Source organism: Platalea leucorodia, assembly GCF_965183815.1.
Source record: "Platalea leucorodia genome assembly, chromosome: 1".
Classification (NCBI taxonomy): Eukaryota; Metazoa; Chordata; class Aves; order Pelecaniformes; family Threskiornithidae; genus Platalea; species Platalea leucorodia.
Genome location: NC_138823.1, coordinates 140453347 through 140597525, shown reverse-complemented (window position 1 = coordinate 140597525; position 144179 = coordinate 140453347). Strand labels below are relative to the sequence as shown.

Genomic DNA, 144179 nt, shown 5'->3' with positions numbered 1-144179 from the left:
CTGGAAGCCCTGGCTGGGTTCCACAGGCACTGACACGGTGGCACGTTGCTCTTGGCCAGATGAGTTTGGTGACACCCAGACACAACCAGGTATCAAACATCGTTCAGTAGGGACACAGATGTTGAGCAGCACCTTCTGACATACAGAAAAGCACAGGCTTGCTCAGTTTACATGGTCAGCTGCAGAGTTACACTCAAGAGAGATGGGAAGTCCATCTTATTGTCCCTAAATGCCATGTTTAAGCCCCAGATCCCCATACTTTTATCCTCCAGGGGAGAAGAGAGTTCACCTTCCCACTCAAAATTCCAAGATGAGATTATTTCATCAGTAGTTGGGAGATCCACCATAAAAGCTGGCCAGGACAAAAGAAGCCAAGTAGGAAGCCTTGCTAAAGAGAGGCAGACACAACCCTCCAGGACTGTGTGCTCTGGAGAGTGTGAAGGAGAGCACATGCAGCCGGGAATGAAGAAAGTCTGAACCCTCCTGGTCATTCCTCAACTTACCTTCACAGCATCCTTCTGAGAGGGGGAAATGGGTGCACTGGAGAGGGCAGAGTGCTTTCCTCCTGCTCACTAAGGAAGTTTTCATTGGAGTGAGGGGTCAAGCCCAGGTTTTCTATCCTCTTAGAAAACTAAAGACAGCTCAAGAGCTGTGCTGGGACTGGCATTTCACTGTGCCTCACAATATGACATAAAACGTGTTATTTCAGAAAACACGTTTTGTCATGGTGTCACGGTACACATACGCATATCCCCTTTCCTAATGACCTTTCAGTTGTTAACACATCTTTTCCATGAATAACTTACCTACTGCAAAGAGCAGGCTGTCATGCCAGCTTTCTTCGTACACCACACTGGAGCGTGGTGGCAGCAATGGGGAAGAGGCTGTATGACATGATGACAGACACAGCTGAGAAGTATGTGAGTCTGGATAGGGAGTTTGAGGGTACACATGGATGCCCCACACTGTATCCTTGATGTCAGTACAATTCCTAACCCTGGTATTATTGCCACGTTTTCTGTGGAAGCGGAGGCAGGAAGGATTTTCCAGGGTGGAGAACCACAGACAGCAAAAGCTCCTGGTTGCTAAGAAAATAAAAATCTCAGCAAGAGAGTAACTAACAGATATAACAGCCTCTCATCCAGGAGAGTGTGGCAGGGCTGTCACAACAGCTGTCTCACCTTAACCTGGGAGGCCGTCTCTCATGTTTTGAAAGAAACCGATGACACCCAACATATGGACCTCTCTGCTGCGCAATGCAAATGCTGCTGAGGGGCAGCGATCCTCTGACGGGCACCTCTGCCGCCTCCTGCACCAGCTTCTGTATGAAAAATTCGTACCAACTTGGGGTCCATAAAGCTCGAAATTCCCAGACACCTGCTCTGTGTGGAGTCACCCTGCAGCGCAGACTTTTTGGCTACAGGCAGTGAAAATTTTTATAATTCAGTGAATTTTAAGGCAGTGAATTTTTAATAATTCAGAAAAGACATGGTAGCTCTTTTGCGAGAGCCGAGCGTTTGCAGGATTCCACAGCACCAACTCAGTGCAGGCAGAGCCTGTGCCACGCAGGCATGAGAGGGACCAGCCCAGGGCACCAGCAAGTCTCACCAAAATTGTACATAGGCAGAAGGCAGCACTTCAGAATATGTCCTTGAAATAGAATATGATGAATCCTGATGTCCACAGATGGCAACCTGTTTATCCATGGCACATCTTCCCCATGCTTCCTTACCAACCCTATTTCAGCTCAAGGAAACAATCAAACCTTCCTGCCCTGCCCTCCCAGGCTGCCAAAGGAGTTCCAATTAGTGTCAATTGGGATAATAGCTCTATTTGCATTTTTAAGCTATTATTAGCAAGTTGTCAGTCAGCCAGTAATTTGTATCACTTTGGTATAATGAGTATTTAAATATTTAAAAAGGGAACGTTCCTTTCTACCACCCCCTTCCTTTTTGTGCTAAAATAATAATGGTTTTAATCAAAAGTAATTTGTATTAATATACATTTTGCCCCAGGTGTTAAGAGCAGTCTTCAAGAGCAGTGGTGAGAGATGTTAAGTAATATAGTTTATTAATATAGACAACTCCTTCTGTCCTCAATAGCAGCAGAAATGGAGGCTGCTTTTGCAACCAGATCATTCTGACTCTCCTCTTGGCCTCTGCAAGATGATTGTGGTGTAGGAATTGAGGTCAGTTCCAATAATTTTATGTACTTGGGATTATAATTCTCTAAAGGACTATTTTGGACCCAATTGTTCTATCTTCTCCTTAGTGAAAATTCCTCAATTAAGCACCCTGTACCACAAAAAAAAAAAAACAAAAACAAAAAAACCCCACAAGACCTCTCTCCAGCATGAGCCTGGAGCAGGTGAAAGGCTGTGCTTGTCCAATCAGCCAGCCAGTGTACGTTGCCATTATACCATCATACCACCATGGTTGCTGGGAGATGTTTCCTGATGGGGTTCGAGTCTAGATGCCCAGGTATATGCAGTCTGCAGCTGTTCATCATCACACAGAACTCATAAAACAACTGGATTGGCCATTTACAGAAATAGGAAATCTTTCAAATTTACATGATGTACTGCATTTTATGTATATATACATAATTTTTCTTAATCATTCTTTTGAGGAAAAAGCAGAGGTACAGCCCTAAGCCTTTCCAATGTGCACCTGTAAAACTTCCTAGTAGGACTCATAGTGTTCTCTCTGTATGACTATCTGAAATCCTACGATCCACATGTTAATCATGACAAAAATAGGAAAAAATAACCGTTAACAACTTCAGAGGTAAAATTAACATTTCCTATTCCCCAGTCTGATATTATCTTCTATCTTCCCTAGAACTGACATTTTATACCTGTTCTAAATCACATTTCTCATTTTTAATTTCATAACTGGTTTTTAATTACTTTCAAATTCAATATTGAATGCCTTCAATACTAATGCATTCAACTCTTAGCTGCCTTCTCACCTGCAGCACCGGCATGAGAAGCTCTGCACAATATCTTGTGAGCAAGATTGATTAAACAACATTTTTCTTTTCTGCTTGGCTTGATCCCTATTCTAATCTAGTACTTATTAAATTCTCTTCCACGAAGCTCATGCACAAATCCCACCGACAAGCACGTGTGAAGGAGCGGGCTAAAAGCACGGGGAGAGGAGGATGGAGAGCAGGCTTCCCCAGGGATGAAGAGCTCGTTTGCAGTGACACGCTAACAGCGGCTGCCATCTGCCGGCCAGAAAAAAAAAAATAATTAAAAAATCATCCCTCGAAGCAAACTTTCAAAAATTCAAACTTTGACATACACTTTTTGGCCCGCTGGAGCAAACATACCTGCTCGTGGCTTCCTCGGACACAGGCGGTGCGAGGACTCGCTCCTGCGCCGAGCACACAGCCCAAGAGGCAAAGCTGCGAGGCTGCAGAGCAGGGCCAGCCCTGACTTGACTTGCTCACATGGGAGAAATACGAGTGTTGGGTGGATTCTAGGGTATAGAATCATAGAATCGTTAAGGTTGGAAAAGACCTCTGAGATCATCGAGTCCAACCGTTAACCTAACTGCCAGGTCCACCTCTAAACCATCTGTTTACTGTCAACATCTTCTGTTGTAGCTCATAGGACACTTGAAAGATCCAAACCTGAACATACAGTGCAAGAAAAACTAGCTGCCCAGCTGGTTTTCCCTTATTGGACGAGTTTCCAGGCAACTAAAAGATGGAACGTGGCACTATGGAAAGGGATGGGTGAAACACCATGAACAGATCTTGAAAAGCAGCAAGCACACACCCTGTTCATGTATCACCTGCCCTAGCTACTGCCCCTACCAACTTGCAAGATACTATGGCAGCATAAACCACCTCTCTGTTTCATCATCCTCCGTCCCGTCTCTCCTTCCTCAAGCTTTATAAGTAAAAAATTAAAGTTATTAATTTAAATTTAAATAAATTCAACTAAATTAAAAATACTAAATTTAAATAAAAACTTTCTGCATTATCTTCACCCAGAGACAGATTCATTTGAAACCTTTTAAGATTTTCCTAATCGTGGCCTTTATGTCAACTACAATTTATTAATTCATATGGAAATAAAAATTAAAAAAAAAAGAGGCACTGAAATTTACAAAAAAAAAACGGGAGGGGAACTATGACAAGCATGGTGCAGGCGATGTATGTGCTTGTCATGGTTCAACCCCAGCCAGCAACTAAGCCCCACCCAGCCGCTCGCTCACTCCCCCCCGGTGGGATGGGGGAGAGAATTGGAAGAGTAAAAGTGAGAAAACTCATGGGTTGAGATAAAGACAGTTTAATAGGTAAAGCAAAAGCCATGCATGCAAGCAAAGCAAAGCAAGGAATTCATTCCCTACTTCCCATGGGCAGGCAGGTGTTCAGCCATCTCCAGGAAAGCAGGGCTCCATCACGGGTAACGGTTACTTGGGAAGATGAACGCCATCACTCTGAACGTCCCCCCCTTCCCTCTTCCCCCAGCTTTATATGCTGAGCATGACGTCATATGGTATGGGATATCCCTTTGGGCAGTCGGGGTCAGCTGTCCCAGCTGTGTCCCCTCCCAGCTTCTTGTGCACCCCCAGCCTCCTCGCTGGTGGGGTGGGGTGAGAAGCAGAAAAGGCCTTGGCTCTGTGTAAGCACTGCTGAGCAGTAACTAAAATATCCCTGTATTATCAACACTGTTTTCAGTACAAATCCAAAACACAGCCCCATACTAGCTACTATGAAGAAAACGAACTCTATCCCAGCTAAAACCAGCACAGCGTTTTGGCTATCCCTAGGAAAGTTGCTGAGGAACACACAGCTTACCTCGCTACAGAAATAAGCAGCCTCTCCCACACATCAGCCCCACTCTCCTTTGGGTCAATTGCTCGACAGCGAGCTCAAACACAGGCTTACCTAGTATTAAATCCTCCTTCGACAACCTCTCTCTCTTATTTACTAATGGAAATCAGACCTTAGGTCTGTGTCAGAACAAAAGATTAAGTCCACCTGGTTCCTACAACCTAGGGTTTTTTCCAGAACCTTTTTTTTACTCTTGGTGAAGACAGTTAAATATGCATCACCTTGTAGATGTTCATCAAATGACATTTCCCACACCAAAGGTCCTCCACAGAGAGACTCTCCATATTCTCTTAGGTAAAATAGGCTGTCTTTACACTTTACTGTGATTTTAAACACAATTTCAAATATTTTATATGATTTCAAACCATCCCACATAGAAATCTCTGCCCAAAGGTCCCCGAAGTTCTCTCAAGTGTCTGCTGGCTCTTACATGTTGGTCTGCACTGGGGAGCTTCTCTGGAGAGTCACTGTTATGGACATTTGGATGTGGAGACAGCCATCGAAGCTCCACACGAGCCAGTCAGCTGGAGGTTAAAATAGCAGCTAAGTTTTATTAAAAAGATGAAGGGCATAGGTGTCACTGAGCAACCTTAAGCAATTAGTAGGTCCCATATACTGCAGTGCTCTCTTTGGCAGATACACTGTTTATTTCTTCTTCCTCAAAAGAGGGAGAGATTGCAGTGAAAACATAATTTAATAATTTAATCAATCCAAAGCAAAAATCAAATCAATAAAAAGAAACCCCTCACACTATTTTATCCACTTTGCAAGAACCCTACAGGTTTTCCCCCAGGCCTTAGCAGTCCTGCAAGCCATGGAGTTATCCATCTTCTCCCTCCCAGGTGGACCACTGACTTTAATTCCCCATCCCCACCTCTGACACACTACTGAAACCAACCTACTCAAGCTGTCAGAATAGTCCAGCTTAATTTTCTCTCAAAAAAATGGAGTGCGAAAAGGAGGTAATCATAGCAGGAAGAAAGATAAAAAGTAAAACCGGACAAGACAGTGCTACACTCTGGACCTGCATCCCATTCCCTCCTGTGACAAACTACAAACATGTCTGCAGCTAGCAGATGATCCAGGGTAGCTGTTGTCTTAAAAAAAGAAAAAAAAAAAGAGAAAGTACAGAGCGTCACAGAAGCCAAAAAGGCTACAGAATTCGAGTCTATACATGGAGAAGGAATGAACAAGTTTTCACTTCTGAGACCCCTAGCATTTATACCTTTAACAAGAATAAGGCAGCAAACGCTATTTTTCCTCTGGACATCAGTAAAAAGCTGAAATAACTAGGATCACTAGTCTAGGATCTTGCACTCACTATGTAAATGCCCAATGTATTAGGAATTAAAAAAATTAAGGTGGAATTCTTTGAATACCTGACAACGTTGCAGCAGAAAGTGCATTCAGGTAACAGCCCCCAATGTGTTGAGCCTATTTTTACTTCAGGCAAATGCAATTTTCTTATCATCTCAGCCTTGGGAAGCTTACAGAGAGTAGTAAATCTTATCTTTATACATCAGTACCTAATCAACATACTCTTTACTCCTCTCCCAAGTCCAAATACACTTTACTGCTTCAAAGAAATCCAAAAAGACAAGCACATGGCCCTTAAGTAAAGAAGGCTACAGGAACGTATTACCTTACTCATCATATATTCATAAATGACTAGTACGTGCAAGTTTTTGTCAAAATGTGTCTACTACTGGCCATAGCTGGACAGTTCATGGGCTCTGTGGTACACCACGAGGTTCAGTAAGGTTTCTGGAATAAAGCTTCAAATGCAGGATTAGGGGGGAGTAATAAATAGACAATCAGTCATTTTATGAAGATTTTAAACCAGAATTGCTTATATTTTATCATTTAAATAACAATTGGCTTTGGTTTCCTAGTCAAGAGGGACAATAAACTAGACTTCTGTCTTCACAAAGAGCATGAGACTAACCAAGTCAATCTGCAGCACACATGTATATCTTTTGACCACCCTTACGTTTAAGTTACCTCTAAAAAAGCAGCCCCCATGCCTAAAAAGTTGTCCTGGGTAAAAAGTCATGTGTTTTTCAGTAGGGTATTAGAAGTTCTTGTGGTTTCTGAAGAAGCTTTTTTTCAATTTTTCCAAGCAAAGCGTCTGATCCCATTGTCTTCAATGATGCTTTATAGTTAACAGGGTTGGTTGACCACACAGTTGGCCACGTGCAGTTGAGCAGCAATACGGTCTACCTTTTCATCACAGAGGTGGAAAAACTCTCACAATAAGTGCAAAGTTTCTTAAAATACTTAGTCATGCAACTTCCATCAGACTGATACAAATCACCTGGTTAACACTCTATTTTCAGGAATAATAAATACATTTAAAAATTGAAGCCCTTGAGTTAGAAACAAAGACATTAACTCAGCTTCTCATGTCTGTTCTGCTCTTTGATAACAGTCACAATATCTTTAGACCGCTGGTATATTTACAAGATTCAAAACAGCCAACTGGTGGCTTTACATTAACGAATAAGATTCTCATTCATTTAATTAAGTAACACCCAGCACCATCACTATTATAAACTCTAGTAAGCATCTCTGCATAGCTATGAATATCTAAACACCTTTTGAAAACCAGACCAAGGTTCTCAGGAATGCTTAGAAAGACATTCAGAACAGAGTAATATAGACAGACTATCCAAATCCCACAGCCAGGAACACAAATCACTAAATAGGTAGGGTCAAACTCCCCTTTGCTCAGAGGGCCCGCAGAAGTTTGCATCGCTTAGCCTTATTCAAGTCCTCAAAACAGAGCTAACATTAAAATATATTAAATGGCTGCAAGGCAAATTAATACAATCGAGGTCACATAAAGAACAGAGCTGCCAAATAAGGTAGTTCCTTGTCCATGAAGTATTTTCCCATGAATTACAAAGTTTTGGTACAGCAGGGTGAATTTTTAATAGTACACTAACCACAAAAAGCTCTTATTTCCAAAAGCATTGTCAAAATGCATCTTTTAAAGACCATTTAAGCTTTAGGTTTGCATAATTTGTTTGGTTTTTTTAAAGCAGAGTGCATGCAAATTGCTTGCAGCACTTCTATTTGGGGGGATTATTTCAACAGCCTATTCTTGCGTAGCCGACTTGTAATGTTTCAATGTGCGAGCAGAAGGATCAGTAGCTTTAACCCATCTTGGCATCCAGTAGTGAGGCAGCCAGTTGCTTTGCCCTGGGTAGTGCTTTTCAAAGATCTGGCGGTAGTAATAACTTTCTTTTGTTTTAGGAGGATTGAAAGGATATTTCTCCGCTGCCTTTTCCAGCAGAAGGTCATCAACCTACAGACATAAGCAAAACGCAAGTGAAGCTGCAAATACATTTAATTTTTACAAGTCAATTTGCTGCAAGTTGAAGACATATAAGGATTCACCAACCACTGAATGCCCATAGGTTTAAAAAAAAAGTCTATTCTAGAGGCAGAGGTTTCTGACAGGTGAATTTTTGTCATAGGCTCCCTTGATCTTTATGAATACGTAAGTATATTTCCAGTGCTGTTAATATTTCCCTCTGCATTATATGCGAAGCCCATTTCTCTTTGGGTTACAATCACCTGTGTTAGTAAGCTCACAAAAACTTCTTTTCTATCCTTCTCTTTGCTGTGAATCAACCAGAACAACTTAAAGAAGTCTTTTTGCCATGTAAGGGGCTTCCTGTTTGGTTTTGGGTTTTTTTTTTTTTTTTTTTTTTTTTTCAGCTCACAGAGACCTATTGACTCTGCCTGTATAACCAAGCTCTTAGCAACAAGACCTGGGATGCAGAGGCAAAGACTCCTGCAGTTGCTAAGCTCACTAAGAAAGGGAGGATGAATAGTTGCACCAGTTGAGGCAATTTCTAAAGCAGCTAGCTTCCACTGCCAGCATGCTATCTAACTCCTCACAGCCATGAAATAAATTTGCCCCTACTACACCAATACAGGCTCAGTACAGGCAGCACAACGCTGTTGCCTGACCTAACTATTTTCTTGCCTGTAGATATAGAGAAAGAAAATGGGAAACAAGCAGTTGGTGGTAGGACAGACAAGCACCTGTCCACAGGTCAGAATACACATATTTCATTAGAACAGAGCTCTGGTGTAAATTGGGTGTTATTCCTTCCTCTTGATCATTAAACTACCTCTGTACACCAGAGATGATCATCCTTTGTCCAAAGTCAAAATGCTGTAAGTCTTCATTGGTTAGCAATGCCAGCAGAGGCTTTAAAAACCAAAAGGGCTTAGCTAGGCATGGCTGGGAAAAACAAATGACATAAACAAGAAAGGACATTATAAAGTCATTATGCTGTTACTCAGCTGCAGAGTAAGTTCATGTAAGTGCCTCCAGCTGAAACAGCTGCTTTGCATGTAACCCTGAAATTGTGTTTGCCAACACACAATCTAATTTGCAATCCAGATGCTTAAATGATGTTCATTTCCTGACACAATCATTTCTGTCAGGCTCTAGCATTTCCTTGTATCTAGGATTTCAAATGCCTTTAACCAACTCAGACAGCTAGAAGACTGCTGATTAAAGTTCTTCTTGCTCCTCCACCATGAAGCTCCAGTTACTGTCATACCCAAATTTATTCTCCCAACTAAGCATGTGAGCTGCTTCTCTGTGGCAGCCATATCTAATACACCTAAATGTGAAAGACAAGGGGGGGGGGGGGAAAAAGTGCTATTGTACCTGTTGATCGATATAGTCCTGAAGAATAGAAAACCAGGATTTCTTTACTGATGCTATACCATCACTGAAAGCTTCTTTGGGTCTCCAGAGTATTTCTTTGGGAAGCAAGTTGGAATCTTCAAAGGACTGTCTTAAAAGGTATTTTTCAATTCCATTCTGTTTGCAGAATAACAAATAATGTTGTCAGTCTCAGGAACTGCAGTACAAAGATCTGCCTTTTGACACTTAAGAAACTGTTTCCTTTCAGAAGGTCTAGTCAGAAAAGGGTTCCCAGTAGTCCAACAATCCAGCAAAATATTTAAGAGCATGCCTGACTTTGGGTAGAGGACTTAACCATTGAATTCAGCAATTTGGTCATGCTTAGAACACATACCAGTGAATCTGTAAGCTTACACTTGGGTCCAGCCCTAGTTTTACATACCTTTGGGATCCGCAGTTCTGCTGGTAGAGATAAATAATAAGAAGTAAACCGATGATCCAAAAATGGGACTCTCAGTTCAAGACTAAGCAGGGGAAATAAATGGAAAGGATACTGAATTAATCCAACAAGTCATCTACTTACGAATTCTGTAACAGTTACGCTTTCCCTGTCTTTCACATAAACACAAGGTTTTCTGCGTTTACTTAAAAGAAATTTCACTTGCATATTCATGACTATGTGCATTTAATTCATCAATTTGGAAAGTTAAGGATATGGTCTGCACAGATTAAATAAAGATCTCGATGATTTATGATGCCATCTGCTGGACAGCTTCTAGTACAATGAATTTAAAGACTACAGTCCTGCAGGATTTGCAACAACACTTGTTCCATGGAAATAAAAACCCATTGAAAAAAAAAATCCTGTTGCCCCCAGAGAATTACCAAGTTGCTCACTGGGATTTGCATCAGCGTTTGTGAAGATGCCACAGAACCGAGCAAGGATTTCTGCTGTCATTTCTGAAATCCATATTTGTTTGTGTTTTCAAGAAACAACAAAAAGGAGCCCGCATGGCCACCATTAAGCTATTGACTACCAATCCTGCAGCATCTGCACAAGAAGTTCTCTCCTACACCAGCAGCAGATATACATGTACAAAGTCTTCCTGCTTACATTCTCTTATGCATACCATGGCTTCTAAGGACACTGAAGACAACAAATAAAATTACAGGAACTGTGTCTTCGGTAGGAAGAAACACTCAGCATATTTTCTCAAGAGATATTATGCTGCCCAGCTTCAAAGTCAAATGGAGATGTTATACTGCATTCTAGTAATTTTATTGTCTCTGTAGCTTCTCTTCTGATAAAAAGCTTCAACTACTTCAGGTAATACCCACCTTACCAAAAAAAGGCATCATCATTCAGCAATCAAGTACTGAGGCTCAGTTTCCATGTACACTGACAAGATTTCCATTGCAAGTCTTTCCGTACAGTTATTTTTTTCTAACTGATAAAGGTACTTTCATCCTTTCTCCCATCATTTCCTCTCTACGCTTAATTCCTCTCCCTTTTCTCCATAAGTCTGAAAACCTTAAATTCAGTTTGAATTTATTAATACAAGGGTTCTTTCTTCCTAGCAGTGCTGTGAAACTGACCCCAGCTTCTCTTCAAGAAATGGCAACTCTCCAAAGAGTGGCCAGACTGTGATATTAAACAGCCTTGAATATACGGCCAAACTTTTCAGCACAAACCAAATTATGAGGCAAATGGCAAGTCTCCTGCACCACGTCCATCTTTTATATAAGAAAGAGAAACATAAGAAGGTTATAAAAACCTAGGCAAGTCATTTTGTGGCAGGATCAATATACAACGCAAGTTTCTTGATCAGTAAGTTATTTGCTTTGCCAAAGGTACCATCTTTTTCTCATCTATAGCCAGCTTCCCAACAATATTCTCCTTTTAATTCATGTATTTCTTTAGCAAAATAATGCTATTTTCTGCAGTGTACAATTTGGTGATTCTTTAAAGTATCAGTCACACAGACTGTATCCTAACATCTCTTTATTACAGTCAGTCACCTGAGTCAATGCACATACTTTTCTCTTTCAGTATGTTTTTTAATTCTTCATATGCATGCTGATTATCAGATTCAAGATTCCTCTTTGTCTAAACCTCAAAAACCCAAACTCAAATACAACTTTGCCTTCCTTCCTTAACTCTGCGTATTTGTATTTCTAATTCACTGCTTCTATAAAGACCATTACAATCCCAGACAAAAGATATTTCCTGCATCAGTTGGCAACACAGTGGGCTCTACAATCACAGGAGACCGGATTAGATTTTGCAGTGTGGTTTGCTCAAATTCCTTCAGGCTGCAACTTCAATTTTAAAATCATAGAATCATAGAATCATTTAGGTTGGAAAAGACCCTTAAGATCATCAAGTCCAACCATTAACCTAGCACTGCCAAGTCCACCACTAAACCATGTCCTCAAGCACCATGTCTACTCGTCTTTTAAATACCTCCAGGGATGAGAACTCAACCACTTCCCTGGGCAGCCTGTTTCAGTGCCTGACTACCCTTTTGGTGAAGAAATTTTTCCTAATATCCAACCTAAACTTCCCCTGGTGCAGCTTGAGGCCATTTCCTCTCGTCCTATCACTTGTTACCTGGGAGAAGAGACCGACCCCCACCTAACTACAACCTCCTTTCAGGTAGCTGTAGAGAGCAATAAGGTCTCCCCTCAGCCTCCTTTTCTCCACACTAAACAACCCCAGCTCCCTCAGCTGCTCCTTATAGGACTTGTTCTCTATACCCTTCACCAGCTTCGTGGCTCTTCTTTGGACACGCTCCAGCACCTCAATGTCCTTCTCGTAGTGAGGGCCCCAAAACTGAACACAGTATTCAAGGTGTGGCCTCACCAATGCTGAGTACAGGGGGACAATCACTTCCCTAGTCCTGCTGGCCACACTATTTCTGGCACAGTCAACACGGGTTCACAAAGGGAAGGTCCTATTTAACTAATTTGGTATTCTTCAATGGTAAGGTCACCCGCCTAGTGGATGAAGGGAAGGCGGTGGATGTAGTTTTTCTGGATTTTAGTAAGGCTTTTGATACTGTCCCTCACAACACCCTTCTGGACAAGTTGTCCAACTGAGTGGGTTCATGGTGTGCTGGGTGAAGAACTGGCTGAGGGCAGAGCTCAAAGGGTTCTAGTGAATGGGGCTACATGTGGCTGGCGACTAGTCACCAGCGGTGTTCCTCAGGGTTCAAGTGTAGGGCCAGTTCTGTTCAATATATTTATCAACGATCTGGATGCAGGAGTTGAATGCACCATTAGCAAATTTGCTGATCATACCAAACTGGGAGGTGCTGTTGACTCTCTTGAGGGACAAGATGCCTTGCAGAGGGATCTAGATAGATTGAAGCATTGGGCAATGATGATTGGGATGAAATTTAACAAGTCGAAATGCCAGATCCTGCACCTTGGATGGAGTAATGCCAGGCACAAATATAAATGGGGAGAGGAGTGGCTGGAGAGCAGCCCTGCAGAAAGGGATCTGGGGGTGCTGGATGACAGCAGGCTCAATGTGAGTCAGCTGTGTGCCCTGGCAGCCAAGAGGGCAAACTGCATCCTGGGATGCATTAAACACAGCATCACCAGCCCGTCAAAAGAGGTGATTATTCCGCTGTATTCAGCGTTGGTGCGGCCTCACCTCGAGTGCTGTGTGCAGTTCTGGGCCCCACAATTTAAGAGCGATGTTCAGGTCCTTGAATGTGCCCAGAGGAAGGCAACAAAGCTGGTGAAAGGGCTGGAAGGAATGTCCTATGAGGAGCGGCTAAGGACTTTGGGCTTGTCTAGTTCGGAGAAAAGGAGCCTGAGGGGCAACCTCATTGCTCCCTACAGCTTCCTGAGGAGGGGAAGCAGAGAGGGAGGTGCTGACCTCTTCTCCCTGGGATCCAGCGATAGCATGCATGGGAACGGCTCAAAGCTGCGCCAGGGGAGGTTTAGACTGGACATTAGGAAGCATTTCTTTACCGAGAGGGTGGTCAAACACTGGAACAGGCTTCCTAGAGAGGTGGCCGATGCCCCAAGCCTGTCAAGTGTTTAAGAGGCATTTGGACAGTGCCCTTAATAACATGCTTTAACTTGGTCAGCCCTGAATTACTCAGGCAGTTGGACTAGATGATCATTGCAGGTCCCTTCCAACTGAAATAATCCAGTATATCCTAGTCTAGTCTGATACAAGCCAGGATGCTATTGGCCTTCTTGGCCTCCTGAGCACACTGCTGGCTCACATTCAGCCAGCTGTCGACCAACACCCCCAGGTCCTTTTCCAACGGGCAGCTCTCCAGCCACTCTTCCCCAAGCCTGTAGCATTGCATGGGGTGGTTGTGACCCAAGTGCAGGACCTGGCACTCAGCCATGTTGAACCTCATACAGTTGGCCTTGGCCCATCGATCCAGCCTGTCCAGGTCCCTCTGTAGGGCCTTCCTGCCCTCCAGCAGATCAACACTTCCACCCAACTTGGTGTCATCTGCGAACTTACTGAGGATGCACTCAATCCCCTCATCCAGATCATTGATAAAGATATTAAATAGAACTGGCCCCAATACTGAGCCCTGGGGAACACCACTTAAACATCTTTTAAATCACACAAGTCGTCAGCATCCAAGAGACTATGTTTTACCCGTGTGCCGCAGTAGTTCTGTCTGCACGAAGTACATCGAACAGGTAGAGCTCCTTCAGAAGCCTCTCGCTCTCTTCTGCAGCTTCTTCGGCAGATGGCGCCTGTAACCAGACGTACATGCATGTAGCACACAGACATAATACAGCTGCACTGAGGGAACCATTACTTGCTGTCTGGTATTTGAGTTGTAATGATCACTGAGTGATCTCAGAACTAGCAAAGACCTCATACAAGAAATAACAGTCTCGGGAATTTTGAAGTTTAAAAAAAAGTTATTTTTCAAGGGATTAAACTGAATCCGTTGGATTTTATGCCACTTCAGGAGAAATTCTCAGCAAATACAGAGCTGTGACAACTCCCAAACTTCACACCTTGAAATCTCAGTGAAGATTTTCTGTTGACTGGGATAACAAGCAGCTCACGGGCTTTCTGTATAATGAATATATTTACCTTATGGAAATATATATATCCTTGTGTCAGCTCATCTGATCCTTCTCCTGAAAAAATGACCACACTGTCTGTTTTCTTCCGTATATATTTGGAGACCAGATACATACCTCAAAAAAAAAAAAAAGCATAAAGTTATTAAAATACAGCTAAATGTATGATGCTATATGCAGCTAGTACAGTTTTAAATTTAGCATTATAGAAGTTTCTCTCCTACACTACTTCTGTAGCAAACAACTGCAATACACTCAAATAACATCTCATTGTTATTCAAAGCCATCAACAATCACACAAACTAAGTGCTGCAAATACACATAAGATGTGTACTTATACTTAGCCCTCAAAATATCAGAAAGTTGTGTGTGATTGTGATCCTAGGAATGCTGGAGGATTCCCATGGGAACACATCTAGGAGTTGCTCTGATTCAGTTTGAAATTAAGCACATGATTAATTCCAGCACAGTCCTGAACAAACCTTCTAGCTTTGGAGAACAAAACTACCAGCAAAAGTTGCTGCTTAACTCTCTGCCACTGTGGGTTGAACTGGATGAAGCCCTTTTTTCAATTTTTTTTTTTTTAAAGAAATATTTATTAATCAGAATTATGCCTTCCCCTCATTATGTCTTTCCAAACAATATGCTTTCAGAGCAAAATTATTAGAGATCTAATGAAAAGGATCTAGTTCATTATTTCTCATACTAAGCCGCAATCACAAAGAAAGATGACAGATGAAAAGTTGGCTTTATTTTTTAAAGAAACACTTTCAATAGTCCACATTGCAAAGTCCTGTCTTCATGTACTACATTCCTCTCAGGGACCTGGGTTTTCAAAACCGTGTTGCCCAGTTGGCTTGGTAACCTTTTTACAGTGTTTTAGGCTGACACAAGATTAACTGGGTAAAATGTCATAGCTGGCATTACACAGAAGGTCACATTGGATTAGGGTTTTTCATTCTTATCAGGTTGGCAACCCTTTGTAAGAAGCTGCTGGTGACTTCCTTCATTTCTCACAATCAAACATACACTATAAGTCTACCTGGCTTGAGTGCACGTGTGTTACTAGAGGGTGACAAGAAACACTTCACTTTAGTATTAAAATTATGCAAGGGATAGGGTAATCATAATTGTTTTGCTATCATAACATTCAGTACCTCAGATAACCTGTAAATTTTCCCCCTTCCTCCAAGGTTCATGCTTGTCAGAGCAGAAAACCTAGACCTGTAGATCTAACATTTCTTCTTCATATAACTTTTGTTTTTCATCCCAAAGCTTCAGTAACAGCTCTTGACAATTGTTTGTACAGTCAGTGACTTTGAAACTAGTAACTGTTTTTGTGTCAGTGTGGTATCACAGACAAGACCAGGGAGCAGAAGTTGGGATTCCCAGTTCCCAGGTCCTGTGACAGGATCTAGTAGATGACTACGTGACTTTGCATAAAATTTTATTCGGGTGATATAAAGCAAAGATTGGTATTAAAAATATCTTACCAATTGAAGCTCTTACTGTTGTTATATCATAGGTTTCCAAGGAGAAGATAACCTCCTCTATTGCCTGAATTCCCTCTTCAGAATTAAATATTACTTCATGATGTTCACTGCCTATATGTGCTGCCACCTGTTTGTAAAAGGTCACAATAATGTATTGCTTTTCAATTAAAACATTTTCTAAACATACAATGTGTTTAAAACACACACACCAAGTGAAAACACCATCTCCCTTCTGCCACAGTGAGAATTATATGACATTAGGCCAAGAGAAGACGATACTGTAAGCAGCCCTTCTGACTTGCAATGGTACATTCACCAGAGGGAACAGTCTCCTTAATTACAGTGTTCAAACATGACTACAACAGACCATCTAGCTGCTCGCCCAAAGCATAACAGAATCTGTAGAGGTTCGAAATACTCCGGATATTTGCCCTGAAGAGAAAAAGCAGCTCAAAAGCCATAACAGCCTAGATACCTAAAGGGTACCCCAGATGCCAAACAGTTTGTACAAGGCTCTTAATTCAGTAAACTATTAACTTACGATATTTAACATATATACAAATGCCATAGCATACGAACCATAGCATGGAGATTTACCCTAAAACCCAGAGGCAGAATTCAGACAACTCCAAAGTATAGTCCTTTTGGTAACAATGCAATGGGAGTCTGTCATGAAAGTCTTCCAAATGCAAGAGAAAACAGGTAAGGCTCAATTATCTCTTTCATAAGATTTAACTAAGCAGCAAATGTTGTACTAAATGATCTATTGCAAACTGATTTACATCATAGCAATAGATGAATATTCAGTATTACTATTAATACCATACCATGAAGTTAGCACCATTAATATACACTGTTTAGCATTCAGCAGCTCAGAACAAACTGAAAGCAACGCTTACTATACCTTTCTGGCAGCCAGTAAGTCAGGACTGTTTTCCATTCCAATTGCAAAGGTTTGTAATGGATAATTGATGTTGATTTCTTTCATCAGTTTCAGAAGAACAGCTGCAACCAAGCTGGAATCTAAGCCCCCTGCCAACAAAAGAAATTATATGGTTAGGTGTTTGACCGGTTTTTTGTTTCCCCTTAAGGACACTGAATCTAGATAGTGGAATCGCATGAGCGGGCTTCATTTTTAAGCTGTGTGAATCCAAGACACTTCTTGTACAAGTGCACATTTACCTCGGCTTAACAAGAGAATCAGGCAACTTCAGTGGAACACCTTCAGTAACAGTTGTTAGTACTTTCGGTGTCAGAAACATCAGTGGAAATCCTTCTTTAAGATACACAGAAAGTGTTCTGAAAACACTGTACCACTACAGAACATGCCCCTTCCAAACTGCTATAATGGGATTTATTCTCCATTTCAAAACTGCTCTCTATCCTCTTCTTACTTACACATTTGATACTCTACTGACAGAACTATGTAAGGTTTTTTTTGGGGGGGGTGGTTGTTTGAATAAAAGAACAGAATATTTAGTGTAAGGATTCCACTCTTCCCCAATCATTTTTGAAAAGTGTGTTTCACACATTTTGAGCGGAATTAATTTTTTAAACATCACTTTAAAGTGAAAAGGTTCATTAGTGACATTATTTTTTTTTCCCTCCTCTTTCTCAGAGGAGGACAGTGGAAGGATTTGAACAGTTTGGAAAACAAACAAAAAATAAAACCAAGAGATGCACAAAGTGCCCAGATGTACTCTAAGGCTCCACTTTCTTATTCTCATGAGCTAGTTCTGCTAATCCTTGACTAGTTCTACTTGCTGCTCCCCTTTGAAGCACTGAGCAAAACACAGTACCTGTTCTCCCACACCTGCCTGCAGTTCTGAAAAGCATGAAGCAAACCTCTCTTCTCTTTGTTTCCTACAGTCTGCACATAGTTTTTCAGCTGAGTGCATTAGCATCCATTCCCACCCTGATCCCCTTTGTGGGCATGCTACCTTGTAAAAAAAATCCCCTTCTGTAGAAATGACACGCCTGTCTGAGAAAAGGAGAGCACAGAAATCAAACTGAGTGCTTGGGATGTGGGAATCAGGGAAATAAAAACCTGAGTTTCCACTGTGAAGTTGCAGAACTCCCTCCGTGACTGGAAACCAAGGTACTTCTCCAACTGTGATGCTCCAAGCATACTCAAAATTCTGAAGCACTGAGATACTCTGGTATTATAGCAGCACAGGCACTTAGTTTTGCTACTAATACATTCTGCATGTGCATCCGAGGAGCTGCTGACTGCCTTCTAATTCGATATGTGAAATTTGGGTTTTGAACAGGCTTTTTACTGAGACTAGGATCTTCCAGCTCTGCATATCTCCCCGTTTCATTTACCTCCCTCCTTCTTTTTATGATGCCGCAGTAAGAAAACAGTCCAACAGTATCTCCTAGTCAGTTCTCTCTCATTCAAATGCATATTTAATAGCGTTCATGATAAATGAGTATATTACTGATGTTCAAAGCCAACCGTATTGTGGGCTGCATCAAAAGCAGCATGGCCAGCAGGTCGAGGGAGGTGATTCTGCCCCTCTACTCTGCTCTGGTGAGACCCCACCTGCAGCACTGCCTCCAGCTCCAAAGCCCTCAGCACAGGAAGGACATGGACCTGTTGGAGCGGGCCCAGAGGAGGGCCACAAAAATGATCAGAGGGCTGGAGCACCTCTCCTATGAGGAAAGGCTGAAAGAGCTGGAGTTGTTCAGCCTGGAGAAGAGAAGGTTGCGGGGAGACCTTATTGCAGCCTTCCAGTACTTAAAGGGGGCCTACAAGAAAGGTGGGGATAGTCTTTTTAGCAAGGCCTGTTGTGATAGGACAAAGGGTAACGGTTTTAAAATAAAAGAGCGTATATTCAGGCTAGATATAAAGCAGAAATTTTTTACGATGAGAGTGGTGAAACACTGGCACAGGTTGCCCAGAGAGGTGGTAGGTGCCCTATCCCTGAAAACATTCAAGGCCAGGCTGGATGGGGCTCTGAGCAACCTGATCGAGTTGAAGATGTCCTGCTCATTGCAGGGGAGTTGGACTAGATGACCTTTAAAGGTCCCTTCCAATCCAAACTATTCTATGATTCTATGATATCAGAACTCTAACCACAACTACAAAGTGCTACAAAAACAGAGTAAATAAGATGTCAGGCCCATGGCTACAAACCCTTACTTCTGTAAAGCACCTCTGTAATGCTAATCTGGTAACAGCAAATTCAGTGAACAACTTCCTGTACCACAAGCTATTACTTCACCTGAAAAAGAAGTGCAGTAAATAATTTTGATCCAGATGCTCTCCTGTAATTTAGTGAATCAAGAGCAGTCTACAATGGAGGCTAAAGCAAAGAAGGTGATAAGTAAGAACTTCAGTTCCTCCTGCTAGCTGAGGCCTTCTTCTATGTTCACTCAGTGCACAGTGAATGCAATAATTAAATTTTCTTTTTAGACAGCAACCTAAGCATACATCTTACATGCTTAAGAATATATTGGGTGATTTTTCAGTACGAGTATTGTACTTCTTCCTTAGTCAAAAATGGCCAGTGTCTCAACAAGCCAACATCCCAGCGTAAACTTCAAAACTGTAAGACTTCCAAGATACTTGTAAACTGGAAAACTTTTATCACAAACTGACAAGTTCTCTGTAACTAAAAAGCAAATGAAGATTCAGATCACTTCAGATACATCACAGCAGAACAGCCAGCATACTTTCCTCTAACTGGTAGATTATGGGCAAAGAGAGAGAAGCCACAAGAATTGTGATTCTTGCTACTTACCTGACAAAAGACAACCAATCCTTCTGTGAGCCATCAAACGTTTTCTAACAGCATTTTCAAACAGAATACGGATGTTGCTTTTCACTCTTTCGAGATCAAAGCCTGTCCAGAAAAGAAGAGGGGGGAAAAAAAAAAACCAAGAAGTGTTACTTAGACTTTGCTGGATTATGTGATCAGAAAAACAAAGATATTTGTCTGAATTTCCTTTGATAATGAGGGCATGCAAGTTCAAATATCTTTGTACATGACTGCCAACAAAAACAGTTCTCAAGTTCCTACATTATAAAGGTTCTTCCCGGTTTCTTTTAAATGGCACTTTTTTAAACCAATCAATACAAATTTTATATTCAAAGATTATAATTTTTTCCACTTTTTAATCAGACCAAGTAGCAAATGCTTTGCTGTACTACCTGAAGGCAAATTTTCCACTGTATCACATGCAGCATGGAGTGGTTCATCCTTATAGCTATGAAATTTTACCAATTCCACTGATGCAACCTTGCCAGAGGGCTTTAAATCCAACACTTCATAATGACCCGGGAGAAATGGTTCCACTTTAGGACATAAGGATGTTGAATGCTTTAAGTTGATAAGTCCTACAGATAAAATGAGAAAAAAAAAGTCAGAGTTTTTAACTTAGGATGGTTAAGTTATCTCTCACTCAACAGCCTCTGTACTAAAACTATAGACAAATATTTTCTCCAGATCCTAAACTTGGTATTAAAAATATAATTTTAAGTCTGAGTCTGCCCTGGCTGGAGCATGATTCTGCTTCTGGTAGGCTACACACATAGATCTGAACCATCTCAAGCTGAGGCAGAGAGCAGAGAAAGGAAGCCAGCAAGTTTTACTAATTGATAAGTAGCAATTTATTCCTGCGAGCATTAAGAAAAGCACTTTTCTGACTGACTACATGATGTCCAGGTCAAGGTGTAATATGCCTACGAGAATTCAAATGACAGTTAATAACTGATTTTGTGTTTAAAATTAAGTGTAGTCAAGCTAACAAGGGGTTTGTAATAGAACTACATCACTGAAGTGATTGATTGCTTAGTTGACATCGATTTAGTAATTTCATAACTCATCAGTTCCAGACTGATCTACACCACTGCTAATGAACGCCAAGAATCAGACTTGTAGACAAACCTCATTTCCATTCCTCTTGTGAAAGAGGATGTTTTGCACCTGCCGGTCACCTGGATGGCCCTTGAGGAACTCCACAAAAGAGATACGGAATTGCTGTTAGAGAGGGACCGGTAATTCACTGTGACGGTTATAGGACACAGTACCTAAAATATTCACTTCTCTTCTTCCTTCCCAAGAAGCAGAGATGGTACAGCTCTTAGTACTAATACTTAGTACTACTATTAGAGGAGTCAATCTACATTGGAGTCCGATAATAAAATTGATATACAGTACATGGGAGAGACACAAGTACTCGTGAAAGTTAATTTTAGCCAAAGTGCATTTTAGGCAATCAACTCCCTTTTGGCACTGTTTGGATTTGTTTATGCAAGTGTCAAGACTAGAGATAATTACTTAAAAAAAAAAAAAAAAAAAAAGCGTAGTGGATGTGTCATCTCAAAGGAAAAAAACCCATCATTAAATAAGTGTCACTAGAAAATTACCCAATGCTGCAGGAAATTTCAGTAGGGTTTTAAAACTCTTGGTTTTTACAGATTAGCAGTTCTTGTGGCATTATTTCCCAGTTCACCATAGAACAGCAGGAACAAATTCTAATGTAATTTATTGTAGCATAAATCTAGCCTAACTCTATAGACTACATTTAACGTTGGGGTAACATAAAACATTTTGGGCTCAATACTGCTATGATTCCAGAACACAAGGAATTACAAAATTAAATAAGCAAGTTATTTTAAATAAACAAGAGACATTAAGGACAATTAAACATCTTAGAGGTTTACTGCTGTGGTTTTTGTTTTAATGATGTGTAGTTCTTATACTACTAAATATAGTTCATTTATTACTGAACTTACAGTTGACTTTCTCTTCACACTTAGAAGAAAAGCCTGACAAAGAAGTTTGTCGCCGACAATAATACCTAAGATTATTTAGGCACTAAAGACAACTGGTTTTACCTTTTGCCTCAGAACAGACGCCCAAAAATCCATCATCAGTCAGCACCTTAAACAGTGGTCTGACTCCATAGGTATCTCTCGCCAGAAACACTTTTCTGTTTGCAGTGTCCAGAAGGATGAAAGCAAACACACCATCTAGCATGGATGCCGTTTGTTCTATTCCTCCTCTGTTGTAAAGATGAAGGATAACCTCACCATCCACTAACGTCTGATATTCAAATCCAAACTGCTTCTGCAACTAAGAAAAAATATGAAGAAAAGCACAAATAAGCATTTGCAAACATTGACTGCTTATTAATTGAAAAAACAACAACATTCATGTAATTGTTTAATAAGAAAACTAAGCTTTTTTTGTAAAATCACAGTTCAAAAGTTACAGAAACATTTCTGCCAGAGAAGGAAATTATACTTTTGTGTTCAAAATATTATCCAGGATCATCTCTCAGACAATGTAGATTGACTGTGCAGTCTTAAGCAGTTCACATTATGGCAAGTTTTCAAGGACACATTTCTATTTGAGGATGTCAAACTGCAAGCCCACGACCCTGGTCTTCAGAAGCCTCCCCATCTCCCACAGACAAATGGCAGAAGCAGGCAGCCACTGCTTCCAAGAAAAACAACTCAAAACAGGACCAGAAACAAAGACATCATTTTTTGTAGTCTCAAATCACTCGGTGCTACTTTCTTATCAGATAATAATGACATTTATGCAAGTCCCCCTCTCCCCAAAACACACAGACACTGGTAACTTCTCTGCAAAGTAAAGTACTTCAGAAATAAACTTTGGTTTACTTGTACAGTCACTGCAATTCCTCAGTCGTTTTTTTTTATGCAGAGCATTTCCTTCTGCCTAGTCTTACTCCATTCCTTCAACTAACCTCTTCACTCTGCCTGTGCAGATGGAGTGGGGGAGGAAGAAATTAGCTGTCAGAGTTAAGTCAGACCAAATATTCTTCATGTTCTTGTGGTGCTACACTTAAAGTCCTTTCAATATCTACCAGGCAGGGGGAAAGAGAGGGTTTCAGTAAAACACTGAAAAGCCAAGAAACCCCACAAAACCAATGCTTTAGCATTTTAACTTAAATTCTTTGGTTTTAATTGTTATTTAAGGGGCAAAGTCTTGGACCAAACTGAGTCAATATTAAAATAACTAAGTCATTGTCCTAAACAAAATGCCTGTTTCACTAATGACCTTTTCCCAGGTAGGTTTCAGTCACATGCCCGAAAGAAAAATCTCTTCATAAAGAAAGAGAGTACATAAAGTAGAGAGAACAACCGAACAAATTCCTGCTGATGGCAATGCAAGCTTTGCATAATTAAATTCCCCTTAGGATTGCATGTGAGCACAATTGAGACTAATTCTTACTGCTTTCAACAGTAGAAAAACCACAATGCAAAACACAGCAAGTATTACAGACTGTTAGTACAATACATTTCACATGAACTGCAGGGCAAAGTGTATCTCATGTTCCAAACAGCCAGATACTTAAAAGATTGGGAAAAAAAAAACCCTCCTGCCTATTCAAATTCCCAATGCCATAACTGATGTCACGGACATCACTGACAGCAGCCAGACTCTGAATTCAAAAATGTGATGTTAGAAGTACTAAGACATCTCAGATTATTCATACGTTTCTGATACCACCACGCTCAGTTTATGATTCATTTAGGCATTCAGTTTCAGCATGATTCAGAAAAGGTCACAATTGTAAGCTGCTTTATATGCCAAATTTGGATGATCTGAATGTGCTGGTTTTGGCCGGGAATTTTCTTCATAGTAGTTAGTATGGGGCTATGTTTTGGATTTGTGCTGGAAACAGTGTTGATAACACGGAGATGTCTTCATTATTGCTGAGCAGTGCTTACACAGAGTCGAGGCCTTTTCTGCTTCTCACCCCACCCCACCAGCGAGGAGGCTGGGGGTGCACAAGAAGCTGGGAGGGAACACAGCTGGGACAGCTGACCCCGACTGACCAAAGGGATATCCCATACCATATGATGTCATGCTCAGCATATAAAGCTGGGGGAAGAAGGAAGGGGGGGACGTTCAGAGTGATGGCGTTCATCTTCCCAAGTAACCATTACCTGTGATGGAGCTCTGCTTTCCTGGGGATGGCTGAACACCTGCCTGCCGATGGGAAGTAGGGAATGAATTCCTTGCTTTGCTTTGCCTGTGTGCGCGGCTTTTGCTTTACCTATTAAATTGTCTTTATCTCAACCCATGAGTTTTCTCACTTTTACTCTTCCGATTCTCTCCCCCGTCCCACCGGGGGTGGGGAGTGAGCGAGCGGCTGGGTGGGGCTTCGTTGCCAGCTGGGGTTAAACCACTACACTGAATCACTTCCCTTTACAAGTAACACAAGCAGCATGGACATCTCAGCACAGGGACTGAGGCACATAGACAATGTGCAGCAGCAGTATCGCACCCATCAGGGACATTCAGACACTTTAGGAAGTAAGTACAGAGTTGCTGCTTGTTTTGTGCCCACGAGACTTGCTTAGGTGGCTCTCAAAAACCCCACAAAGCATCTGCCTTAAGCTGCAGACACCTAAGGACTTTGGTGGCATACTGAAAACATATCCCTAGTGCTTGTTACTTTTACAGAACTACACAAGCGTGCATGCTGTATATTAATATATTGTAAGTGACATATCCCATCTAGATTAATATGCAGAAATAAAAACGCAAAACCCGACAGCTTGGAGAAGGACCCAAAATAACTGAAGAGAAAGGGGCTTGGAATTCCCCTCCCCAAGAGATAACAGAGAATGCATCTTTATTTTAAACTGATCAAACCTGAAGATACAAATACCTATTGCTTTTCTTGTCAATTATAAAGTGATTTTTCAGTATTAAAGACTAAGTATGTTACTATCTAAGCCACCACAGATTCACTGCTCATCAAGATAATTTACTTCCTTTTAAATACTAGTCATTTGATAACTTTATAAAATTTTCCTGATATTCTAGTCCACCATGTTTTAAACACTTTCCAAATATCCACCAGTTTTGAAATTACAAAAAAAAAAGAATATGCCGTATGATCCATACAACACTTACCTGTTTGAAATTGTAGATTTCTCCATTGTAACACAGCCACAGATACGGGAATTTCTTCACCCGGATAGGCTGCATGCCATATAACTGATCAACAACCGCAAGGCGGTGGAAACCAAAACAACAGTTGGTGAATCCATTGACGTTCTCAAAACGAAATGCATCAGGACCTCTGTGTGCTATCTTCATGGCACTTAGACACTGGACAGAAAGGCATTCATCACTCCCAAACAGGGCCCAGATACCGCACATGGTGAGGCTGTTGATCTACCTGAAAGTGGAGAACCTGTTCAATAAAGACATGAACATTATAAGCAAGAGCTGACACCTAGAAAACACAGATAACAAATGTAGACTATTAATCGCTTAACCGTCAAGAGGACTGATCAAGAGAACAGCAGACTTTACTAACACAAGGTAAAACCCGGTTTGCCCAGAATATGATAAGCAACCATTGGCCAGCAAGAAATTAGGCTTAAGTTTACCTTTAGGTGCACCAAGGTTGTCTGATTTTTTTTTATAGAGCACAAATAGAACAAATCGTTACTAGGCATCGGATATAATGTGTTGAAGTAACATCATCTCAGCAGAAATGTTAACAGTCCTTTCAGTTTGCAGCCTTTCGGTATAAAAAGGGGGCTTATAAGAAAGACAGAGGCTTTTACCAAGGCCTGTAGTGACAGGACAAGGGGCAACGGTTTTAAACTGAAAGAGGGTAGGTTTACACGGGACTTCCCCAGGTGCATGGGTGGTTGGGATGAGAAGAGTGTGGAGGGAGCACTGTTGGTGCAGTGCCGTGCTCCCCTTGGCGTGCCTTTGGCAGCGCCAGTGTCCCTGGAGCTGTAGGTTTTGTGGCTCTCTGAACCCTAACCCTAGTGGGAGCTTGGGGCTGAGGCTGAGGTCCCCAGCACCATCACTTGACCTGTAGGTCCCCAGTCTCAGCCCACCTCTACCATTAGTTAGGGTTCAGAGAGCCACAAAGCCTACAGCTCCAGGGACACTGGCGCTGCCAAAGGCACGCCAAGGGGAGCACGGCACTGCACCAACAGTGCTCCCTCCACACCTGTCTCATCCCAACCACCCATGCACCTGCGGACCTCAGCCCAAAATCCAAGCCCCCATTACAATTAGGGTTAGGGTTAGGGTCCAGAGAGCCACAAAGCCTACAGCTCCAGGGACACTGGCGCTGCCAAAGGCACGCCAAGGGGAGCACGGCACTGCACCAACAGTGCTCCCTCCACACCTTTCTCATCCGGACAAGGGATGGCGCTGGGGAGCGCAGCCCCAGCACATGGAGCCGGGCTTTCCCTCCAGCTGGGGCGCCTTCCGTGTGCCCCACGGTCTCCGGGGCTCTTCTAGCAGGAGACCGCAGGCAGCCGGGGCAGGCTCCTTCCGCACACGCCCGCTACCCCCCGGCCCCCCTCCACACGGCCGCCCTTCCTCCGGCGGCTGCAGCGCACGCCGGGCCCGCCGCCCCCTCGCTCACAAGCCCGGGCAAGGCGCGGAGGGGCCGCACGGCGCCGGGAGGAGCGGCGGAAGGCCGGGTCCTGCGGCGGGCTCGCCCTGGAGGCCGCCCGGCACGGCCGCGCTCGGCCCGCGATCCCGGCGGCGCCCCCCGGCCGGCCCTGCCCGGCGCAGCCCCGGAGCCGCCGCCCGGCCGGGTCCCTTACCCGGTCCTGGCCGCCGGCGTGGGGAGAGCCGCCGTCCTCGCCGCGGCGGGTGATGAAGAAGGCGGCCCCCGCCGGTGCCGGCTCCTCCCCCGCCGCCTGCTGCTGTTGAAACGCGCCGCGAAGTTTCATCATGCACCGCCCGCCCGGTGCGGGCAGGGCCCGCGGGGGTCGGGCCGCGGGCCGGCGAGGCCAGGCCGGGCCCGCTCCGCCGCCTTCCTCTGCGGCCCCGGCTCGGGGAGCCCCGCGGCAGGGCAAGGGCCAGCTCGCAGGCCAAGAAACGCGGCTCTGCCGCCTCCCCCGGAGCGCTGCGAAGACAAGGACGCGCCGCTGGGCACTGCTGGCTCACTAGGCTTGTGAGGGCAGCTCGCAGCCATCATTAGTCCTGTCCCTGCAAATCTGCCCTGTGTTGTACCTTGCATCGTGTACAGTGAAAAGAGCTCAGACATCTGCATGTGCTTGCCTTAAAGCTGCTTTATTTGCTTTGGGAGAGAGCGAGCTTGCAAAGCTTACGCCTTTGGAAGCATTTACTGAGGACTTAGGATTTTGCTGTGCAAAACTCGGTTTTGAATAAAAGGTGCGATGGGTAAAAAGGGATTTTGATGCCTACCTGAACTTCATTATTGGACAGTTTTGCCTTTTTGCCTTTGAGTAAATGCGAAAGTAAATGAAATTCAACTCTGAAGACTGGGATGTGAGGTGCTAAATATAAACCTTAATTCTCCACACATACTTCCAGAGAGCGTTAGTAGTCATTTGCATGCAGTGCACTTTCATAGCTAGCTTTAGTGGACTTAGTGTAAAACTGCAGTGCTGTGCATACAGTTCTTCAGGTTATGCAGACCATCAGCAATATGCGCGGTCTGTGTGTAGAATTTTAAAAGGACCTTTAGGAAGCTGTTAAAAAGGTATTTTTAGGCTTTAGAAAGAAAAATGTCTTGAAGCGTCCCATGCATGAGAAGTAGGCTCCAGCCTTGATCAGGAATAGATGTAGGAGGTTTCTGTTCAGCACAGCTTCACCTGAACGCAGGCCTGGCCTTGGCAGATGCCGCGCGTACCGCCCAGAGCTGTGCGCTGCCTGCAAGAGCAGAGCGAGAGTGCGTGCAACGGCGCGCTGACTCACCGCTCACAGGAGTAGTGGTTCTGCTGGGGAACACCTTACAGCTCGGGGTTTTTTCCAGCGATCTGAATGTCACAAACTCCGCATTTGGAAAAACTACAAGACATAAGACAAATGTATTAACCTAGGTTGTTTTGGTTTTGGTTTGGTTTTTTTGTTTGTTTTTGTCAGAGACACTTGTAAACAGCTTTTCTTTACATCTTTACTTCTTTTCTCTGCACAGAGAAAAGATTTTTGGATGAGTCTGCGTGGGCTTACATTGTTATCTGGACATTTTCATTTTATGAGCAATTCCTGGTTCATAACCAGATCTCATACCGTGCTTTACGATAGTAAGTCACAAACCATTTGGTAAAATAAGTATCTTTTCATGGAGAAACTGAAGCAGGGAGGGTGAGAAGCAACTTGCAGAAAAGCGGCCCAGTAAGGCTAGGCAAGCACAGCCAGGGAAGAGCGAAACCTCCTAAGTCCTCACTAATGTCTGCATCCTTAGGGCACGCCGGGTAACAGCCACCTATTTCTCCTCCCCTTTACTACCACTTTTAAAAACTGGGGATAACTGCTGCATTTTACTATGTCTTGCATGTTTAATCCCCTATTTTAATGGGGTTGATGGTGTTACACATGGGACTAATGGCAGAAATACTACACACAATCTGTTTTTAAACATTGGCAATGTTACTCTGTGGTAGTTACAATAGCACAGGTAACTGATATGTCCCTGTCCTTTTCTAGCCTTTTCTCTACTATTGCCAAGTAGCCCGTTGCAGTCCCTTTACATTAAGTGTCATTCTTCAGTATCCAGTCTTTTCTTTCAGCCTATCTGCAGACAGCACTCGATGTAATTACACCCCAGTCTCACAGCTCTGTTCTCAGTCACATCTTCCCTCTCGGGTTTCTCCTTCCTGCAGACATTACCATGTGTAGTAGTTTCTCCAAAGCATTTTCTTCTCCACTATACTCCTTTAAAGCTGATTTTCCCCTCCATTTTTGTTGAGAGGAATTTAAGTTGATGCTAGCTGGGTGGAGAGAACAGGTTTGAACATAAATATCGGGTGCCATGAGTAGCTAAGAGACTTTCTACCTTCTTGTATCATCTGTTTAGTACCTGAGAGTAACCATCTGGCCACAGGCTAAAACCATTTAAGAATGGCTGAAAAACACTGTAAGAAAGTTCCTGATTAATTAATTAAGAAGTATGTGGATTAAACAGGTAAATGAGTAAATGAAAGGTCAAAGTGAACAGGTAAATGACTACAATGTAGAATTAACTGCTTGTTGCAGCTGCATGACTGTTACACTGAGGTGGCCACTGTCAGCTCAACACTCAGTTGAGCATTGCTCGTAACTGAAGTCTGTGCTCCTCATTTTTTCCCACTAAAGACGAATACCTTTGCTGCATCCATCAAATGCAGTGCCACCAGCATGCCTGGAAGACTGGAAGTGTGTGTGTTCTGTGAGATCCATGAAATCTATTTGGAGAGGACCTAGAACTGAGGGGGAAGTGGAGAAGCCAGAGGCTGTGATGAAGAGAGACACACAATGAAGGTCTTTTGCTTTCACAGCAATGACTAACAAGTTAACAACCTATAGTACCTGGGGCTTTTCCAGGGAGTAGCCTCCTGAAGGTATCCCTCATGATTTCTGGCTTTTTGCATGAGAGAACACGTTTCAGCTGGTTTTGTGATGATGGCTCTCCCAGCTCTCTGTTCCCATCCTTTGCTCTCACCGGTGCTGTGCAAGAAAACAAGATCCGAAGTAGAAAACAGTGGCCAGATTCAAATATTAGATAAAGACTTCCCTTTTTCTGTCAGCATCAAACGCACGTACTCTGCAGTTTCTCAGACAGGAATTGAACACCCTTTGTTGGTAGTGAATGTTGCCATGAGTGAATTCATGGGCCAGGTCGTTACGACGGGCAGGACAGTAAAACATGAGAAATTCTATTGACGTGCCTCAGCTCAGCCTTGCATCAGCCTTTTGCACGGCAGTTGCTAGTGAGTAGCAGCGGAACACAGGCATTCTGCACCCCTCCAGACCAGCTACATAGTCATGGACCACTAAAGATGCTTCATCACCAACAATTTGAGGGATAATAAGGATAATGCTGAAACACTTTCTGGTTTTGAAAAATGGGAGATTTTGGCTGTGGGAAGGAGATGGTTGTATCTCTTTGCATCCAGTATCCACTTTTAGCTTGGGCGAACTACTTTCCATCCGGCCTTGAACACATCCTGAATTGCAATAGCAATACTTTTTTTTTTTTTTTTTTTCCTTCTCCAGTCCTAACTTGTGTAGTAATGGAGTCATGGGAATAGGCGGCTTCAAGTTTCCAGATGCCTCAAACTATCCTTTTCTTGACCCCCAGTGACTGAATGTTCATGATGTAAGCTGGGCATAGATCACCAAGAATCCTGTATTTTCCAGCTTGAATTTTTTCCTTTATGTGTTTGCTGCACAAAACTTTGCCACACATTCTCACAGGCCCAACTGAATGGGATACGCTGCTTTTGATTTGCTTGTGTTTGTCAGCATCTACAAATTTGGCATTGAAATCTGTGTACTACATACGTTTACGTCTTCTGTTCCTGAATGTGCAGTAATCAGAATCTAATGCCGTTCTTTGGGCAGGGAGTTAGCGCACAGCTTACTTTCCACCAGGAAAGCCTGACTGTAGACAGACACTGCTCCATGATCCAGCACTGTAGCGATAACAGAAAATCAAGTGGCAAATGCTCTTTCTGGCAGCAGCCTAGTATATTTTCTAGGGCAGGGACTGAGCTTGAAAGCAGAAGGTTGTTTCTCCTAATGGAGGCAGACAGAAACATCCATGTACCATGGTGGCATTGGCAGCCCGTTATACACTGGGAGGGATCAGTGGTGGGCAGGACTCAGGGGAAAGTGGAAATCAGTTCCTCCTCCCCAGTTGCATGGGTTGGCACAAATAACGCGTCTCATACCCTGGCTATCTTTACAAATATAAAGGCCTGTTGGATACACATACATTTAGCAGGCAATAGTTGTAGTGCCAGGTGTTCTGATAACACATCTAGCATGAAACGTATGGTTATGTCAGCGATACGCACATGCAGAGAGCAAAGGCCTTTTCCTATTTTGGCTTTCCTTCCCCAGGAGAATAGTAACACGATGTGCTCTTAAAGTTTCAGTGCTTGCACTGAAGATCTCAGGCAGAACCATACTTTAATCCCTGTATCTGAGTGGGGGGAAAAAGTGAAAAGAGAAACTGTCAAATTCAAAAGCTGTTTGGAGATCCATAGCTTGAAGCAAGGTAGGCTCACATTTGTATCGCTTAGTCTGCCCTTTACCCAGTGGGACTGCACCTCATGCCAGCGAGCTTTGAGCTTGCAGCTTTTAAAGAACTTATCGACCTAACAGAGCTGTTTGTTCCTATAATTTTGAATATATTTATTTTTCTTTTTTCCCTCTCTGTTCTTTGCTCTTCCTTTGGAAGACATTTAAAGGACATGCAGACTACTTGTCTCTCCTCCAGACAAAATCGTCTGTCTCATGGTATAAAAAGTAGTTGTCTCTCCCACTGGGAGTTCCTGCTGCTATAGTCTCTCTTATTTAATCCTTTTTCTTTTCTTTCTGCTTAATTATGTTAAGCTTCAAAACAAATAAGACTTGCTCTGACCTCAGAGTTAGAGGTCACAGCACTGAAGTGTTAAAAGAAAATCTTTTCTAGAGCCCGGGCATTCAGAACTTCAGTAAAGTACTAGGAAGGCATGTCCAGTGCAGCAGCGAGGGAGAGCACAGAGCAAGGTGATTTGTTATTGCCTCACAAAAGACTAAGCATTTTGCTCTACTGCTGCATCCTTTTTTTAACATGCCAGCCCTTCCATTATCCCCTGTGTTTCTTAGCACAGACAAGAAAGGGTGGCTGAAAGAGCTGTTGGCCATACAGTGCACATGGCAGGCATGGCATATGGCATACCAATGGCTCTATTGTCAGTAGGCCCAAGACCACAGAGGAATGAAACATTGCTGACTTTAACTGAATAGTGGTCTTGGCTAATGAGGAGGAATCCAGTGTAATTTATTCTCTCGTCCTGGGGAGGGGGGGTGGGAAACAAACCACAAACCCAAAGAACTATTACATATGCTTTTTTAACCACTTGCAGAATACGAAAGAAAAATAGTTGGCTGATATTGATTCCATAACACAAAGTGGAATAATTCTCTAGAGTTTTTAGAGCCATAATGGTAGAACTAATTTAAATTCCAGTTCTTTTTCATACAGTAAGAAAGATTAGGTGTCAGCTGAATTAGCATTTAAACTAACCGTTGTAGTCAATATAGCAGGATTAACTGCAAATTACAATCTTCAATTCGCTTTTTCATTGTAATTCGCCCATTGTGAGATTTTGCCCAGTTCAATAGATGTTTTGTTTAATACAAACAAGACCCTTTTCATCTAGAATACAGCTAAATTCTGCTGTAAGAGACATGGTTAGCTGGTATAAAGCTGTAACAGCTAAATCCATGCTTGAACATATATAACAGAGACTTAAAATACATTGGAATGTATTTTTCGGCTGGAATAACTGGACATAATTCTAATAAAGTTATTTTGACGTGCATCAGTTGTGCTGCTTTAGTCTTTTAAAGCACTGTATTTAATTTTGTGATTTGTGTCTGGAAGACATCAAAAGTGTCCAGTGAAATGTGCTTCAATGCACATATATGCTCTCCTAAATACAATTAAGAACAATAGAGGAAGAAGAATAACAATTATTGAACACTGCATGAGGATTTTTTTTTTTTTTTTAAAGAAAGCTAGGTGGTCTTTGATTTATAAAAGACTGAGAAACTATTCTAAAACTAAGACCGCAGCTGCTCTTTTCCATCACTAGGTCGAGCTATTACCTCAAAATGAGAAACCGTCACTCTGCTAGTATTGTTGTTACCAGAAATAGAGATGTAGAAAAAATACAACAAAGGTCTGCAATGAAATAACTAGACCGGCAAATGTAACACTTTGCAGTGTGGAAAATAAACAACTGCACTATCACATACACTAAGCCAATTATTTTCTGTAAAAGAAAAAAAATTAAGAGTGAAATTATTTTTTTCCCATTTTCTCACAGAAGTACACGCTAAAATAGAGCTCACTTCACAGTATGTATTGGTGTCTTACTAATTCTGTTAAATCGAGCAGTATTGAACCCTTCAAGTGATCACCTTGTTTCTTCATTATAGCTACTTACTCTGCTTTTTTCCTAGGAATTAATTCTGAATTCTGCACCGAGGTACACTTCTGTTGCTGTTACTGCTATCATATAAACAGTAAAATGGAATGTCTCTCCTCCTTATTCTTCCCTAGCTAGAAACTTTAACAACAGACTTTGTAAAAATAGCTTTGCCTCTTTACATATAAAGAGAAGAAAGAGAATTCTTCCGGATTAGAAAGAGAAGAAAACCAATTCTAAAGGAACTCAAAATGCAGTATCAATTCAAAAGGATTAAAAGAATTAAACAATTAATGATTGCAAAGTAGAAGAGTTAGTTCTGCATTCTAATTCTTACAGAACAATACCTCATCTCTTATCACAGATGCCAGATAATAATATGGGTATTTCTACTAATTTAACAGGATAATTTCCAATATTAATTCCAACATTTTTATTAAGCTTTTTTTTTTTCAAAGGAAAGTAAAGAAACATGAGCAAACTAAAATCTTCTATCAACTCTCATGGAAATACAATCATACAAGAATGATATTTTATAGCAGCATTACTTTCAATCTCATTTTAGCTGACAATCCCCTGGACTTCTTTGCTTTTGCCAGGAACAGGTACAAGATAGGCAAAAAAAGGAATGTATCCACAAGCGTTGGCTACACCTCAAGCTGTTCTGAAATGTACCCCTTTTATTAGAGAATTTATTCTTTTATTATTATTGTAGGATTTGACAAAGAAAATATTTGCACTTGCCCTGGCTACCTTTTAAGTCACATGCCTAAGTAAAATAAATGGAAACATACTTATCTATACAGAAATATATCAGTAACAAGAAAAAAAGAGAGATGTAGTTTTCTTAAGTGCATAAAGTAGGTTTTCTGAGGCCATTTCTATAAAAAAAATCAGGGCCAGAAAGTAAATTCAAGTATGGGAGGCTAACTTATTATTAGCACACTCATTGGTGTGATTTATGTCCATGCCAAGTAGCATTCCTTGAGAAAAATCTCTGGGGAAGGTTTACAGAGTAACACTTGCCAAGAGCTATTTCTAAAGAACAGTATGGACAAGACTGAGGCTTCAGTCCGTCCACAGTGCAGCCCTCCAAGGGAATTCCAGCAGACTTCCTAGCCCACCAGTGCTCCTGCATGCCTTCCCACCACATCCCACAGTGCCAAAAGTGAGTATCATTTTCTCAGTTTCATGATAAGAAAATCTCATTCTGGTGGGCTGCAACACAGCCCTCAACTTACTTTGAACTGAAAAATCGTAAAACAACTACGTCAAAGAATGGTCCCTGGCATTGTTTTATCCATAGAAATATGGATGTAGTCCAGAGCACTCTGAAGTAGGCTTTGGGGCAGGTCTGTAAGCAGGATAGAAACATTGTGGGAAGTGCTTTTCTTGCAGAATTTCCAGAATGATAGCTTATTACATTTTCTCTGATATTTCCAATCAAAATGCGAAGACATTTAATAGTCTTCAATTTCAGTAATGAACAAAACCCTTTTACTTCAAATTGTTCTGAAATGTTCTTTAAAATATTACATTTTTAGCAAGATCCAGTGATTAATTTCTTATTCTACCACTCAAAATGTATCACTCAGGTTTTTGGCACACACTGAATACTAATCTGTAAGTTGACAATGGCTTGTTTTAAGTCGATTATTTGTTGCAACCTGATCTTATTAACACAAATAGCAGTGTAGAGATTGTACATTGTTTAAATGCAGACAGTACTTCTAACTTCACAGATCAGTAATGTGTATTATTACATGGCAATTCCACTATTGTTTGTACAAGAAATATAGTGAGTAAAGTTCCATTTCATAACAGGATGTCGGACTTTCAGCCAACTGGTGTTCTTACGGGTAAAAGGAAGGTAGAGTGATACAGTTCAGCACAGAGAACCCTCTTACTACTTTATTATATTCTAATCTGCTTCATCTCACACAGTAATCAAACAGATTATGGTAAATAAGGTAAATTAGTTTCACAGCTCTATATGTGGTTCTGACTGTTCCAGGACACCAGAGCACCAAATTAGTGTGTCCTGTCCCAGGTCAGGTGGGTGAAGGTGTGGTAAAGTGAAACTCCATTCGCTTTCCTAAAGATCCTTGTTCTGCTCTAGGAATTAAGGTAGGCATGGATATTACTCATACTTGATCTGGTCCAGTGTGCCTGCAACTACAATTTGTGGGTTCACAAGTTGACACAGAATGGGTAATAGGTTCTTTAGAGAAGAATGGTCTCACTGAATCTGAACAGTCAAGTTAGTGGGATTTTTTTTATAAATAATATTAAGCAAATAAAGCATTACATTTAATCTGGTTGTCTGTTTGACCAAATAGGAGTGAACAGAGAACACAAAAGTAGCTTTCAGTCAAAATATATGGAAATTACACATTAATATATATCTTCATGGTCTTGCTGATGATCCATAAAAGTAATGGCATAAACAGTCGAGACAATTTACAATTGAACAAAATGTTAAGAAAACAAAATAGTTACGAATGGAGGTATGTAGAATTTGATGTGGTAAAGCTGGATCCTTGTCAGCCATTATCATGTAGGAAGCTGCTTACAGAAAGAAATCACAGTTTTACTACAGATATTTATTAGATATCCAACTAAATATTTAAATATTATGTGTGTAGTTGATCACTTGCCAAATTGCAGAGCCTCACAACAGCTGTAGCATTTTACCTTCCACCTTAACTTTGTGTCAGCTTTCTTCTTTAGAAATCTGTATTCTCGGACTCCTGTTCATGGACATGAAGAGAGTTGAGAGCAGTAGCTGATCTGTGAGTGGGCTTTTACGGTAGGCACATGCTCTGGAGTGCTCTCCAGAGGGCTTAGGGGTGAAGATGCCCAGCCAGGTAGCTCATGAAGACCTACCTAGTGATGAGTAAAGGGATTAAGGGCCTGTTACCCTGCTTTTGCCCTGCACCTTTTGGAAGCATGCAGGAAACAGTCTTTATGTTGAATACGGCTAGCCCTCCTGGGTAGGGAAAGATCTCATTCTTTTGCCTGTACTGACATGAAGACCAAACTGATTTATTTCCTTTTAAATTAAATTACTAAAAATTTGATTTCCTTCTCATTTTTTCCCAGCTGCACATGCCAGAATGTAAGTGATGTGAATCTCACTGCCATATTACCATGATACCAGTGTGCTCCCACCACTGCTGGGCTTTCTCAGTAGCAGAGGAGAGTCTCCCATAGAAGTAGCACATTTATATAGAAAGGGACTGTGGTCAAGCAGATCTGCACACCCTGCAAGTAAGAGAGAGCACCAGGCCTGCTCCCCCTTCCTGACCCTGAGCAAGAGAATGCCTTTTCCCTCTACACAGCCACCCAGAGGCACTTTGTTATGCAAAGCAGTGCTGCACAGCAGAAGGTGTGGAAGTGTGTTTGCTACCATTGCACAAGCAGGGCAGCCCTTACTCTAAACTGCCAGAGATTGCTCATCTATCCCTGAGTGAAAAAAACTGCTTGTATGCATGGTATATAAACATCTCCACAAAATGTTAAACAGCCATTACAATGTGGCCAAACCAGTCACATCTGTTACAGCAAACACTGGGTACACCAATACAAATAGGCAAGCCATGACTGACTTTTGTTAAATTACAGTACCTTCCACCTTCTCTCTTTGACATTTTCCCTTCAAACTATCCTAACAAAGAGTGAAACAGCTCAATGAACTGTCAGTATGAAAAAGTGTAGCACTTCATGCATACATATACATGTATGTAATATACATGGGCCACAGCCCTTGACAGTAGAACTCCCATGATGCAAGACCAGGCTTTAGAGTTTGCCAAGCAAAATGAAGTCTTACATTCAAATCAATCATACTGCATTATCTGTAACATAAGACATTTTGAAAACTTCACTTAATCTATTTCAGAATTTTAAGGCGTGCCCTGGACATAGGTGGACAGAACTCCTATCAAAATTGGGGGAGTGGGACAGGAAATGAGAAGACAGAAACCTCTATTTTTTCAACAGCCTTTGCAATTTCCATTGTCTTTGTTATTGTTTATAGTTGAATTTCTTAATTCCAAACACTCAAACCTTTCCCCCCTACAACAAGTGTGTTCACCTCACTTCTGCCCTTTCTTCTGCAATGAAACTAGCTCAAGGAGATACCGTTCGCCAAGTTGCTTGTAATTTTTATTTTAAGGGGGCAGCAAACTGTGGGATGGGGCAGGAATGAGAAACTATGACCTGGAGCCATGTGGGACATGGGAGCTTCTTAAACTAGTACAAAAGTCAGCATCTCCTAAATGACCAATCATCCAGAGAAAAATAACTAAAAAGAGAGGAGGAAAGGGCACACACCCGAGGGGGAAATTGTTTTGGAGAGAGGGGAGGCAGAGTGAACACACAGCTCTACAGCCATGAAGAGGCAAAGCTATGGTTTGGATTGAACCCCTGGACAGGCTGGAGGAAGGACTGAGAACCACAGGGAGGGAGGAGATATGGTGAGACATCAAAAGCAGTGTGTGCAGTGACCTCCATTTACAGAAACACTGGCGGCCCTCAGCATGGACCAGTTCTTCTTTGCACATACCTGCACCCCAGTCCTTTCAAAATAACACCAAACAAACCCCAAACCATAAAAACCTCAACCGCAAAGCTCCATTAACTACCCGCTGTTTGCAAAATGCTATCCTTCGATTACATTGCAATGTAAAACACCTTTTAATTCTATAATCCCTCTTCACATTTAATAGCTTTTTCCTGAGGAACTCTTATCAAGAGAGAAACGTCACAGATGTTAAAAAGGTAGGTAGTATTACCACAGGGAGATAAGGAATGATTCAGAGGGTTCAGTTACCTAGCAACGTCCCTTGCAGTTGCCTAATGGTATTTTGGAAGTGCAGAGGCTCCAGACCGGCTGAAGCGAAGGGAATGAGGGGCTGGAGAGCAGCGGAGCTCCGCAGCCCGTCCTGAGCACACGACACGGCTGCTTTCAGGCAAGACCAGACACGAGCGAGGTAACGCGGTAAGAGGGTGGAGGGACAGCCCTGCCCCGGGGCATTTCTTTCCTAAACGGCTCTGAAGAGGCAGAGAAGGAGGCACCACCGCCAAAATACCTCACCACGTACAAACCTTTAAGCGGCCAAGGGGCGGTGACGCTCCTCTTCGCTCTCCGGTCTCTCCCTTGCCCTCGCATGCTCTCCCCTTTCCGCCCTGTGCCGTTTTTTCACCCACACACATCCAAGCCCCGAGCAAGCCACCAAGCGCGGCAGGCGAGCGGGCCCCCGCCCTCACGCTGCGGTGCCGGCCCGGGGCACCCGCCTTCACCCACCGCCGCCGCGCTCGGCGGCGGCCTCCCCACACGGGAGACGCGGGTTCTACTCGCGGCCTGGCCCGACGACGTGGCCGCGCTCCCGGCGGACAAGCGGAGGGGGAAGGAAGGAAGGAAGGAAGGAAGGACGGACGGACAGACAGACGGACGGACGGACTCCCGTCCCCGCGCGGGGGGCAGCGCGACCGGGGAAGCCGCCGCCCTCCGGCGCCACCCACCGGCAGCGGCCGTGCTCACGCGAGGCGCTCAGCAAGCTGCCACGCGGCGCGGCGGGCAAGGGTTAAAGGCGCGTGGCGAGGCCGGCCCCGCCCCCCCGGCGCTCGCCACCCAATGAGCAGGCGGCGGGGCGGCGCCGGCTCCCCCCCGCCCCCGGGGTGCGCAGCGCGGGGCAGCGGGATGGTGCCGGCGGCGCGGGGCGGCGGGTCTGGCGGCGGCCTCCCCTGCGCGCGGCCAGCGGCTGCCTGCGGGCCGCGCGGCTGAGCGCGCGCCGGGCCCCCGCCGGCCGGCGAGGCGAGGCGAGGTGAGGCGAGGCGAGGTGAGGTGCGGTGCGGGCGGGCGGGCCGGCCGGCCGGCCGCGGGGGCGGCGGCGGCGACGACGGGCCCCGGGCCGTCGCTGGGGGGGAGGTCGGCGGGTAGGGCCCTGAAAGCAGTGCCCCGTCTGGGGAGGCGACGTGAAGGAAGGTGCCTCCCTGCGGTGACGGGGCGGGAGGAGGTGGCCGGGGCGGTGCGTGTCAGCCCGGTGGCGGCCAGAAGGGTGCCCACAGGAGCCGCGGTTGCGGGGACAGCAGGTGCCCGGCTGGGAAGAAGAGGCTCCGGAGGAGGGGTCTCCTTGGAAGACGAGTCTCTCAGAGCCCCAGCGGAGGGAGCAAGGAGCCTTCTGGGGGGGAATTGCTCGGTGCTCCCCACCCATCCGCCTTCTGCTCCTCGTAGCGGGGACTTCCTGGACTGACGTCGCAGTTCCCTCCGCGGAGAGCTGGGTTGGCAGAGGTCTAGAAAGGCACGCTTTGGACATGGTAACTTGTGGCTGAAAGAGGGTGTCAACGTTTGGAATGAGGGAGGAGATTGCCAAGATCTTCCTCCCCTCTCACCTGTGCTGTGGATTGTTACCCGTCTTGTTTCAATGCTGCTATGGTCCACCTGTACCGAAATACCTTGCTTTTGCTGTCTATATTTTTGGATAGAAGAACCAAGGGTTTCCAATGGAAAAAGTTACTCTCCCAAGAAATGCTTATAACATTAGGTGGTTTTTTTTTTTTAATAAAATATTTTCGAAAGTGAAAAATATAATCTGTGCTGAGTTGACAGGAAACTGCAGCAGTTCACAGTAATCCTTGATGCAGGCAACGTTAGCAAATGTACAACTCTTTTGCATATAGCTTCGTTTTAGAAGCATATGGCTATGTACGTATAAAGCTTCTAGAAATAATGGGACTAGTGAGCAGAAGACCTTTCTTGAGCACTGCATAGCTAACTACATTTTCTACATTTTGACTTTAATTATTCTGATGTGTTGCTCAGCTCTTAAGGACGTAGTAGTAGACATCAATTTCATTGCTAATTATGCATCCCTCAAGGGACATTTACATTCTGTTTCGTGCTGCGGCCTCAGAGCTTCCCCCTCACTTCATAAGGAAGGGATACAAGGAAGAGCCAGCTGTATGTGTAGGCTGGCTGTATTTGTCGTTCTGAGAAATAATGATTTCTTATTATTTCTTATAATCTTAAAGTGATTATAGTAGGATGAAACATGCACAAAAATATCTAGAGTTATGTCCCAAGTTCTGTAAATTTCAAAATCCCAGATTTTTTTTTTTTTTTTTTTTTTTTTTTGTTTAATGTGTTTCCTCTTGAAACAAGTTCAGAAAGTTAGATGGTCTGAGTTTGCTTCAAAGTATTAATTTTAAAGGTGGTTGGGTGGGTTTTTTTTTTTTTTGAGGGGTGGGGAGGGGGCAAGCTCCAATATCATATATTCCTATTACATGGGGATTCCCTAAGTTTGCTTTGGCTTAGGAAGGTGACCCTAACCCATGTTGGAACAGCTAGCAGAGTGAGAACAGTACATTAGATTAAAGTGTTAAAAGGCTCATCACCAGGACGGCACAGAGGTACAGCAGCGGGGGACCCCCATTAATCTCGTGAGGGGAAGCAGCCCCCAGTTCTGTCACTGGAGAGCCATCAGCCCCATTGTCCAGATGCAACACACATCAAGATAAGTCAACAGAAGGGCTCTCTGGAACAGCTGACAAGATTGAGGGGGGGTAACTGCCTACAGAATATGGGACATAGTATGGGATGCAGGGGAAGAGCATCTTGTGACTGTACAAAACTTATTATGGGATGCTTAGGGGAGGGACTAAAGGGAGGGAGCAAGGTGGTTTGAAGAGGACCAAGTGTGAGAAAATAGAAGGATAAGGGGGATAAAGGGCCTGGTGAATTGTAAACGAGTGGGTGGTCAATATGTTTGGCCATGTCCTGTGCCAGATTACCAGAGCCTGTCCTCTTTTCTCATGAAACTCCATTTCTGACTGTTTTACTGGATGAGAGGACTCTGTGCTATATTCTTGTGTGCATGTTGAGGTCTAAGTGCCAGCAAATGGAGTGGTACCATAAGTTATAGGGACCTCTGTGTCTGGTGTGCCAGCAACTGGAGAGACTGGAGTGAGTGAGGGTCTAGATGGCAGCAGCCGGAGTGGAGACCTAGAGGCTCGTGTGTCTGGAGTACTAGTAACTGGAGAGACCGGAGTGCATGCGTGTTGTCTTGGCAAGTATGCCAGTGTGTGATTGCTAGTGAATTTCACGCAGGGCTAGCCAGTGAGTAGGATAAGAGGCTTGGGAGCCAGGTTTTGAGGCAGCTGTAAGTGTGGGACAGGTACTAGTGAGATCAGAGCGTCTTCAGTTTGGCAATATGAGAGTCCAGGAGGTCCAAGCCAACTACTGGAGGGACTGTAAGATCTGGGGATTGTTTTGGAGGCTTGTTTGCATGTATGTCTCTGAGTGAGACAACTGGAGACAAAAGGATCCAAAGGCCAGTTACTGAGTGGACTGAACGTCTAAGGCCATTTACTGGGGGATCATGGTGTGCCTGTGGGGAGCTGTGTGTGTGTGTGTGTCTGGGTGAGGAGGTCTGTACCAGCAACTGGAGTGGGGCTCTGGGAAGGCTCAGGATTCAGGGTTTGTTCCTGGATAGATTGAGTGTCTGAGGCCAGTTACTGGAGGGATCCACATTGTATGTGTGTGTATATTCCCCGTTAACAGACTTTTGGCCTGGTCAGCTAGGGAGAGGAGCACCATAAGGCCAGACCATGTTTGTGTATGCATGAACTCTGTTTTTGTCTGTGTTGATCTGTATGGTCAGCCACGTGTATATGCACGTTTGCATGTGCAAGTATGGGAATACATCCTCAGCCTTGTCACTGGCTGGACCTGGGGACATGGAGTTGCAGCAGCCTTGTTTCCGTTGGGCTGCCAGGTTCAGCAGCCCCTAACACAGAAAAATTGCTTTTTACAAATTGTTGACACAAAATTTAAATTTGGAGCCAAATCTACAATGACTGTTAAGTTGTGATAGAATTTGAAAACATTTGTTGGTCTGGTTGATGTGAATAGGGTTACCTACATGAATATCTAAATAGATATATTTGTTTAAGCTGCCATGATAGAGCAGTGGAGCATAAATTAAATTTAAACCTAGGCTTTTGTTGTAGGTGGTTTTTGAAACAGTCTCTGTTTAACTCAAGCGAAGTAAAAATAGAAATAGGAATAAAAATGGGGATCTCTTGGTAGGTTTTGCACTTACCTTTTCCCTCTCTGTATGTCATAGAATCATAGCATCACAGACTGGTTTGGGTTGGAAGGGACCTTTAAAGGTCATCTAGTCCAACTCCCTGCCATGAGCAGGGGCATCTTTCACTAGATCAGGTTGCTCAAAGCTTCATCCAACCTGACCTTGAACAGTTAAATGTTTTGTATGTCTTGCCCCTGAATAAATCCCTGTATAGAAAAGAATGTCAACAAAGAGTCTGAGTGGGGATGCTTATCATAATAACTGACCTTCCTTTTAGACATTTTCTGGTTCTAGTCCAATGCTATAGCATTCAGTTATTTTTGGTGGCAAGTTAAAAGACTCTACTTATGTCAAATATAAAGATAATATAAAAAAAGAAAATTTCTGTCCTGTTTACTGTTGCAGTTTATAAACATATGGATACACACAAATGTATATAGTGGTCCAGTCTGTTGATATGAAGTTGATAGAATGATGAGCAGATTATTTTAGATTGAAAACTGTAAGTAGAGGCATTTCATATCAAACATGAAGTACAGGTTCAGCATCTGTCCCTACCTGCTCCCAGAAATCCTCTTTACTTGTGGAATACTGCCAAATCAACTTCTCATTTCCAAATGTGATGAATGCACTTTTTTCTCTTTTAACATTTCCAATACACTTAAAGTTTTTTTCTAAAGAATCTAATTTAACATAATTCCGTAGTTTAATAAGCAGCAGTTATTTTAAAGTGATTTTCTTTTTTTCTCTCCAAGCAAGAGTAATTTTAACAGCTGTTGGAGCAGATAATTGAAATTGTATGGCAAAGAGACACCTAATATTGAAAAGTGGAACAATGGAGACTTTTTCTTCCAGAAAGTGTTGTAGCTACGCTGTGTGCATGCATGGGTTTTTATTTTTTCCCCTTTTAATATGCTCAAGGAAGGCATTGTTTTATTCTGGCCCTCTCCCTTTGTATATTGCAAATTTTGAAGGGACTTTGTGGTGATAGATGGGGAAAGTGGAAAGAAAACGAAACATTTTAGTACAGTGGATACTTTTCAGTGTAATAAGCTGCTTGGGCGTATAGGCTTTTCTGTAAATGTTTTGGGTTTTGCCTTTTTTTTTTTTTTTTTTTTTAAAGCACCTGATCTAAGTCCTCATGTTTTCTTCCCAAGTTAGTGGCATGTAAGACAATAGAAATAAAGCTGGAAACCAAGTCATTTTTTCAAGGCCTGGGCCACAAATGATAATACAATCAATTTTATACCTTAAGATGGGATGTCTAAAGGCAATCGTTAGTCTCCACCAAGATGTAGTACTGAACTGAGGGAAGACAACGTGTGATTAAAAAGTTGTGTAATGTGCTTTTTCATATTAAAGAACTACAGCTCCTTATCAACCACAGTTATAATTATGTGAATTTTATACAACCTTGTCGTGGTTTAACCCCAGCTGGCAACTAAGCCCCACCCAGCCGCTCGCTCACTCCCCCCTGGTGGGATGGGAGAGAGAATCAGAAAAGTAAAAGTGAGAAGACTCATGGGTTGAGATAAAGACAGTTTAATAGGTGAAGCAAAAGCCGTGCGTGCAAGCAGAGCAAAGCAAGGAATTCATTCACTGCTTCCCATCGGCAGGCAGGTGTTCAGCCATCCCCAGGAAAGGAGGGCTCCATCATGCCTCATGGTTACTTGGGAAGACAAACGCCATCACTCCAAAACGTCCCCCTTCCTTCTTCTTCCCCCAGCTTTATATGCTGAGCATGACGCCATACGGTATGGGATATCCCTTTGGGCAGTCTGGGTCAGCTGTCCTGGCTGTGCCCCCTCCCAGCTTCTTGTGCACCTGGCAGAGCATGGGAAGCTGAAAAGTCCTTGACCAGTGTAAGCACTACTCAGCAGGAAGCAAAACATCAGTGTGTTATCAACATTATTCTCATCCTAAATCCAAAACACAGCACTATACCAGCTACTAAGAAGAGAATTAACTCTATCCCAGCTGAAACCAGGGCAAACCTTTTAAGTTTCTTGATTTTTATTTTGTTTTTCAAGTTGTTTCCAGTTTTCTTTCCTTTTCCTAGCAGTGTGGAAAGAAAAGCATATCACGTGTTAGAGCTGCTTCGTTCTCAAATGATCTAGATCTGCATGCATGCAGTAAATCTGATGATTTCTGAAAGTGCCAACCTAACAATATGTGTACTTGCTTTCTGTCGTCTCTGCTTTCCCTTCAGGAGAGCGCTCAGACAGAAAGCTGGTATTTGGAGTGCGTGTCACTGCAAAGTGATTCATGCAGCTTGCTTGGGGACAGTCTTTTTCCAATAGCCTCTGCACAGCCAATGAGAGAAGCGGGTGCAGGCTAAATGAGTTGTTTTGGTGGCTGCAGCTCTTTTCTGATCAATGGTTTTCATCGATGCTCTGTACATTCCATAATTTCCTTTTTTTGGCTCCCTAACTAACTAAATTGAGTTCTGCCCATTGACATTAAGAATGATCGTAATGGAGGGAACATCATCAACTTGTTTGTAAGGCACTGGCTTGAATCCAGTATATATTTAGCAGTCAATGTTTTTGTAGTTTAGTCATGAATTATTAGAAAATATGTCAGCCCTTTGCAATGATGAAAAGGCCTCAGGCCTCAACAGCCTGAAACTGGTTTGCAAATGTTTAATATATAAAAATTTGCACTTGTTTGGGATGTATAAAGCTCACTTTATGCAGGCATAGGTGCTGGTTTTGTTTAATTTTATACAAACGGTCAGCCAAGTCCTTTAGTTTTTGAGGAGCAAGGGTGTGGCTGAAGTGAAGGGGTTTTTTTATTACTGGAATACAAGGTTTTTGATGTATAGAAGAGGCCTTGATGCTGATGTGTTTTCTTCTCCTCTTCCTCCAAATGCCTTTTAAAAATGGGTGTTTCTGTGTGAAAATTCAGATGTTGTCTTACTCTTTTTTCTGAAAGTCTATCCTTAGGACTTCCTAAAAGCAGAAGGAATACTGCCCTACTTTGAGAGAAGATTTGCTTTTATAACTCTTCAAACTCTGCTTTGACATCTTTTAAAGAATTCCTGTAATATACTTACTCCTGGAGTTTAAGTACATCTCATGACCATATTGTATCTTGACCTGTAGATTGCCTTTGATCATCATCTTTTAGCTTCATAAAAGACTTAGGTATTACATTTTAAAGCACAGATTTGTTGGAACAAAGAGAATAAAGAAGTAAACATATATTACAATTTTATAATTAAGATCTTGCACTTTAAATGTATACATTCTTGTATAAATATTGTATAACTATAATGAATGTTTTTTGTATGTACAGTCACTCGTGATTTATGACTGTCCTTTAGAATTTTAAGCCAAAGACTATATGGTAGGCCTTTTGCACTGAATTTATCAATGGTTATGCAAATTTATATGAATATTTGCATTGCTCTTGTACTTAGACTTCCATGCAAGTCCAGGGGACCTGAATCTGAGCTAGAACTGAGGCCTCTAGTTCCAGAGATTTAGTCCTTGATTTCTTCCTATAGTTTTAGACTCAATTTCTGTGTTAAGTGGCTTTAAGCTTAATGTATTTTTCGTTTGTTTTTGACAGTGTATCACTTTCAGGAGATGGCCTCTTCTAAGTCTTTGATGAACCTTCTAACCTTCACTTTTGGATCAGCAATAGGATTTTTCGTATGCTATCTTCTGTTCAGCATTATACTAGAAGAACAGGTTAAGATCCAGCCTCATATCCTTCACAATGATCCACATGGTCAACACTCAGCAGATACTGATAACAATCAGCTGCAAGGACAAATGAATTTCAATGCAGACTCTGGACAGCATAAAGGTATTTTGTTACACCTGACTAATTATGTAATACGCCCCCTTTTCACGCATTGCAAAATGTTGCTTTCTTCACTGCCAAGAATTTGCATGAATCCTTTTCTTTCACTTTCTCCATGTTCAGGTTATATCTAAATAACTTTGTTCTCCTGAGGTCTCCTGAATGGTGGTTTTCTTTGTTTATATTTTTATTACAGTAGTGATTTTTTTTCTTAGAGCCCAACTGTTTGTCCAGCTTCTGTATCCAGACTTGTTTGGAGCGGGAACTTCTCAAATGAACTATTGACATCAAATGGTGGTTTTGCTAAGCAAATGTATTTGCTAGCATTGTGAATGTGTTTGAATTGCTTTTTAGCTTTAAGAAGCTAATTTTGGACCACTTCTAACTTTTTATGTAGCCTCTCCGATAAAGCTGAAAAAAAAAAATCATTTTTTGACACAATTAGTAAAACTTTGAATTGGGGCAGGGTAAGGGAGCAGAGGGGCTCACTGTTGGCATTGTTAGCCAGGCTGATTGTGCAGCAGTCCAAACACAAATTGCTGTTCGCAGTTAAAAACAGAAATTCTGTGGCACTCTGATTTTTTTTTTTTTTTTTTTTTTTTTTTAACCCCCCAAAGAGGGTAGACCCTTCTAATATTTCAGGCATACTTTTAAATTTGACACATCTCATTAAATTAGTTCATTCTAAATCCTAAATACAGATAGTGTCTGAGTTGGGATGGTTGGGATGAGAAAAAATGCACTATAATGCATTTGCTGAAGATGTTAATAAGTACTTTGCTATTTAAAAGTATTTAAACTGCAGGCTTTGTAAGACAAGTTTGTGAGTGTTTCACATGTAATTGTAGAAAATTGTTACAAAGAAATCTGATCTGTCCCTGCCTAAAGTGTAAGCAGGAATATTTTAGGACCAGTTATGCAGATCTCATGCTCCATGGAATATTCTTTTACATGAGTTAAAATCACGCTGCATGTCTCAAGTGAAAATATTTCTTTGAGGGAAATGAATGCTTACGCAACTTGGAAGACATTATATTACACACCTCAAATAACTGTCTATTTATTCTGTTGGATTGTCTGCAAATAAAAACATTTTAGCACAACAATAATACTAATTTCATAGTATCCTAACTTATTTGATCTGATTTTTTTACAAATAAGATTTAACTTGATTTGGTGATAAATTCTTTCTTTCTGGCTTACCGTCTGCTTTTTCCTTCAAAAATATGTTGCTGTTTTAGAAATATTTATTAGGTTTTGTTAGTTAACATGAATGTATATAACAGAGCTTATTAGCTTTTTGACCTTTCTGTGTTGTAATCATTAAGTTGTGTTCATTGTGCATGGAAAAAATATTCAGCTTTTTAATTTTCATTAGTCCTCCAACACCATAAAGAAGTCACCTCTGAACAGTTTTTATGTACAAATCAAGGTTTTTTAAAGCCACACTTCCCTGAGCAGATACCTGTTTTGATATGGCCCTTATGCTCCCCTTTATCCTGTGAAGTTGAAGTAGCTTTAAGAATTTTAGTTTCTTGGTTTTGGAAGTGTTGTTTGTTTTCTTCCTAAATCTAACATTAATTTCATTAACTGGTACATTTGGAAGCAAGTGGCTTTTGTCTCTCTGCATGTCTTTTCTGATCTAGAAACAGAATGTCTGGGGGGAGGTTGCTCTTATGTTTGTTTTGCAATCAAGTCTAATATTGTTTTGGAACTTTCCTCTTTTTTTTAGATGAGAATAAAAATATTGCAGAGGGACTGTATCAGAAGGTGAAAATACTGTGTTGGGTCATGACTGGACCTCAAAATCTAGAAAAGAAAGCCAAGCATGTTAAGGCCACTTGGGCCCAACGTTGTAATAAAATACTTTTTATGAGCTCTGAGGAAAACAAAGACTTCCCAACTGTGGGCCTAGAAACCAAAGAAGGCAGGGACCAACTGTACTGGAAGACTATTAAAGCTTTTCAATATGTATATGACCATTATTTTGATGATGCTGATTGGTTTATGAAAGCAGATGATGATACATATGTTATATTGGACAATTTGAGATGGCTTCTTTCAAGATACAGTCCTGAGCAACCGATATACTTTGGAAGAAGGTTTAAGCCTTACGTGAAACAGGGCTACATGAGTGGAGGAGCAGGATATGTTCTGAGCAAAGAAGCTCTGAAGAGATTTGTTGCTGCATTTAAAACGAACAAATGCTCTCACAGTTCCTCAATTGAAGACCTAGCACTAGGAAAATGCATGGAGATCATTAATGTGGAAGCAGGAGATTCTAGGGATACAAGTGGTAGAGAAACCTTTCATCCCTTCGTTCCAGAACATCACTTAATCAGAGGATACCTACCAAAAACATTCTGGTACTGGAATTATAATTATTATCCTGCTGTAGAGGTGAGTCCTTAGGAACCTGGCACCCATTTTATGAAGTATATCTTATGTTGTGTATGATGTGTGAATTAGCAGTTTAATAGCAGCTCAATGTATTTTAGAAAATAAAATTTTGTTACGATATCCTGTGATACACCTGTGTGCAGGTGTGTTAAATGCACTAGTCATCAACTAGAAGTTGATGCTAAGAACTTAACATTCTAGAAGAGCTAGTGAATCTTAAATTATTATTGCAGTTTTGCTCTGTTCTGTGGACAGCAAAAAATGATGAAACCTTTTTGACACGTTGGTCTAGTGTCACCACTACTATCTTCCGTGAAAAGTTACTGTTCTGTTTTGTTCCCTCGTATCTCACACGCAGTCTCCCTAGCTTCTCTTCCAGCCACCCAACCCCCAGTGTGCAGTGAGAAGCGGGACCAGCGTGATTCATTCCAAGCTGTGTGCGCTGACTGTACAGAGCAGGTCAAACAATTTGGGTTAGTTACATTAAAGCCTACTGAAAGGGAAGGTGTCACTGATAAACCTTTATCTTCTACCCAACAGCAAACTTTGCATAAAACCTGTAGAAATAGAAGTAATTTTGAGACTCACTCGTGATTGTAGTTGGTTGACATTGGCCAAGAGATTCCCAGGTTACTGGAGGGGCTGGTGGGTAACGGTATACGTGAGTGTATTGCCTGCTAGTCTTCTTCCCTTCAAATGCAGATGTGCTGCAATGTACTTCTCATATTGCTGATAACTGTGTGCAGTGATACCTGGCTTGAACGCTGTTAGCTGCCCTGCCCTCGCTTTTTTATTGAAGGTTGTTAACACGTACATGTAAGTCAATTCCATTGAAAAGATTATAAAAGAATGAATGCTGCCTAGAAGTTAAAAGCATGACCCAAACAAGGAAATATGATTAGATTTCCTTATGTAGTTGTATGGGACTCTTGTCTACCTTCTGCTGAAGTGGAGGCAAGCACGAGAGCTGGCAAAGCAAATTTTTTAAAAATTTTTTTGTTATAGCAACAAAAATAGCATTTATAAGATGAAACATTCTTACTGAAAGAACTTCAGATTGTCCTTTGTGTTCCACATCTGAAATCTCCAGTTTTTTTAAAAAAAAGGGAGGGGCGAGGGGGGAAAAGGCGGGGGGGAGCAGGGTGCTACTTGAAATTAAAGCGATCTAAAGGTATTCTGCATTGTAAACTTTGATGATCATATAATCTGTGATGTGGCTTCTTTTTTAGGATTGTAATCTCACATTTAAAGGTAGTATTTTTCAGCAAGCTTTGAGATCAGCATAAGTGGCCAAAATCAAGGATAGGGTATGTGATTTTTTACACAGTAAAGCTGGAAAAAAAAAGTCTAGTTCTTCGGTAGACTCTCTTCATTGTAAAGCATCTATTTTTATACTTGTGTTCAGCAGCTAGAGCATTTCTGTAGCTTAAAACAGCTACAGTGCTGTATTTAGTGTGTCAGGATGCAGCAGCTTTAGCTATGGTTGCAGTTCACGGGTGGCTGAGCTGTGAACAGTTACATCTGCAACTGATGCAGTGGTGGTGGGGATCCATAATGGAAATCGCATATTTGATCCTGTCCTGTCATATTTGTGTTTGGATAGAGACTACTTTGTCTGGTATCAAAACCAAGCTATATTGGTCAAATGTAGTAAGTATTGAAAGAATAACAATTATGTAACAATTGTTCTCTTCAATGTCTTTAAATGTTGAATCTTAGTTCCAGTTAAAGATGGAATATTAACAGCTCAGCAGTCAAAACTGATGATACCTCCCCACCCCAAACTATCTTCCAGAAAAGCGCTCTGAGCACTGAATTTGAGCTAGGAAAAACAAGTTGTAACAAATGTGTTAACAATGATCTTTTAGCTCACAAAAATGTTTAATAATGTCAATGAATATTAATAAACTTTAAAAAATAGTTCCAAAATTATTTGTTACAACTTTCTGTACATAGGACGTTAGAGACTGACAATTTTGCCAAAACGTATAATGTGTGAACACACACAGACACGAACACACACACACACACGCGTGCGTGCACACACACATTTGGCTTATACACTCTGGATGGATGCTGTCACGAATAACAAGCATGTATAGTTTCATATATAAATGCAATGCATTTAGACCTGCTTGCTGCTTCTTGATTTTGTTTAAACACCAACATAAAAAAGAAGAATGGAGGAGCAAAAAACTTCTGACATTAATGAGAGCGGCTAGTTTTTTCACTGGTTTGATTACAGAAGCAGAAGACTTTGTCCAACTTTATTTTGGAAAGATGCTTTGGCAGATACGTCTCATACATTTTGCTTGCCTAACATTAAGTTTTGAAGTACATGAATGACTGATGAGAGTGGATTTCTTACCATAAAGTCAAGTATGTGTCCGAATTCTTCCTGGATCTTTAATCCAGGGCATGCTTTGCAATTCTTGCTGATTATTTTGACTTGTTTTGTATTTTAGGGGCCCGGATGCTGCTCCGATCTAGCAGTTTCATTCCACTATGTTGATTCCGTGACTATGTATCATTTGGAATATTTGATTTATCATCTCCGTCCATATGGGTATTCGTATCGGTACAATCCTGATTCGGCAAAGAATCCAGAAGAGCAGAGCAAAAATGAAGCACTGGAGGATAATCAAAAGCTAAAGCAAAAAGTTTCTGAGAATTAATTGGACTTTGAAGAAAATGAAAAGAAGCCAGTACAATGAATAAGAGTCTCCTCAAACTCCTGCATGAAGCTTGTGGACTAAATTTACTCATGGCGATTCTTATTTCAAAAATCATGTTGGCAGTACTTCCTGTCACTGTCTGTGTACAACAGAGTCTGGTGCTGGCTCTGACTGTTTGGGATAGTGTGACCTTGCAGCCCTGCTCATGAAGATTTGGGGCCCTAAAGCTGTGAAATGGGAGGTTGTTCTGGTACACTAATATCTGGAAGAATTTGTATAAAAACCATAGTGGACAGGTTCAAAGATACAGTATTTCTGTTCCTTTTTCTGTTCTCCTCTATTTCCTTCCAGATGTTCTGTTAGGTCAGTTCTAATATTAGAAATTGGATGCTGCACAGTCAAATACTTCATGATGGCTTTCTCTAGTGTTCTCGATATCTTGAAGTTACCGTTTGTACCTTGCCCTGTAAGGAGGGGAGAGGCGTGAAAGTAGAGTCTCAAGTCTGCTTTGCCTTAATGACAGACTGGTTATTATGAATAGGCAGAGATCCACCCAAAAGATTGACCTGAATTGTTTCAGAAATGGAATTCACTGCTATGAATTATTTTTAAAATTTTTAAGTCTCTATTGTACAAAACAATATGAAGTTGGATCACTACGGTTTTAGGGAGAAACCCAGGAATAGTTCCTATTGTTTAAATTGCTGAGGTGATGCAAGCTGCTTACATATTTGCCTGTGGCTTTTTTTTTTTTTTTTTGTGTACTAAAATTCATCTCAGAATTTCTCAGCATAAGACAAAGTAGATGCTTTTTGAAAGAGAAGTCTCTCTTCCATCACACCTTCCATGTAAACCAGAAAGAATAGTATCTTAGCAAAGTTACAACGGCATTATAATTACTTGGTTTCAGCCAGTATTATAATTCGTTTGTTTCCATTTAATTTTCACATCACTATACTTTGAGATTGTGGAGTTACTTTATTCATTAAAATTTTACAGATACAAACAAGTCTTACTTTAAAACTGCAGCAATGCTGATTTGACTGCTTCCCTACACATCTGGTTTATTTGCCTAAAGTTAATTTCACTTTTCTGAACATTTTTTTTCTTCACTTTAAAATTTCTTCTGTATCTGCTTCTTGTTACCTTTTTCGGAACAAAGTGTTAAATGATCCTTGTTTCACTCTTTTTGAAGCTGAAGTATATAGTTATTCAGGTGAGCCAGCCTGAATGCAGGAATCTTTCAAAGTGCATTAACTTTCTCCACTACTTCATGAGTCTCTCTGCCTCTTAACTGAAAACACTTTCTTGGTGTGGGACAAAACAGGTGTTTTGATTACTGAAAAATTTTCAGAGGCCAAGCCTGTGTTTTATATAGTTAACGTAAAACTTTTTGGTTTTCTCTCTTTTGAATTGAGTGAATAGCAGTATGGGGGATGGGGTTAAGCTTGGCATGTAGTGTGTCTTTATTCCACACTTGAACAAAAGTTTCTTCATCTTTTTATCACTTTTCACCTTCATCATATTGATGAATTTGGACATAACCTAATTACCTCCAGTTGTTGTTTTGGAAGGGGCACATACTGGTAGCAGACAGCCTTATTTACTACTGCTGTCCTTCAGGATGTTCCTGGAAGAGGATGTTACCATAAAGTACTGGAATTTTTTTTCCAAAGATAGTTCATATGCAGGTTGGGGTTCTATCTGTTGTCCAACAGTAAAGAGTCGTGACTTCCTTTCTGACCATTGCTCTGCAGCGTGACGGCAGTTACTGAAATATCTCATGGAGTTGAAATAGTACATCCATCTTCTCTGCCTGAATATAGACTGGGTTCATATATCAAGTATTAGTTAAACGAATAGTTCCTGCAGGGTTAAATCTGTTGGTCTTTCATGAGCAAGACTGCCTCTGAAGTACTGAAAGGGACATGAGCTTTATTTTATGTTAATTGACTTAAGTAGAAAGTTATAACTCTGTTTGTTTAAAAAAGGAAAAAGTCTCTGGTTTGCTCCAGTCAGGGGGATGCTTGTCCAGAGGAGAACAGATGGTACCGTGCTGAGAGGTGCTTCCTTCTGTGAGCTAAGTGTTTATCCCATGTGCAGCATGCACCAATAATATTATGAAATCCATATGGTATTGATAACTCCAGTGGCATTGTTCAAACATGCAATTAAAATTTTCTGGAATACTTAAGGAAGTTATAAAATGAAATCAAGATCCTAACTTAATCTCTTTGTAAATTCAGCCCATGTAGAAGATTTACCAAACTACTGTACTGTACCTTTATTGCTGCTTTCTTCCTCAGTTCATCCATGGGGATTTAAAGATTTTCTTCCACAACAGGCAGAACTAATCTTGCATATTTTCTGCAGATTCGTGTCCTGTGTTCGCCCAGTGCTGCCCTGTGAAGTAACATCATTTTCTCTTCATCTTACATCCTTACTATCCTGACTATCCCGTCTTTGGGTTTTCCATTTCATCATGCACAAGTCTCCGTGGACAAGAGGAAGCAGGCAGTGAGATGTTTGAGCTCCCCGCAGGTTGGTTGCTGAGGTGGCAAGTCAAACCAGCCACTGCTGAGCTCACGGTGAAGCCTTTTCTCAGCAGCAGTTCTAATTCTTGTCTGCCGCCCAGCTGTGGCTTCTGGGCTCAGCGGATCCGGGCAGGAATGTCCCTTTCCACAAAACATGCAGGACCTCAGAGGGAATGGAGAAATAAAGGAACAGGTTCCATTTCTTGAGGGAATAAGGCTAAGAACATAGTACTTTGTGATAAATAGGTGGTATGTCTGGAGAAATAAGAGTAGCCTTTTCTTCAAACATCCATTCTTGCTTTGTTTTAAAGTGTCCTTGCTCTTAGGCCTCTGAATTTATTTATTTTGCCTTTCTAACGGCACTGCAAAGACTTTTTTTTTTTCCTTCTAGACAAGCTAGAAAAGTATCGGTTTTTACATTCTATGATTATAACAGAGGAGTATTGTTCTCTGTTGAATTGTATTGCCATAACAATGAGCTGATGCCTCTGAAATAATTGGTTTGTATCTCACCGCCTTCAAAAGCTTCAGTAGACAAGGTTGGAATGTGAGCAGCTAGTATAATTTTCATGTACAATATTACACTACTATTAGTAGTTTGTTACTTCACTCTCAGGTCTTTGTGCTTTGAGAAAGTATTTATTGAGTTTGAGTATTTCTGCAGCCGACGGCGGCTACAGTATTTCAGGTGGAGAGACCTTTCTGAAAGACAGCAACATTCGAGGACATGGCTTAGTGGTGGACTTGGCAGTGATAGGTTAACAGTTAACAGTTGGACTCCATGGTCTTAAGGGTCTTTTCCAACCTTAACGATTCTATGATTCTATGATTCTATAGGCTCTCTTAGGCTATACCAATTATTACTCTGTGGTTTGGTTTGGTTTCTAAAAGAGGTTTCTTAATTTTCTAAAACCTAAAAGCTTCCATTGGCACTGTAGTTATTTAAATGACCCATTTAAAAATTTTGAACTAGTTTTTTTGAAATTACTGGGCAGCAGTTGTTTGCACTTGGATGTGGGAATGTCACTTAGGGCAACAGAGTAACGTTTTGACCTTGTGTTAAGTGTTCTCTAGTTCAGAAGGAGTGAGAATGCCAAGAAGTTACTTCTGATCACTGTTCTTAATCAGAGGATAGTATTAATCCTTGTTTGCAGAAGAAGACCAATTTTAATCTTCCTTCATTCCCAGTTAATTTTTGCAGTCTATATTGGTCTTATTGAAGAGGTTAAATGCTGGTGATGTTAGCACCGTCTCTCATTTTGCAGAAGCTCTTTTCCCAGTACCTTTTGCCTTTAAGGACACTTTCTTTGTTTTGCTTTGGCGGGGGTATATATTAAAAATCACTTTTTCTTCACATGTTGCCATTTGTTCTGTTACGCTTCCAGAAGTATAAATTTTAGTGAGTAGCTGACAGACCTCTTACAAACGGTTTGCTATCTGAGCAGGGTGTTTTATCTTTGTACGACAGAAAAGTGTGGGTTATTTCTCTGACGTACCTGCTACTGATGTTGATAGTGCACGCACAGATGAAAATAGATCCCTCAATACAGGACCACTTGGAAAGGCAATTTTGTCCTTTTTCTGTCAAGAAAAACTTCTGTGGAACTCCAAAAGTGTAATTTGCTTTATTTTACCATATTGTATTTAAAATACTCCACAAATGTTATTAATGCTCTAAAAGAATTGAATATTGCTGCTGGACAGTATGCTCCACTTAAAACCTGTGAATGTTTCACTTGGCAATTAGAGGTAGTCGTGTCCCTAACAGCAGGTGGAAGTTGGTGACTTGTCTGGAATGATCACCGTAAGGATTTGTTTCTTAAATACCTTCTTTAAAGTGCCTTTGACCAATTTTTAGCATCAAAATTAAGTTGAGAATTGAATAAATAAAATAAGTTATCTCATACACAGTGCATGTTTGTCTTCATTGACCCCTCCTGTATGCTAGTAGTGTAATACAGCTAATAAAAACATTCTTACTTTTTTTCTTGGGTGGGTAGAGGAAAGACAGAAAGCTTCTCACACTTGCTATGTTTTCTGTTATTATATTTATACTATTAACAAATAGCAAGCTACCTTGAAAACAAAGATGGTATTTTTTTAAGTATAAAATTAATCGTAAGTGCTAGACTCACATAAACAGGCTGTTGTTTCTGCATTGTCCTGATTTTTCAGTGTCTTCACCTTGTTACAGAGTCCTGAGTGAACTGGCTATAGCTGATGCCTCAAAGATAAAGCAAAACTGTTCAAAATTAACCACCTTCTTTAAAAGGATTTATTCTTTCAGTGAATCTCTTACTTCTGAAAAACAAAAAATAAAGCCAGTTAAGATTTAAATGTTGTGCTTTCTGACCTAGCTTTCTGCTACTCACGCAGAATAGTACTCGGCAGTAAAGAATATTCCGCTTATGCAGATAGAAAGTGTCTTTATGTGGGAAATGCTGGTTGTTGGACACGGTAGGCACAAGCACGGTACAGCTGTTTGTCGTTACCTTAAGTACTGTAATAGACCCTGCTAGTACTATTAACCTGGATTAATTAACTATTTCATTGCTTTTGACTGGAGTGCAAGCATGTCTGCAAAGTGCAGGCAGTGTGTGACGGCCAGTTTGACTGTGCTCAGAAGCTAGAATATTTTAGCTAAGGAACAACGGCCCGTTGAACAGATGGGCTCCTCTCTGCAGTTTCAGGTATAGGTTATGCTTTTACGTGATGCTACTGTAACTTTCAACTGTCAAGATCAAACTGGATCCAGCAAATCGCAGGGTGATGCGAGTACTGGAGCAGAACAGAAACTACAGCTGCTACGCTGGAGAAAAACTGTTTTGTAAGTGTGGGTTTGCTTTGCTTGCTTTTTTAATGTGTAACAAACTCTCCGTATTTGATTAATACAAATTATTGTTGTAGACACAAGTGAAATGTTACTTGGTGACGGTAAGCTCTCGTAACCTGCTCACTCACAGAAAGCTTCACCGGCTCAAGGGAATTTTCCTAGGATTCTCTCTGCACTAGTGTGAACTAAAAAGAAATGTAAGTAAATATCTTACACGCTGGGACTGCTAAGGTGGTTCTAAGCTATGGGGAAGATAAGCCTGCGTATTGCTCGTTCCAGCTCTCGCTGCAAAATGTTTAGCAGGCTTTCCTCCTTTTTGACAATGTTTCACCTGAATGAGGCCCTTCCATGGGTTCCAGAAACTTGGCAGTGAAGGGCTTATTCTGACAGCTATTATGAGGAATAAGTCAGAAAATCGGAGCCTTGCAGTGAATGTTTTCATTGTTCCACATGTAAACTAATTTAACATAGATGGGAAAACAGCCACACCACGGGATCACGCTTCTAGGTAAAGTCTATACTATTTGGCAAATTATTTGGAAAGGGGTTTTTTTTTTTCAGCTTTCTAATATATATTCCTGCAAGACTGCTTGAAATGTGAATAAAAATAAATTGCAGAGATGCCCTCAATGCTGGTTAGTCAACAAAACGTGGCAGGGAGACTACTTCTAAGTATGCTTTTGTTAGCACTGGAATTTGGATCTGATGTGGTTTTGAGCTGTGGCCCACACGTTTTCATTTTAACTCTTCTGCCCAGACTCCCTCGGCGCCCTGCTCCGTTGTGTGTAACGCTCCTTTCGTGGTGAAACGACACGCCACGAAGTACCATCCCTTCTTTCCTTCCTGCCCCCGGAACGCCTTTCTGCAAGCTTTGTTTTAGTTAGGGTGGGTGGAAGCCTCGGGTGCTGGAGCCTGCAGTGGTGCTGAGCAAGACTTCATACCCCAGCGTCCCAGTTCTACTCGGGGCTTCTCTGATGTGTGGGGCAGCTCTTGGGATGAGAAAGTCTCAATTCTGTCGCATATTCAAGGTGTTACCTTCTTTGGAGGTGTGATTTGTATTTTAAACAGGTTCCCATCTCTTTTTTTCCTCCCTCTCTTTTTTCTTTTCCTGTCAATAGTTTCACCTTCTGCTCTGCCAAGTGCTTTTTGAGGAGTACGCGATACCAGGTGGATTGCTGTCATCTTCACACTCCCAAGTGGCTGCGGCTCCCTTCAGGTCTCTACGTGAAGTGGTACGCTGCCTTCGGTAAAGTTACTAACTTACATGTTTTAAAATCAGCCTAAATGAGTCCCTGCCTAAGCAAGAGTTGGAACCATATTTTATCATTTGATGCTTTAAATACTTCCCAGTCTGGTGGGATGGACAGGTGGGCTGGCTCCAAACGCTAGCTGCCAGTTGTGCTGAAGAAGTATGAAAAATGTTTTCCTTAGAGAAGCGGGAGTTCTTCGTGGCAACATTCTTCTAAAAGCACATGAATTCTCCAGCTGTCCGCTAAGTGTTGCTGCAGTCACGATCTTACTTTTTACTTTTGCACAAAGAGGTGAACAGTCTTTTGCAAAGCTGAGTGGCAATAGAATTTCAAATTTAGATCGGAATAGAGATGGGAGTTTCACAGGAACGTTTGTTAAATAAAAAGTCAATGGGAGCAGCTTGCTTATTTCCTTTCATTTAAACGCTAAACCTTTGCTTGAGTAGGTACATAGGCTTGCAGCACAGTTCTTCAGTTGTACAGAACCAAACTATGGCACGTGTGAACTCATCACTTTGGCATCTTGAAGTCAGGAAGGCTGGTTTGTTTGCTGCTGCTGCTTCCCGGTTCCACCCTGAGTTTTCCGTCTTCCCCAGGAGCTCTGGATCCTGCGTGGTCTCAGGTCTTGACTCTTCCTCCTCTGTCTAACAACGGATCAAAAAGACTTAATGTGCATTAGTACCCTGCACCTTTAAAACCTTGGACTATGATTTTTTTCCTTTCACTGTCCCACATGAATTCTTAACTAGGAATCACCCCAGTGTTGTGCTGTTAAGTGTTGTCTTCCGGCTCCCTGCCCCTGGAGATGGAGAGCGTAACATTTAAAGACAAATATTCACTTAGGGTCAAATCCTGAGTACTTGGTAGAATTCAAAACAAATAGATGTCTCCGTAATTAATTTTTTAAATTAATTTTGTCTCCAAGCTCCTAGTTCTACTGAATTTGGGAGTATGACAACATTGTTAAATGTCTATTCTCTGGCTGTTCTATCACAAGGAGAGGAGGTGGCGGTAAACTGGAGTCCATATCCTTCCTAGACTTACAGCCCAGGTGAGCACCCTGCAGGGATTAAGCACAAATCATATGAAAATCACACCTGAGGGTCTGAAATTTTCCCAGCACAGAAGAGTGCTTCACCTTGAAAACAGCAGGTTTCACATATTCCGCTGTGGATTCTGTTGAAATTTTATCTGAAATATGATAGTGTTTCAAGGACAGGTAGGGTAATCATGTCTAAAACCAATTTTCAAACACCGTTTAGAAAAGCAAACTCTCCTGTTCGGTAGCTGGCAGCGCTTCAATGTGAACAATGAAACCTTTGTTCCTATTTGTCACTGTTGCCCCGTCTTTTAGCAGAGAGTAGGTGGTGTCTGTTTACCCAGATTCGAACATCGTTTGTCAGTCTAATCAACAGCATCCTGCTTTTAAAGTATTTGCCTGGCAGCTAGCTTGGGCTTTATGAGCTTTCATTTCATCAGCTTCCAAAGCTGCATTTCATGCATGTTGTTCAGACTCATTCAAGAAAATATTTCTCAAAATGCGTTGGCCATGTTTTCATTTTAGGTAAGCTTCGTGATGTCTAAATGCAGAAGTTGTCTTATCGAACGTAGATCTGTATGTTCACAGATTCACACCAATCCCAGTGGGAGAAGGCCCGTCCGTCAGTTTTATCTCTTGCTTTAAAACCATCGTTACAGAAGTAGCATTTGGGTCTTAGTCACTGTACAACTACTAATACTTTCTCCAGGAGAATAAGTTAGAGTCACAGACCCTTTATTATTTTATATAATCCTATTGTAATTGTAGAAAAATCCCGCTATAAATGCAGTTATGCCAGTCCACGCTTTGGCCAGCGCTTCTTGTTCAAGGCACTTTCAGCGACACCGACTGAAAACCAATGCTGTGTGGTGGCTCTCTGGTTTGATCTGGTCTTCGCCATACTGGTCAGTCCCGCAGCAAAGAGTTTCCGTATTGCCGAATGTTTTTTTGAGGGGTCTGAATTGTGGATTTTGTGTATATTTTCGGCAATGCTATTTAAAAGATCTGTATGTACTGATGGCAGGCTGCCACCCTGAAGGCTCCGTCCTCATGAGCCTCAAAGAAGTGGAGGGAGCATGAGTTCTCTTATGTGTAGCATCTGGGAATTTTACTCCTGACATGACTGTAAAATGAGGAAACTGTTACAAGTTTTTAACAGTATGAAAAAAATGAAAGCGTGGTTGGAAAAAGGACATATTTGCTGTGTCCTATTACCTAAATATATTTGTGGGCTAGATGTCTGGGCCTAAGAGAGAGTGAGAAAACTATTGCAGCATATAAATGAACCAAAAATGTTGGCTGGTCCTATGGCTTTTGCAATTAAACAAAGGTTAATTACATACATTCAGCTGGATCACCTAGCGTAAAGGTTCCCTTCTCCCTCTGTTCCTGCACAATAGTTGTGCCTATTGCTTGCTGAACGCGGAGATCCCGTTTCCTTGGTGTGCAGAGCTAGGAGGTTAACTCTGGTATTGGCACAGTTCCCTTCTCTGTTACAAAAGCTTCTAATCTCTGACAGCCGGGAGGTAGCTGCTATTAAAAATGCCATAAAAAATTATTACAGGCAATGTGACAACAGGATCCAAAATGGTTTTTCTCACATGGAAGTAATAAAGGGCGGCCTGCACTGCCTGCAACACCTGTGCTTATCTTAAGCCCAGTGCTTAAGAATTACTTGTTGTAATTCTTAAAAAGCAAATACATAAAGAACAAGAAACAAATGCAACAGGGCAGGAAACACTTTCCCTTGATGTTCAGTTCAGCATTATGCTGATATTTAGTGTTTCACTGCTGTTTCACAAATGCATCTGTTCTGTGTTAGAGGAGGAAACAAGCTGGTTAAAGAAATCACAGTTAAAGAAACACAGCCAGTATGCAAAAACTTTATGCCGAGACCCACAGGAGGAAATGTTCAAACAAGGGCTTGCCAGCCCATGATAACCAGCTGGCAAGTAGAGTGCTGGAGAACAGGCGGAGACGGAGACCAAGGTGTGCTGCTGGCATGTCGCGAGTGTGAAAGGTCAACGTACGCCCGAGAGTGAGAAAGATCCTGATGCGATGGTTGGAATGAATTTTATATCACAAATAACTTCCAGATCCGATGCTAACACTGCCCTCTCCCATTGCTGCTCTTTGATTAATAGACGCTGCTCTTTCGAAAGCTGGAAGGGGCTCTCCTTACAGAACAGGAGGCTACAGAAAAGAGTGTAAGATACATGAAAGTGAAAATATTTCCCTGTGCAAAGTATACCAATTAAAAAAAAAAAAAAAGGGGGAATTTAGTGAAAGGATGTTCACAGAATGAAGCCTTGTTCTCACGTCTGTAATGTGAGAAAGCTTTACAGAGGAACGGGTGTGTGGGGCATTGCTAGTTTGAGCTGACGGGAGGGCTAGGAAGGTGGTTCAGCTGTATCCCAGGTTGTATCCAGGAGGGGTCATGCTGGGCGCATTGAGGCACCATCCAAAAGCAGAGACCAAAGTCTTTACTCCGTCTCAGACCTCCTGCACCTCCCTGCAGCTCCGGAGCCGTTAACCTCACATCACCGGGATGAGTAACCTGGCAGAGAGTAAAAGCCGCTTCATTTCCAGCACAACACGTTCTCTGCCTGGCTTCGTACTGGAGATACAGCTTGGGGCCAGGGACTCTCATTTACTGCCACTGCTGTGACACCGAGCCCTGACTTCCCTGGGCGCTTCCAGAAAGCGCTCCTAGGCTTGACCTTTATTGCTAGATGTACATTCACTAGATTCAGCAGTATTGCAATGGTTGTAGATGAAGTGGGGTGCTGCAAGGAGATCCATGATGTGATTACTGGGTGTGTTGCTCTTTGGCTGTCATACTACAGTATAGTGCGTGTAAGGGCCCTTTTTATAGCTGCGTTCCGGCTTCAGTGTAAATACCTTATATGACTTGCCCCTGCATTGCTCAATATCTGGTTTGCTCAACATGCTGTTTCCGCAATGTCCAGTTTAAACATCAGTCATAAGACAACTTATAAATCTGTCACAAAGACTGAGGAATATAAGGCAGCTACGATGGCCAGTAGAAAACGTAATTTTGTGAGATGAATCAAGAGGTGATTTAAAAAGCCCTCAACCAGCCACTGCTGCTGAGCTGAGTTTTGGAAGTTGTTACTTCAATACTATTTGTGAAAACCTGTTGATGTCTTTCTATGTGTGTTTTATAGAGGCATTTTGTTGTTTTCCTCCTGGTGGCACGGTAGGATGAAGCTGTGGTTGTTGGGGCCCCGTATTGCAGCTGCATCATTTAAGACGCTAGGATTTCATCTCGCTGACACACCAAGTTCTGTAATGCTTGACTTGAGGACCAGTACAACATCCTTACTGCATGTTAACCTAAATTACTGATGTGGATTTTCACTTATTTAAGGGAACTTTTGTTGGGTTTCTCCTCTTAAAAAGGAAAGTTTCAACCAGCTTATGAATTGTAAACCAATCCAACACATCACCGAGCATGTCAAAACATCTCAAAAAAGCCTGACATATGACTACTAAGTTCTCAAGGATCCTGCTCAAAGAATGGTTTTCACTCACACAAGTTCACCTGCATGCTCCAGAATATCCAGCGAGTACTGTGACTTTTGGTTGACTATATTGTACAGTTCATCCAGAACAAAACCTGAAGATTTCTATTTGCAAACACGCTATTCCCTTCAGGCAGAGCGCAGTTCTGCCTCCAGCGCCGCCCTCGTCAGTACGCTTTCTGCTTCTTACAGTGACTTCTGTATTTTGGCAGCCTGTGCCTCAAGTAACTTATGATCTGCAGTTATGCAGCGTGCAGCCTGATGGAGTCCCAGTCGTAGTTCTCTGAGGGTCATTGCAATGAAAATATTAATTTTCAAACCCGGATTTTATACGTGAATCTCGTTATGCTTGAATTAATTGGAAAATACAGCCTTTCTGGTCAGCAGAAATGTATTTTACCTATTAATTTGCAATGTAGTTAAAACTGATAGAAGCTATCCTTTGAGAAAACACGATGCAGTAGGGCGTTGCCCTGAATGAAATACGCAGTAGCTGACATTGCCGATTATATCATGATGGTAGTTCAGAAGAATTACTAGCTATTTGCTTTCCATGGAAAAATCGCTACTAACTGTCCCCAGCCTCCCTCCCCTGCCCTGCTCTCCCCACCCGTGCCTGTGTGCTCAGCGAGCCCGGGGCACCCCTGGGCCAGCAGGCAGCAACCAGACCACAAAATCCCTGAAATCCTTCTCCAAATCGATGCTTTCCATGTGCTGACCCTCTCTCCCCTGCAGCCCCTCTTCCCCAGCCCTGCTACTGAAGGGGACGTACCCAGGCACATCCCTGGGCCGGGCCTGGGGGCTTTTTTGAATTGTTGCTCATTTATTTACTGCTCTGGCAGGTTTCTTTTAAGTGTCCTGAAAGCTTTAAGCTGCTGAGAAAGGAGCACCAGCCCAAACACTTCCAGCAGCACCTGGGATTAGCTGGGTTTGCAAGAATTTTAAAGTTAATCCAAAACTCTTTTGCGGGGTTTACTTACATGTTCAGCCTTGTGGCCAGATTTATTCTTGTCAAAACTCTTATCTACCATTATTTTTACAAGTAATGGTTTTCTTTGAGTCTCAGGGTCAACCGTGCCAGACCTTGGAGAGATCCCTTTTGCCATGACAATAAAATGCAAAAATCTCCCTTCTCCCTCCCTGTCCGCACGTAGAGAGGTTACAGCTGCTGAAAGCAGAGATTGTGAGACAACAAGGAGAGCCCACGTGTTCTTCCTTTCCTCTTAGAAATTCCTCTAAAATAGGTCTTAAGTACTGTTACAAAGCCAAAATAGAAAGTCTTTATGGATCACATTTTAGGGCCTTACTCATTTGGCTGAATTTCTACATATTCCTGGTTAGAAAAAAAAAGCCAAGCTTAAGTAGAATTTGGCTCAAAATCTGGGTTTTGTTTATCCTTGAAGCTTAGACCTGATTCTGTCCCTACTAAAAGATGTGATAATATTCCTGGAAGTAAAGACACTTACATTTAAGGCTGTCTCAAGTAAAAATCTAGTAACTAAGTATGCTTTATATTTCTTTGTCTAGCTACCAAGTATGATAGCTGAAATGTCTGCCTATGTTTGTCTGTGTGATTGCAAAACCTTGATCTGCTGCAGATTCACCTTCAGCAGCTGCTGGAAGAGCTCGGCAACTGGGAAGGTAAAAAGTAAGTCTGAGGAGACTGAAATGATTATAAAGGATGACTGATAAGAAGCTGCAGGAGGAATAACAGTAGATAATGGGGATGTCAAAAATCTCAGTGCCGGACCTGCAGTACCTCATGTGTCAGGAGACGTTAGAAAAGCTGCTCTACTGTCCCAGCCCACACACCTGCCCATGAAGACTTTGGCCCTTTCACTGAGGGATGAAGGAAGAGGAGTTATTTGTTTTGTTTTTAATAAAAGATCTTTTTAAAAAATTCATCAAGTTACCCATGAGAACTTGCTTTAAATTATGTGCTGTGAGCTGGATGCCTTTGCAAGCTTCGAGAAGGGTGTGCTGTATGTACAGACGGCACCAAAAGAGCTACGAAAGCAGCTAAGCAAGAAAAGTGCAGGAATGCTGTGATAAATCTATACCGTCCGTAACATTTTTCTTTAAAAAAAGTGGATGCTGGTCTCAGCCATGCTATCAGTAAAGTCTTTTTTCTTTTTCCCCCGCCCCGGAATGTCTTTGACAGCAACTTCCAAATGAGGAAACGTAGTAATCAGTTTTCCGAGGATGTTCGAAACTGCAGTGCAGGAAATGTTGCATATCTTCAGTCAATTTAGGGTAACAGAGAGGAAATTTGAAGATGTAGGAGAAACGGAGGAGTGCAGACAGCAGGACGGTCCATGAAGAGGCAGCGTTAGTACAGTCTGAATGGGCCCTAGGGACAGACAGCGACTGAACTGGGTTAAGGCAGAAGATGAATTCAATTTGATAGCTGTTAGCAAGAGACTGGTAGAGTTTCTCAAAGTGAAAAGCTGCTGCTGTTCCATGATGAACAGGTGGGATACTATTTTCTTGTTACTCTTCCGAGTCTTTTTCTGAATTGTTAGAAGCAAAGATGTTGGAAAAAGAATTCACCTTATAACAATCAGTTCTGTAGAAAAGAAAAGCCTGTGTTATTCTCAACCATTTTTAGCTTTTATGGTTTATAGCATTTGGCCTGGTCTAGCAGAAGATTTAAGAATTTCATGATTAAACTATTCTTGCTTTCAAAATTTGCCTGTAATGTAAAGAAAGGGTTTGTTTGTTTGCCAGTGGAAACTGTAATGCTTCCAGTTAGTAATGCTGTTTTATGATTTTATACAACTCGAGAATAAAGCAGTGGACATTTGGCAAGAGGTGCCCTCTCCTGGTTTATTGACCCATGACACCCTTGAGGATGCAGAGCTGGGGAAGGAGACAGAGGAGCCAACGCTGCCAGTCAGTGCTGATGCAAATTTAGAGAAGAGTTGTCCTTTCAGCAGGGACTTACGTGCTTATTCATGGTTTACTAAGTATCAGAGCATACATTCAGAGTTTGCAGTCTGGAGATTCACAGAAAGACCTGAATAGAAAAGGATGCTTATTTCAGGATAATCTGATTTGATTTGAACAGCATACAACTTTTAAAAAACCTTTATAGCCTTCACTTTTGCTTCTTTGCTACCAAAGTCAACTCTACATGAAAGTGGAAAAGAAAGCAGTGACCTTCTGGATGACACCAGTTTAACTGCATTAAGAAGATTCCTTGTACGCGTGTTAGAGTAACTGCTTCTTTTTTTTAGCATTGCTACGTAACAAACGGTGTCGCTATTTGTACTTACTAAGGTTTGTCAGCTTTACCAGAAAGGTTTGCACTAAACGTTATAGAAGATAAACCAAATTGAAAACCTGTAACTTACATCTTCACATTTATTCTCAAATTCATTACCCCCAGTATTTCTTAGACACGACATATCTCTCTGGAGACCTGGAGCTGAACCCAACAGCTAACCCCAGCCCTGAAGCAACTGCCCCGGCACAGAAGATTAGAACAAGTTTGAAAGATCCTGCAAATTCCTGGACTTCCTTGCACTTCCAGTGGGCTTTGCTGCTGTGGGTTTCCAGGAGCAGCTAAACCTAAAACATTCCTGGTAGGTGTGAAATGAAGTGGATCTCGGAACCTGTTACACTCAGAGGTTTTTTACAGCTATCCATAAGGTAATCTACAGTAGAGTTTAACTGTGCAAATTTTTCATCTTTTCTAGATGAACAGATCTTTTCTCTGTATCTTCATCTGGATATACTTGCTTGCCTAGATCAGTGCGATCAATCATTTCTGCGGAAGTGTAGGATGTCACAGTCACCGTTACTGACTCCAGGTGGCTATGGGGTGAGGGTCCTTTTGGGATGGGGGGATGCTGGGGATTTTTTTTTTTTCTTCAGATGATTTTTTCTTCTTTTGAGGGTCCTATTTTGTGCTAATCTTTTTCTTAAAAATGTTTGCACTGCTTCCTTGTTTTAATATTTCTTACATTGCCTTTGTCATCTAACTGAAATGACGATCCTTGTGACTGATCGAACTGACTCAATGATCCTTGTGGATCCCTTCCAACTCAGGACATTCTAGGATTCTAAGAAATGAATTCTGAAGACTGGATTTGAGGCCTAGCCTAGAAAAAAAGTCTCTTAATATATCTTTCAAGTTTGACAATATGTTAACATTATATTTTAGTATGTTTTAAGCTTTGAATCTACTGTTTCCAGCCAATTTGAAAGCATTGTTGTGGCTATCCCTCTTGCTCTTCTTTTTCCCTAAACTTTGTGTTTATTCCTCTCTTGTTTTGGACATCTGTTCACTATTAAAGGTCTCCAGCGCATTGATATTCTTGGTATGATGGCATTGGCTTTACTACTGAACAGTAGTTTGATTCTTTCCATGATCTTTTTGCACCACTAGTAGGCAGTTTGTTTGCTTGAAACCTTTTATTTGACCTTTTATTTTATTTGCTGCTTATGTCCGGCTTTATATGTAGCTGATTTTATTTACCACAAGAGTCCATCTATATCATTTGTTGTACACTTTGAAGCAATTTATTCTTCTGATGCAAAAAACCCTAACAGACTTATTAAAAGTTCTGTCAAAGTTTACTTTCTGATTTTTTTTCTGCGAAAGGAAACTAGTTCTTGATTTCAACAGCTTGACTTTTGTTCTACACCATTGAGTCCCTTCATTTTCAGGATATCACAGGACACGTAGTACAAGGCAATGTCCTTGAGTTTTAATGTTCCATGTCACGCAGAAATTAATTGTGCCCTCAGGTTTTGTTTGAGTGATCATCATATTAGTTCTGAGTATAATACAAGCAGGATGTTTTTTGGGGGCTGCTGTGAGTTTTTTCTTTTCTAATTTGAAACTTGCTAACAAGGCTAGATTTTTGGAAAAAAAATTAAAACTTTTAAACTGTACTTCAAGCACTTCTTTCCATAGAATTAGGTTTGCATCCCATCTGCTGTAAACAAGTTCATTTTGCATGGTACGTGCTATCATTTGGTTCCATGGTGGGGGGGAACTGTGCGAGCAATTGTTTAAACATATCAAGAATGGTCCATGCTGCCTGTGTAGATACTAGTCTTTTGTTTGCAAAGAAATAACAATGCATGACTCTCTATCAGGTATTGCTTTCCATTTTAATCACATGCTCATTATTTTCAGTTTTAACGATATGTTCATATAGGATTATGGCTAAAAGTAGAAAGAATATAAGTAAACATTTAAGCATCTTTCAGTGCTTTTCCCTTTTTTAATTTAATAGCATATATTAGAGTGAAATAACTTTTTTTTTTTTAACACAGAGGCCCTGAGAAATTGAAAAGTACTGACTAGTCTAAAGGACATGAAGAATCCTGTTTTTAGTGTAATTCTGACTGAAAGTCCTACCTTTATAATTGAAAAGATTATATTGATGTTAATCCAAATGTGCTTTAACAGGGGGAACCCCCCCCTCTAATTACCTATAGCTGCTGGTATTTACATTCCAAAGAGGTACTCTAATTAATGGAAATCTTAATTTATGTCTCTAAATGCTGTATTAAGAGTGCTAATTTCAGGAACCACTTACTCTTGTTTAAAACTAGAGCATATTTTATTCTTCCACAAGACTAAGAGACCTCTGTCATTAAATGCTGTGTAAACACTTTTGACATTTTAATCCTAAAAATAGAATCTTATCATTGCCACATGTACTAGTAACAAGTTAATCTAAATTTGGAGGGAAAAGGTATGTTCCTGTGTGTGTGTATGCGTGATTGTAAGTTATTGCTATGGTGTTGCAGATATACAGGAATCTAGTTAATGTGAATACCATAGTGGGGAAAGCAGTAGAGTGTGGTAGTAATATATTCATGTTAATACATCATTTTGGATTCTTCTCAGTCAGTTCTTCTTCAATACACATGAACTTCCAGCTTTAAAATCTCCAAACAGCAGTCATTTCTAGAAGAAATAAGGAATTGTTTAATTTTCCTGAAATGTTTAGAAAAACTCATGCTGCAGTTCAATAGAATTTTCCTGTACTGAAAGATGAAATAGAGTATTTAATACAATTCATTGGGGATGAGCTATATGGCTTTTGTAAAGGAAGTTATGCACTACTGATAAGCAACCTCTCTGAAGTCCATGCCTCACTCACTAGCCATGTGGACCTAAGGCAGTCAGTGTAGTCTGCTTGGATTTCCAAAATGTAAGGTCCCTCCCCAAAGGAAAGTCCTACTGGTTTGAGAGGGACAGTCTTCTAATTTGTAAAGAATAAATTTGAAAAGAATAAACCAAAGGAAAGGGGATAAATGGTCAGTGGGAAGAAGTCACTGGAGGAGGTATGCTACGGTCTGTCCTACTCAATATAATTGTAAGTGATCTAGGGAAGGGTGTAAAAAGCGAGGTGACAAAGTTGGTGACAATACTATGTTTCTCTGAAGCAGTAAAGAAAAGGAGTGACTGCAAGCAATTGCAGAAGGACCTTGTGATATTGACTGCATAGGCTGTGAGTGGAAAAGGAAAACTGAGTTTTGATAAATGTGAAATAATATGCAAGGGGAAAAGTGATCATAAATTCACATATAATATGATGGGTTCTCAGCTGATCCTATAGATGAAGTCTTAGAATGATGATCTATGAAAATATCACCTCCTATCTCAGTAATGGACAAAAAATCAAATACAATGTTAGAAACTGTAAGATAAGGAATAGAGAACAGTAGAAAACCTCACTGTGACACTGTATAAATCCATGACTACCAAGTGCATTTCTGGTTCCACAATCTCAGAAAGGTTCAGACAAACATATCAAGGTTGATCAAAGGTATAAAAGATGATATAATATGTATGTATAGTATGTGAGACATTTAAATAGACTAAATCTTTGTAGCATGGAAAAGAGGTGATTGAAGGAGGACCTGATAGAGACAACTTACTTATCCATCAATCAATGCAGGTTTCTCGACATTCTTTTTCTGTTTCAAATCTATTGTTGGTACCATTACAACCTCCGTACCAGAACTGGCCGCAAGAATTGCCATTCTTGTCATAATACCATTTCACCACGTAGTCCCAACAATCCCCTTGTTTCATAGGTTCCAAGCACCTTGGATCTGAAAGTATATTGGTAAAAGTTAGCTTGGATTCTGGGGATAAGTTACGTTATCCTAGAAGTGCCTCCTTCAGTAACAACAGCACCCCTTTTTTTTTGTAGTGCCTGGGAATATATATGCCTCTCTCAAATTTGTAGCCAATTTCCATTTTTATTAATGAGTTACCTAAACAGGCCTAAACAAATACAGGATTAGTTTGAAATGAGACTGCCTAAATCCTGATGTAAGAACCAAGCCGCTATTTAAATACCTAGGCACACAATTAGGATGCAAGGGTTGTTTGTCATCTAGGTTTCAAAATCTGGCTCTCACTGTGTGTGATGTCTGTAGACAGAGCACCCAGAAAAACAAAAGGTGATAAAAATCTAGTAAGTATATTGGGGGAGGGAGTGGGGTTTGCTTGTTTGGGTTTTTTTTGGTGCAGACTTGCTACCCAATATCTGAGGACAGTATTTATTACTTACCTTTTAGGGTTGTTGCTACCTGTGTTTGCAACCTGGTTAGGTGGTGATCTTCAGTAGCAGTTACATTGAACAAAGGATTGACAACTGGACTCTGAGGTCTGATTTCAGATATGTCATAACGCGGGGGAAATCTCAGTTCTTTGTGAGCAGAGGTGGTCGCGGTATGATCCTGAGCAGGTGGCAGCGGCTCAGTATATCTGGTCTGTGGTGGACTAAGCTGCAAAAGGAGTCAAAATCTTATAACTTAGAATTCTGTCTGGGCTCAGATGCTAAGAGAAAAAAATAAGAGAATTATGTAGGAAACTTTTGCTAAATAATGTGTGAAAAAATACCATTAACAGCAGGTGGGTTCAGACCTCTTTCTACTGATTACTCAGTACGTGATCATAATTTTCTGACACTGAGAGCTGAATGAAAAGGCAAAGTGATGCCTTCGATTTAGTCACTAAGGTGAATTCATTCCATTGAAGCAAAATTTCAGTCACCACTTAGTCTGTAATATAAACAAAACAAAAAATGGAAGGAACTCTGGGGTAAATCAGTGCTTCTTAACATCTAGTACACTCATGGAGAATGATCTGACATCTTCAATCTGTCAAGAAATGGAAAATGGCAGGCAGGAGGAACAGGGCACTTGTTACTGATAGAAAAACACATGTACATGATGCTCCTCCAAAGATCTTTTTAGATGTGGAATCCCTCGAGTAAAGCAAAAATTTCCAAAACTTGTGTTATGGGAGCCACATCCTATTAGTAAGATTTTCTCATAGATGTGTCCTTGCGTGTATCAAGCCAAGTGACAAATCGCCCATTGTCCTGTTTCTAGCTAACAGCCAGTTGCTAATCATTAGAATTTTAGAGTTTACCTCGATAGAAGTGTTAAGAAGTCAACCCTGCTCTTCAGCTTAAGACTATTACATAAAAATTCGCCTCTCTAGGGTTCTAGTATATTCAGGAAGATTTGCAAGGATCTTAGTACAGTATAATACAAATGACTGCATTAATCCCACACGTTGATTACTTATTGAGAACAGGAAGGAATTTGACACTCTTTGACACAAATCTTCCCATTTACAGGCCACTACTGACACACTCAGTCAGTTTAAGAAAACTCCTCAGAGTGACTGGGACTCTGAAAACTGAAGTCTAGGTGAAATGTAAATGTGGAGACAATTAATCCAATCCTCTGCATATTGGATGTCTTCTCCAGGTTGACAAAAAGGCTGCATTTATTTCTGACAGTAATTCAATAGTTTTGAAGATTTAACTATAACCATGGCCAGCCAGAACCAAGTGTATGAGCATCTAATCACTTAGAACTAATCCTATCTGTGATCCTTATCACATGCTTTATAAATCCAGGTTTACATTTATTTTTCTTAATGATACAGAATGTCAAAATTGACCCTCAGTGTCACACATATCTGTCTGGAGGTATTACAAGCCCCAAACCTAAATCAATCACACCTACTGAGGGAGCTCTTATTAAAAGAAATTAAACTGAATTTTGAACATGAACTATTTAATTATTAATGATATTACATAAACAATAATCCAAAGGATTAATATTGGCTAATCCATTGACTCCTCCACAGTAAGTCAGTAATATTTAATTAGCTCCAATCTGTATTCAATTCACTTAATATTTAAATGCTAGTATCATGGTCCACTATATCCAGTCCATGCAGCTACAGGGGTTTATACATCAAATATTTCAATAGTTTATTCAACAGGTTACAGGGCCAAGCAACACTCAGTTTTTATCATCAGCTATTTTTAGGCAAAGCAATAAAAACATCCTAGAGAGTTAGTGCTGATATACTGTAAAGTTGACAAATATCCTACTCTGATACTAAGACAGTGGCTGAAAAAGACCAAAGACCTAATAAAGGAACTAAGGTGATACACATTAATTTAAAGCTGGAGAACAAAGAGTTAACATGAAAGAGGAGTCCTAGAAGTACAGCCCCATGTGGAAAGCAAAACAATACTGAAGGCTTAATAACACCTGGGAAGTGCTGACCACCACAGGAAGCATTGTACTAACAATCAGCTTGCACATAAATAAAAGCCTTATACACTACATACCTGCCTCAATAGAGATGTATCTGTAAGATCTCTAACTCACTTCTAAGATGAATAACAACTACAAAAAATATGAGGACTGTTGGCATTTATTGCAACTAAGGAACAGTATTACCCTCTTTCTTCTGTAAGCTTCTGTTCTCAACAATTAAGTTCACTCTAACTTTAAAAGTTTTGTTCAAATCTTTTGGTCTAGCCAAATGACACGTTATTTGCATATTAAAAGACTGGTGAATGGTGAAATAAAGAGTATTTGAATTCAAATAAAGACACATCTTTTAAAAACATTTGATAACTGTTACTTCTTTACTTACTGGGTAACTGATTCCTTCTGTAGGGAGCGTATCTGAAGTAGTCATTTTAGGTATCTGGCTGTTGGTATCTTCACTAGCAATTTCAGATTCTGGACTTGGAGATGGAGATAAAACATTATCTTTTCTGGTGTAGACTTCAGACACATTCTCACAGATTTTTGTGATCAGTTTATTTTCAAGAGCTGAAAAGATTAACAAAATGATGAAATTTATTAAGAGTAGTCAAGAAAAGTCGTAACGATTCACCACAAGCTTTTAGTGCAGTATTAACCCTAAATCTTGAGTGATAGTGACTTGTGAAAGACTGTCTTCTAAAGTTATGTCAAAATGCAAATGAGAAGTAATAAAGTAATGCACTCTGAATTATTTGATTTCAAGGCCCTTCTGTTTCTTTTAAGAAGAAACAGATAAAAATAACAAGTCCCTTTTTTTTAAGCAGAAGTCATAGCTCAACAGTGAAGAAAACCAGAGTGAAGAAAAGAAAGCATTTACGTGTAAGAAGGAAAAAGAAAAACTGGGCGACACATTCTACTTACTTGTTCAAAAAAATTCAGTGACTGGGAATACTTTTATGTTGAATGCTGGAGCCTGAGTCAGAGCCCTAAATTTAATCCCGTCTGGGACCAGAACCTTAGCCTGGACTCTCTTCTCACTGTTAACGCCTAAAATCCAGACTTAACTCCATCCACAGGCTCAGCATAGCAAAATAAGTTTACGCTCAGGAAAAATATACTTTATAGAGCTAGTCTGCGGTTAGTCTAGATCAATGTACTTTTTTTTTCATGGGTCATTATAGGTTTCCTCTGGATTTTCTTCTGATTCCAGCTGTGGCAACAGGATTTTTTCAAGCCACAGTTTGAAATATACAATGTACTATCAGACCCCATTCCCTTGTGTGTTGCTCCACCACTTAACCCTTAGAATCAGGATGAAAGCGTAGGTTTCACTATGGCTTTCAGAAAAAAACCCAAAAGAGTCTTCTAAGAGATGGTGGAGGGACTCCAAGACTGACAAGAGCCACATGAAATAGAGAAAAAGACATCTTGCATCAAGGTGGAAGGAAATCTGCACCTCTCTGGGATGAAACCATGGTCAAGCACAAAAGGACTGTGAAGGAAGGCTGATGCAAGCTCTCACAAAAGAGGAGTGCCCCAAAGAAGGCCTTGGCTCAGAAAACTGATGTTCATGGTGTTTTATTGTTTCTGCAAGAGGTAAAAATTTGGCAAAGGTTTCATTTGGCCAAAGAAGAAGAGAAACAGAAGAAAGCTGCATCCAAAAGAGAAACATAAGCTGCCATTCAGCAGGCTGCTTTGCCTTGCTATGGGAAAGGCTGAAGTCTCTTATATGCTTATTTCAGGTTTCTTCTTACTAAAATAGTTTCTTTTACCTGAAAGCGTCATGAAGTCATCTATCTGGTAAACATGTTCTTCATCAGGGTCTGTTGCAACGAGCTGCATTTCTTTCAGAAAATCATCATAATGAGGATCAGTGCTTTGAACGACCCCAATGACAAATATCTCAATGTTTGTAGCATGGGCCTCTCTTACTACAGTGTCCAGTTGTACTTTATCACGAGCGTCCGCTTGTCCATCTGTTATTACAACAGCCACTTTTCTTACTGCTGGGCGTGCTGCCCGAAATAACTGAATGGCTTCTTGGATAGCAGAAGCAGTGTACGTGCCTTCTCCTAAGTAGGGCATTTTATCAACGGCTGATTTCAGGTATTCTTTGCTTGTGTATTGCTTCAGAGAAGACACCAACTCCACTTTATGGCTGAAGTTGATAATGCCAAAGCGGGTTGTAGCGTGGTTGGCCGATACCTTGTCAATGACTGTTTTCATAAAAGTTTTGATAATATTGAAGTTATCTGGTCCAACACTTTCTGAACTGTCAGTGACAAATACTAGTTCCAGTGGTGTTACTCTACATCTGATACCACAACCTAGAAGAATAACCATTTCAGACGTTTTATGAGAAACCACCTTCGTAAAAACGAATTGAACTCATATATCAGATTTACACCCAGTTAAAGCTCAATTAATTAATTAATTTATAATTACTGATACTGATAAATAGAAACAGAGATGGACCAAATTACTTCCAGTATAGCTCTGGCAACATAGTGAGCATTGTTTTCACATCAATGGTATCCTTACACACAAACATGCAGAGGACAAATCCATTCAGTCCATATAAATACAGTGTGTTTTATTACAACTATTTTTTTCCATACTGGAATGCTTACCACATATTTCATTGATAAGTCTGATAACTTCTTCTCTCTGAAAAAAGAGCATTAATTTGCTGTGTGTTATAGTTTTAAGAATATTGAAATCTATTTATTTATTTACAAAAATGCAGGCAATGCAATGCCCCATAAACAACCTTGTGTAATATCACATAACCTTTAAATATTTTCCCAAAATGAACTCCTATTTTTTAAATTAATTCATGTACATACTTACCGAAAGACCAGGTTCACCTTTTCTTCCCCAAATTCCCTGAAAACGTGTGGAGTGAGATAATTAACAAAAGCCAAATTTGTCTCATTTCTGTTGTGTAAAATTAAATAATATGAAAATGTGTTTTACCTTTGGTCCTGGAGGTCCTGGGTCTCCAATCTCTCCTTTGGTACCCTTGCTCCCTGGATCACCTTTATCTCCATAGTCTCCCTAATTTAAAACAACTGTATTAAACAGTCAGTAACTCCAGTTTTGTTGATAGTCAGAGCTGGAGTTATGGTTCCATAAGCTTTTAAGATAAATTTTCTGATGATTTTTTTGTGTGTGTGGCTGGTTTATCTTGTATGTATTATGAAGAGAACATTGCAAAGCAGGCTCTCAGATAAAGCAAGATGGGCAGTAAAAACATCTTTAAGAAATTTCTATGAAAAATTACCTTAATTCAGGAATGAGGGGTAAAGACATCTTTATGCAAAGATATGTAAGAGAATATATAAGTTTTTACTCTTCTTTGATTTTCTTGAACTCTAAAACAATGTTTATACTGGACCTATGTTAATTCAGACCTATGGAGAGACGTAACTGCCTCAAATCAGCCCATGTACTGAAACTCACACCAGCTTTGTATAGAACCCACACAAAAAACTGGGAGCTTGCAAAGAACAGAGGAAAGGCATGCTTGGACTGTTACATCCATTGGAAAATATGCAGTTTCACGTTTAGAAGCAATTCTACACATTTTTCCTCAAGTGACTAGACCTTTTAATTTCCAAAAAGAGAAAGGGTTCAACATTATGGTATTTCAAGAGATAGTTTTCACATAATGCAGGTATGAAATATACTATCAAAAGATTCAGGTTCTACATTAGACATTTCTTCAAGAAGGAGATCGTGCAGGACAGTTTTTTTACTTCTCCCTGGAAGTTACTGACCACATTACATTTCACTTGAAACTTTAAAGCTTAGAAATTTATCTAGATACTGTCCATTATGATATTATTCCTCATTATTACTGTGCTGGTTTTGGCTGGGGTAGAGTTAATTTTCTTCGTAGTAGAAGTAGCATGGGGCTATGTTTTGGATTTGTGCTGGAAGCAGTGTTGGTAATACAGGGATGTTTTCATTACTGCTGAGCAGTGCTTACATGGACTCAAGGCCTTTTCTGCTCCTCATATTGCACTGCCAGCGAGGAGGCTGGGGTACAAAAAAAGTTGGGAGGGGACACAGCGGGAACAGCTGACCCCAACTGACCGAAGGGCTGTTCCATACCATATGACGTCATGCTCAGCAATAAAACTAGGGAAAGGTTGGCTGGGGGGCTGTTGCTTGGGGATGGGCTGGGTATCGGTTGGTTGGTGGTGAGCAATTGTTTTCATTTGCATCACTTGTCTTTCTTGGGTTTTATTTCTCTCTCTTCATTATTTTCCTTTTCATTATAACTTCTTCTTGTTCTTCTTGTTCTTCTTCTTCTTCTTCTTCTTCTTCTTCTTCTTATCATTATATTTAAATTATTAAACTGTTCTTATTTCAACCCATGAGTTTTCTTACTTTTACCATTGCAATTCTCTTCCCCCCCCATCCTGCTCAGGGGGGCAGTGAGCGAGCAGCTGTGTGGTGCTCAGCTGCCGGCTGGGGTTAAGCCACGACGATTACCCAGCCAATGGAGTCACACAGATACCTCCTGTATTACATCGCGCGCTGTTTGCCGTGGTGATTGCTATCAATTTTCAGAAACCCTTTTGACTCTCTCAGTCTGATTCTGATCTTACTCAAACTGGTATAAACCTCAAAATTGTACACAGCTCCTCCACAGCGTTAAGAAAACGAGGCTCCACTAAGTAAGCTTTTGGAAGACAGTTTCTCAGCCATTTCACAAAATCATAATATCCAGCAAAGGATATTACTTTCCCTTACCTGTCCATGAATTGAATCTAACCTCATCAAAGTTAATGTCAGCATAAGGGAGAGCAAATATGATCTACTGACTGCGGTGGTGCTGCTACTGTCTTACACATAGATATACTAAAACCTGATCTCTTTGGTATTGGCACTTACATGAAATTCCTATTGAACTACACCATTCCTTTTCATGTGTGACAAGTCTGCTATATTAATAGCAAAGAGAAAAAAATTGTGAGTATTTGGGGAGATTTACACTGGTACATGAAGATTAGTCAAGATACAAGATAAATATGAAGAACAGTGAAAATACTGCAATTATTATTACAGTATGTAGCATTTGGCATCTGAGAGAAAATTTGAATCTGTGTGAAAGAGCTTGATATTCACTGTTGCATAAAAGTTCCAAGCTGTAGCAGAAGCCTGATAACACAGAAGTCTGAGAAAGTGCCACATAATGTGAGCTAGTATAGACCATAGTACCACGAACATCATTAGTGCAGGCAACACATGGCTGGGGCTCTGAATGGGTACTGCCTGCCTCAGGTGACTACAGAGGGGATTGAACTCTTACTTGGGTAACTTAAAGTTAGGGAGCCTGATCATCTCTGCTCTCCCACAAAGACTGCCATGGGTTTTTTTCTCAAGCTTTCCAGACAGAGCCTTCACAATAAATTCAATATTTCAGCTATGTTGTAATTATTGCAGAGGGTCTGCCCAGCTGGCCCAGACATATTCTGTGAATTAAAGGTGGTGTAAATCATGCATTTACATCAATGCTCATTCCGCCTGGGCACACTGTTCTCGCTTGTGTATGCACATAGTTGGTCTGCACATCCACATTGACCAGGAGCCTTGGTTTCCTTTGGCTAGGCTGCTCCCATCAGAAGCTGCACATCTGAAAATCACTAATACATGGACAAAGTATTTAAATTCTCTTTGTGCAAAATTTGTTAGATGGGAATAGGCACATGTAGGAAATTCTTACAATTTTTATATCAAGCAGGAAGTTGTTCAGCAAGGAAAGACTCAAGCTTGGGCTTCAATTATTGTAAAAAAAAAAAAGAGTCAAATCAAACAAATCCCTTAAAAGACATTAGTCAAAAAGCAATTCTTTTTTTGTCAAAGCCTGGCAGATAAAAGGACGTTTTGTAATACCTGAAAAATATCTAAGATACCTGAATACATAATTTGACTACTATTATTCTCTTGCTAACAGGTATGCCTTCATTCTAGATCCTACTTCAGAGCCTGATCCTTAATGACAATTAGGATTTTCCCAGGCTCCAAAGCTGACAATAAGTAATAGGCACTTACCTTGCTAGCTATACAAGGCAATGTCTTTGCCTTCTGTTTATCTTCAAAGACCTGTCACACCAAATAACCAATAAAGGAAGAAAAAATTACCTTTTTTTCCTTACCGCAAACCTAGGATTTACCTTTGGTCCAGGAAGGCCAATTCCTATTGATCCCTTTAATCCAGGAAAACCTTTATCTCCTTTTTCTCCCTGAACAGAATATGGAAAGTAAGTTTACTGAAAATTAAAGTAAAATCTATGCTGTATCTATTCACTTTATAATATTCTGCATCATAGAGAAAGCCAGATATTTGTATTATGAAATGAAGCACATAATTTTCAAGAGAAAAGTGGTCTGAAGCTGGAGAAATAAGCATTGGGTATGATTCAGAACACACATGAAGCCTTTATAAAGTATATAATGAAGAATTTATTCCTGATTAATTAAATGAAATAGGGTCACTTCACTGAAACAGATGAAAGACAAAAGTAACCTCACTGAGGCTCAGTCAGTTATTCATCCAGTCTACAAGCAGTAAAATGAGGTCCAACACAAAGGTTCTCTAGAAATACACACACACCATCTCTGCAGGGTTGACTTAGTTTTTCTCATCTGAAGTAAATAAAAAGACATCTCTGCTTTTCACAATGTGGAAAGCAGAACATCTTTCCGCTAATACTTCAAAAGACAGTATCAGTCCAGCTACAAAGTTCAAATTTGTTTAGAATGATTGTTACACATGCCCTGCTCCATGCACGCAGACTTGAAAAGCACGGTCATGCTAGCAGTGTGGGCATACAACATGTTATAAAACAGGTGTTATAAAATATGTACAGAAAATTCTTCACAGCATCTGGCTTCCAGAAACTTTCCTGCTTTATTTAATAGGGTAACACAAACATTTTTTTCAGATCAACTGCTGTATACATTGTAAACACAGCTAGAGGCTATTATATTCCGTGGTGCATAAATATTTCACCATAGTTGACATTACATACATAATTCACATAACAGCAGTGTCCGGTGCAGGTACCAAAACCAGCTCCAGAGCATGCCAATGAGATCAGGAGCAGTCGTCACCTGTACCAAACCTAGCCTATGAGATGCAAGTACAAGGGGAGTTAGTTTTATTTTTCAGTCAAGAGCTCTCAGACTGTCTCACTAAAGCATCTTTTACTAATACTTGTATAGCTGCTCACAAATGGGTCTAAAGGGGTTATATTGCTCACAATGGGCAGAGAAATACAAAAATGTTTCCAAATTTATCAAGACTCCAGCCTTCTCCAAAGGCACACTAGTGCAGAAGGACTGACCACTGACCATTCCTGCTGTGCTGGATAGGGGCTTATGGATGTCTGCAGGCGGAGAAGCAGCTGCACGGTGCAGAGGCAAGTCAACCTCCTCTTCCTTGTACTCAAGGCTCCTGACTCCCACGAGCTGGGAGCTCACCAGGAGATAGACAATGAGATGCAGCTCCTAGAAGAGGCAGTATACTATGATTCATGGTCCATGGATGGTTTTCCCTGTCCAAATTCCAGATTTGACTGAGATCCTACTGAGATGGGAGCTTCTACTTGCACATGGGTGTGTTGTGATCTTGCCCCGTGCTAGGCAAAGGCACCCACTGCACCCCATCATTCACATCTCCACTGGAGCACTGCCTTTACAGCCCTGCCCTGAGGGAGCCTCTTGGTTCACTAGTCTGTCCTGGTTTTGGCTGGGATAGAGTTAATTTTCTTCCTAGTAGCTGGCATAGTGCTGTGTTTAGGATTTAGTATGAGAATAATGCTGATAACACACTGATGTTTTAGTTGTTGCTAAGTAGCGCCTACACTAGCCAAGGACTTTTCAGCTTCCCATGCTCTGCCAGGTGCACAAGAAGCTGGGAGGGGGCACAGCCAGGACAGCTGACCCAGCCTGGCCAAAGGGCTATCCCATACCGTATGGCGTCATGCTCAGTATATAAACTGGGGGGAGTTTGCCAGGGGGCAGCGATCGCTGCCTGGGGACGGGCTGGGCATCGGTCAGCAGGTGGTGAGCAATTGCATTGTGCATCACTTGTTTTGTGTATTCTACCATTATTATTGTTGTTGTTGTTGTTATTATTATTATTTTATCTTCCTCTGCTGTCATATTAAACTGTTTTTATCTCAACCCATGGGTTTTACTTTTTTTTCCCGATTCTCTCCCCCATCCCACTGAGGGAGGGGAGGGTGAGCAAGTGGCTGTGTGGTGCTTAGTTGCTGACTGGGGTTGAACCACAACATAGTCCTAACTTGGGGAGGTAAAATGCTCTGCTCATCACCGGGGCTACCTATCACTGACCTGCTAACCAGCAGCCTCTTGCCTCTGTAAGCAGAACTTCTCCCCTTCCCTTTCCCCCAATTTCTTACAGCAGCAAAAAAACCCTATTATGTAGACTCTGGAGACTGGAAAAGAAACTATGATGCACCAAATTACATAGCTGATTCACTAGGGAAAACAAAAAAGAATTTCCTGCAAAGTATTTCCCGCAAACAATATTCCTAAGGCAATGGGATGCACAAGGCAATTTATTTTGTGCTGTTGTAGGAATGCACAGTGACTATTTAACCTAATTTACTTTAAGTCACTTTTTAGCAGGATTGTGCTTCCTGGGTCCTTCATGTAGGTTATTAATGCAAATGGCTTTTAAACATAGTGAAACAGTGTGCTAGCTTGTTTCAGCGTTTGCTGGCCAGCACTGGGACTGCCTATCCTTCCTGACTAGGGTCATCACACAGCTTCCTGACTAACACCTTTGCAGATCTGCAGAGCACATACATATGAACCAGAATTAGGACACGCTGTGCATTCCAGTGGTCCTTCGCTATTAATAAAAGTCAGATCCGACAAAACTATAGATTTATTGTTGCCATTTGTTACAGCCCATTTGACATTGTTAGGATGGTGTTCATGCAATAAAAACTGAATGAGACCTACTGTTCTAAAAAAATTCATACCTGTACAGCTGACATTTCTCACAGGCACACATGTGAGTTTTATCCTTTAAAACGTCAACTGCAGAACCAAATCCTGCTTCCTCTACTTGTGCAATCAATCAACATAAGAAAGATTTCTCATAGATACCATAACTGAACATTTAGCAAAAACCAAGAAGTATGCTGTATTAATTTAAAAATATTTATTGCTTTGCCAGTTCAATCCACATACGTAATTAAATTCAAACTTGACCATCAGTCTTATCATAAAAAACAAAGTGGTATGCATGTAAAAATGCAGACCCTTGGATCCCTGACCCTAATATCCTGCTAGATTACTGATCAATAAGCAGACTTCTATGTAAAAATGTCATTCTATGAACTGAGTGCAGATCTGACAATGTCTAGACTGTGGTTTTGAAAGGAAACCAAGCATAAAAAAAGAAGACCTGTGAATGTAGCTATCAACATAAAGTTACTCGAAAACCATCTCATTTTTGACATTCCGTTCTTACCATATGCAGACTGAGCTCTATGTATATATAAAAAAAAAAAAAATACTTGGAGTGATATTGATAGTTCAAATGCAGGAGTATAGCAGCTTTAAGCTGATGAAGAGTGGCCAAAAAGAATGAAGCTTGACGTGGCTGTGAAGAGACAGAAGGACAGAAGAGACAGAAGCTCAACAAGCATCAGCGTATGGAGGAAACAGGTACTACAGGAGCAAGACAGTTGCCAAAGTCGTTCAGAAAGAAGTTGTTCCAAGGAATTATATAAAAATAATCATAATTTTAAAAAGTGGTTGTTAAGGGAAGAAAATTTAAATGACAAGACTGTACCTACACAACTCATGGAATGCTATAGAAACAACACCAGCTGAGTTTGATCCACCACATCATTACAGTTTTGGTTTCCAACCCAAAGACAAAGACTTTCCATAGCCAGAGCACATGTTACTTTCCTACATCCCTAAATTCCACATCCTTACGTTACAAACATGCCTTCATCTGACAGTGTGTGTCAGTGGACCGTGTTCTTCCACTGGAAAACTTCCATGATGAAATGGAGTTCTCTACACTTCTAAAATATGCTTTAGATATTCATTCATAGCAGTGCCAACATAATATCCAAAACTCCGTGTGTATCTATATAGAGACAGATAGATAGACAGACAGACAGATAGATGTGTATGTACACACCGGGCATATTTTGACTAACCTTTATCTTTTTTCAGGAACAGAAAAAATATTATATAATCTGTACATTTTTTCATGTATCATCAGATGCATTTGATTGCTGAAACAGTTCTGTTCAGAATGGCAATTGCGCTTTTATAAATAACCTCACATACCCATAGAATTAACAAAGATATATCCCAAGTATTAGATTCTGGAAACACATCAGAAATGTCTATTAAAGCCAGGCAGGAAATAGTTTTCCTATACCATAAAGCCATACAGAGATGGCAGAATTTCTTCTATTTTCCACAAGAACAGAGCAAAGAGCCTTCAGAGATTCAGCAAACAAAGGAAGACAAGAAAAGAAAATAAGAAGTTTCTTATGTCCTCACATTAAAACACCTAATAGCTTTGTGGTTACTGATAACAGCTAATATAGAAGAAAACTGCAAACAGATCAGAACCAAAGGTCTAGACAGTCATGACTCTAACTGTGTAGACATCTCTCTCTAGGAAAGTCCTGAGACAAGATAGATCAGAATCTGTTAAAGAGAGTTATACAATAAGGAGAAAAGAAAGAACACAGTAAAGTATGTTTTTGTGCTATGAAACACCTCGCAGTGAAAAAAGGAAGGGCTCTCTGCAGTATAAAAAGCGAAATGATTGAACATGAATAGAAAAATAGAAGACATTGAAGCTGGAATCAGAGCAAGTACTGAACAAAACAAATTCAGAAGGAATCCGTGCTTTTCTGGTAAGGCTCATATGAAGTAATTCCATGCTGAACCAAAGAAAGGTTCTCTGAAACATTTTGCCAACAAGGTACATTTTAATGATTTTTTTTTTGTTGTTTCAGCATGTCACTATTTTCCAATGAAAACCTATTTTGTCAATGAATTCCCTGGTGGCTTTAGTGTCTACAGCCAGCCGCAGTACAGAGAGGCATCTTTCCTAACCCAACTGAAACAGTGCCCCTCTTACTGAATCACTGGTGGTTTGATAACCTAGTGTTGGAGAGCTGAGCACAATCCTCCTGATCCAGGGAAATATTCGGTCACATGCTCAACTTTAAGCACACTGATTTAAGAGGAGAAACTTGGGTTGTTCTCCACTAGAGCCTCCAATTTTAATAATTTTCTTCCACACATTTATGACAAGGCAATTTATTAACTTTGAATGTTCAGAATATGTTACCATGTTTGTGTTTCTCCTTATAAGGAGAGAAGCTGTGGTTATGGCTGGAACTGGGTGAGTAAAAACCTGATGAAGAGTATGTGGGAGACTGGCTACTTTCTTTTATATTCCTATATGTGGTGTTTGACTTATTTTGACATGGTAGATCTGTTACTGTCTTTTACAAGGGCATTCAGAGAAAACCCTGGCTGTTTTCTTCGGAGCGTCCTTTAAATCTAAGTCAATCCGTAAGATGTGGCAGAGATGAGACTTTTTTCCCAGGTTAAATGTATTTATAATGACAAGAATAATAGGAGAGCAACTGGGTACCACCAATACTGAAAACTCAACAGTTAAATTAAATATTACATACCTTATGAACAAGAAACTTAAATATACAATTAATATTTGCAGGAGCTCACTGACTCAGTGGCGAAGAGAAAAACAGACAATGAATCTCCTTAAGAGAGAGTTTTGAGAAGAAACTAGACAGATATCACATTAAACTGGATTACCTTGCTTCCTTGTATGCTGTCGCCAGGGAGGCCAGGTGGACCAGGCAAGCCTTTCTGTCCCATAATACCCTATAACAGTCAGTGGGGCACAACAAGAAGAATTAGGATGTAAACTCTATTCCTGGTAACACTAAGGAAGTCATCTCAAAGCCACTGCAAGCAAAAAGTAAAACCATGTCAAAGACTCTAGGTCTGATTCTTCTTTGGTTTATGCTTTCTCACTGTGGGCCTTAGTAATTATCCTTAGCAAATTCCCAGGAAAGCAAAGGAACAATTAAACTGAAAATAATTAAAGAATAAAATTTGCCCATGACACAGCGTGGTATTTTCCCCAGGTTTTCCTGATGGGAAACCAAGAGAAACCACCTTTATATAACAGCTTTGTGCAATCACTCCACACAAGGGAGGCACAACAGTAGAGGCGCAAAGGACCAGAGCAATAAAACCCAGCACGAGTAAATCTGCCAGGCATGTTAGCTAGTTCTTGTGCACCATGTATATATGCTAAGGCCCTGTGGTGCCACAGTCTCTGGGAGCACCAGTCATTCAGAAAATCGTAAGTGGGAGGGGAAGAGAGAAAAGCCGAAGCAGCACCTGCTGATTTGTGTCGATACAGTCAAAGCCAGGTAAAGCCCTTGTGCTTTGGAGGCAGGCTAATCTAACATTTCAAAGTGACATAGTGAAGCATATCCCTTTGATTACATGAAAACTAAATGTTTGTTTTTCTTTTTTTTTCTTTATTTTTAGTTGAAAAAAGCTTTTGAAATTTGACCAAGCTTCATAAAAGTTTCTGTAGAGTTCAGGTTGGATTTTTGATCACTGTCTTATAATAAATAATCACCACGCTCCAATATAGTAAATGGAATTCATTCAGTGGTATGTAAACTACCTACATTTTGCATATGTTGAATACTTAGAAAGAAGTATATCAAAACTTAATCATTATTAAATAGAAATATATAGCTCTAAATATTTAACTTCTAGATATTAGTGATGTTTGAAAAGTCATCATTCTCATCTGTGTAGACAAAAAATTTGCCACAAACTTTGACAGAATCTCTTGCGAAAAACACTGTTAATCTATATATTTATAAGCAGGGATTCACACAAAACATTCTGCTAAATGGCTTATCTCAAGAACTAGATGCTACAAGCAGGTCCTCACCCTTGAATACAAAATATTGTTTCCCTGCAGAGAACACATTTTTTCATTCTCAAAGGTTTTGCGGAAGCAGCACATAGTGTCACACACTTGTAGGATTTTGGTCCAAGCTTTTTTTAAACAAACTGTGTCTGTATGATTTATCAAGGTACTGAAATTGCTGCAGCTTTCAGAAAGCAAGGCAAAGTCAGACGTACATCCTGAGAAAATACTAATGCTCTGTTGCTCATTGCATTTCTGTAACAGGTTGGTAATAGCAATGTTTCTCCATTCAGATACTAGTTTATTCAAAATGGCAGTGGAGACTTCTGTTAATCTCTGCTAAGGAAATCACAGAAAAAGTTACAAAGGTGTATCTATTTTTAACTTAAGTTAAAGTGGAGAAATATACACAGTGTTTCTCCTCATTGCCTTTGTAAAAATACTTGATGGATACGCCTATAATAAAGAAATCCAGGCATGCATTGAATTTCTTTTCTTACCAATATGTCTTTTTTGAATTACAAATCACTTTAGTGGAGGGAGGAAAAAATTTCCCAGATGTTGCATGCTGCCTGCTTATGGAATTAACTTTTTGTTAAAACCTAATGGTTTTACTAAAGAAATTAATTGGATTCAACTTCATTGAGCAAAAATTTCAAGCATAAAATTCACATTTAACATATTTTCCACCACAAAAGAATCTCTTGGAAACAGAATAGATACAAACAGAAGAAATCCATCATTTAACTAATTTATCATCAGCCTCATAGTTCTGTTCAATTTCCAGCTATAATCTCATGAAGTTTAGCTGCAAACGCCATTTTCATCCAGTTAGTATTCCTTCCTAATCTGGTTGGTAGAAGTGCATGGTCAGTGGCCATGTTTTTATGCTTGATTTCTCCTGCAGTTGCACCAATGTAAATCAATAACTGATGAAGATATTTTGGTGTCTGAGTGATCAGAGTCTGGCAGCCAGCATCACAAAAGAGCACAAAACCTTCAACATGGCATTGTACCAACCTTGGGACCAACTGTTCCACTTCCCCGTGGCCCTGGGGGCCCAGGATAGCCTCTCATTCCACGGTCTCCCTGAAAATAGTCACAGAAATATCAGTAATTTATCACCTATTAACTGTTTTACATCTTTCATCCACTTACAAAGTAGTCAGTGGAACTACTGAGTTTAAAAAACAAAACAAACAAATGTTACATACCTAAATATTTGCTTTATAGATAGATATCTTAAAAAGCCCCAAATGCAGGCACCCACATTATTTAAGCTCTAGGTGAAGAACATTATTCCCCAAGCAAAGGTCCACGTGATCAAAATCACCAGCTAAGTTAGGACTCCAATTTGCAAACTTATCAGCTACAGAAGAATAAGAAAAGCAAACTCATTTGGAAACACCACCATTTTTCCATCACGTTCTGCAGAGGCTTCCCAGGATGGACAGGGGACACAACAGTAATCATGCCCTTTACTGACACTATGCTTGTTCTGAAACTAGTGATATTTAATTTCCAGAACTGTCAAAAACTCATGTATTTATGAAAAATAAATGAATTTTAACAGCATTGATATAGAAGAACAAAAAGAACATCCCTTTATTTATTTTCTTAAAAAGCCTTAATGCATACATGTTTAGCTTGGTTTCTTAAGGAAATGAGGCTTAAGTGATACTCTGCCTGTGTTTCTGCTTGTCTGTGTTAGTCCTCTTTTTTATCCCAGTATATTTTGAACTCATCAGCTGATTTCAGCCAAATTCATCAGAAATGTAGAGACCTTGAGCATATTCATTTTTGTCAGTTTTGGTGATAACTGGAGGCTGGGTAAAGGACAGCGATTCAATTTATGCTTTTAGTGGGTAAAAAAAAAACCAGAGGGGGCTGATCCCTTAACCAGCAGGCAGACAGAAGGCAGCAGCTGGCTGGCCAGGGAAAACGTGGGTAACGCTGAGCCTGGTGCTGCCCATCGTGCTGCAGACAAGCCCAGCAAAGAAGATCGGGGTCAGGGGACATTACTGGTAGGGGGAAGGCATGGGGACATAAGAGGCAGTTTTGTTTTCCTCAGTCCATAATTGTACAAATGAGGGAACAGGCACACGTTCAGCACATGATCACTAGAAAACTCCCATCAGTTTGAAAAAAAAAATCTATAACTGGTAAGGTATAGATGCAGAAAATTCTGAATCAGGTTTAGCAAGTGTCCCCAAACCTATGCCTGTGTAGGCAAGTGCAAAAGGAAGAAATGTTCTGATAAGCTATTGATCATCCAATATATTAACAACAGAGCCAAGAAGAAATTGTATTTCTTGACAAAATAAAAAAAATCATAAAAACTCTTAATTGTATTTTTGCACTTGGAAAAGCTGTAGAAATGGCTGTGCCTGCAGAGGGAGCATTCTAACTAGGAGAGAGCTGCAAGTATGAATCACACAAATCACAGATGATACTTGAGTTGTGGTAGGTGAAAAGAAACAACATATCAAACTGATTAAAAAGGAAGGAAACAAAAGTACAGAATCTTTTACTGACTTCCTTCACTTTCCGGGAGGAATGTGGGCAGTCATTATAACAACTGCTTTTAGATGCAGTGCCCAAGGTTCAATCTTTAGTGAGAGATCACCCCACTCTGGTTTTTTGTATATGGCTATGATACTCTCATGCTATGTCCCGACATATGTGCTATGTATGTAAATATATTAGGGCCCAAACTATACTCAGGTTTGATGGATTTGGAGAGGTGGGAACTCTGAATCCAAAGGCTAAGGCTTAGATTGAGCTTATAATGCTTTCCTCCTTGATGTAACATTTGCCTTCTGAATTTATTTCCAATTCCTCTTTTTTACAAAGCACTGGAGACAGGCCAATTTGAGTCAGGACATAGGCATGGTACATGGATGCTCTTAGCTTTAAATTGGTGTGCCAAGCTGATGATTGGGTTAAACTGATTGCCATGTTCAGTCGGGAGGAAATTTCTCCCCCAGATTTGATCAGAGAGAGGAGTTTGTTGTTTTTGTCTAGTCTGGTTTGGAAAAGGGAACTAAAGAGAGAGCTACTCTCTTTAGTAGTATTCTTTTTCAGATGACCTGAGGCTTTTATATCACACCTTCCCTGCTAACGCAAAGAGGCAAGGTATTGGCAATGCCCTTGAACTTTTTTTTTTTTTTTTTTTTTTCCAAATTCTAGCTATAAACTCTCAAAGATTACAATCTTAAGTACTTAAAGATTGTAGCACTTAGGTCTGGTACACGGTGCTGGGAAATGCCCCTCTGCAGTGGGATGAATGGCAGATATTCCCGATCTTTTAAAACATGCCCAGTTTCTCAAGTCCTCCTGCAATGCATTTTCTTACAATTAGCTTGAGATTGTTATATTACTAGGAAATAATGAGTCTAGGCAAATGTAGTCATCTTCCTATTTAGTACCATCTATTATCAAAGGAATAATTTTTGATCCTCAATGTTCCCACAAACCATAATACAACCTGAAGCTGTTTGTAGGACAATTCTTTATGGGCAGAAGTTGCGCAGAGCAGCCAAAGCTTTCCCTGCCCAAGCCTCCCTCTGAAAACTGCCAGAGGTGCCAGAGCTAAGAGGTGGATATATAGATAAGACTTTGCATTATAAGGTTTTTTTAGGAGATCCTGGGCTGCTGTGGCCTGTGAAACAGCCTGTAAGCTGCTGTGATGGAAGCTGAATGGGAGGTTACCAAACAAGTAAATGATTCCTTATGGTCCAGTATCCAATATACCTACAACCTGCTCTTAGACCAGCTCTGATCAAAAAGAGCATAAGGGTGACTTGAAGGCATCTGCTGCTTCCTCCCATGGGTAACACATTCTTACACAGGGTCGTTGCAGGTGAAGGATTGAATTTTAGCCTCACATGCTTAGTTAATACCAGATGTCTCACTGAAAAGCTCTTTTGTAGAGCTTTATAGTAATCCTCAGTTTCTGTATTTCTTGGCTTAGAGAGAAAGTCTTTTATTTTGCTTTATGAGTTGCGAAGTGGAGCAGTTCTTTTTTCTAAGGTGTGACACTAAACCGTCCTCCGGGGAATTAATTTCAAAAAGGATTAGTACTGTTCTTTGATGAGGTCTAATTTATTTCCTGTATTGTGCTTGTAGACAAGCTTGTCATCATCAGCAAAACAGTGAACTAGAAAAAGAGCACTGAAACAAGAAATTAAGAGCTGAGTCAAGACAGTGTAAAGTATGGGATTCCAATGTCTATTCCATACCATTTGTTCAAGAAAATTCATTAAATGACCTAATGGTCACCTGAAAAATAAATCTTGGCTTCCAAATATAGACACCTCATTTACTGTGAAGCATGCGTATTTGATACTGAAACATACAACAGACACTGCAATACTCTTTAGTGAGAGCTAGTGGATACAACAGTATTTGTAAGAACACATTAAAAAAAAGACATTGCATCTCTACTTTCCACGTTTTAGTTCAAATAGATAGGGCCCAAGCTGCAAAAGTTATTTATATTGCAACTGGACACAGCCCAAATGTTCATGCACTAGGGACTATGCTAGGGGTTTTAATAATCCTTCTGCTATCCAGTTACTGAGAATGAAGCTTGCTTTATTTCTAGTGCTGGGCTCTTGCTCTTGAATGTCTGTAACCCACCTCCTGGTTGGCAACAGTTCTTTTAAATCTATTTTTTTATTATATTCTGACATTATGTGCTTCTGTTTTAATGCTACAGAAAATAGGGTGCTGCCAGGATTGAATGTATCCCATATGTTTCAATTTTGTTTTCTTGTGAATTTGACCTCTGATATATAGAATTCCTATCTAGCAGTGTGCACATATGTGAGCCATTTCTGAAAGTGGGGAGAACAGAGCTATGATTCAGCTGAGTGGAACATTCCTAAATAATGATACTCAAAGGAATTTCAGATTAACTAGTGTGTAAATTTATGAGTCTCTTTTATCAAATAAATGTTCTTTTTTATATGCAGAGCTTGTTGCTGTTCTTCTTATATTCATTTTTGTATGTGGAAGGGATGAAAGGTAGCCAGTGCTTTTAAATTTTATTTGAAAAAACACAAGATTGTCCATTTTATGAACTAAGTTTTGGGGGAATTCTTGCAATTCAAGTGAATTGTTTTTGCCTGTGGCACCTTTGCTACCAGGAAGTTATGTAGAGACTAAGGATTCGGAACTTTGTATAAGCAAACAGGAGCAAAAAATCAGGGAGGGAGAAGAGATGTTTATATACTTCATTTCTTTTTTTCCAGCGTACTCTACACCATGTCTAGTGTGAATGCACAGAACTAAATCACAGATGTGACTATCTATTCAGCTAATGCGTGCTTTGGTGCAGCAGTCACACACTGCAAAAGCAACAGCTGCTCACCACTTACAGAAGCAGTATGCATTTTCCCCCATAGCATTAACCCACCAATCTAGGTGCATCATAAAAAAGAAACTTACCTATTTTAAAGTAAAAAATACAAATTAAATTTTTATCATATGTTTTTAACTCTTGATTTTTTAAAATTTTCTGACAGAGACTGTTAGATAAGCACTACTCTGAGCAGCCAGATTTGATGGGCAATATCACACTGCAACACAATCAAACCTGTAGATCCACAGAAAACTTTTCACACAAAGTTTTATGTGAGCTTGATCTGCCCTAATTGTGTTGTGTTACTTGCAAAGACAGCTACTCTACAGGGTTCTTTGTAATACAGCTCCTCCTAGAACAGAATGCCACTTCTCCATAACCCATGGATATGGTGCATTCTGAATCTACCCCACGACTGGTTATTATGAGTAGAAAACTCTGCTTGATAGGCAGCTTCTAACTCTACATGTCCATCAAGAAATAGTGCTACAGGCCCAACAGCAATGAATTTGCAGCCTGATATTTACACTGTGTGCAATGTGAAGATACCTGCCTGGTCTGCTCCTGTGGCCTGATCACCTGCTAGGGGTAGAAGTACTTTAAGAGCACTTCCAGATCAGATCATCTAGTTTAGCTTCACATGAAGGAAATCCATTTCCTGGGTTGTGGGATCGCTCAGACCTCTTTTTGGTCTGGAACCCAAAGCACAGTAAGTGGGTCCACTGTGAGATTCATTTCAACAGCACATTTCTGATCCAGCCTAAAAAGGCCATGCAGATGACCTGAGAAGACTCTGAGTTTGTATGTGTGGCTGCCTGAACTAGACCGACTGCACATGCTGAGGTCTTGCTCCTTAGGCTGTTACCACATTCAGCCCCCATAACCACAGCAGGCCCTGTTCTATTAACCTGAAAACGCAGCTTTCTTTGCATCCATGTTTTTCAACAATTTGGTTCTTAGAATCAAGCTACCTAATTCTGACAATTTTTGTGACAATGGAGATGACTTGATGGAAATGAGGAAGATACTTTTAATTTGCATGACAACCCTGATCTGACCTGAAATTATCAGAAAACACAGGAGAACAGTGATAACAATTTATCAGTTTGCCTTTGCCTAATCTTTTGCTGGCTTGTTTATAGAGAATGAGTTAGGATAAGAGTTTCTATTACTAGATATTCCATTATACTATTTCCTGTTGTAATTAAATACTATTAAATTATAAGAGCCTCACCTCTTGGTCACAGCTATTTCACTTTTGCTCAGTCAAATTCAGGCTGAAGTAATGGGCCTATTTCCAAATTTATTATTAATTGGTGATGTTCAACTAACACAACACAGGTCATATTCCTCCACAAAAAGATACTACCAATAAACCTCCTTTACTAGTACCATGAATATACTTCAGCCCACAGATTGGAGGGATGGTAATACTTCTTATGCTGTTCATGGGTGGAGAAGAGACTGAGAAGTAAGGATCTGAGGTCTTTATAAAGGAATATGAAGGAATTCACTTCAACTGGCAATGATTTACATCACCTAGAGCTGAAAGTGAAAACTATAAGTACTACAATAGATAATCTATTATTTAATTAAATACATATGTTATTATATCACAAGACTTACAGTGGTTTAAGAATAACTATCATAAAAAGAGTAGATCCCATGTTCTCCACTGCAAAACTGGATATATTTTCTTTTACTTTACAACTTTTACCTCACAACTTTTACTTCCTCTTCTCTAATGCATTTTATGATACCATATTGTACTTCCATCATTCATGATCTGGGTTGGAACTTCCCTAATAATTACACAGTTGAAGAATTGCTTGTCCCAGCAATTACATGAATTCATGATTATAAAAACAAAAGGGATTTGTGACCCACTTTTTGATCTCTCATATAAGCCAGGCACTATGATTTTCCTAAGTGCATTTCTTGTATATTGGTGATACTTTTCAGAAACACAACCACAAACGTTGATTTTAAAAATTCCAGTTGTAAGAAATTTCACTGGACTTGTTCTAGTGGTTTCCTTTCACTTAAAAAAAAAAAATAATCTTTTATTTCCATTTTGGATTTAACTCAAATTTCTTTATATTAAACCCTTATATTCCCACTGAAATTCCGATTTATATTTCTAGGGTTTGTAATCTGTCAACCATGGCATCAGAGCGGGAGATAATCTTATCTGATTATCTGACATGACCTTCCAATTCCTTTTCTTTGGGAAACACTACTTTCCAGAATGATGCATTTAGGAAGTGAGGGAGAATTCTAGACATAACGATGCCCCTAGAAATTCTGTAGTCATAAGTTGCATTTTTATCAATATCTGCCTTAATAATTTCATACAAGATTCTAGGGTTTTTAATGAAATGTTCTTCTGTAGTACCAAGAAAAACGTCTTATAAGACTGTATTATACCAAGTCTGACATCTCTATTTGGAAAAGACATAATCTCATATAAAAAAATCTAATTAGTTTAGCCATATGTACAAATAACATAATTGAAATCAGTTTTAGTTCTTTAGTAGTTCGTGTCATGGGCCAGACCTTGCATTACTTTATGTGAAATGTCTTGTATTGATAAGCGGTAATTCAGAATAGGAGCACAAAGCCAAGTTTCCCAGATCCCATTGTCAGGCCATTCTATGGTCATTCTAAGGTCAGGTCATTCTAAGGATGAATGTCCTTCAGTTTTTCCTTTATTGTGGATATGCTTTTAAGAGGTTATTGTTGTTGTTTATTTTAAATGGGAATTCTAATGTTCTGGGAACTGAAGTTGAAAGTTCCTTCTGTTTGGGAAAAAATTTATTTGGGCAATATTTATTTTGCTTTCTCCTGCAGCAGGCTGCCTGTTTCCTATTTCACATATGTAATGAGGAAATCATTAATAAAACCACTCTGTGGGATATTTTAAAGCAACTTCTTGCATTATTTTAGTCTTAAGTCTCTTTTTTTCCAACTTTTTATAACATAGTAGTTACAATGCGACTTTTTGGGTGAATTACATACTGTCTAGAATTTTATAACACTTTAGCTGTTCTGTGTTTTATGAAAAAAACTTGGAAGTGTTTCAGTGTTGTATTTCTAATCCCTTTATCAGTTTTCTTTTGTGTGTTTTTTTTTTTTTCTGCCAAGTTTTGCCTCTAAACTAATATTAATTTTAGATGAAGGTTTATAGGAATTAATTTCTAGGAACTTTAAAAATATCTCACTAGTTCCACATAACCAACATTTCCCCTGACTCCTTTGAGGCCTTGTCCCTTGCACTTCTGTAGGAGAAAGGAAGTGCATAATTATTAGACAATACTCTCCCTGTGTTGGATTCTGACTTCCACATGGAAACTCCAGCATTTAGACACATCCTGGGTGTTTGGATGTATGGAAAACATGCAGATTTGCATCAAACCTGGGGATAAAGCAAGAAATGGTTTGTATCTATCATGGCAGAAAAGTCTATCGCAAGCTTTTCTTCTAACTGAAATGGAAAGCGGGAGATGAGATCACAGCATTTTGTCATATATGTGCCATTCTAATCTAATGCATTTTTTGGAAGGTGTTTGTCTACCTTGTCTACTAGTCAGATGCATGTACTGCCATTGTACAAGTACCTTTGGTCCAGCATCTCCCACGCCTTTTGGGCCTGCTGGTCCTGGGGGGCCTGCTGGTCCTGGAGGTCCCTGATAAGGCAGAGGAATAAAGCACGTCAGTAGTTGTCCTAAAGGAAGAGTACTTGTGTTCTTCAACAAAGAAAAGAATTTCAGCAACAGTTACTAATCTCTGGTTTTGCTGCATTTTGTCAAATTCTTCACATTTCCGATGTGTACTGAGCAACAGTCCTCCTCAGTCCCAGATGGAAACCTGAAAAGACCACCCAGAGTGGTGGAAAAAAAGTCCAATTCTTGACTGAAGAACATTGGAGCTGTTCTCAGCTCAGAGAAACCAGTGAGAAAGCAGACATTGCTCCATGATTCGTACACTGCAGACATTACACATCTGGGACACCAGAGCTAACCCATCTAAATTTGGGTGTTGGATAACCCTAACATACTTTGGTGTATTTGTGTTCGATAGTCTGTTCTCCTGAACTCCCCGCTCAATCCGTCACAGCCCCTTCAGCTGCCCTTCATACTGTTGGAGGCATCCCCAGCCTCCCTTTCAGCATTCATAGGGCAGATGTCTTTGCCCCATCATGCTACAGAGACTTAGCTACATAAATCTTGTCCATGCCTGCCAGTGGTTTATGTAGTTGGTCTTTCCAGATCATGGGGCATGGAAAGGCAGCCTGAGAAGAGGAAAGATGCATGCTAGAGCACAACAGAACCTTCACACATTTCAAGGATGTGTACTCATCTGCCAGAGAGAAACACAACCAGCTTCTACTGAAGCCTGAGATTGAGTTGCAGAGAAGCATGACTCTTACGGCAGTTGCAGATCGGAATCCTAGAATAGACATGATTTCAGGAATACTACTGCAGAGCAAAGCTCTTTTTTTTGTTGTTGTCTAGTCACTAATAGAAATGCAGGAAGTGCATACACGTAAGTTTGTCATCCTGTGACTGGGCAGACTACAACCAGCATTTGTATAGTTTTATTAATTGATGGTTACCAAACCAGGCTTCTCTTGAATTCTTTGATTAATTAGAAATTAAAAGTTTTCAGCTTCTCACTGACATCTTTGATTCTGTATCTACAAATACTTCTTTTTCATATAGTTTAAACAGATAACTTGTAAAGCTTAAAACTTCAGTTCCCATGAGGCATTTTAAGACCTACTAGAAGTTCATCAGTCATCTGTTTGCATCATTGCCTTCTTCATGATTGCCTTTGCATTTGCTTTTCATTTTTATTTGGGATGACAGTAGGGTTTTTTGATTTGTTTGCATGTCCTCTGTTTAATGCATCTGGGCCTGTTACTGGCACTCCTTGACACTCCAAGGAGTCTTGAGCTGATCTAGTGTCCCTACGTGCTGTGAAATGTGTCAGGTACATGGCATTACACCAGGAATTCTGAGTGAACACCCTCTGAACTAATTCTGATGCCAAAGGATCTTCCCAGGAACAGTTTGAAAGCTAGGAAATTGGAGCTGAGCTGACTTATTTGGAAGCACTCAGGTCCCACCTCAGTGTATTTGGGATTGCCTTTGTGGTTGTAGTTTGAAATAAAGCTGGATTACAGACATAAAGAAAATAGTGCTAATAGAAGTTTGACATGTGGTGGTTGAAGGATGGCAACAGTATTTTCACTTTCTAGTGAAAGTTGGTCAAACATGTCTGTGTGGTTTTGGATGACTGAAATTTAGGATGATATTCCCTTGTCATGGAATGTGCCAGCTGGACTACTCAGGCATTAACACCCTCTGGAGCTAACCATCAGAAAAGCAAGGTGGTGGTGGGGGAAATCTTCAAAAAATAGGATTTAAACCCCCGGTATGAAAAGCAGCTGAAAAACCAAGGAATTGAAGGCTGCAAGACTTGGCCAAGCAGATGATATTAGAGATCTTGAACAAAGAACAGTAAAGGGAGGGAGGGAAGAAGGGAAGGAAAAGAATGCAAAGCAGTGATTATGTTAAACATGTATGAGCAGCCATGAAGATTTTTATGGAATTATACAGTATCGCTTTCATGATGCTGAAATGAGGACAGTTTATATCCAGTTCTGACTGCTTGTAGAACTGGCAACTGTATCTAGGACAGGAAAGGACTTCAAAGTATACATGAAATATTTAAATTAGCTAAAGGATGAAAGAGAAGATTAATTGCACTTAGTTAAGTAACTAAATATTGAGTTATCACACAGCAATTCATATTTTTGTAGAACACAAAGAACACAAAATTAAAATGGTACTTACAGCTTCACCTTTGTGGCCATCGCCTTTTGCTCCACGGGGTCCAGGTAGTCCTGGTAGTCCGCGGTGACCCTAAATACAAAATAGTAAGTAAGTCAGGCATCGTGCCAGTAACTGGATCATCATGATATAACAAATATTAACAAATATGTAAGGAAACTATTTAATACTCTTTTGGAAATATAGAATAGCAGCTACCAGCTCTTGCAATTTGTTCGCAAGGCTCAGGAATTTTTGTGCTTTTTTATTGTTGCTTCAGTTGACCAAATTAAGATTTCAGAAGAATAGGAGTTCGCATTAGGAAACTATTAATTTCTATATTTGTAGTTGCAGAGAGAAATCTTCAGAACATTGACTTATCTTCAGCCAATACAAAGTTAAATTTATTTTTTAAAAGTTACATTTTTATGACTTTGGGGGTAAGTAAGTCCTGACATTTGAAAAATGAATTTAACAATACTGAAACATAATATGCCAGCCTTAAGTTATCGTATCTTGCACATTTTGTGCTTCCAGGTAATCACATTGGTTCTCTCATACAGTAAAGCAAAGCTGCATTCTACAAGGGAAAGAAGTAAATGAAAGAAATAAAACCGGTTATAAGAAATACATAATTTCTCTTAGTTTAGCCTAAAATGATCTGTGTCAGGAGACAATCATTCCTTCCGCTGACTCTTCCACTGACTCCCACTAAAGATCTGTGCATTTGCAAAACCTCAATGCTTCCTTTCATGACCAGAAGAGAAGCAAATAGCAATCTTTTCCTCTTCCCTCGTTCCAGTGATCATTTTCCTGACATTTAATGAGAAAATTAACTGAGGTTGCGATAGGCTGTTCTTCACAGAACCAAGAAAGAAAACGTATTACTTTGAGGTATCCCTCAAGACACGCTGGCAGTCTGCACTGCAGATGTTCACGTGACAGCACTGCCAATCAGAAATCCTTATTGATACTTGTAGGCCACACATCCACCCCACTCCTAAGCATGGTATGTATACGGCCATGCAGGGAGAAACGTACACCCTTCACTCAGTCCTACAGAACCAAGAAATGTAAATGGACTCTGCTGTAGAGTGTTGGAGGGTCAGTTGTTAATATGCATACAGATAACAAATCCTGAAGAATAATTACATACAAATAGCAAATATTTCCCTGTCTATTCCAGCAAAAATAAGCAGCTACAAAAAAGAAACTACAAATGACTGAAAACTGCTGTTTCATCAGTGCATTGTGCCTGGAAATTTCTGCAATAACATAATGCTTGAAGAAACCACAAATGGAGTCCTGATAGCAGCTCAGATCTCAGTGGCTGGTCTGTCTGAATACAGTGTCCATGACTGGAGAACAAACCGACTCATATTCTAGTTAAGATATCCAACAAAACCAGACTTTGGGTCCAAATTTCCTGTCCCATGAATGTCTCTACCACAGACACAAGCAACCAACTTAGCCCTGTCAAGGAAAAATTAAAGAGCTGCTTTGGCTCTGCTAAATACATACATCAAAGGTTTACGTTAGGAGGCAAGTGAATGAAGAAAGACAAGGTAGACTCAATGTTCAGGTTAAGATGAAACCCTGAGACCCCTTTAAGATGGAATTTGGGATAGGGATGCAAGCATGCCGTATGCTTAAAGAAAACGGTAGGTCACTCCTGTATGAATCTCTGCCATTCTCCAGTCCAAAAGGACAGTATCACTTGAAGACTTTAAACATAACTTGACCACCAGATTCAAACCACATCAGCCCTGGAAGATGTTTCTTCATGTTTCCTAATTTTCAAATGATGGAATTCTGATCCAGTTCTGTGAAAATCTTACCAACAAATGTGCTTCTAGTTCATAAACAGCTTTATAATGGAAAGTCAATTTTACCTCTTCCTCATTCTTCATATCCATAGTTCTTAAATCGTGGATAAAATGAGAAATGTTTTAGAAATGTTTAATAACTATTTTTTCTAACAAGAAAGGAAACCATGGATCATGAGTTCATCTCTATTTTTACTTCTAATTCCTCTACAGTAAAAAATGGCCAAACAGATGTTTTCATTTAATCTTAGCAGACCATTGTAAATACCAAATACATGTTAACACATTCTCTTCTGTAAGAATTGGGATTTTGTCAAGTGGCTGGTTTTGCCACTAGTAACACAGCAATAAATCTACTTAAGTCAAATCTACGGTCAAATCTGCTATGAGAAACAGTTCTCTAGTCCAGATTATTTAGTTTTATTTTTTTTAATAGCTGCATCGAAAATACACAAGAGATGGCCCAGGAGCAATTCTGTGATTACTGCTTCCCACAGTTTTGTGGGGTCTGGAGAAGACAATCACAGTGACTCACTCTAAGTCAGTGCACTGGCAATAAGGCACGTACCACTGATGTCACAGGTGGCATGCTGAATTAATTCATCTACTTTGCCAACATTTCCAGGGCAGGTTTTAAAGTCATTTTCTGAAGCAGTAATATAGAGATGGTTGCTTCTATGCTCTTTCAAAGGAAAAAAAAAAAAAAAAGATAAACAGAATATAACATAAATCTTGTGTCCATGGTCATTGTTAAGAAAAAACCACAACTGCCATAATCAAAACCTAGATGATTAAGTATACGACTGGACAATTAAGTCACGTTCATCACTTCTTTTTATAAGAAAAACAGAGTGAAGTAGCATTCTAGATTATAGACAAAGTAAATAAACTTAGAGTTTTTGAAAATTAAAAAATACGGTCTACTGAATGCGTATGGATCAATGCGCTATCCAGCATCCTCTGGTAGGTGTATTGGTAGAAGTCTGTCAAGCCAGGAGTAAAGCATTATTGGTATTCCTAAGATGTTACTACACAAAAGTTATTGCATTAAGTTGCTTTATTTTGAACTACATTGTGTTAGGTACACATAAACTAACTGGTCTCTGAATTTGGGTCTATCAACTATATTCCCAAGAAGTGAAACAGTGGAACTGAGTGGAACATTTTATGTGCAGACATGGTAAATGTGGAAAAAAAAAAAAAAAAAGAGGTTTACTAAGAAGGTTCCTGATTTCAGTCTGGAAAGGAGATCACAAGAACGGTACCTTTCCCAAACACTGAAGGAAGTCTTCCTGAACTAGTCCCTTATGACAAGTGGCAGAAGGCTTATAGGAAGTTTCAACCCAGACCATGACTGATAGAAGTACAATATGATATCATAAAATGCATTAGAGGGGAGGAGGTGAAAGCTGCAAAGTAAAAGGAAATATATCTCCAGTTTCTGCAGTAGAGGACATGGAATCTGTTCTAGTGACTGCGCTTTTCAGTTCTTCTTAAATAATGTAGAAAAGTGAGTGGCACTGTTTTCTAATGACACCATATTATTCTGATTAGTTAAATGAAAGGCAATTCCAAGGAGGTGAGGAAAAACCCTACTTAAGGGTTTGAGTGATTTGGTGATAAAATATCAGCCAAAATTCCATGCTGATAACTGTAATGCATTATGTAAGGAAAAAAAGCAGTCATAACTTTATGTACCTAACAGTCATCCTCAACTACTATTACCACTTAAGAAACAGGAGAGATAGAACCATTCTTTGAAAAGGTCACTTCACTGTTCAACAGTGATAAAACCCAATAAATTTCATCCTTTTCAAATTAACCTACATCCATTTCCTTTAACTTATTTCCGACTGGCAAGAGGATGGTCTTTGGTCTCACCTTATTCTTCAAGCAGCCTTATGTCAACTCACGTGTACTACAGAGGAGAATTTTTCAGTCTCTCACTTTTGCAAAGACTGCAATCTTTGTGTTACCACTGAATCCTCAGTTTTATATCTGGTCTTTCACTTGTGTGTTGATCCTGCCAGTTAACCAGTAAAGGCTCAAACAGTGAGCACAGCAATCCCGCCTACAGACTACTGTACTCCTTTCTTGGAGTTGAAGTTAAAAATGTAAAGGATATAACCAAGTAAATCCTATTCTGTTACCTATATGCAAATAAGTACTTCCAAAAGATCTATTTTTTAAATTCTTTGTTTTGGGCCTTATTTATGTTTTTGAATGTGCAAGGTTGGTAATACCGAAACACCACCGTTAAAATAACTAATAACTCTCAGTTTATACTCAGTAAAAAGCATATTGCCCCTACAGAGGTATAGAAGATCACATGAGATAATGAAAGGTGGAGATGAATTTGAAGAGGTAGCTCTTGAAGACTTCCTGAGGGAAGTTTGCAGGGTGAGGTACACCGGACTAGTTATTTAATCTATTTTGTGTTTCTTCTTTGAAAAGATAGTAAGTTTATTTTTAAAAATAGGTTTAACCTGGAATGATGGAAAAGTTGAAGAACTGATCAGTTACTTCTCTGAAAAAGTTGTTCAAGTGGTTTCTACATTTTCATTAGAGTTTTGCATATGTGTCATGTTTCTTTATTTTCCATTTTTTGCCTAAAACCTCCTACCGTTGGTCCCATTATTGAATTTCCAGGAAGTCCATCATCTCCCGGTGGCCCCTTGGGTCCTGGATCCCCCTATCCAAAAAGAAACAAATACAAAACCATACTCATTATTTTCAGCTTTAATTTGCAAAGTTTTACGGAAAAGAACAAGTATTCAATTCTTTCTGACAGTGACGATTATTGATCTAGGTAATATGAGATCAGTGTTTCTAGGAGAAGATTTTACTACCTTGATTCTGACCTCTCTTATACTTTTGCTTCTCCGCAACTGTGTCAAAGACTTTGTCCTGCCTTGATGAATAAGTTGACGGCTTTAGTTTTCAACCAAAGGTTGAATATCATAATTCAGTCTCAGTGGCCAGATTCACCTGTGGCTTCTGCCTGCTTTTGCCCACACAAGCAAGGCTGCATATCCTTGTTTCTGCCAGAGCACAGAGAGAACACCAAAGAAATTCAAAGACAAGTGCTGACATAGAGTATGTTTAGAAAGGCTACAGATGCAATGGCGCAGCACTTCAAAATTGCAAGCTCCACAGTCTGAAGATCCAGGAAGAAACTTGAGTTTTTCCTCAAATATAACCCAGTACAACTGTTTGGTAATCTTAGCTCTGTCAGTGGCCTTCCTGGAAAGCAATCAGGCTTAGAATTCAAGTTCCTCATGTTAGCCCTTCACAGAGCAAAATTTGGCTCCTTCTAGTGTTTAATCTATTGGCAACAGATGCTTTACTTTACATTAAGGATCTTAAAAAGAAAATTACAATTTTCAATGAAACTTTTGCAATTTTTAACACTAGTGAGAAGGACAGGAAGTACTTCAGGAAATATTCACTAGGGAATGCAGATCAAATGTTCTATCAAAACTGCTGAGCAGCTGTAACCATGAGAAAGGAATATGAGAAAAAACAGCTGTCTAATGTTACTGTCTCCGTATTAGTAACAGCATAATGGTTGTCAAGGGAAATAAAACTCTAGTCCTCAAACGTGGGTGTAGCTTAAAATAAATAAATTTCTGGTGGACACAACCATGGCTGTCCAAGAGTTAAGGCCTCTAGCAATCACCCACTGCTACATCAAATACTTGAGATGCACTAAAAAGACCTCAGACCATGATAACTCTCAGCTTTGAAAAACATGCACATTCCCTGTATTAGAAATTTATGATGTCTCGCTTCACTACTGCAGATACCAGGATGCTCCAAGAACACACTTACTAGTAACCATTGCACTTGCCACAGTGGAGAGAGAAAATGAACTTGTGTAGCCTGTTACATTATTGAGCAATTGTCAGAAACATAGCAGATATTTGTTTAAACAAAGAAATTAGAGACAACGTGTTGTATATGTGTTGCTAAAGAGACAATGTGTTGTATATTTTCTAAAAATCAACTTGCATTTTATAATTACCCAAACTACTTGTTTTATCACATCAGCCACTGCACATAAAAGCCCTGATCTAAAATTTAATAAAGACTTTGGAAAAACTCCTACAGACTCCACTGGATTTTGGATCATGGCCAATCTGCTATGAAAGTGTTGTGGTTTAACCCCAGCTGGCAACTAAGCAGCACACAGCCGCTCGCTCACCCTCCCCTCCCTCAGTGGGATGTGGGAAGAGAACTGGAGAAAAAAAAAGTAAAACCCGTGGGCTGAGATAAAGACAGTTTAATAGGATAGCAGAGGAGAGAAAGTAATAATAATAATAATGATGATAAAAGAATACACAAAACAAGTGATGCACAATGCAATTGCTCACCACCCATTGACCAATGACCAGCCAGTCCTCAAGCAGCGATCACTGCCCCCTGGCAAACTCCCCCCAGCTTATATACTGAGCATGACATCATACGGTATGGGATAGCCCTTTGGCCAGGCTGGGTCAGCTGTCCTGGCTGTGCCCCTCCCAGCTTCTTGTGCACCTGGCAGAGCAGGGGAAGCTGAAAAGTCCTTCACTAGTGTAAGCACTGCTCATCAGCAACTAAATCATCAGTGTGTTATCATCAACATTATTCTTACTAAATCCTAAACACAGCACTATGCCAGCTACTAGGAAGAAAATTAACTCTATCCTAGCCAAAACCAGGACAGAAAGTGATATGAACTGTACTGAACAGAATGAAATCAGAGTGAAAAAGGCAATAAAGTCTAAAAAGTTCTTATTTTTCAGCATGAATTTTATCAATAAACAATCTTGACTCACTCACCGGTCCATTCAAAAATGTCACAGTAACCAGGAAAACGTGAAGAAGGGAGACCGGTGTAGTGAAACCTGTCTTCATACAAGTTGTGCCTTATAGCAAGCCACTTATATTTTCCTGACATAAAGTTTGGCACATTATTATGGTTTTAAACCAATCTAAGAGGTATGAGCACCCCACAATCCTCTCCTTTCTTTCTTCTCTGTGGTTGCATTTTTACTCCAGGTGTACCCTGAGCTTCTTGCGTTCCCTTCATCCTTCTTCCTCCATGCACAAGCAAGTCCAAACTACACCCTAGCCCTCTGTGATGTCCTGTTGCCAGGCTGATGAGTACACTGTATGTACAATACCTACATGTGCTTGTGTGTGGGGGCACACATATTTTTAAGGAAGAAGAAAAATGGGGATGAAATTACTTCAGAGTGATAGGATGTACATTAGTGATTTCTCTACCCTAAAAACTACCACCAAAGATGAAAAACATCAATTAAAATTGAAGTTAACTGACATACTATAAAAACAGCAACTATTTTATTTTTAAAATAAAAATAGGGTGGTAGTGAATTTTCAAATGTTTTTAAAACCTTCAAAATTAGCTTTACTGTTGCTGAATCCGCTTGTTTTACTCAGCAGGACAAGTCTCACTCATTTCGGGTACATTTCCCATAGGGAAAATGAGGTGGATGTAGCTGTTCACTTGAAAGTGACATACAAACATTCATCTCCAAAAAATAATCTAGTTCAGCATGTAACTCCCTAGAACTACACATAGACACATTACTGCAGGGATTTACTGCCACATTCAGGAAATGTTTAGTTTAAGAAATAAAATGCATAGTAAATTTGAAAAAAAAAAACAAAACACTTTAAAGTGATTAATTTCACAGGAGGGGCCAAAACACAACAGAAATGTAATAAAGATTTTTTTAAACAAATGGCTTCAGAAGGCAATAACACATACTAAGTTCAGCATCCTGTTAAAGAGCCCCCAAACTCTCTCTGTTTATTTTTAGTACTTTTCAGTCCTTATTTCTAAAATTCAGTCATCTTTGTTACTACAACAAGGAATTTTAACTTCTTTAACTTATATTCTTTTAATTTTGACAGAAATGTGCAATAGAAATTTTCCAGTTTCTGGTGTCCAGCAAACACATATCAGATAATCACCTTTGGTCCAGCAGGTCCCTGAATAGACGATCCAGTGACACCAGGTGGTCCTCTCTCTCCCGGTTCACCCTGTTACAAAATGGTATCATCTAGATTTAAACAGACAGTTTCATTTTCTGCACAAGTAGCAAAAAGTTTTTTCAACACTTTATATTATAAAAATATCTACAATATAGATCTATGCACAAAATAGACGGTATTTGGGAAAGACCATAAATCAACTTATTGTTCTTGTGAAAGCTGGTCCCAGTTTCATGTTTTAAATAACTATTGGCTGAACCGTGTATTTGACTTTTTAACTTTAATTAATTTTTAGTGTCCAGCTTACAAAGCCAATGGAATAAGCAGAACACTTGCATTATTTCAATTTCCTTATCATTCAGAGTGACACTTAGTCACAAAATATTATAATAGAAAGTTAATGTTTCAAAGTAAAAATTAGCGAAATTCTCATGGTTAGAATCACCTGGACAACTTTCATTTAGCTTCTCAGTGCTCATGCATAACTATAAGGTCTGTAATTATATGTTTACCTGTTCTTCTTCTCCTTGGGACTTTTGTGTCATTCAGGACAGAGGATGGAAATATTTCTGCTTTTCCTTTGTTCTGTTAAGTCTCCAAGCATCAAATGCTTGAGAAATTTGTACATTACATAAATTTCATAGATTCTTTTATACAATACAAAGTGAAGAGTTATCCTGGAGCAATAAGCTTACTTTTGGTCCAGCTGGGCCTTGTACTCCTTTATAACCAATCAGTCCTTGGGATCCTTTTTCTCCAGGGTCACCCTGATGAAAACAAACCTTTTTTTTCAATCACAGCAAAGAAAGATTCATTCACAACTGGAAGATACACAAATAACCAAAAACACGACAATAATGACATCCATAATTAGAAAGGTATTTACTTTTTTTTTTACTATTTACTACAGGTATTTGCTCCACTCCAGCTGAAATTCCACTCAGTTCTAGAATCTGCCCCAAATGTTCTAAATTTAACCAGGTGGGAGATAAAAGCTGTCTGTCTACTAATACATCTTTCCAGGCTTTTACTTTAACATTTAGGTATCTAACTAGTCACCTCATTTCTCTTAGCTCCTTCTCTCTCCGTATCAGCATACTGAGATAATTTGCTTCCTCTTAACTTTAATGAAAACTCAGTACTGAATTTTTAGGAAATCTCTACTGCCCAACTAACTTTAGGGTCTATGTTTATAGTCTGATTTTGCTGCACTTGTTCAGGCTAAGGAACACATCGCTCTCTCTTAAATCCTTTAAAATCATCAGTTAAAATATAGTTGCTACTTAAGACATATTGAACGACAAAGAGGCCAGAATCTGAACTCTTATGAAACAAGTCCTTCTAAAGTTTGTGGTATTTCTTCAGTGTGCATGTCAAGCCATACCTTTTGGCCTACATCTCCTTTGCCAGGGGGTCCTTCTGGGCCTCTTGGACCTTGATCTCCCTTTTCCCCCTAACAGAGATTAGATGGTTAATTAATTTTCATGTACCTAATTTTATTGAATCAATAGACTTATGAGAAACAATGCTTGCATAAACACTTCTCCCAAAAATGTCAGTAAATATCTGGTTATTTTTTTTTCCTGCAAAAAATAAAGTATTCTGTCTTCTTAAACCCCTTCCACCCTCCTGCATTCATATTCCTTATTTTCACAGACATTTGTAATAGTGCCATTTGCAATTGCATCAATCTTCTGTAAGAAGAATTGCATGCATATACTCATATGAGGAAGAAAAATGCTTGCAAAGTTATCAGAAAAGGTCTTGGTTGACCAATTCTAAGAAAAACAACTTTTAAGAAGCAGTAATTTTAGGCAACTCTGTAGCCAAAGGCCAATCCAGGCTGCAAATATTTGCTAGAAACATTGCTGCAAATAATGCACAAATAATCCACATAAAACATTCTATTAAGGAACATTATCTACAAAATATTCATGCATAATATAAGTCAGACTAGTATATCAGAATGCCTGTAGGTAATTCAGAAAGTGAAAAGTAGATTAAAATTAAGTTTAAAGATCCATTTCTGAGTTGAGCTGTTGATGGAAGTGGCATTACACAGCTTGCTGTTGATAGGCATCAGTCTGGATCCCACTTCTGTGAGACAGCTTCACACCTGCAAATAACAGCTGTAACATCACCACGGTAGTCACTGCAGGCATCAAGCTGTTCTTTGCACTGTCCTGAATACCCAAGGTAGCTGCTCAGTACTAATATTTTCACTTATAATGAATTATGACAGTGAAGGTGACAGCACCAAGTTGATCATCAGAATAAAGTCAGTATGCAAGAGGAAAAACCCCCAGCATTCCCAAATACAAAAGCCACCTGTAACTTTAACCCAACATTTACTTTTAATTCTGATGTTTCACTTCTGATACACTGGGATCTTCATTTTTGAGCATTTACACAGTGGGTGATTTCAATTTTTTAAAAAATAATTAAGTAGCAACAGAAATGCTACACATTTTTCCACAGTGGAAGGCTTACTGCCTCAGGCTGTAGCTTCTCAAACTGGTATTTGCACTGCCCTTGTAGATGAAAAAAATGTGAAGCTGCATTCTTAACAGATGTTTATTACAGCTATTCAGATATTTTCTGATTAAAGACCTGCAGTCAAGAAATGCTGATTTGCTTACTCTGAATCATGTTCAGTTCATCAATTCTACACGTTGGCCAGCTGCTACCCTCATTTAAGAGCTGCACAGTAGCAGAGTTTGGAGGCGCCTGGATTCTCAGCAGCAATTCAACAATCAGCCAAAGCACTGAGTTTTGCTCACTCAGCAGCTCATTCTATTTGGAAAGAGTAAAATTAAAAGCCTCCATTTAACTTACTTTAAAGGGACTATTTTGGGCACTCTGCTTTGTACCACTCTAAATTCCTTTCCACCATTTTGAATTTATGCTTCTTTTTCCAAATGTGGCAGAGTTTCTCTTAAAATGTCAGAATTTCCCTTGGAAACAAGCAGCCCTGGTTTCAGCTGTTTGTGATGGTTTCTGTACCAGGCTGACCAGGTTTCAGCCACAGCTCACCACCCTGCTAGATGCCTTAAGTCACATCAATTTGAGCATGACTTCCTGGTGTCAGGAAAAATCTGACCAGGCTGTAAGGAACAGGGTAAAGACACAAGCTATCTGTTCTCCAAGAAGATCATGACATTTACAAGGAGTCAGTAACCCACAAAAAGCAGGGTAGCTAAATCAGTTGCAGATTCAGATGGTAGCCACTGTTAGTAAAGTTTGTTGGAAACATCTCAACTAGTCTAGCCCCTTTTCCCTGGCAAAAGTATTGGCACATGCACTCTTCCAGGTTGAACTCCTTGCCATTGCCTACCTGGAAATAATGGTTTGTTCTTCTTTCGTCTACACCTTTTACATGTGGTAAAATATATTTCCTTACCTTTTTCCCAGACTTCCCAGGATCTCCCTGCCCCCCTCTCACTCCTGGCAGTCCTGGTGGACCTATATCTCCCTTAAAGAAGAATAAATAACGATATCTGAATACTTCAATAAATTCTTTATTCTGTAAAATGGATTTAATAGTTTGTTAAAATATTAATGATATACAATATTTTTGCTCAAATAAAGGTTGTTATTCCCAGTAAGTTAAATATTCTATAGAGCCAGTAATTTTTTCTACTCATACAATCTAAAATAAGTATTTTAAATTTCTTTCCAACCTCCCCACCTACTTCTTAAATCTTGGTTTTGTATTAAATAAATTTACATTTATTCAGTGAGTAAAAACATGATTCAATGCTGTTTGTTATTCTGTGCACAAGAACAATATGATACAACAGTAATTTACTTGGAAAGTCAAACATCTGGGACTTAAGGAATAGTCAGCCAAAAATGCCTAAATGCAGCTGTTGACTGGAGACTAACACCTTGCTGGTTTTACAAACTGGTCTAGGCATTACTTTTAAGACTTGCCACAGAGTTGAAACTATCCATAGGAACTAGTCCTTCCAAGCACTTCTTCCGTGATCCTGGGAAAAATCACCAAAACCAAGATGTCTACGTCATCTTACCCAAGATTTTGGAAGCCCTACTTAAATCACTAAGGACATGGTATACAGTCTATACGTTTCTAACAGGCCTTGGAAATACCTCACTAGCTTAGAAAACATGGGGGAAAACTCTGTTCCAGTTATGGCTGCAGTAATGATTTTAGGAGAGAGGGTTGGAGCTCTAGTGCAGCATTTTGAGTGTAAAAGCTAAAACTGTGAAGTTAAGTGTATATCTGTCACTGAAATTCCTTTTTATTTTGATCATAGTCAATCTATACCAAAAAATCTTCTACTTAGTTTATCAGCAACTAGTGAAAGAATTAGAAGACCCTGTAAGGAGCAGTTAAAAATAAAAATAGGCTCACTTTAAGTCCTCGTACGCCAGTTCCTGGAAGTCCTGGTTCTCCTTTTTGTCCAGGTTCACCTGGTTGACCCTAGTAACCAAAAGTCTTTTGTTTAACACAGGAACACAATTTAGCTTCATTCATTACTTGAACTATTTCACTAACTGATTTACACATAGAAGTGGACTTGATGATCCTTATGGGTCCCTTCCACCTTGAGATATTCTATGATTCTAAGTGGTCAAGTTTTCAGCCAAGCAGTTTTCAACTGGAAAATTCTATTCTTCAAAAACCCCAGTAACTTGTAGGACTGCATCTATTTTATTTAACCTTGCAGTGGACAGAAAGTCTAAGTGAATCATTCCAGCTTTCTCCTTTTTGTTTCTATACATTTTATTTTTTACTTTATACCACTATATCAAAAATTCTTTGGTCACTGAATGAAAAGTGAGTCCAAACAAACAAAAACCAGACTTTGTTTAAGACAAAGTTTTACCCTCACGATTCTTCCTTCCAGTAGTTCTAAAACAGTTAAAGAAATAGGAATACCATTTTTCAATTTTGCTTTTTAAAATACTTTTTCACACAGGAAAATTGTCCTGATACATAACATGTTTCACAGCTGCCTATTTTTCCCTACATTAATATTAAACATTGCTGCTGTAACTGCTACTTACATGCCAAAGTAATGCCCAGAAGAAAATGACTGTATTTCTCTCTGCTTTTGCTACAGTGACTAATGTCTTCCTTTTGTAAATCAAGGTGATTACAAAGCACACTTCTGCTTTACAGTTCACTCCATTTGCTCTCCTTAATATTTCAGCAATTCCCTTTTTCTCCTCTTACAGTGCTCACCTGACACTGTATTGCTAGCGGCTTGAGCTTTGACAGCAGTAATTGTTTACCCCACTTTCCTGTTCTCTTCCTGCTTTCCCTCCTGTGGTGCAGTGTCAGCTACTAAGTACATTTAAGCTCTTTTTTCTCTCCTAGTGTTTCTATCTTTGGTTCGGTTCTTTCTCATGATGACCATGAAAGGCTGAAGGACAGGCTGAAGGCATGGTGGGACTAGCTTTAAGTCTCAAAACCATCACTGGTTTACAACTAAGTTGTTTGGTAAAATGCTTTATTTGAACACGATGTGTATGTGGCACCAAACTCATTTGATATAAACATGTCTGAAAGATACTTTGTTTATAAATTTGTGTTCATTTAGAACCTAAAATCCACATTCACAAAGGTTAAGGGCTGACAATAAGCAGAAGCCATATGCTCCATTTGGGGAACACCTTGATAACATGGGTGGCTTTCCCTCAAAGATTCAAAAGTGAATTGTTATCTCCAATGAAGAGTTACATTTTCATCTCATCAAACACACTCTTGAAAAGCCTGGCAAAGATATGTTGCTTGTTGTTTCTTGCTGGTGCTGTTTTTAAAAAATAATGTCTGAATCATTACCTTTGGACCTGGCAGACCAAAACCTTTAGATCCTTTTGCCCCAGGGTTTCCTTGTGGACCCTGTATACCCTACAAAGCAAAATAAATGAGTTAGTGCATTACACTCTTCCACATCTGAAATTCACCACGTGTCCATCTTTCAATTAATAGTGATTTTATCTTATCTTTAAAAAAAAACAATTTGCTCGCCTCTCCTCAGGCTTAGTTCTGAGATCTTTATTTTATTTTTCCTTTGTCACTATCCTGTGGATTTCACTGATGTATCCAAGTGTAATGACAATTACTGTTTAGGGAGAAAACAAATGAGAAGTGTTTCAGTATCTGCATCTAAGCCCTGATTCAATGGGATAGTATGGTGGATGCATGAGCTCTTATCTTTAAAAAAAAACAAAAAGCAAAAGGTCTTTTGGGATGTTTCAGTTTTTCTGTATCCAGCTGTTAAAGGCTGTGTTCAAGCTTCAAAGGGCTTGAAATTCAGAAGTGGTGGATTCTTACCTTGTGAAACTTATTTATAACATGTCTTCATCCAAGCAATGCATCTGGTTTCTCCCCTGTGCAAACTAGTATGCAGATTAGACCAAATTTCTGTTTGCCTGATTCGAAGACCATTCTAATCAGTTGGAATTACTTACAGTTAAAAGCTTTGCCTAAAGACTAGTTTGATACTTTTTAAAATGAAAAATCACTGTGAAATTGTTAATGTCTTCACATCAAAACTAGAGCTCTGATAAAGTACAAAACGAAAACTACATGTGAATGCTCATTACATGTCCAAAATGTAGACTTACCTGGCTTCCTGGATTGCCTATTCCTGGTGGTCCTGCTGGGCCCTGTGGTCCTACTTGGCCTTGTTCACCCTATACAAAAAGTATTCCTAAGATCTATATTGCAATAGTCCATGCTAGCCGACTAACATATTTAAACTAAACACATAGCAACAGTCCCCAAGCTATATTATCTTGAAGTTTGCTGCTTCTATTTGAGTTAAATGTGTTTGTTTGGAATACCTGAAAGTCTGCCTATGGCAATTCATGTAATAAAAATAATACCCCTTCCTACCTACAAACTCTACCTCATTTATAACATTAGATGATCACAGCTGTACCTTTATTATTAGAAGGATGCATAGTTTATCTTTACATACTGAGATTAATTTTAAAGCTTTTCTTGTATGGAAACATGCACAGTTTCTTGCACAACACTTGCAAGTGTAAACAGAGCAGCTAGAGAGCATTTTTGAAAAATCCTTGTCATGTGGTATTGTAATGGTATTGTAATGGTATTGTACAGCACTTGCGGAGGGAACAGATGAATTATGGCAGAGGGAATTATGGGACTAGAGGAATACGGGGAGGTCACGTGGATATTGGAAATGGCACAGACCCATGAAGGTGTCAAGGATGTGTGACACCAGTCCCTAGAAAACAAAAAATAATTAGTTTCATTTATTCCAGAAACACTTATTTACTGAAATGGTCCCAAACGCTTGCTGCCCTGGCCATCGCTGCATTCTTCCTATACAGACACGCGAATAAGATGACTCATTCCTGCACAGATAACAACCAGTCTTCCTCTAACTAAGGCCTCGACCAAGATGGTCTGGCAGGTGCTCACCAAGCACATCTCTCATAGACAGGCCAAATCCGACCACACCACACCACCTAGGTTGCTCTGAAGATTCTGGAGAGACATTTGACCGGACAGCGAGATGAGTAAATTCAAGTTAAACTTCCCACATCCGCAAAGCACTCCCTGCTGACTAAGCTGTCAACGACTTTGGATGGGAGCAGTGTCCTCTCCTCTCACTGAAACTGAGTGTCGGGCAAGGAGGAGAGCAGGAGTCATGCGGACGGGGGGAAGGAAAACAACAGGGAGTAGGAGGACAGCTATGGCACTAATAATGAGAAGGAAGATCTGGAATCACTGTCTCTGCTCTATAGGATATTTGGACATATTGCATCAGCCACTCTCTGGGGATGCACAAGATACAGGCTGGAATCTCATTAGGGCAAGGGAATGAAAATTGTTCTGGATCCCTCTTTCGGGGACTGGGCACCAAAAAGCTAACAAATTTCAAAAGCCAGAGTGTTCCTTTGCCTGTTCCAGGTCCATGAGATTAGATGACGCAAAGGGGTTTTTACTATTTTTTTAATATTTAAATAAAATTGAAAATATTTTAAATACAATATTTCTGAAAAAAATTTAGGAGGAAACCAATCCATTTCTTCCCTCATACTCCCAGCTGCATAGAATACAGTCCTTAGTGACCTCAGTTAACACTAACAGGCTCAGCTACTTGTACAGATGAGTGCAGACTATGGAGCTGCATGGAACAGTGTAGCATAGTTCTTCAGATTCCAGGTAAAACATACCTTTGTATTGTTGTGATATTGTGTGAATAATTAATCATTAATTTAACTATAAATATAATTAACTATAGATACGATTAAAAAAATACTCTGTGCCTCACCTTGTCACCTTTGATTTGTTGACCTGGCAGTCCAGGAGGACCAGCTACACCTTCAGAGCCTTTTTCACCCTGGAAATACGTGACAGTTTTGTAGCTGTATTTGGGAATTTATAAAGAACACCATCCTAGACAAACTGGTCATGACAATGTGGGTAATGAGGAAAAATGTATTCCTTCACAAACAAACAGGAAAAATATTCAATGGAATCATCAGTATTAGAGAAAAGCAATTAAGTTACAATTCATAACATGCTTCATCTGCATTCATTGTGTTGTTGAACACAGCATTTCAAAAGGAGAATATGAAATAGTATGAAGAAGGAAGCTACATTTTGAAAATGCGATAATATGTTCATTAGTCAGAGAGAGCAGTTCAGAACCTGGTGCAAGGACACGACTAACATCTTTTCCATAAAAGGAAGAAAAATCTTCTTTGCTTAGTAGTTCAAGGCCCTAGAGAATCTTGAAGCCACTAAAAAAGAGGGATACGTTTTGATGGGAAGTCCAGTTATGATTTAATCATAATTCTTTGCTTGTTTGTACTTGTGTTTAAAAAAAGGAATGTTCACATATATTAACCTAGCAAGTGCCCTTAATGAGGTAACTGTCCATAGAGACTCATACAACCTATCTTCTAGTTTCCCAAAATGGTAAGACAGAATGAAAACAATTCCTGAATGTTTTCTTCCAATACAGAACATAAATAGCTAAGCAGTCTTTCAGAAGATAATTTATCTCATTAATGCTACCAAAATAATCTTATTAAACACATAAATAAGAGAATCATTAACTTACTATTGTTAGAGGGACCGTACAACATTTTGTAATTATCTTGATAGAGTTTCTGAACTCAGAGGGATATTGAGAGAGCACAGTGATTCAGAAGACCAAGATCCGTCAGCTGACATTTTATACCAGTGAAATAACTTAGACACTACTGCAGATTTGGCCCACAATGTTAAAAAAACTAATTTCCATAAAACTACCTTTTGGCCTTGAATGCCCTCTCCTGGCAGACCTTTCTCACCTGGCAGACCATCAGGGCCACGTGGTCCCTGTAAGAAAAGAAAAATATAATCAGACTATATCAGCAATTCCATTTTTTGTTGACTTTTTGTCTAACTTGCTAGTATAGGTTCTTGCAACATTTATGACACTGGTAAATAAAAATGCTTCCGTAACAGCTGGCTGAGCCCAGGCAATTAAAACAAAGTGTAGCAACCCTTAATTGGAAGATTTAGATTAGAATAAACCAATGCTGAAACAGTGTGAATTACATAATTAATGTCTAAAGATTGTACCCTTAAAACTCAAATGAACCTGTAGATTAATTTATAATAAATACATTTAGCACTGTGAAATTTATTCCCTATAATTTCATATAATTCCATGATTTTCATAATGAAAATCATTAATTTGAACATAGTTTTTTTCATACAAAATGGCAGGTTAAACATACAAAATTAGAGAGTGCCAATTTTGTTTTAAACAAGTGCAGAAATAATTATTTTTGTAATACTTTCGGTTCTTCCACAAAATTCAGCTATCTTTCATTATTTAAAGATAATAAAGAATTTTTAAGGATGATGTTGATTAAGCAAAAAGTTTCTACATTTTTTGTGAGAAAAACAGTCTTTTACAACCACAAAGTGACTTTCAAAAATACTATTACAATGAATCTAACACCCACCCCCATTCGTGGCTTCTTAATTAACAATCTCTTTAAGGTTTTTAATGAAATACACGAGAAAAACATACATTTTATACATTTCAGGAAGAAAAAGCAGCCAGTGAGCACTAACTCAACGTTACAAAAATCTTGCTAAAGTTCTGTAATGCAGAAGATAAAGATATAACTAAAAGCATATAATTTGAGTCTTTGTTTTTGATGCAATCCAAATTACACACAGGAGCTGAGGCATGCCTCAGCTCTTGGATTTTCTTCTTCTTAAAGTTTGATTTTAGACAATTTTTAAAGATTATCCTCAACTCAAACAAGTAGGGGTATAGCTATTTGTATACAACTCCATGTCTTTCTGAAAACTGGATACTGCAATCCTGCTCACATGGACCAAGCAATTTTTTATTTCCCCAAAACTTGTTTGGACATGGCTTTATTCTCCTACTTGGGCAAGCCATGTGCAATTACTGCTGCAATACTGGGCTGGCATAGCCGAACACACTTCTGCTGCTCCAGACTAGGTCCAACGTGGTTTATGGAATCAGTAGCCAATATAGCTGCTGTCAATCAATTACACTCACTAAGACTTATTTTATTATATTTCCACTTCCAATGCATATATCACTGACTTACAGGTAATCCTGGCTCACCAATTCCAGGAGGTCCTGGGAATCCAATTTTACCTTCTTGACCTTGAGCACCCTTGTGAAAAAGAATATTAGAAAGTTCAGTCATAATTCAACTCAATGCTTTTGAAAAGCATAACATTTACATATAGATGACTTAATAATGTCATCAGAAAGGTCTGAAATCAAATGCGTACCATCTCCTGATGTAAAAAAAACCATAAATAACAATTTAGAAACATTTGGAAGTACCTTTTGATTAATACTTGGAGCACTAGATAGCACTCCAGCCCTCACGACAACAGCAAAGGAGTGTCATCACTTTGCATAGGGCTAACTGTTTAAAAGTGCAGGACCTGAGAGATGACAGGGATGAGGGAGCGAAGCCAGGCTAAATTTGGTTGCAGTACAACCCAACCATGAAGCAGGAATGCTCAGGTGTGAGGAATCCTCACCGTAGCCTCTATCTAGGCACTCAAATTGAAGCCTGCTTCAGTGGAATATGGGATTACAGGGGAATTCCAGGAACTGCACAGTTTCTGTATCTTCTATTTATAAGGTGTCATAATCTTCACAATTCCTCCAGTTTACTGAGGACTATGTGCTTCAAGGATAAGAGCACAGAGGATTTTTATCTCTCCCCAGAGTAGTATAGAGACTGGGAGTGACATTCCTTCTCCATAAACTATTTTCCCTTCTGGAATGACCCAGTGTTGTTCCTTGTATGGCAAATTACTAGCTCCTGAGCTATATAAACCCCCTCTATGTTTCAAGGTCTGCCTCACTGCACAGAAAATATGCAGGAGTTCAATGAATGTACAAATTAGAGCAGTAAAAGCAAAAAAGTGTAGGTATTTTAGACACTGGAACTTGGCTCCAAAAAATAGGGGAAAAAATGGCATAAAGCAACACCAAAGACTTAGCAGCCAGAAGAACTAGGCTGAGTTCTAGCTCTGCCCAATTTAGATTTCTTGTTTGAGTCTGAGCTGTAGGTCTCTGACAACACTCTCATAAACTAAGTAGTCATGTTTCCTATGTAGATGCTTTTGCAGTTTTCCAAAAGGAGATTTGGCTGACCAGCATAGGCAGATATGACTTTTCCAAATAACAAGACTGGATTCCACCTTCTAGTCTTTTGCAATAAAATAAGATGGAGGAATTAAATGTTGCATGAGAGAGAAAATTTCATAACCTATAAGAATATCTGTTCCCTAGCGAAGAAATAACAAGGCCAATCTGTCACCTGAATGTGTATCACAGTGACTAAGATGTATTTCTATGCCTTGAAGTATGGCTTACTCATTAGGGCAAGCATCTGCTAGTGCTTGAAAATGATCTCACATATTTAACCCCCATTTAAATGGCATTATTTCTGACTCCTATTGTATCAATGGGATCATAATAAAAACTTAAGAGTTGCTGGAAAGGCATGTCTGTTATCTCCATTGTATGCAAATACAAAAACCTGTCAATATTGTATCAGTTTTGCATTTAGATGATAAGAGTTTGTGTTTGATAAAACAGCAGGTGAGAACTTTCATCCAAAAAATGACTGCCCACAGTTAGCACTTTAACAGACATGTTACTGAGAGTTACCTTGGGTCCTGGCTGTCCAACACCAGGGAGTCCTGGAGGACCATAGGGACCTGAAGGGCCTTGCTCTCCCTAAAGGAAAAAAAATTGAAAGAAACTATTAATGCAAATGGAACCCTAACCAAATTCTGCCAGAGTGTCTTTCCACAGCTTCATTTAGGCCTATAGAAATATGTTTTAAAAACAACCCCAAACCAAAAAACAAAACCCAAAAAAACCCTGTCTTAAAGATAAATGTTTAGATTAGGATCAGGGTCAATATCCTGGCCATACAAGCTGCTGGGACAGATAATAATGTTATAAAGCCATTCGTTCATATGTATCAGGAAAGATAAAGAATATATTTATTCTTTGTCACATCTTTGGTTGTGACTTTATCCAACAATTTGGTGCTTCCTCAGCTTTTTTCTTGCTAGAAAGATGAACATTTGGAAACTAAGCAGTGCTTATGCTTTAAACATTGCACTCAAGTTTCTTCCCATAGCAACAATTGCATATTATGACTTGTTCCTAATGCTATCTTTGCAGCTCCTAATTCTCTTGCGTGTTTAACATGTTTCTAACAAAGCCATTGTAGCCACACAATTATTAAAAAGGCTTTTTATCAAAATGTGTTTATTTTCTGGGGAGGTATTCATGTTTGGGGGTTTGAAATTTTGTATATACTGAGAAATTTTATATGCAGAGTTCTGAAACCTTTCAATGAGTTTTTTGCACTTGAGAGGACAATGGAAGTGTAAAAAACTACTTCAAAGCCAGATATTTCTCCAGAAATCTACCAGTTTGTAATCTGCCAAAGAATGAAGCTAAGATGCAGGAATGGGAATATATAGTGAAAGTGAATAGAGATTATCCTTGAAGCTTAATTGCTGATAACTATGCACTTGGAGTGCTACTACTGCAGCTTTAAATCTAGAATAAAGTGAAATAAAGGGTATCAGCAACACTGACATTGCTTCAGTGTGGATTCTGTGCATGTAGCTGTTGCCAAAATAAAGAACATAAGGGGGCTGGAAGTAGATGATCTTTAAGTTCCCTTCCAACACAAACCATTCTATGATTCTATGAAAGAAGTTTATTGTATTCCTAGGTAGACCTTATTGTTTGGGTTTCCTAATAATATTTTCATGAAGCCTTTGGACCAGAGTCACAACTCAGTTGATGTGTATCCAGATTATTGTAAATGATGCAATTTTTACTGCTATAAAGCCACTTAGAAATTGACCCTTTTTGTTCATAGCTGTTTTTTTCCTCCTGTGTTTGTTTTGAAACTGATCAAACAACAACAACAACAATTCCTCAAATGGCCCATCTTCTAGAGTTCCAGTTCTTCCATGGGATTACTTTGGCGTTGAACAAACTGTCCTTTTAAGATCAGCTGATTAAAAATAATTTTTATTAAGTGTTTCCCATCAGCAGGGAAAGCAGGAAATTTAGGGAAGGCCAAGAATAATAGAACCAAAGCTTGTACTTGTATCCTCTTTAATTCTTTTTACAAATTCTCTAAGTACTGTTGTCCTTTAAGCCAACAGTTAGCTGAATTTCAGGGCTTTTTGGGATGATTCTGTTTAGACAAGAAATAGGGGAAATATGCAAGGAAATGTTTTATACTATTTCTTTAGAAAATAATATATACTAAAAGCACATTTTCAGAAGGGTTTTAGTGACTTAGAGGCCTCCATTTCATTTCCAATGGTAGTAATTTAGGCTACTGAATTTAATTCATGCCAACAGGTTACAAGCATCTAAGCATCAATGGAAGGGCAGCTTCTGATTGTGCATCAGTACGTAGAAGTGCACGGGCAGAATGGTATCAGCAAAGCCACAGTGCTGTAGTTACGCACACCCAGCCCCGTGGTGTGCTCTGCTTCCAGGGCAAAATCATCCCCATGGGAGCTATACAAGTAAAACTGTTGTATTAAGGTTTCGGTAGAAAGTTTTGCAAGCAAATTTCTGTGCATAGGCACTCCCTCAAGGACAGAGATACTTCTGCCACTTTTACCCATAGTTGTGCTTCTTGCAAAGCTGGTCAAGACGCACAAAGGGTGGGTTTTGGAAGAATGTTAAGCCAAGCACACCAGCCTGGTGCCCAAGAAACATTGCCTTTCAGCCTATAGGCTCCCTTATCTCACCACCAATTCTCAATTCAACAGCTCTCCAGTTCACAAGCAACATGAACAGATACAGCTCCATGTAGGGCCTAGAGACAGTCTAGTTAGGGATGGACTTCCCCACTTCAAGGAAAAGGTGCCTCAGTGAAAAAGAAATAGGCATAGGCTGCTGTAAGGTCAGGCAGTATGCTAAATATTAGCTGTTCAAATTCATAGTCCTCATTTCTTTCATGGAGAAGGCAGCCTTGGAAGTGTCTTCCAAATTTTTTGTCCTGTCATCCAAACGGACATTGTGTTTCATATCTATTTCTGACAGCCCCTGACAGAATTTCCCAAGGACAGTAACTCTGAGGGATGCTTCCTATTGCAAATCATTCACTCCTTCGCAAGCTCACCCACATGATAGAGCTATGGTAATATATGTGCTGCCTTGAATGCAGATTAGAGTCCTACTGAAATTAATGTTTTTCCAAAAGCTCTTATTTTAACCGTGATAAAAACATTACATAGTTTTCTTCCCAGTGACTAGCGTCCTGTAATCTGTCTCACAGCAGCTGTACTAGTAGGTACTAGTGTAGGCAGCGTAAACAGCCCTTATGATAAAAAACATGTAGGGTAGTATGAAAATTTTGTTCTGTTGAATGCTTTCTCACTGATAGCAGAGGATGCCTTAATAATAATGGAGAAAGAAACCCCACCTTCTACCAGACAACATGCAAAACTTGGAAACTTAAACTATTCAATCTATTTTAAAGACTATATTTCAAACTTCATATGGCTGTTAGTATGCCTGGCTTTTATCTTCTACGGTCTTGGAGCTATAGGTAATGTGGAATTTATTAAAACCATGAAGTGCTGGCAATAACATCATTATCTCTACATGTAGAAGGAAAAGGTTGCTTTTCAAAGTAGCTTCTTTGTAATTATTTTCTTTGTCTAACACCCTGCTCAAATTCTTTTTTCTCTCCCTATTGGGATTTTCCTTCAGGTGGCATCTAGTATCACCTAGAACAATGGGAAGGAAAAGTACACTTGCTCTGAGCTTAGTATTTTTATATATTAAAACTATACCATTTTAAGCTTGGAACATACTTAACAGTCTACCCCCCTCCCCCAAATAGTTTGTTACGTTATGATGAGTACCAGTTAGTGCCAATGTAAATAATTTCTTTACTTTTAAGAAAGCACATATATACAGTCTATAATGTGATAATGATTAAGCTATAGTAAAAAATAATCTTTCAAATATAATGATTTTATCTTTAAGGTAAACATTAGCAACAACAATGCAAGTAGATATAGATATTTTAACAGATATTATTGATAATTTGTATTTCTAAGCTAGTTGAGGTACCTAGGAACCATACTTCTTAACCGGGAAACTGGATTTTTCAGTCTCCTGGGAAAGATGTAACTTGCCACATAAGTAAGGAAAGAATTTATAAGTCATCAGAAAAGAAGCAGCATCCCTTAGCAGTTCATTCTGGGACACATTTTCAGAGAAATATGCAATGATGGATTTTTCACAGCATTATCCCAAGATGTTTTTATGGGAATAACTGCTTTGAATACCCACATTCAAACTTAACTGTTTCCTTAAAAGTCTGAATACACGTCCATTCATACAACTTTAGAGTCTAATTCAGAATCTTACTATGCATATGAAATTTTCCAGAGAGGCTCTTACTATAGCAGTGGCTTTTAAGAATGTGTTGTTTTCAGTCTTTCCATGAATATATTATGGTTTCTAGAAGCGTGCACTTTATTTCTAGTGGCTGGTCTAAGAGTTTAAACAAACAAACCCAATGTCCCTTCTGAAATGATAACTGTAAGTACTCCCTGTTCACCACTTACTTCTTTATGAATGGAACACAGGTCATGCCCACTTCCCGATTTTATGCCCCACTTTTATAACCTGTAACCATACCATTCTGTTTGTAAATTGTCCACTGAAATTTGCTAATAGTCGCTATTATTCCCCTCGCAAACACGTTTTCAAAATTATCTTGACTGTAAACACTCTCACGGAACCTTACTGGTGCTATTGTACAGAATACATTGTTGGTTGTTTTTTGTTTTGTTTTGTTTTGTTTTGTTTTTAAATAAATATTAGTTAAGCATTTTTTAATAAATTAATGAAAACAGACAAAATAATGCCTACAATTTTGAATAAATTAATAGACATATGCATGTTCAAAATTCATTTTTTATCTAACACCAAGAGTACTAGCGGAAAGTGGATGTGCACATTTTACATTGTTGACCCCAATAAGGTACTTTACCTCTGCAAAAATGTAAGCAGCAGAAATCTAGGGCTCAGAAGTTTGTTTGACCAAAATGAAGGGCATTATGTTAATTCTTAGAACTCTGTTTTCCAGAAGAATCATGGTGACTCCGTTTCCTTTTTAGAGAGGAAACCAAGATGCATGAAGTCCTTTTGTGTTACAATATTTGCATTTTTCCTGTTTTTTATTGCTATTGAAGGGCAAAGCTGTCTTCTAATGAGAACATAACCACATAATATATGCAGTAATAAATAAATCCAACAAAAGTAAATGCAGTAGCCAGTTAGGACGCTATTTTACTGTATTAACCAATGCAGTTAAGAGATATGTAAAACCTAAGTATGAAAATGACAGAAAACAGGTTACTGGGAATGTTGGAAGATAAATGGGATTCTCACTGGATAATGTTTCTGGCCACTACTGCTTATGACAGAATATATTACCTTTATAGATCAAATAAATCCTTTGTTTCTATTAATAGGGAATACTGACTTTATGTCCTGTGTCCCCTTTTGAAAGCCTATGGCTCCTGTAGTAACTTCAGTGTGATCTTTGAGAAGCAAACCAAGCAAAAGCAACCACAACTGATTTAATTCCCAAACCACCTATTAACCAGCCATCTAGCCAATTCCTGGCCATCCAGGTAGGAATATGGCATATTACTGGAGCAGAACCAAGTGTGGCATGGCTTTTTTCTTTGCTAACTATCTGTTTCCGATACTTCTAGTCTTTCCCTAAGTGAGACTTTCCCTAAGTCTTCTGGGTTTTTTGAAACAGTTGCATCAGCCAGCAAAATCCTATTGTTGGCCATCCTTGCATTTAGTGAGACAAGGAACACAAAATCTGAGTTCCTTGCTCCTACAAGCTGCAGTTTGACAAGAACTGAGTGTCTCTACATTAGACCTAGGGTTATAAATTGGTGTTCTGCAAATTCAATTAATTAATTGTGTGTGATAACTTAAAAGAACTACAAAAACTTTTACTATGGGGTTTTTGTAATTTCTTTACATGTTTTATAGTGCAATGAGGTATATGGTACACTTTTTGATTCAAGTTTTTGTTTTATGTTACAATGAAGATAATATGTGGTGTCTGATGAAGCTGAAGAATGGCTTAAAATGAAGCAAACATCTAAGAAAATATAAAGCACAGCTGTGAATGGTATTTTTTTCTTGGAATTTTAAGTTAATGAGAGAGATAGTAACGTAAAATTTGGCTTTAACAATATAATTTTTCTTTTGTAAATTCAACATCTTTCTACTGAAGCATTGCCAATAGGCAATAGAAAGTCAGTAAAATAGAAAACAAACAGAACAGTCCTGGTCCTTTGCTCAGGACATGCTTGGGGAACAGGACAAAGATGACTGCTTCAGAAGACAGGAGATTCACAGTGAAAATAGCCAGAAACAACTCCTAACTGTGTGTGAGTGAAATGTCCTGTTACTCTCTAATGTTTTTCTCTTAAAGTTATTATGTTTTACACTGTGTTGTAGGTTTACTGTTAACATGCAAGTTCAGCATTTGGTTAAATGGAAATATATTTAGTCAGGCAAATTAATAATAAGATGAGTTAACATGTATTTATATTTTTATTTTTATAGAAGCACAGTTCAAATTTGTCATTTTAAATGCCCAAGCCTCTTTATGGAGAAGGTTTGTCTATATGGTAAAAAAACTGTTTAGATGTTTTTGAGATGTTATAACTTTACAGAAATGCAAATAGAGAAAACTTTTTTTAAAGTTTGCTTAATAGCAAAAACTGGTCTTAGTTAACACCATGCTGAGCTGCATTCTGTCCTGGATATAGGTTGTTCAATATATTCATATGTGACTTGAAAAGAGGGTGAAAGTAAAGCGATGAAGTTTGCTTGGATATTAAAGAGGTTATTAAAGATAAGGATTGATTGCAAAGTGCATCAGAAAGACTTTAAGAGGTTAAGGATGTGATTCAGCTCCATATGATCACTCCTAAACTTAGGTGTCTACATGGGAACAGGTTGGCTGAGTTCCTGTTGTAGTCAGTGGAAAGCTGGTCAGTGCAGGCAGTGGGACTCTGAGAGAGATTCAACTCATTACTGGCAAAATGATAAGGCAATATCATGAAAAGGGATAGAAGTAGAGTATTGTGCAGCCAGTAAGGCTTCACACCGATAGATTAGCCAGCAGCTTCAGAAAGAATAAGAAAATGCATATGACTAACAGAAGAAGTAAGGTATGAAGAGTTCTTTTAAGTCATTTGTGGACAATGTTTCTGGACTCCATGCTACCTTGCTTCAGACAAGTCAAATTAAATTAGTTGAAGTTGCAATGCCACCAACTCTGTCCTGCTGGTGGCTGCCAGAGCCAGCTTCATCCAGACAGCACACAGATGACACTGTCCCCAGCTGTGTCTGCCGCCTGGCATTCCAAAGCAAGAGAACGCGTACGGCACTGCCTTACGGAAGTGTGGGATGGACTGAGCTGGCCAGATATATGAGTGAACTGTAGACTTCATAAATGAGACCCAAAACATTTGTAGGCTGAGCTTGATCTGGAGTTTATATTTTAAGGAACTGAATCTCCCCTTTCAAACCTCAACATGGCCCACTAACAGTGAATAAAAGTGTTCAGCAGCAGTGTTCTGCATTATGTCACATTGATATTAATGCCATGCAACTGCCTTTAGCTCTGCTAAACCAGGGAGAAGTCACTAGTTAGCTCAAAAAGCAGAAAGTATTAGCATGGAAAGGCCATGGGTATAAGGAACTGCACTAAGAATAGACTTAATTATTTTATCCAAGGCAGTCATAAATAACTGCCACTTTTCAGAGATACTGTATTATGTGTCATGAAAACTAATTTTAAAAGAGCAATAGAATAATTCTTCTGTAAGGAAAAAACATATTGGAAAGACTCCTATGTCTGAACCAAAAAAGACCTGACCTTTACCAGCTGAATGGGTGTTTATTAAGCTGCAAACAACCACTGATTATCTGTACTGATCATTAAAAAATTTCTCACTCATCTCAAATAAGCTTCAAACCGCCAAAGGTTAGCTTTGGCGCTGGGTATGGACAAGAGGTAACCTCTAAACATACATATGTTTCTGCTATTTGTTTAAGTATAATTACCTAAGCATATCAATTAAACTTGCTGGACAATATTTTTATTATGATATATGTCTGAGCCTGGAAAAAACTCGACTATAGACTTTAAACAGCAGGTTGCAGAGTTGGAAGCTGAAAAAAGAAGGAACTTTGTTTCTTATTCTTACTGAAAATCTGCAACTAAACAAGAGACCATAAATATTACATTCGGGTGGATGAATTCTATAGAGAGCTGCATGTATTTTACAGATATGAAAGTGTGAAGAGACTGACAGGAGGACAAACAACATTCAACAAATACAGTTTAATGTATAATAAAAGCATCTGGTGGTACTATCTTGGACTCAGTGTGAAAGGACAGATAAAAAAATTACTGTCATTTGCTGTGCTGAAGTTCAAGAGAGGCATGACTTTTCCACCACACGTATGAATAGCTTCTTTCAGACCCATTATCCTCTTTCTTTCCCCACTTCTGAAATATTCTGTAGCAGCTTTCCTAATCAAGCATTTTGTTGAGAAGATGAAGAAATATGAAAAAGCATTTGTCAGGAAGAGGAAAATCATGAAAAAAGTATTTCAAACTTTTTACCATAAACGTTTCCCATATCTAAATTTATTTCTGTGAATCTCCAAATGAAATTGTTGCCTAAGAAACAAAACATGACTGTTTAAATATTGCATCTTTGGCAAATTGCTTTGTGTGAATTTAGTTGTCTTGTGTAACTTAGATATGGCATTGCATTAACCAGGCTATCAATAATCCTGTGGTAGAAAGTCTTTGTCATTAGACATTACATTTTCAAACTGATACATTAAAGATCTTTCTGTACCGAACAATGATGTTAATAGCTGTCCCACGGGCAAGATAACTGTATTCACATAAAGAAATTTCCCAAAGGTTTGCAAACTAGAAGACTGCCTAAATTAATCAGATACTTTATCCAACTGATTTTGCTTGACAAGCTGTAGTCTTTAACTCTAAATGATCTATTTTAAGTATAACTAAGGCATTAATCGTCATAAAATCTTACACCTCTACCAATTTCAAAGTTGTCTTGAGTTTTTACAGTATACAAGCAATTAAAAATGACTTTAAAAACTCAATCTGAAGATTTTATAACCACTATCTAGAATTACTTAAAATCTTTAAACACAAGGAATTTTAGTCCAAAATATTCCAGAAAAAACTTCCCAAGTGATGGCAGAAGCCAAGACACATATTCAGGTGATTTAAATTCCAACCTAAGTGCTGTGGCTCTAGGCAGGTCCTTGGTAGCTCCCTATTGTGGCTCTACAAAATGCCCTCCAAAGCTCTGATGGCTGGGCTTGGAGACCCAGATGGAGAACCGCCTGTATGCGCCAACGATACAAAACCTTCATAACATGATGACACTATGGTGCACCAAGCAGGTGATGTACTTTATTGCTGTGCAAAGGACACCACTAACAAAAAACTACTCAGGAAAAAGGATAGTAGAGTATAAAGATTCTTCACAGAGTTTCTGCATCCTCTCTCTATATATAAATAATATCTACACATCTACAACTACATCTTACCTTGCTTCCTTGAATGCCTTTCGGGCCTGGCTCACCTGGAGGTCCACTGATACCCTACGCAAAAGTCAAAGTATAGAATGAGTTGCCTTTGAAGACGCGTGTAGTTTCTTTTGAATTTGGCCTGAACAGGGTACAGTAAAATGTAGTACAACACTAAGCTCTAAAGAACAAGAGTTTTCTGCATCATATCCTGTGAAGTGCCCAACATATTGACTATTGTTCATATTCAATAACCAGTGCTGGCAGAAAGGATATCTTACTACTCCATGTGAATTGCATCTGTTTTATCTGAAGCTTTCCATTCCTTTCTTCTTTTGCTCCTGACTTTGCCATATTTTCATATTTTCTCTTCTGCCCAAGCAAATAAACTGAGCTTTCACATCCTCTTTAGCTCCATTTGTAAGAAATCACTTCCCCTACATCTCTCTCTGATGATGAGCTGAGATTAATTTTAATTCCCTGACATTACTACAAACATTGTGTCCCCTCACACAAGGAAATAGTTAACAGCTCTTTGGAAGAGACAGAGCAGGTAAGGTACTCTGTCTGGAGCGATGCCATTTCAGGAGGTCCCTTCACCAATACAGTGTCTGGTACAATAGCTGGAAAAAAGTAGGTCTGATAATTATGAAGAGCAATAAGATCACAGGATTAATAGATTACACCCAAGTCTGGTGTTAAAGCTTTAACTCTTACTGAAATGCTCCAGTTCACTGACTTGTGAGTTAGTGAACATCCCACTGGCATCTGCTGGGCTGCCCAGGTGGGTAAGATCGGTCAACGTTGTTGCAACTACCACTAACAGAGCTGATAATCACAATGAAGTGGAAGCCTTATGGTTTTTTAAGTGACTGGAGAAAAAAAAATCATGAGCTATCAAAAGAATAATATCGCAAAATTACAGTTTATTGTAGTAAAAATGCTGGGCGAAATATGGATAATTTTATGTTTATAAAAAGACACAAACTGGCCCAAATCTAAATGTATTGGTTTAATTGCTGACATAAAAATGTGCTCAGAGTGTGTTCATTCCCTTTCTTAAATATGATAAACTACAGGAAACACATGACTGTCCAAAAAGAAACTAAAATAATCCCTTTCAGCTGCCTTCATTAACAGATATAGTAAATCCTCCAAAATATTGTGTTTTGGCTCAGAAACAGATATGAAAATTTTGGAATATCTGTAATTTTGTATCTCCTATGGATTTCCAGTCAGAAAAAAACTATTTATTACTCTCTCCTTTCCTTTTGTAGCTTTTGCACAAAGCATGCAAAAATGCAATCACACACCTAAGTAACAGTTATATGACCACAAATCAAATATTGGGGGGAAAACAGTGAATGAAATGAATATAGTTAGTGTTCCAAATTATGCTGAAATCATAACTTTACAAACTAGGGAATAACTGTTTCATAAGAGCACAGTGATGTCCCAAGTGCTGTACTGTACACAAACTCACAGTTATATGGCCTTGCTCCTTGGTTTATGCATTTTAATTGAGTACTATTTACTAAAAGGAATCTTGCAGTTTTGTTTGTTTTAAAAGAAGCAAACTCTACTTTATTCTCTCAGTACCTTGCTGTCATATGAAGAAACAAAATATTTATTTAAAATCACTTAGTACTTGAAAAGCATTTCCAAAAGAGACTTTGAAAAATCACATTTTTATAAGCTATTCTTCCCGACAAAAAAATTATGATCATGATGTGAGATGGACAAATGTCTCAGCAGTAAAATGGAAACGTGCTTGAGGCAGCGTGTGCTAATAGAAATACATAATATAAGCTGTTAATATAAATACGTAAGTTAAAATAAATCATTCTCAAACTCACTGCATGCTATCTTCCTTTTAGTTATTAAGTGTGTTGTAGTTCCCATGGTTAATTACTCTTAGAGGAGAGCTCTGCAGTTGGAGAGCCCAAGTGGGCCACACACCTCTGAGTAACTTTAAGCCGCAGAAGAAGCCAAGATTTTATCTTTGAAAATTATTTCCAAAAGACAAAGGTTTACCAGATTCTGCTGTCTTGGTGCCTCATGCATCAAACGTGCTGCTCTCCACAGAGCTGACAGGTTGTATGTAGAAAAAACTTAGAGAATATAATGTGTTTTCTTTTTATTTGGTAGCTTTTAGTTCCCTTACCTGAGGTCCCCGAGGTCCCCTAGGGCCAAAAGGACCTTCCAAACCCTGAGGAAAAATAAGATTCAATTATCAGATTTATAGGAAATTGCAATTATCTGCTTTAAAGTATTGAAAACCGCAGTGTACATGTAATGACTCATACCTCTGTTCAAGCATTTTCTAGGGAGTTTATTCTCTCTCCAGAGTACTGCTGTTCTCTTTTTGTATTCAATAATTGCCTGTTACATTCCATCCTCAATATTTGGTTAAAATACTTTTCATATACAACAAACATTGTGGATGGCTACTTAACATCTTAGCTATATGATTAACTCGTTGTTATTTGCTACAGGTCTTTAAATTCAATTTCTAGAAGTATACTAGACACAGAATTCTTTAAAAAATGCTGCAGTGCTTATACCAGAACAACTTCAGGTAACTTTGTCTCACTAACTAAAACTGCTGATCAGTAGCATGGCAGAATCACACTAACAGTTTGCAAAAAACATTAAAAAATGCATCCAAAAAAAAGTAAAATGCCATATTTTTTTATTCCATTGGCTGTAATTTTTCCATTTAATGAGTTCTTACCGTTACAATCTACATCACCACTGTAGATTGTTCACAAATCTTTCTGCTGCACTGTTTTTCCTTCACTCACCAGAATGCATATTCTATGGGATTTCACTTCCAGTTGGCTCAATACTCAGTTATAATTTATTTCTAAAGCAAAAATAGCTTTCAGCAAATAGTTTACTGGTCTTTTCTTTCTCTTTCTTCTCTTTTAATTAGCATCATCTCCACACACAGAGGCACTGGCATACTGCTGCATTTTTCAAGGCATGTGTCACATTTTGAACCTCTCATAGCCTTGATGAATTTAGCAGTGATACCTATGCAGCCACACTCATAGAATCATAGAACCGTTTAGATCTAAAGTAAAAGACCTTTATGATCATCAAGTCCACAACTAAACAACGTCCCTAAGCATCACATCCACACGTCTTTTAAATGCTTCCAGTGATGGAGACTCAACCACTTCCTGGGGCAGCCTGTTCCAATGCCTGACTATTCCTTCAGTGAAGAAATTTTTCCTGATATCCAATCTAAATGGACCCAGCACTTGGCCTTGTTGAATCTCATACAGTTGGCCTTGGCCCAATGATCCAGCCTGGCCAGGTCCCTCTGTAGGGCCTTCCTACCCTCCAGCAGATCGACACTTCCACCCAACTTGGTGTCATCTGCAAGAAGAAGAAGGCCTAAGTCCTACGTGACCATTCTCAGGCGCTTCTGTGGTTTCTAACACATCAATAGCCCTTGAGTCTTTGCTGCCACATGCATCTCCATCCCCTGCCTCCACTGAGATGGCAGACCGAAGGACCTTGCTAGCACACCATCCCTCAAACATTGGCATGCCGCCTTCAGGCTTATCTCTCACAAGCCACTCCATTGACAGTCTTCCCCTACAGATTCAGATTCAGAATTTTTTAACAATTCTCTACTCCCTGGCATTTGTTCGCAGGCCAAGCATCAACCACCAGAGAGAGCAGATAACTCCACTCAGTTCAAGCCCATTTACAAAATTACACGAGCAATGGATGGCACAAAGAACAATGTGCTGATGCAATGATAGCTACTTTTGGTAGAACACACACACATGATTGGAGTCAGTTTTTATTTCAAAGCCAAACACAAACTTTCTGAATTTCAAGCCTGATTAGCTTTTGAAGCAACTCAGATTCACAGCATCAAAACTGCTGCTGAAGTCATCTTGATTAGTAAGACTGGAAAACGGCAGGGGAAAAAATCAAACGTTTTCAAATCAGACAACACTACTGCCAATTATGTTTCAATACCCATCACTGCAGTTAAAGATCCACCACAGAATATTGAATTTACATTTCATAGAACCATAGAATCATAGAATCATAGAATGTCCTGAGTTGGAAAGGACCCACAGGAATCATCGAGTCCAACTCCTGTCCCTGCATAGGACAACCCCAAAAATCATACCATGTGTCTGAGGGTGTTGTCCAAATGCTTCTTAAATGTTGTCAGGCTTGGCGCTGTGACTGCCTCCTGGGAGAGCTTGTTCCAGTGCTCCACCACCCTCTGGGGGAAGAACCTTTTCCTAATGTCCAACCTAAACCTCCCCTGGTGTATCTTCCTGCCCTTCCCTTGGGTTCTATCATTGGTTGTCAGGGAGAAGAGATCAGCGCCTGCCCCTCCTTTTCCCCTTGTGAGGAAGCTGTAGACCGCAATGAGGTCTCCCCTCAGTCTCCTCTTCTCCAGGCTGAACAGACCAAGTGACTTCAGCCGCTCCTCATACGGCTTCCCCTCTAAACCCTTCACCGTCTTCGTGGCTCTCCTCTGGACACTCTCTAGTCGCTTTGTATCTTTTTTGTACTGTGGTGCCCAAAACTGCACACAGTACTCAAGATGAGGCCGCACCAGAGCAGAGTAGAGCACCAGTGCAGAGCAGATCACCTCCCTTGATGGGCTAGCAATACAGTGCTTGATGCAGCCCAGGACATGGTTGGTCCTCTTGGCTGCCAGGGCACACCATTGGCTCATGTTCAACTTGCCATCGACCAGAACCCCCAGATCCCTCACGGCGCATTTGGCCATGTATGTTCTGTTTCTGATGATTTTGTCCAGCATAGACTACTTTCATTAAAAAAAAAAAAAAATCATTTTGTTCTATCTTCTGCATTTGTAAATGTGAAGCTGGGAATTTTGGAAGTGACTATAATTTTCATTTGTTCACTAAGTTCTTGAAATCTATTATAACCTCTGATCCTCTGCAGATGTCAAACTTTTTTTCATCACTGCCCTGAACAGAAATGAAACAAGCAAATTCCCAGCAGCCCTGGCATATGTTTTCTACATCCAGATTTCTTGGCTGCTTTGATTATGTTCTTTGCCAGCTTCCTTTTATCTTCTTAGTAGACATTTCACATAACCTTGTGCTATTTCTCACATATTGCCTGGACAAAGAAGTTATGATCTTTCTTTATTCCTCTGAGAGATGCAACTCTTTCTTTTTCATTGATATTTCAGTCTTTTCTGACTCACTTGCTGCCATTTTGAACCCCAGCATCTCACAAGATATACTTAGGCTTTACATTTTTATTATAGTATAATGCCCTTTTTCCTTTGCGACAAATACTGCTGCTTTGAATACTTCCTAATTCTGACCTGAAATTCATCATTAAATAACAGGTTCCAGGAACCGTAAACTGTTCAAGCTGGTCTTTGACAAAGGTAAGCATAATATGGATGTTAAAACTGAAGAAATGTGCTTTAATAGAATGATAATTGCAATCTAGTTGGTAGTACTTAACAGCTCTAACTATAGATGAGTGGTTTGTAGTACATATAAGTACAAACCTGCTTACATGAACTCAATATACATTATTATCTCACTCAGGAGTACATTATCTTTCCATCTTTCAGAGTGTAAAAACCAGGTAAATATCTGTATTAACTTGTATCACTTCTGCACTTCAGGTTAAAAGAAGAGGAGGACTAGATAAAAGTGTGAATGCATATCAGCACAGATGGGCTGGTAGACCTGAAAGTTGTTCAGGTTGTGTAAGAACCTGCTTCTATTGTAATGTAACTTCATACACTTGAATTACAATTAACATTTTAAGGAAAAAAATCTGGTGAACCCTGTAACATGCTCACATTCCTTTGTAAGCAGGGCTTGGCATTGGTCAGGACAGCTTTTGTTTTAGGTATGTGACTACATTTCTTCTGCAAAATGGAAAAAAGGATATGGTGAACTGTGGGTTCAGTTTCTATGAATCGTATTTCTACTATGAATGTATCTCTACTACCAGGGAATTATAAGATGTTCCAAATTTACAATAATCTTTACAAGCTATGTTTATGAATACGTTACATGATTTTCTAGTATCTTCATCAACGTGAAAGAGTTCAAATAAAAATTATACTTACTCTTTCCCCTTTTATTCCTGGGGATCCACATTCTCCTCTTTCACCCTTTGTAAGAAATCAAAAGGTTAACAGATAAACAACATGTTTTGATTATACCACATGCATTAAAGACTGTGCAAGCAGTTCAGTAGCACAAGAGGTTTAATAGATTCTGAGGACCTGAGAGCGACATCATTAGATATGGTCTGTAGAAGACATGGTCTGCTCTACGCAAGATAGATACTTTTTCTCTCTGAGAATGCCTACAAGATTTCCAACCTACATCCTAAGAGGATAATACATTTAATATCTAATAAGTTTTGCTGTGTTTTTCCACCTTGCTGCGCTGCCTCCAGAGATCCTCTCTGTATTCTGATTTCATTACTGTGATGTCTGAGATTTTCCTGAATAACAATCGTGAGATTGTAGAAATGGAATGAAGAAAGAGACTTACTAATGCGTTCTACTGATGATTTAACATATTAATAGACATATGAAAAGCAGACATATGAGTCTACTTTTCCCATTTCCATGAAACGTTTCCATAAAATTGACTGAAGCATTTTTCTAATGAATACAAAGATTCAGAGAGGCACCGCTTTTACTAACAATCCTTGTAGGGAGATAAGTGTCCAAACCAAGCAAAGTCAAAATGGAATTATCTCTGTTTCTGTCCTGCCTATGATGGTCCAGTTTGCAATGTAAATTTCGGCTCTAGTATCTTGCAAGTCATTGAAGTGTATAATTTTTTTAGCTTCTTGGAGAGCCTATCTTGAAATTTTTTTTGATCAAGCATTAGCCCTTGCAAGTTATAATTAGCCTAAAAGTAAACGTCCTTGTGGTAAGTTTTTTAAAAGCTAATGATTGCCACATCTATTTGTGTTTGTAGTAAACAATTTCACATTCTTTCTATTTAACTTCTTATTCAACCCTCAACTTTCTTTTTCCTTCCAGCAGCTTTATTTGTGGTCTTTGACATTTTTCGTTTTATATTTAGATTACATTTTCTGATCTTTTTTTTTTAATTCCAACAAGCCAGTCTCCAAGCATTTACATAAGTAATTAATTTACTTCCAGCAATTGCATTAGGAGCTCTCATGACAAAAAGACAAGACAAGCTCTTCTTTCTGTTCTTTCACATACACTGTCAGCAAGTGCAAATCTATTTTCAGACTACTTATATTCTATAAAAATCTTACCTTGTCTCCCTTGTAGCCAGGAGCTCCCTATTAAAAAATTAAAAAAAAAAAAAAAAAAGGAAAAAATCATAAAAGAGAAAGCAGATACATAACATACTGCTAATTTAAGTAGGAAAAAAAATAGTAAAGAATTACATTTCAGAAGTTTAACTATTCACAACAATAAAATATCTCTCTGGAATCATTTCACATATAATTCTCCGCAAATTTACATGTGTATTTTTCCTCATAATATTAGCTGTAAATATGTCACTCAGTTTGCCAGCCTCTTAGCAGATATACGCTACCATTTAAATGGGACTTCTAAACTGAATTGATCTTATGCATGGAGTAGTGTTAATCTTTCTACTGTGAATCAACAAGAATTCAAGCCGAGAAATATCAGATGTCAGAAGCCACTGGAGGACTATCTAGATGTTTTTAGTGATGACATTTTCAGTTCTATCTTTGGGATAAGTCCAATGCAAGTCACTACAAAATCGCATAGCTTCAAAAGTTCTTGTTTTCAGTAGCATCCCATCTCCACACTTAAGCACATGGCTAGACTGTTTCTCTCAATATAGATGCTTCTCTAAACCAGAACTTAGCTGAGGTGATCTAAATAATTGAATAAAGTAGACGTGTGAAAAACGGAAAACACATTTTCAGTTCAGTGGAACTAAACTGTGAATCAGGATCTGGAAGATAATCTGAAAAGACCAAATACGATTTACTACTGTAGTAGTCACATACCTCTTCACCCTTTTCTCCATGATCTCCTTTTTGAGCATCACCCTATTGGAAGCAAAGGAATACAACTGAATATGTATTGCTCTTTTATTTATCACTATTACACTAAAACCAAGAACACACTTTTAAGGAGCAGAAGTTGCTTTTCCTATTTACGAACATCTACAGTTCCTCCCACAATCAAGGACACACAATTCCTGAACATTAACACAGAAAACTACCGTTATTAGATGACTGAAATCTTAGTCATCAGAGCAAGCTGTTCTGCTCAAGAGATTTGTGTACTGTTAGAAAGCTCTGTGGAGCTTAGAGAGCCTTCAGCTAGATTCAAAGACCTCTGCTGTCAGAGAAAAACTGGAATGATAGGCAGTGTTAACTTGGTAGCAGTTTAGTTTCAAATTTTTCTCTCTCATTTCTTAAGCAGCTAACTATAAACCTCTCAAAGCAAAAGTCAATCTTTCAAATCACATTTTAACATACTTTTCTGTTGCTATATTCAATTCTATGGTTTGAATACAACTAGATAGAAATTTGCTTTATTTTTTAAATTCACTTTACCTTGTTTCCTTTTGGTCCTGGCTCACCTTTTTCCCCTCTGTTACCAGCACTGCCCTGAAACAAAGCAGGAAAATGTTACTGTCATTGTTGAGGATAAAATTCTCCAGTTTCTGTAAGACTGTATCTTGGGGGCAGGCCAAAATCATTCTGGAATAAGCTTAGATAGAAACCCACACTGATTCAGGTATGGCATGTGTGACACTACTTTCCCTTAGATAAAAAAAAATCTGGTATTATAAGGTATCTGTGATTTTTTTTTAATCAATATTCAATGATAAATACATTTTCTACAGAGCATTTTAAAATTTAACCAGGATGTTGTCACAAAAAACATACACAGTTCCTCCTCCCCATTTTTCACAGTTACACACCCCTATCTGATCTTCTCTGCTTAAAAAAAAAATATGCACAGAACAGCCTAGTGTCAATATTCAGCAGCCCTAAAATAAAAAAATACTACACCATTATTCCTGTTTGGAGGATCATGAAGGTGGGGACTAGAAAGCTTGGTGTATATGTGTATATATAAAAAATACATATATAATAGGTTACATCTAATCCTTTTGGATAAAATAACTGAAAATTCTTGGATCTTAAATTTTAAATTGGAAACAGGGGTTTTAGTTCCAGATGCACATTATCCCGAGCCAAGGGACTGGATGATAGGCCCTGCTGTCATAACCTGCTACACATACGGTTGATCAGTTGCTTAGTGTCTAGGGAGAAAGGCAAAAACCTCTGTATGTATCTTGGTTGTCTCTGGCGGAGCTATTAAAGATACAAAAGGGATCAAAGTGGTCACACACTATCTGAACTCCCACTTCTCTCTTCTTTACCAGTGCCAAGAAACAGTTACGTGTTGAAGTGTCACAGGAGAAAAAAGAGTGTTGGAGGCAGAGTTTTAGACTTCATTCTTCATATATGCCATCAGCCTCAATCTTTTGAACCTTTATCCCTTAGACAAATAGAAGCTGCTGGTGGAAGTAAACCTTTGTCTAATGGACCTTTCCTTCCCCATTGTAAGATTCAAGAATAACTTTTTGATTTGGGCTTCAAAATCATGTACCTATTTATCCACAGTGTTTTATTACCCAATAATATAAATATATTTCCAAGATAGTACGTGATTATGAATAGATTTTTTTCTGAGCTTTTATAACAGTGTCCTTTCACAGTGATATGCTATGATACATCACTTCTTTCTGCAGTACATGCACAGCTAATGTCTTGATTTTTACAGACACCGTAACCAATTCTGGAGGCTTTTCAAATGAATGCATACTTACAGAATCACCTTTGTCTCCTTTTACTCCCTTTTCACACCAACAGTTCTTCTGCATACACTAAAAGGTTAATAGAAACATTAAGGAGAACATTTTTCAAATGTGTTATTTCAAATTCTTAAAGCAAAAACTCTGGTTTTGCCTAGCCACAGACTAGAGAACATAAAAGTGGAATAACAGGAAATAAATGATCTTCTAACATATATATTTCTTATATAATCAACATTACACTTCTATATAGCCTAATCAAAATCAGTTGCTTGATTTATTTATAACAAAAACAAATAAATCTATTACTACTGTAACCACAAACGTTTAAGGTAGAATATACTTAGTATATAGTACCGTAAAATCCTACATAATTTTTGGACAATTTTGATATTGCTATTGTTTTCTAATGAGACCACTAATGAACTTGCATGTGTTGTACTAGTCCTGTTCCACTCTGGTAGGAAGAGTTCTTTATGTCTTACTGTTGATACTACCCACCAATGAACAGAAGCTGTAGATTTCTCAGGCGAAGGGATGGAAGAAATGGATGAAAATTAAAATAAAAGCAACCATGGTCAGAAACTTTACTCAGGGAAGGAAGGTTGATTAATCCTGGAGTATTGTTGCATTATAGAAGAAGCAGACATCAGAAGATCTAGTATGAATAAGAGTAATCAAAACACACAAAACTCAAAAAACCTACCTGCTTCTGAAGCAAGGCTTCCTGAAAAGAAAAGAAAAATATTATTCATATAGATTTAATTTAACAGAGTACTAATTTAACCATTTTTCTTCTCTAGTTCACAGAATTTCCAAGGTGAGTGGTAAAGAATGTGAATACTTTCATCCTTCATCCCTTCCTCATAGTGGTAAGAACCAGCCTGTGGAACTACTCGTATGAAAAAGGGTTCTCCGGTAGCAATAGGAGGCTGCTTCACGTGACCCATAATGATCAGAAAAGAAATGAGATGTAATGGGGCAGCTAAATAGACAATATTAAGGCACAATGCTAACAAGGGGAATATGAAAAGACTTCCTAATGAAAGGCCTTACTGACAAAATATATATGGAAAGGACTCAGTGATTTTATGAGCCTTATCCATGAGAACAAGCTGCCTTCTAAAGTATTATCATACGCTCAGAGACACACTTCACATGCTGGAAAATACCCTCTCCCTCCATCAGTGATCAGTGCAGCCGAGCTATTATTGTCCAGGCACGCAACTCCTTGGAGAGCGGCTGGGAAGAGGAAGCTCCCTCTGTCTTGGCTCCTCACATAGCAGAGACACGCACCACAAAAACATACTTCACGACAGCACCATTCCGCGAGATCTCAGGGAAGAATTTTTCTTTTGTAAATATATACCTTCCCAGGTACAAAACATAGACTTGTAACAACAGGAATTATTTCAGAAATGCTTTTCACTTAGTGTATCTGAGATTGCTAGCCATGTGCTTAATTGCACATCATAATCATTCATTTTTACACATATCAACTAGCAAGTTTCCATTTCTGACTTTAAATTTCCCAAATTATTTTTTTACCACCTTTAGGAGACAACAAAATTATTACATAAATTCTGTATGGACTACTCCCTAATTAAAGCCGTTGCATTTTCTAAGACTTATTTTCCTCCAAATTGCCTTAATTTATTATTTGCAAAGTTTTCTATTACTTAAAAATATTTTCTAGGATTTTAAACCCCAAACACTTCCTAGGCTGCCCTAATACTTTGCACATTATTGCTTAGAAGTGAGAAAGGTCAAGTCCAGCTGACATCTCTCTCACAGAAACACTTTTGTCTACTCTAAACGAAGAAATTAATTAAGCAGTATTCCCTGCCTTTTCTTATGTGTGCCTTATGCCACGCTAGAAGGGCAGAGAGCTAAGGCCCTTAATTAATAACTACAGTGGCAGATTTACAGTACTTTGGAAACCCAATCCCACTCAAGTCAATTAAAAAATTGTATTGGCTTCATCAGACTTTCTTGAAGTCAATTCTTAAGCCCATAGTTACTGACCTTCTCTGCTACCAATGCTGGAGCCCAGCTCTTGCAGATGTCCCACATGATCTTTACAACCTCCCTGAACTTCCAAACCTGAGGCCAGCTCCAGCCCTGGTTCACCTGCAAACCTCTGCACTGCCTTCAGGACCTACCTATTGAAGTTAAATGAAATCTGCCATGGCTAGATGGGTGACAAGATTAACATCAGCATTACTTACCAGTTCCAATGCTACATCGACTATCAGGTTCTGATCATCCAGGCATAAGACATGTTTAGAGGATGAATCACCAGATATCATGCGCAATTTTTCTTCTTGGACTTTTTTCTTAGAAAGGCCAATGGTAAAAAAATGTATTCCAAGACTCCTAGCTGCTGTGACTATATCCCGGACATTAGGGCTGTTTGGATGATCTACACCATCAGTCATCAAAAAAGCCACTTTCACACTTCTTCTGCGACCTTCGGTTTTAAACAGCTGAGTGGCATTGGAAATTGCATAATAGGAGTAGGTGCCATGGCCAATAAAGCCCAGAGACTTGATCTTCTCTTTAAAATCCTGCATGTTTTTCCAGGCTGTAAAGGGATGATCAATGCTGACTGTGCTGCTGAACTGCATACTTGCTAGTTTGACATTATACTTCTGAGACTTAACTGGCTTCATCTGGAAAATGCTGTCAGTTAAGTTTTGAACAACATTCTTCTGTAAATCAAACAACTGATTTTTGGCACTTTCTGAACTGTCCAAGATAAAGACTATATCAACGAGACACATATCACCTGTAATGGAACAAGAAAGTTAGATCTATGAATAATGGGCACACCTGCACAACACATTTCAGATAATTCTCTGCAAGAATCCCAATCCTGAAATCATTTCCCAAGGATTCCTCTGTCTTCCCAGTAAAAATTCTAAGGATACATTTCACTGTAAATGTCAAGAAATTCTACTGAAGTCAAGTAACTAAATTTAAGTTACTTTAATTCATAGCAGTATTATTAAATACAGTGTACAGACAAAAACTTTCAAATTAGGGTCTTGATGGGATTGTTTTAGCATTTTAGTTCATTTTGTATACAAAATTTCCCACATGAAATTTCAAACTAAAAATTAGGCTTGTTATCATTTATCTTAAAAGAGAGATGCGTGTCAATGAAAATCACAGATCAAACTGGAGTCCATGACCAAGTAAATGTCATCACAGTATTTTTCAGGCCTGATAATCAAAACAAATCACATTTTATAAATGCATACATAAATTGTCAATTACTAGCTAATTATCATGAAATATGTGGAGACATAGAACATGATCAATCAGAAATTTTAAGAAAATGGTTCTACCTTCATCTTTTTGCATGAGAGAGTAAGAATTCTTTCCTTTCTTTCTGTTTTGCCCGTATACTATCTGGTCTGTTGTCACAGCCAGAAGTAAAAAGCAAAAGAAAAAATATTTTTTCCGCATAGTGACTTTGATCCCAAATTAGATGACTTTTCCTTCCTGTTAAAAGGAAAAAAACACCTGTGAATACTTCATTAATAGATGCAAATAAATAAATGCAGATACTTTACATACAGAATACACATTTGTAGGAGGCACAATTCTAGAGACAACATATAAAAAACAATTACAAAAAGTCACTGGGTAGGTGACCTAAGCATAGCTGCCAGTACAATCCCAACTGTAGCTCACATGTATCTTAGAACCTGTTTTATTAGGGAAGAAATATGGGTAGAACAAACAGTGCTCCCTTTTCTTTCTTAAAAAAAGCCAGTGCTATCTTTAGCTTTCATTTGAACATTTAACAAAGAAGGGTAAAAGAAATTGTTACTAATGCATATTGCTATTAACATACTTTGCTATTAAAATAATTGTATTAAATTAGCAGAAATATTACAGAAAAAATAGAATATAGTTTGTTTCTAGAAATCCCTAATCATTAGCAATAAACAAAGATCTGGGTGTTTTGGGATGCAGATATATTACCTAGGCCTGGAGCACCAGTGTGAACAACTAAGAAACTTCTAAGAAACAATGGCTTAGTAATGAAACTCAATACATGAATGTATTATCAGTGTTACATGGCTGTAACAGAATGTGTGCAGTATTTTCCATAAAGACAATATTCTATTATAATGACAATTTAAACCAATAAAATGAACATTACAACATTTAAGTCAGTGATTCAACATATTTCTAGAGAAAACTGAACTCCATTAAAACTGATTTACAAAAAATGCCTGTAATTTACAATAATTAATTTTAAATATCATTAATAACAAAGATAATATCTTAAATTTAAATATCCTTCCTAAATCCTCTTTTCGAGTCCATCAAGCAGTTACATATACAGAAACCATCAGTGCAGTCCTCTAAAAATAGAAAGGAAATAACTAAGTCTCTTACCTTTGAAGGCATTCAAAAAGCAAATTGTAGATTGAATAAGCTCTCAGTGTTGAAAATATGTCCAGCAGGTCATACTGGAAAATATGTTTTGTTTACAAAAATAAAGCAATCTGTAAATAAATAGTCTATCCACTTGTAAATGGCTCTACCTTGCATCTAGATCTTTTATGGTCCATTATTGCTGTTTAGTTGGCCAAGGTTTAAACGAAGATAGTCAGGCACTTAGCCAGGGCTGAGCGGGAGACCAAGCCATTTTATTAAAGAGACAGTGTCAGTCTGAGAACACAAGTGTTTTCTCATTTTAAATAACTGAACTTTTACATTAAAAAACTCACTTCTAGACAATTTGCCTCTTTATCCATCACTTTGCAAGCAACACCTCTTCAGTTTGCCCGTGTTAATGTTGCAGCACTGGCTAGATCAGAGATGTGAGATTAGTACATTAACATTTGTAGGCTAGAACTGAATTCTGACCCAAGGATTTGTGAGACTGCCAGGACCATGAGCATGTCTCAAGGATGGTAATTGCATTAGCAATTACAATAATAAAAGACAACTTAAAAAAAAAAAAATAATCCTGAGCTGTTTTCCTCAGAAATTCTTTCTGCTCTTTAAATCCTCTAAACGGTCACACACAGACAGCATATCTAAAAGGGGGTTGTCATTTAAGTAGCTCTCAGCACGCTGCATGCAAATTATATTTGCTCTATCTAATGGCAGGCTGCAGAGTAAAACTGTAATTTTACTCACAGTGTTAAGTAAACATATTTCTTCCCTAATAAAACAGGTTCTAAGATACATATGAGCTACAGTTGGGATTGTACTGGCAGCTATGCTTAGATCACCTACCCAGTGTTAAGTAACTTACAGTGCTAAGTAAAAAATCGGGGTGAGAGAAACTATGTCAATGGTAAGTCTCAAGGAATCATGACATGCCTTGAGGGAGTTTTGTGCAGATGCCCAGCAAAAGGTCAGTTCCCAGCCTCCAGACAGGCACTGCCTATGAGGCAAGATGTCCCTTGGCTCATTGGTGGCAGGACAGAGTGGAGAGCTCCTTCACATGGTGCTGCAGAAGGGAGGACTCGGGCTTCATCACTAGGATGCATCAGGGTCCCTGAACTGCGATGTGTCATTAAGCATTGAAATGTGTCCGTTGTACACTGAAAAACTCAAGTGACATATGAATAATTTGGGCATTTCAAAAACACATGATAAAAAGGTGCTTTTGAGTGAAACATTTTTTGGCAGAGGTCCAACATTTCATCAAAAACTTAGGGCTGAAAATTTATAAACAGTTGTTTATTAACCATCCAACTATACTGAGTAGCTTTAAAAAAATCTGCCTAAATAGTATATAAGTTGCACTCTCTAACTTTTCTCAAGACAGATTTTCTAGACTCGAGATCACCTTGGTAGCTTATGTCTTGGACATTATTTTTAAACATATACACCAAAACTAGACTCAGTATCTAATTCTATAGGACAGTAATGTTGTCTATTCATTGCTTTTTTGTGTTTACAAATCCAAAGACTGTTTGCTCTTTTTGTTCCAGCACCTGATGGAAGTTTCACAGTGAAATGAATACCTCTCATTACCCTGAAGACACTTTCAGCATGGCAAGTAGTGGGCAAAGCTTAGGAATAGCTGTCTTTCTTACCAAAAAAATATGAACATTGAGGCTTTGCATTCTCTGTCAGTAATTTCTGCTTTTTTAATTCTGTAGGAAAAGCACAGCTGAAAGATTAAAAGACAGAGAATACAGAAGTTCTAAACTTTCATTTTGATATTGCAGATTTAATCAGGTTATTTAATAGAAACAGAGTGAACACCATGTTTATCAATTGCCATTGATATGTCTTCCTTGAAGGCATTCAACTTTCAAGAAGTGCTAAAGCACATCTGTTTATTCTGCCTCAAGCACAGCTCTTTCACAGCATGTCCCTTAGAAAGCTATTAGAGCACAACATGGTAGAGTGCAAATACTTGCTCTCAGAAATTCCCTGTCTCCCGATCAAGAAATGTCATTAACAAGGCTGATGATTTGCTATGATCCAGATTTTATTATGCGTAAAATGGAGAAACAGAAAGAAAAAGAGAGTGAACTATAAATCAAAATATTAACTTTGAGGTTGCTTCATATGATAAATTAAAAATGCAAAATGGAAAATATTAAAGCCATTTAGTGATTCCCAAAGCCTAAGGCAACAAGAAGGGCTTCTATAAGTACACATAAGTACTTCAGTAAGTACACAAGGTAAAGATTGGCTTTCGGTGACTATAAATTCACTGAACTACGCCTGCATCAGGCTACCTACTACACCCATACAAAACCAAATATGTTAAAATTAACGGGGGATATTTTCCCTATGGCAGATGAAACAAGGTGAGGAAAATTTTTTTTTCCCTCCTGCAGAATTCTCAGAGCCTCTTTTCTAATGTAAGTGAATTTCATGCTGTCAGCCTTTGAGTTCTTTGGCTACTTTCTACCTGATTTAAAACAGAGATACTAAGTTTGTGCACCTTTAATAAGTAACAGGAGGTGTGTAGAGAATGCAGCACTTGGTGGCACCTACCACCACCACCCCCTGACACACACACACATGGCAAAGAGAAGTCTGCCCTTACTTGAGTTTTCCTCCACCAGCTGCTCCATCCAGATGAACTCCTGAACTTGGCAATCAGAGCCCAAGGTTGCAAACCAGACACATCATTTGCTAACTCTTGCCTAAACAGAGCAAAAAGACGTGGGTGGCTGGTAGGGGTGGTGGGAGCAGTGAGGACAGGGAAGGGGAATAAAGACAAGGAACTTAAGTAATACGGGAAGGGAGCAAAAGTACTGTAAAAGAGGACTCCAAGCACTGGAGGAGTACCTGGGTGCATTGCAATAAACAGAACTACCGGGAATTCTGAGGTTACTGTTGTGTGGCTGGGACTGTAGGGGATGTACAACTCAAAGAAAACCAGTGTTAGTTTTATTGCTTATCAAACAACTTGCTGTACTACAAGGCACATTTCATAAACCTGGATACCAATATTCGTCTTGAAGGAAGTTACAACAGTTACGAGCAGAGAGGGAAAGAAGCAATCCACTCAGCAGAGTAACATTCTAAAATTCAAATTACCTTCAAATTCTGCAATATGAAAAATTCATGTTTTCATATTGCAGAATTGAAAGACCTCAGTGAGGTCTTAGCTCTTAGCAAAGATGGAGATAACCCTAATCTGGTTGCATGGGAGAACTGTAATCTACCATATGATTGTACATAGAATTCTCAGTCTGTGCATGCTCTGTTAACATGAAATGTGCTGGAGGATCATGCTGCTACCAGAAAAAAATCATACGTGCACTGCTGCTCACACTCTTTCCTCAGTGCAACCAAGGAAGGATTAGCTGTCCCAGCAGCTGCAGCCTGCTCCTGAAAGGCCTCCTTCCTAGAAACCTCTACATTATCTCCTGTCAGATGACGGATAAGTATGTGTCACTTCAATTGAGGTTAATTGTCTTCATTAAATAAATGTTGCCTTCCTTATACAAACTGAGACTAAAGAGTTTCAATGGAATACAATCTTTTACACTAAATATCTGTTAATGCTATATATAAATGATAATTACTAGCAGCATTCAGCATCTGTTGGATCAGACACAAGGGTGATGATTAAGCATTTCATTACTAACAAATTAGTCACATGGATCACTCATACTGTTTACATACTTATTCTTACCCTTACGCGTGCTTAGATCAAGACTTGTAAACAGCCTATCCACCCAGAAACAGATCATCAGCTATAGAAAAATGCTTTTTCCAGCAGTCATCAAGGTTTATCTGCACTATGTGACAAAACAGAATTGAATGAATGGATTTCCAGCTGTGTTCAAAGATTTCTCACTTTTTTTTGGACCTGCAAACATGACTCTCGTCTGGCAGAGATCAGAAAATGTTAACATTTATGATTTTTAGATATAACAATTTGACTGGTCAAATACATATATAACCTGGTAGTTCTCACAAACATCCAGTATTCAGATAGCAATGGGGTCAAGTTTGGTTGTATTTCTCTAGCTACAAAATCTGTATATCTGTTACATGTTTTGTGTAATTGGTGTCCGGAAACAGCCCAAGCTCTTCTTCACTACTTACTGTGCTTTGGAAGTACAATAAGGATCTTGATAGTTCTGTTACAGGACTGTAGATTTACAATTCCGAGCTTTATTTTTTCACTAGTCTTGCCAGTATATAGTTTCATAAATTTATATTCACTTAGAAATCAAATCTGATGGAAGTAATGCCTCCAGATTTATAGCATTGTTTTTAACACTATTAATACTTCTCGCTAAGCTGTTTAGTACAGCAGTGTTTCAACGGCTGCTCTGGACCACATGCTCTGAACCAGATGCTCAGTACATCTAGCTCCCAGGACTATTGAATCTGTCTAAATTCACTCATTACGTGACCATACTAAAGCTCTGGTCTGCAATACAAAGTTTTATCTGTAAAACTCCTCTTATGTTGCTATTGAATTTCGAGTTAGAAAGTTCCTGCATTCATGCTAAGTCACCTATTCTATTGGAAAAAATCATATATCAGCTTTCTTTCCTGATACAGTACCTATCCTCCTTGAATACTTTCTGCTATTCTTGTTACTGCAATTCAAAAATGGTAAAGAAGAAATAAAAAGAAACAGAGAGAGCTGACAAAGAGACAGCTTCTCTATGAAGACAGACAAAGTAAATTATGATTCTGTAGCTTGGAAAGCCGTAACCAAATGCAAATGTGATAAAGATCTATAAAAGTACGAAAGAACGTGACTATTCTATAGTACACAAATGTAATATGTCAAAGGTCTTACACTTTGGATCAGTTTGGTTGATGATATTAACCAAAATTGACTGCCCTAAATTTCCATTTTTTTCCCCCAGTATGCTCTTCACTCAATAAGAATGACAATAGTTACTATAAAGAATG

General features: G+C 39.4%; 3 protein-coding genes across 3 annotated transcripts; 1 reads left to right on the top strand and 2 right to left on the bottom strand.

The window, feature by feature from the left end:
- Nucleotides 1-7384: 7384 nt before the first annotated feature.
- ASNS (asparagine synthetase (glutamine-hydrolyzing)) lies at nt 7385-26693 on the bottom strand. The gene is made up of 12 exons (XM_082330301.1): nt 26657-26693; nt 24990-25272; nt 21929-22166; nt 20240-20425; nt 19830-19931; nt 16988-17115; nt 16084-16210; nt 14601-14707; nt 14151-14251; nt 9960-10041; nt 9539-9694; nt 7385-8155 (listed from the first exon to the last, which is right to left on the bottom strand). The coding sequence occupies exons 2-12, from the start codon at nt 25236-25238 to the stop codon at nt 7946-7948; spliced, it is 1686 nt and encodes a 561-aa protein (XP_082186427.1). The 5' UTR covers nt 25239-25272; nt 26657-26693; the 3' UTR covers nt 7385-7945.
- Nucleotides 26694-38780: 12087 nt separating this feature from the next.
- Nucleotides 38781-55331, top strand: C1GALT1 (core 1 synthase, glycoprotein-N-acetylgalactosamine 3-beta-galactosyltransferase 1). The gene is made up of 4 exons (XM_082323380.1): nt 38781-38811; nt 45649-45888; nt 47618-48285; nt 50751-55331. The coding sequence occupies exons 2-4, from the start codon at nt 45666-45668 to the stop codon at nt 50958-50960; spliced, it is 1101 nt and encodes a 366-aa protein (XP_082179506.1). The 5' UTR covers nt 38781-38811; nt 45649-45665; the 3' UTR covers nt 50961-55331.
- Nucleotides 55332-66657: 11326 nt separating this feature from the next.
- Nucleotides 66658-139368, bottom strand: COL28A1 (collagen type XXVIII alpha 1 chain). The gene is made up of 36 exons (XM_082321407.1): nt 139215-139368; nt 138152-138308; nt 137030-137589; nt 135508-135528; nt 134817-134873; nt 133531-133584; nt 132976-133017; nt 132244-132270; nt 131066-131110; nt 127124-127168; nt 124981-125034; nt 115945-116013; nt 114356-114424; nt 113028-113096; nt 112042-112110; nt 110360-110428; nt 109572-109640; nt 108138-108206; nt 107163-107234; nt 105147-105215; nt 104458-104529; nt 103742-103810; nt 100383-100451; nt 95958-96026; nt 93717-93785; nt 85755-85823; nt 83591-83659; nt 77905-77973; nt 74696-74776; nt 74570-74605; nt 74350-74386; nt 73492-74046; nt 72105-72286; nt 69706-69922; nt 69065-69241; nt 66658-68087 (listed from the first exon to the last, which is right to left on the bottom strand). The coding sequence occupies exons 2-35, from the start codon at nt 138270-138272 to the stop codon at nt 69072-69074; spliced, it is 3483 nt and encodes a 1160-aa protein (XP_082177533.1). The 5' UTR covers nt 138273-138308; nt 139215-139368; the 3' UTR covers nt 66658-68087; nt 69065-69071.
- Between the last annotated feature and the right edge of the window lie 4811 nt (nt 139369-144179).

What these genes read in the sequence shown, in the direction of transcription:
- COL28A1 (XM_082321407.1), bottom strand. Translation starts at nt 138,272, where the DNA reads ATGCGGAAAAAATATTTTTTCTTTTGCTTTTTACTTCTGGCTGTGACA. An exon ending in CTGGCGTACGAGGACTTAAA is followed by an intron (nt 107,235 to 108,137) that starts GTGAGCCTATTT and finishes TTCTTCTTTAAG; the next exon opens with GGAGATATAGGTCCACCAGG. An exon ending in GGTAGCAACAACCCTAAAAG is followed by an intron (nt 69,242 to 69,705) that starts GTAAGTAATAAA and finishes ATATACTTTCAG; the next exon opens with ATCCAAGGTGCTTGGAACCT.
- ASNS (XM_082330301.1), bottom strand. Translation starts at nt 25,238, where the DNA reads ATGTGCGGTATCTGGGCCCTGTTTGGGAGTGATGAATGCCTTTCTGTC. An exon ending in AGAACTACTGCGGCACACGG is followed by an intron (nt 10,042 to 14,150) that starts GTAAAACATAGT and finishes TCCCCTGCTTAG; the next exon opens with TCTTGAACTGAGAGTCCCAT. An exon ending in CAGAACTGCGGATCCCAAAG is followed by an intron (nt 9,695 to 9,959) that starts GTATGTAAAACT and finishes TTCTGCAAACAG; the next exon opens with AATGGAATTGAAAAATACCT.
- C1GALT1 (XM_082323380.1), top strand. Translation starts at nt 45,666, where the DNA reads ATGGCCTCTTCTAAGTCTTTGATGAACCTTCTAACCTTCACTTTTGGA. An exon ending in AGACTCTGGACAGCATAAAG is followed by an intron (nt 45,889 to 47,617) that starts GTATTTTGTTAC and finishes TCTTTTTTTTAG; the next exon opens with ATGAGAATAAAAATATTGCA. An exon ending in ATTATTATCCTGCTGTAGAG is followed by an intron (nt 48,286 to 50,750) that starts GTGAGTCCTTAG and finishes TTTGTATTTTAG; the next exon opens with GGGCCCGGATGCTGCTCCGA.